The 121,896-nt window shown below is 39.3% G+C and overlaps 1 protein-coding gene and 1 pseudogene across 1 annotated transcript; one reads left to right on the top strand and one right to left on the bottom strand.

Annotated features, from left to right (window-relative positions):
• Positions 1-8,485: 8,485 nt before the first annotated feature.
• Positions 8,486-103,869, bottom strand: JMY (junction mediating and regulatory protein, p53 cofactor). The gene is made up of 11 exons (XM_028114578.2): positions 102,316-103,869; positions 68,871-69,044; positions 54,466-54,616; positions 46,792-46,961; positions 33,582-33,747; positions 32,823-33,010; positions 30,191-30,277; positions 21,756-21,851; positions 19,015-19,615; positions 17,257-17,567; positions 8,486-13,034 (listed from the first exon to the last, which is right to left on the bottom strand). Exons 1-10 carry the CDS (start codon positions 103,330-103,332, stop codon positions 17,260-17,262), a joined length of 2,958 nt encoding a protein of 985 aa, XP_027970379.1. The 5' UTR covers positions 103,333-103,869; the 3' UTR covers positions 8,486-13,034; positions 17,257-17,259.
• Positions 55,669-56,070, top strand: LOC114217651 (phosphatidylinositol N-acetylglucosaminyltransferase subunit P pseudogene; annotated as a pseudogene).
• Positions 103,870-121,896: the final 18,027 nt, after the last annotated feature.

Below are 121,896 nucleotides of genomic sequence, written 5' to 3'. Positions count from 1 at the left end.
ATTTTGACATGTGAATGAAATTATGTTCTATTAATGAAGGAAATAAATATGATCATTGCTGCTTTTTAGATTGTCCAGGAGCAATCTATTCTAATCTCAGATGTTCTTGCTTCTAAATGACCCAAATCTTTGTGGTTCTTTCTGAGAAATTTTGGCAACATATTTCGGGAGAATAATAATAGCTAACATGTACATATGTGCCAGGCACTCTTCTATTTAATCCATGTAACAACCATATGAAGTAGACATTGTCTCCATTTTACAGACTGAATAAACTGAAGCACAGAGAAGTAATCTGTCCAAATTCACACAGCTCTACCAGATGTCTAGACTCCTTGCAGTTAACCACTATGCCATGCTTTGTTGCAACATCTTTTTATTTAATGAACATTTTAAAGCTCTTCCCATCTACTTCCTCAAAGGAAACTCACAGTATTAAAACACCAAGGAGAGTTTCACACATACACAGACACACACAGCAAATTAAAAGGAGCAAAGTACAGTGTAGACCAGAAGTTTGAGATCAGTTTTTTCTTCCATTGGAGCACTAAATTTGCTCTGATTTCCTGGCAACTAATGAAAAAAATTGAAATGTTAGATTATATTGTTCTCATTGTTTTGTAGAGCAAGCATGCAAATTACTTTGCAGAGAAAAGATTTTGGCAACTGAATTCTAGAAGCAATTTCTAGAATTCTAATAAAAGAACTCTATATTAGCATTTTTAAAAAATCTTTTTTTATGGTGAAATGTAATACTTAGAAAAATACATAAATATAAATGTATAGCTCACTGAATTATTGTAAAGAGAGCCCCGCCTAACCACACCCTTGTCAAGAAACAGAAGCTTCACAGCCCCAAGGAACACAAACATTACCATTATCATCATTTTTATGGCAATCATCACTTTATTTTTTTTTTAGTTCTATTACCTAAATATCCTAAACACTATGGTTTAGTTTTGCCTGTTTTTTAACTTAATATGACTGGAATCACATATTCTTTTTGGCCTCTGTTGCTCAGCTTTGTCAGTGAGATTCATGCAGACTGGTCTGTAGAGCTGTATTCACTGTTACTGTTCTCCTGCACTTTACCACATTTTAGGAATATACCACAGTTTGTCCATTCATCCATAGATGGACATTTGGGTTATTCTGGTTGTTGGCTATGATGGAGAATGCTGCTCTAAGCATTCTTGTGTAGGTCTCTGGACTGAAGTGTGCATATTTTAGCCGAGTGTCACAGGGTGAGCACAGACCCAACTTTTGTAGATGATGCTTAGCAAGCTTCCAAAATAGTTGTACAACTGGTATACCACTACTAGCAGTTTCTGAAAGTTCTTTTCTGTATTTTTGTGAACACTGGAAACTGTCAGTCTTTCAAATTGTAACCATTCTTGAGGGTGCACTGGTATCTTATTTTGGTGTAGTGTTCTCCTTATTGCTATTGAGGTAGACCACATCAACCATTTGAATCTCTTCTGTGAATTAACTGCCTACTCAGGTCTCATGCCCAGTTTTCTACTGCATTGTCTTCTTTTCCTTGACTTCTCAAGTTTTTAAACGATAGTTTTTATAGGCTTAATTTTTAGCTGTTTCATACTAGTATATAGAAATTCTGTTGATACTAAAATACCGAATGTCATCAAGCACTTCTTACGAAAGCTGTTTTAATTCAATGGATATTTTTGGGTTTTCTACATACATAACTGTAATACCTGCCAAACAATGTCATTTTTTTCTCTTTCCATCCTTCATCTTTTCTTTTTCCTGCCTAACTGCAATGTTAGTACCTCTGATACAGTAGCAAAAGGAAGTTGTGACAGAGGGAATCCTTGTCTTCTTCAGTCTCAAAGGAGGTTCCGTTTTCTTGTAGTGTATGAGACTTCTCTGTTTGCCACTAGAAAAGAGAAATATTGGAGCAATTTTTATGGACTTTTCACTGCATCAGGCTGAAAGTGATGCTTATTACTGCTTCTTCCATTTCATTGGTCAGAACTAGTTATGTAACTCTTCTCACTGCTATGGGTGCTAGCAGATGTAGGGGGAATCAGTGAATTATCTGATTAGTGTGACTCTGATGGGGCATAAGGTGGGATCTACTCAAGGAAGGGTGGGAAGTCCTCCTGAGGAGATGATACCTCAAGTGGGAACCTGAAGGATGATGTATCGTTTCCTAGGACCGCTGTAACAAAGTACTACAGACAGGGGGCTTAACCAAAAGAAATTTATTGTCTCACAATCTTCGGATGCTAGAAGTCCAAAATCAAGGTGTCAGCAGGGTTCCTTCTGAGGACCTTGAGGGATCTGTCCAGGCGTCTCTCCTCGGCTTGTAGATGGGCACCTTTACTGTATGTCTCTGCACATTACCTTCCCTCTATGCATGTTCATATCATCCCATTTATAAAGATACTAGTCATAGTGGATTAGGCCCACTCTAATACTTTACTTTAACTTGACTACTGCTGTAAAGAACATCTCCACATTCTGAGGGTTAGGACTTCAATATAAGAACTTGGAGGAGACAGATAAGTTGATCATACTAAAAAAGAGAGGGAGAACAATTCTAGAAAGAGGACAGTTCGCATAGGTCCTAAGATAAGAGATTATACATATGGCTAGAGCTCAGTAAGCCATGGGCCTGGTAGGAAGGGTCAAACCACGTCCAGCCTTGGAGGCAGACCATAAGAAGATTTGAGATTTCATTCTAAGTGTAATGGAAAGCAACTGGAGGGTTTTGTGCAGGAGAGAGATATGACCTCACCACTTTGTGGGTGGAGAGTAAGTTGGAAAGAGACAAGAGTGGCAATGGAAGGATCATTTAGGAGGCCAGTGCAGTAGTCTAGTCGAGAGATGGTTGTCTGATAGATAAAGGTAGTAAGGGACAGAGAAAGCAATGGAAGGATGCCAGATATAAAGTGGACCTAGGCTTCATGGAACTTGGAGAATCGGATGTGGAGGGTGAGGGTGAGAAAGGCAGCAAGGAGAACTTGCAGGTTCCTAACTGCAGAACAGGATGAACTGTGGAAGATGGGCAAACCTGGGAAAGGCTAGGCTTAGGTTTAGATGGGTGGGTCCAGGGCACCATTTTGGACATGTTATGTTAGAGGTATGCGTGGGGCATCCAAATGAAGAGACCATCAGGCAGTTGAATACATAAAGATCTAGTGTCCTGAGAAGAGGTATATAGGCCAGAAAAAATCCTAATTGGGAATCATCATAACAGATGTCATTTAAAGCCATGGAAAAGAGTGAGACTAACTAAGAAAAGAGTCATGAAGACTAGAAATAGGTATTTATTTCTACACCTCACCCATCCATGAAAGCTGAAGTATAAAGTCATCATGCTTGTAGCTAATGCAGTGAATGTATTGCTGGAGTTGGTGAGGTAATATGTCGAGGTGTTGCCTTCTGATGATTCAACATAATGTAATACCAAAGCTTAGGTAACATCAGAGAAATTCATAGTTGACATTAGAAAACCTTTTAGAGCAAGTGCTGGGTCACAGTAAAGTTATGGTTGCACTTTATGATGGTCCTCGGAAGTGCTGACGGAAGAGGCAATAGAGTTAACATTGTTTCAAAAATTGTGGAATTGACTGTATACTTGCCCAGGAAGGCCACCCTATTTCTGAAAAGAGGTAGGTCACAAAGTGGCCTACCGGGAAGACCAAATAATTTTTTTTTTTAAGATTTTATTTGAGAGAGAGAACAAGCAGGGGGAGGAAGAGGGAGAAGCAGACTCCCCGCTGAGCAGGGATTCCCTATGTAGGGCTCGATCCCAGGACCCTGGGATCTTGACCTGAGCTGAAGGCAGACGCTTAACCGACTGAGCCACCTAGGCGCCCCAAGACCAAATAATTTTAAGTAGATCTGAATTCCTAGGAAACTTGTACGTTTACTCAAATATCCCACAGGTTTTGGTCTTTCTTTAAGCATGAAAAAGATTATTTTGGCCTACAACATGTCTGGGATATTGATGCCAACTGGACTACTTACACCATAGAACCATAGTATGGCTTTTTCATAATGTAATTTTGAGTAAGATTATGTCACGATATGCCCATGATGGCTACAGGCGTTAAGTTTCTGCCTGTCTTTTCTCCCAAGTCACTTAATGATGTTAATTTATTCCTCTAGCTTAAGTGTATATCCACACACTGTACCACACGCACAAAATTAAAAATTCAGAGTAGGGTTTATATTATTCTAAATCTTTCATAAGAAGTTTTAGGAGTAACTATATGAGTGATTCCTGCCAGACTTCACTCTTTACATTAAAAAAGGATTACGAACAACATAAGGTTTCTTGTAGTTTGCCAGTCTTTCATCATCATTGATGACATATACAAAGCGTCTGTTGATGGGAGGTATTGAGCACCCTTGGGGATAACTAATTGTTCGTGGTAGTAAACTATTCCAACAGAAATTGGCCAGTGGGTTTAATTGCTCTTAAGGCTTTTCTTCAAAATCCATATTCATAGACTTGCAATGACTTGATTAAAGCAATATTAATTAGATTAAAGCAATTTTTAATATTATTTCAATATAAAGGGCCTCCAGATAAGGTCGATATAGCAAGACATTTACTGAGGGTTGAAAGAACTTGAACTGGCCAGTCACTGGGAATGTTGTAGCTCCAGAAGCATCTGAATAGAAAGAAGTTGCTGAAGGGGTACCTGGGTGGCTCAGTCAGTCGAGCGTCCAACTCGATTTCAGCTCAGGTTGTGATCTAGGGGTCCTGGGACAGAGCCCTGTGCTCAGGGGGGACGTCAGCGTGCGGATTCTTTCTCCCTCTGCTCCTCCCCCAACTTGTGCGTGCTCTAATTAATCTTTAAAAAATAAAAAAGGTTGCTGAGGCTGAGTAAGAGTCCCAGCTTCTGCAGCTTGGAGACATCACTGTGAGACAGGTAACTGTGTAGGCATATATTGTGTGGGGATAAAGATGTTCCCGACTCCCCCTGCAGAAACTGTGGTGTGGGGACCAAGTTTCCTCCATCTACACCGCCTGTTAGCCCTGTGACTAACCATAATTACCGTCTGTAACTGACTTTATTTGAATTTACATCTTGATGTCTTTCATACTTTATTTTTATACTTCTTGAAAATTTTTATTGAGTTTCTCTAGCACATCTCAACACAGGAGACTCGGGTCTAGTTATAGCCTAGAATGAGCTCTTTTCAAGACAGTCTAAAATTAAAAGCTGAGCACTTGGACCTTACAGGGTTGAGAGTGAAGTTGAAGTTGCTGTGGGAAATGATGGAGGGGTTAAACCGAAGCTGCAAATGTAGTAGCAGTCACTGTGGACAATTTAATACCTAAACCCTTTTATTTCTCGCTCTGCCTCAAATGATGAGTAACATTTTTTAAATTTTTTATTATGTTCATCACTGTACATTACATCATTAGTTTTTGATGTGATGAGTAACATTTATAGAATCATGAAGAATAGATCAGATTTTGTAACTCCTCTTACATCTTAACTTTCTTATTCCTCTACTTCCAGTGTTCTAAGGATGTTGACACACCAGAGGGGTCATGCTTGCCCATGTGCTTTCCAAATTAACATTCAATGGATGGAATTTAGATGGTGTCAACAGAAAAGCATTTTAGGCAGACACGTGTGCAGGTGGAAAGGCACGAGATGAGCATGTGAAATGGAGATGCTACAGCTAAGGGCTCAGAAAGGAGACCGGAGTCTGCTCACGGAAACCCTTGTACATCGGTGCATGTTTACCCTAGCCAGTGTGGAGGCAGGGAATCTAGGACCATACTGACTGCACTGCAAGCCTGGCCATTGGAATTAATGACAGGGACGAATATGAGATCGGAAAGATGCTTGATGGCCTGACTCTATGGAGTCATTCCCAGCAACAGCCGAGAGTGGACAGAGGGAGGCACGAGGGAGGAAGGGAGGCACGAAGTAGGAGGCGGCTGTGAGTAGAGGACAGACCCAGGATGAACTCAGGGAGAGTGAATGGGTCATCAGCCTGTTAGACGTTAAGCAGTTGACTGCCAACTTCAGAGAACTAGGAGAGCGCACAACTGGTAAGCAAGAGGATCTTGTGAATGGGCAAGATTATTGGTGGAGAGATCTGGAGAAAATGCCAACAGCAAGGAACAAAGTTTTTGATGAGCAACAAAGTTGTAGGGTCTCTCTGAAAAGGGTATGAATGTAGTAACTTGGCAGAGAGGCAGAGTGCTTGGGAAATAAGATCAAACTTCACTGTCAGAATGTGATGGACTGTTGGTATTTTTGCACCGAAGAATTCTAAACCTCTCCCAAACAGCTTCCTGTAGCAAAGAACTCATGAGGTTTTCATCCAGCTTATGGAATTCAGCAAGGTCAGGATGAATGACAGTTGTAAAGGACTGAGGAATTCTATCAGGCCTAGATTTCCAAGAGATTTTTTTTTTTTTTACCTTAGTAAAGATGGCTAGTCCAACAGAGAGGTTACCCAGGGAGGCTATCCTAAGCCAGCCACACCCTGACTTCATAAGGGTGAACTAGGTACTAGGATTCTTCTGAAGTACTGTGTTGAGAGTTGTATTAATGTATCTAAGTTTAATTCAGAGATGATATTCTGCCAGTTTGGCTAGATCTCCTCTTATTAAATCCATTCTCTACATTATCGTAGAAAAACCATCCAGTAAATCAAAGCCTTCTAGCTAGTTTCAGATTTATTTGCAGAGGGAATACATAGAATTAATTTCTCCCTTGGGAGAAATTTCTCACTTCTTACTACAGAATCCTGAAATTGACAAAGTACCAAAGCCCACTGTGTTCAGCCCATCGTTTTATAAATGATGGCTTGGGGAAGGCAGAAATAAATTATTTAATACCAGGCTGTGAACTTTCTCACATAGGAACTAGATAGCCCCAGTAATAAAAAATCAGAAACAAGAATTCTGTTATCTAAGGGAGCAAAAGTGATTTGAACTGCCCAGGGAGAGATGGAACTGGAGCCCTTACCTGGGGACTGAGCAGCACCAGGGACCCGCCCTTAAACGTGTGCCTCTTGTATGATGGGGGCTGTATCAAGTCAGCATCAGATAAGGGGAGCTGCTGGGTTCCGGTTAAGCTGGTCCTATGTTTAAGTGTAAAGCCAATAATCTCAAATTTAAAGAGTCACAGATGATGGCTTGCTAAAATGAAAGGCATTTAAAGATCTTCCAAATTCTGGAAGTCAACATCGCCAAACTATGTGGATAGCTACACAAACAACATGAGTAAGGCTTTTATTAGCATAAATTCGGCAACTGTTAAAATACTTCATTATAAATAGTAGTCAGGAAGAGGCAGAAGTACAAGGGTAGAGAGTCTCCAAAGCCTGTTCATAATGTCACAGCAAATTCACAACTTGCTGTGCTCCTTCTATTTGAAATGAAGTGACAATATCTACCAGTGCTATTTTAAACAAACAAAATGAAGTTAACTCAATAAATATCTTTTATTAAAGAAAAAAAGGAATATTGTTAAGCACCAAAACTGTATGTTGTTACACTGCATGTACAAGAAGAGAAAGTGATTGCAATACTTGCTGTACAAGTACTTAACTCTGAAGTCATGAGTGTAAAAAACATGAAAATACAAAGCAATACAATAATTACAACGCAGAAAAGTTGCACTAAGGAGCAAAAGGCAACAGTCAAAACAATTATTGGAGATTTCAGAGTATTGCTATAAATGCCTGCTTAGTTTTTTCTTTGTACTTTTAATACTTTAGAATATTAATGGAGCATATTTAAGTATTGTAAATTTGCAAAGAGTTGGCATTTACAATACACTGTGCACACTTCCATTTAATGTACGGTGTTAAAGCCTCTTTAAAAGCCAAGCACAATGTGCTAGTGTTTTGCTTCTACCATTATAATATTGCACAAAGCTAGTAAATGGTGAATTGGTTTGCCATTGTAATTTTCACTTAACCAGAAAGGCTAAAAAACATGTCAGTTTCAGTAGCCCTAATGGGCTTTAATCATGCAAAATGATCTGTAGCCTTCCATTTTTCACAAACTATATATTATGGTTTCACACTTGGCAAGACATACAGTACGAGAAACTCAACGAGACAGTGGGGATTCTGTCCAAGTTAAAGAAGTCAGAAGTCACTGTCTGGGTGGTATTGTCTATCCCTCTTGGTTCACAATTGAAGGGAAAATGCCATCTTGTGACCATGAAGACTTCTTAAAACCAATATAATTAGTACTGGGAAAAGCTAGAATAACTTGTTACACTCTTGGATAGTTAACCATAGAACATGCAAGTTTAAGAAAAAAAACCCAAAACTTCCCTTGTTAAAATTCACCTCTATAACCAACACCCATACCTTTGTGTATACATCTAAAAATGACTTTCCACGGTCTTTCCTCTCCACCCTTAACTCCCCCAAATTGAGCCACCCTTAGTTATACCTGACTTTTAAAAAAACCAACAAAAAACTTTCCCTTAACTCTCAAAACAAATGACTGCTTTGAGATTCAATGTGAAATAGCATTGATGAAATATTTATTATATGTCAACCTCCGAGGTATCTTCTGTACATGCACCTTAACAGTGGCATAATAAAAGTGGGGAAGGGGAAAAACATTTATGAATTTGAATTCAATCAAACCCCTCAAATACCAAGCTGTACATTTATATTTGTGGGTAAAACAATGTTTTAGAGTGACCGTATCTTCCAAATAACCCAATGGGCAAACATGTCACACACGCGCGCACACACACAGGACCCCGATTCCCTCTCACCCTTAAAAAAAAAAACTCCTCTGTTTACATACATGATAGTTTAGGCAGCAATATGAACTCATTTTGTAGGAAAAACTTTTAAATTAGACTATAGGATGAAAAATACCATTGCTTCAACTTACAAAGCAATTAGGCAGAGATTCCCTCTTTATGTGCTTAAAATAAAGAGCACTTTGCAGCAAAGTTCAGAAGTAACTACTGAATTGTTCAGGAGCACTAAATAAATGCAATATGCTCCAACAGTAAGGTGCTTCTACTCTCTTACCACTTCCATCTGGAATATATCTTGCTGGTCAATCCTCTAACACTAAGCATAGCTCTTCTTGTATGCTAAGCTATAAATGTGAAATAAAATCTGTTTAAAATGCACGTTTAACTTTATATTATCATTTAAATTCAGTGCAAGAATTAGGTAAAACTTGTTAAGGTTTCTGCTCTCATTATCAAATAGTTAATGCATCTGCCACGGTTTTTAAATGTTTTACAGCTGTTCAAAACGATTTCTTACAAATAACCTGGTAATAATGTATATGAAATCTGAACTCCCTGATAAGGCCTTTAAAGGACCCCTTACTATAGTACTTTACAGGTTGGTATCTGATACGATGTGCATACTAAAATAAATTATAAAGGTTAAAAAAAAACAACCAAAACCCCAAAACTTTGTATTTAGTGGAAGAAAAAACTTTCCTTATGCTAAGACTAAACTGACTTAGGCATTGACTTAAATTTATACACAAACTCAATGAATGCAATTAAAAAATGGAATCTTAAGGAATGTGTAAAATTAAATTGTGTTAATTGTACACTGGTCCCATTCCAAACAGAGGATGCTGCCTGTTCATTTTTGTTCCACTGATAGGTTTAATTCTTAGTGCCTGCTATGGCCTAAGTACGCCTCAGAATTTAACACATTTTATGGCAAAGTGGCCATGCCATATGTTACCAAAAATTGCTACACAGTTCAGCTTTTAGAAACGAGGATTTTTGCCCCCTCATTTTACACAGTAAATCAAAGTGCAGAAAATTCCCTACGGTTTCATGTAATGAGGAAAACCCCACTTTCCCACTGTGGAAAATACGATATACCTGGTCAACATTTACGGCTGAATCTAAATTTGTTTAAAAATACACATTAAGAGATCTTTCAGTTCCTCAATGTACAACTAGGGAATGATTGTTTTTATGCTGCTCACAAACTCAAAACCTATAAAACATGTATCAAGTAAGCAAGACAATTGCTCATCTTTTAAAAATCCTCTTTAGCCGGGAATTTCACCACACTGCCCCACCATAGTACCACCCAGATTTGAGATTAGGAATACCTTTTCTATATGTACCACATTGGTTATATACACAGCATTTTGACTGTAAGTGGGAGAACTGTTTAAAAATGGCATTCAAGTGAGCAGTAATCTTAACCTTAAAATATCCTCAAGTTATCTCTTTCCCTATTTAAAATTTATTAGTCGAGACTAGATTGGTAAATGAACTTCTAAAGTGATTCAGCACAAACAAGGAGTTGTTTGTGTATTCTTATGACAGAAATGACACATTGAGATGTAACTCTCAAATATTTTAAGCCATATAAATAGTATGGGCAAGTGTGGAACTTGAAATATGTGATCATCTGTAACTACCATCCTAATTAAATATATTAGAATTTAATAAGAGCAAAGACACTTTTTTTTTTTTTAAGGGCGGTGGGGGGGGAGGAAGGGGGAATAACCATGCTTACAGAATTGTTGGGTTCCAAACTGCATTAAAATTAACATGAGGAGGGCACCTGGGTGGCTCAGTTGGTTAAGCGACTGCCTTCGCGGCTCAGGTCATGATCCTGGAGTCCCGGGATTGAGTCCCACATTGGGCTCCCTGCTCAGCGGGGAGCCTGCTTCTTCTGATCCCATGCTCTTTCTCTCTCAAATAAAATCTTAAACATAAGGAAAAAAATTAACTTGAGGATTCAACCAGTAATCTCATCCTGGACAAGTGGACTGTACTTATTTGAAATTTTAACACTGAGAACTCCAAAGGTGGATGATCTGCAGTAACTTGTAATTCTGTGCAAGTAGGAATCTGAATCTTAAGGATGGAAAATAGGTGTGGTGGAGAAAGTTTATTTAGCAGAGAATAAGTACAGCTGGTTGTAAACAAGGGTTTGCTTTAACCTACTCATCAAGTGAGATAATCTTCATGAAGTGCCACAGTGGGATGTACTCAGAGTTGTGGATGCACCCCCAAAAGGATTCACAGGGGTCTGTACCCCCTCCAGAGTACTACAGACTTACTAGAACATGGTTCTGGAAGACAAATCACAGTACCCATTTCTAAGTGAGCCTGTTTTTTAATGGAATCCCAGCTGTAACACTAAATAGGGAGCAAATTCCTGACATATAAAAGTTCTAGTGCTTTTGCTGTTAATTTAATGTTAAGTTCTCCTGTATTTTTCTAAATATCAATGAATGAAAAACCAAACTTATTCATAAGCATCCAAAGGCTTAAAACTGATACATGATTTTTTTTAAGGTTTGCAAATTTGCTTAAACTTTTTTGCCAAATTATATTAATCAAACCAATCATTATTTTGGTTGAAAAGCACACTTCAATGCTTTACTGAAGCAAACGGGGAAAATTCCACACCCACCTCCCCCACTGTGCGATAAAGATTAAGTCTCTATACTAGATATATATTTTAACCTTCCAAGGTAAGATATAGAAATAATACAAGAAAACTAACGTATTGTGTAAAAACTGTGCAAAAGCTCCTACTCTCATCAATAAACAGAAAATTTTCTCCATAATCATTTTAAAGGAAATACATCTTAAAGTGACCAAAGGTGTAAGCATGTTTTCTCTCTTCTGAAAAACCAATTCATATGCATTGGAGGACTTTTACTCTGGGACTGCTTTCTGGGTCTAGGCCAGAGAAATGCCTCGGAAGAAATAAAGTTCTTTTTGGTACATCAGTCCTTACTTAACTCCCTTCATATAAAGGCCAACATCTCTCTGATGCAGAATTACACTCTACAGAATAATACAGACCGAGTCTGCCATATATACCTTCATTCAAGCCCACAACACTCCTGCTGAGAATTCATAATGGCTCCATTCATATAAATGTGCCCTTCGGGGTGCCATTATGGCAAACTCAGCACCTGGAACTACATACGTATGTTTTAAAAGGTCTCCTAACAGTAATAAAGGCGCTCTCCCCAAATTCCACTCAAAACATGTGAAGATAGTGAAATGCTATCCAAGGAGGCTTTTCTGCCTGTCTACTTTCTGCATACTTGTAGAGCACACTTCACTGTGGAGCATAAAAAGAAAAACTTAAATGGTGCATGTTAAACAGACTTAAGATCTGCATCCCTATTATTGAATCCTCATTTTTGATTCTCAATAGGAAAGTCATGTTGAATTACACTAATCAAGCAATCGTTCAAACAAAAGGACTAAAAATAATCTGAAATATTATCAAGTTACAAAGTATTGCTTTTCATAAACAAAGCTGCACATGAAATTCAAACTATTATAAATTCACAATTATGAAGAGCTATTTAAAAGCATGGAAATTTTTACTTCAAAACCTTACAAAGTGTGAGAGTATGTGGTCTTTTAAAAATATGCCATGTTAAATGTATCATGTTGTGGTAAACACATTAAGTGTATCTCCATGGTTATATATCTTTTCAGATGTTGAACATCTTTATGAAAATTCCTTTGGAGATGAGTAATGTGGAAATTTTCAGTGCATTTCCATCTGATTCTTTCCAATTCCTGTCCTATAGCTATCATGATAAACTTCTTTTTCAGAGTGTCCCGACTATTTATACGAGCTGATACAGAAGAAGCTCTGTGTTTTCAAGCAGAGGACTATTCAGTGCACTTAAAGATGGATTTCAAAGCAGTCCCGATACAGCTCACAGTAGGTCTCTGTCAACCCAGTGTTCTTCAAACTCAGAGCAACCCCCTAGCTTGACTGGCCACTACGAAGATGTACGTGGGTGGACAGGAAGGGAAGGTGCTTAAAAAACCAGGCATCTCTGGAAGGCCTTTTCTTCATTGCATCAGGAACACTGCACATCTAAAACTCATGTTAACCACCAATATTGGAATGACTGGAAAAGCGTTAACTTGCCAATTGTGCTTCCATTTTTTCATAGCACTGAGCCAACACACTTTGCATCTAATGGAATCCAGTTGGGAAATCACACATTTAAAATTTTGTTTTCCAAAAAAAATCTTTGATCTTCAACTGTAGGTGTTTTTTTCTTTCTGTTGAGTCACCTGTTTACAAACAAAAATATACAGTGTATTAAAAAATATTTACTTACTAAAGACTGTGGTCTTTTAAAAATATGCCATGTTAAATGTATCATGTTGTTGTAAACACATATATGTTCCCACACAACTTTTGCAGTATCTGGCACTGATATTTCTTATAAATGGCCATTTGTAAAGACAGTATATAAGAGACATGTTTTAAAAAAATGCGTTGGGTGCCTGGGTGGCTCAGTTGGTTAAGCGACTGCCTTAGGCTCAGGTCATGATCCTGGAGTCCTGGGATCGAGTCCCGCATCGGGCTCCCGGCTCAGCAGGGAGTCTGCCTCTCCCTCTGACCCTCCCCCCTCTCATGTACTCTCTCTCTCTCTCTCCCTCTCTCTCTCATTCTCACTCTCAAAATAAATAAATAAATCTTAAAAAATTTTAAAAAAATAAAAAAAATGCGTTTGTGTTCTTAAAGCAATAAAAATGGAAACAAAATAATTAGAATACAACTTTGAACACTTAGAAGGTTGTATGTTAGATTCACTTTTATTCAATTTTGTCAGAACTACACAATAAAAAGGACCAAATACAACCTAAAATGCCAGCCTCATAAACTGCCAGTCTATTAAGAATTAAATGATATTTTAAAAATTCACGAGAAAGTGAGTTTTTTGTTATACTGACATGTAGAGGACAGGATTAGTACCGGTCTTCACAGAGATGTTTTAGCTAAGTTCCGGAATAGTTGTATTCGACATCTATTGCTTACACACTGCACAGGAGCACTTATATGAAAAACCCACTTGGCAGATAAAAAGGAACATGTACATAAATCAAGTCCTAACTTATTTTTATAGTTCTGCATTACCTAATACCGTAGCTACGTGTGGCTTTGGAGAACCTGCCATGTGGCCAATGTGATTGAGAAAGTGAATTTTTAATTTGATTTAAATTAAAATCTGAAGCAGTATAAAATCTTTCTCCATTAAATGCAATTTTATTGTTTTGCTAGGACATTTCAACTTTAACCACTGAATACTTAGCATCCAAATTGAGATGTGCTACTAAGTATAAAATACAAACTGGACTGACTCAGTAAAAAAAAAAAATAAACTACATTGTGAATTTTTTATATTGATAGGATGGTTAATATACTATTTTGGATACATCATATAAAATAAAGTTAAATCAATTTTGTATGTTCCTTTCTACCTTTTCAGTGTGACTGTGAGAACTGTTTTAATTACGTCTGTGGATCATACTGTATTTCTTTCAGACAGTGTCATCATAGTTACTTCTTAAAGGAGGAACCCACAGAAAAGAAATTAGAAACTAAATATAAAGTCTATATAATTATATGTATTTACTTATGTTTAGAAATTTCCTTCCAGGACACTATTACCTATGGCTGTTTCTGAAAAGAGTTTTATTATTATTTTGAAAGATTTTATTTGTTTATTTGAGACAGAGAGAGAACCCAAGTGGTGGGGGGGGCAGCAGAGGGAGAGGGAGAAGCAGACTCCCCACTGAGCAGGGAGCCAGATGTGGGGCTCGATCCCAGGACCCAAGATCATGACCTAAGCTGAAGGCAGAGGCTTCACTGGCTGAGCCACCTGGGTGCCCCACTGAGAAGAGTTTTAAAGGAAGACAAGGCAGAACAGGAGATACTCACTTTTTATTTCATGAAGTTTTGAGAAATTATTTTTTTCTGAAGAGCTAATTAATGATTTAAAACCCTCAAGAAACAGATTTGTAATAGGAAATAAAATTATAGACCTGTTAGCCATCTGTAGAGAAGCATCTAAAAGTTCAGTCTTAAAAACAATTTCCCAAGACCACATACAAGGCAGTAAGAATAGCTCCTTTATCAATGCCTGCTCAAATTGGTGGGGATTACAAGTAGTCTATGGTTTGCTTCTGGTACAGGATACATTGTTCTTTTATAAGTAACTTTGCAGATATCTGAGCTCATGTGTTTTCTGGGAGTATTTCACTTTTCTCTCAACATTAAAACATATGCCAGCCATAAGTAATAATCAGCCAAAAAAATTTTTTTAGGCAATTTTCAAAATGGTATTCACTGTGGACATATTCTTAACATAGCTCTAAGGGTAAATTAGCAGCCAAAAGCTAAAAATAACCACCCAAGCACTTGAACATACGAACTGCTGCTGCCATGTCTACATGTTGGGCAGGATCTGGTGGGATGGGTGAAAACAAACGGAGATGATGGGCTGGTCTGAGCAAGTGCTGGTGGGCCATGTACCTAACTGGGCTACTGCAGGCAGCTGTAACCAAAAGACGAAAACACTCATTTATTGAAGGCCCAACTGTGGGGTTAACTAATCAGTGCCTAAGATGGTAGTTTTAGGCATAGGCTTAGCAGCTCACTGAGAAGCTCCAAGCAAGAGACAAGGGGATAGGTAACAAGCACTGTGAAGTGGCAGACAAGTGTGGAAGATTCCCAGTCAGATATGCTGAATCCCTAGACATAGTCGCATACTGAGTAGACACAATAATATATTCGTATCTTCTACAAAGCATAGTGTACAAAGGTATAAGCACAAATGGTTTGAAATTAATTTGGGATCCAAAAACACTGGGGTCCTACAAAGTGGTAATTAGGGCCTCTATAAATAGAGGAAAAAGGGATACCAACAGCCCAGTGCCCAAGGCAGGACAGTGGTGCTACTGAACGCTAGCTGGAGCGCACTAAAAAAGGTAATATATAACCACTTATCGGGGGGAACGCGATTTTTCACCCCCCGCTTTTTGTTAAAGCTACTGATTAGTGCAGATGCTGATGCAGAGAGGTAGGGATGAGAGCACTGTAGAAGAACATCTACATTTTCCTGATGGATCCATGCCCAAAAGGAGCAGGTAAAACTGCTTTTAGTAGTATTTTATTTGATATATCCCAAACAGTATCTTTCAACATGTTAGTAATATAAAAAAATTAATGACACAGTTTACCTTTTTTTGTATTATGTCTTCAAAATCTAGATGTATGCCTGCATATACATCAGATCTACTCAGTCAGAATCCATGGAAGTGAAAGCCAAGAATCTGCATTTTTAATAAGCTCTCCAGGTAATTCTATGATCAGGCATGTTTAAGAATCACTTTGCTAACAAGTAAGTTTATTATTTTTACCTACTTCCTTCCCAGGGCTATCAGTCTCCCTCCCGCCCCCCCAACTTTTGGTGAATGTTGTAAAGCCCATAGAAACAGTCCATCAAGAGAGTATAAGATACTTACTAGAATATATGTGCATATTTGCATTACAGTTTGCACAAGTTGTAACATTTCAGTTAGGACTACTATCAATTCTATATATACTATTTATAGCATATGCTATCTTTAATGACTGTATTTAGCATAATTTGTGCCATAGAACTACATAATTAGCTTATTACTAAAATGTGGTAAAGTAAAAACCTCTATTACTTTAGGAGAACCCCAAATGTGTTACCAGTACTCACAGGTGTACTCAGAAAGATATGCATACACTTACTACGTATTTATATTAGCTGCAATTTTATCTGTATCATGCAGTGACTATGATAAGCCTTAAAATGATAAACCTTCATTTTATAAGCTTAGAAAGCTGAATAATCAGACAATGCAATCATTTTTCTAAACTGATCTCAGAAAATTCCTTTGTAGGCAGCTAAGAAGACACCAAAATTCAATACACATTAAGTTTGTACCTGAAATACTTTAGTCAGAAAAAGCCTTTTCTGTATTTATTTTTAAAGATGTTACATGTCAGAGAGAGAGCACAAAAGCAGGGGGAGCAGCAGCGGGAGAGGGAGAAGCAGGCTCCCTGCCGAGCAGGGAGCCCAAGCGGGACTTGATCCCAGGACCCCGGGATCATGACCAGAGCCGAAGGCAGACGCGTAACCCAGCCACCCAGACGTCCCGCCTTTTCTGTTTTTAAAAACAAGAAATACGACTGTCACTTTACTGAGATAAGACTACCTCTTTATTTGGGCTACAGCTATACTGTAGAAATTTTTCATGAGCAGGATATAAACACAGCATTTACAGTATTTTTGAAAAGTGCTTTACTGTTAAGTTTCTAGAAACTACACAAAACCTGAAGTTCATAAATCTGTGGTCCATGCTATAACTGAGCTGTATAATAAATAATAAATCTCATCAATAAAATCTAACAGACCTCCTCATCCAATAGAAAAGCTGTATTACTGATGCTACGAAAGAAAATAGGACCATTTACTTGTTAGTTTTCCCAGTCTGTGCAAGGCAAAGCTTCCTCTTCATCCTCTGACTCAGGGGACGCTTCTTTGATTCTTCTAAGAGCTTCATGGATGCTTCGTGTTAGAGGGTCTGTGTCAGGCAGAAGTGTGAAGGATTCTCTCAGAACTTCCTTCTGTACCTTCTTCAATTTTACCCCTTTCCTGATTTGTGCCAAGATATTATTACTATCATCTTCATCAGGAAAAGGAGGTAGAGTTCGCTGTTCAACCTTTTTCAGATGAAAACTACCACGCTTCAAGGAAGCTAGCACCTCATCCATGGGTGAGCTCACTTTACAAATGAAAGAGAACAATGACAGTTAGGATCATGATTAAGAGTCCAACTGGCAACCTCTAGACTTTAGGACTGTGTTAGCCAAGGACATGGAAAACAATATGGACCATGAAGTTTGGACTGAAGGTTTCCCAGGAACACATGGGATCCCAATTATGCTTGGACAAAGAAACAAACAAAGCCACAACACCCAGACTCCAAGTCCAAGTTATTATTTCTATCATTTCCCATGTGAGAGAAGCAAGCAGATTGGGAGCTAGAAGGTGCTCTTTGGGAATATAATGGGTGAGACTCCCAAAGGATTTCCATAATGCACCAGCTCAATCTAAATTCAGACAGCAATTGAGTTACAAATGTAATTTTAAAGAACTAAGTTTTGATTCACTATGGTGATTTTTTATTTTTCTTTTAAAGAGGTTTTTTTTTTTTATCATTAAGTAAACTCTATGCCCAATGGGGGCTCAAACTCCTGCCCCTGAGGATCAAGAGTTGCATGCTCTAATGACTGAGCCAGCCAGGTGCCCTGACTACAGTGACTGTTCTGTTTTTTTCCATTTAGTTGTTCTACATATAAAATTCTACTCCAGTTATGGTAAGAAATATTTTACAGTATGGTCTCTCAGATTAAAATTTAACATGCACATTGTTTTATATAATATTCTACCAATGAAATCTACGGACCAGGATTATTCTGTTCTTTCCAAGAACAGCTTTATTAAGGCTTATCTGACATGCAGTAAATTGTATATGTTACTCCCCATTCTTCATTTTTTATTTTAAGATTTTATTTATTTACCTGACAGAGAGAGAGAGAGAGAGAAAGGGAACACAAGCAGGGGGAGTGGCAGGCAGAGGGAGAGGGAGAAGCAGACTCCCCGCTGAGCAGGGAGCCCGATGCGGGGCTCGATCCCAGGACCCCGGGACCATGACCTGAGCCGAAGGCAGATGCTTAACGACTGAGCCACCCAGGCGTCCCCTTCCTTGCTTTTTCGTACAGAGAATACCAAGGCCCTCAATAAATATGTGACCAAATGTTACATGGTCCTGCCAACGTCATCCTAGTGTGACAGTCCTGCCCAGCTGGCTTACTTTCTCTGATGTGAATACCTTCCTTGTATTTCCTAGGTTAAATCAGATTTTATTTTAAACACAGAAGGAACCACTTCCTATGTATTACCAGAGAGACCAAGTATCACTTCAAAATATATAGTTTTTAAAACATCTCTAAGAGCTCAAGAAGGTACACATTCCTGTGTCTATACACATTTGCCGATGTGGGTTGGTAGGATTTCCGCCAAGCTGGGACCATGAAAACCTATCTGCTGTCGAATAATGTCCGAAAATGAAATGTTTTAAGCTCTGTAGGGTGCTATGAAATAGAAAGTCCTGTGCTTACGTCTCACTCTATTCAGCAGAGGAACGTGAATGTGTCTGTCGAACTTACCTCTCCTCCTCTGCAAAGCTTCAGCAGTCTTTCTGAGCCGCTTCCGGGCACTGACCAGCTGGCTGCTGTCAAATAGCTGTGCGGGTGGTGTGCTAGCAGGCTCCGCGGTCCTCATCTCGCTCCCCTCTCTACCAAGCTGACCTTTCTCCAGGGTCTCCAAGGAGTGGTCCTTGGCAAGAGGCAGAGGGGGCGGCGGTGGGGGAGGGGGAGGAGGGGGTGGGGGCGGAGGGGGTGTTGGAGGAAGAGGTGGGGGGAGTGGCGCTATGGTAACAGAACCCGGTTCGAGGTCAGTATTATTCAAAAGTGGAAGAGAAACCGCGGGCGGCAGTTCAGAGGTAACACCACTGAGAGGTAATGAAGGGGCTTCAAGTTGTGCTAATGAACTATCTTCAAGCTGTGCGAGGCTCTGGGCTTCTGTTTTCTGCAATGATGTGAGCTTCCCTCTTCCTTCCTCCACCATTTCATTTTTCTCTTCTACGTGGGGCGCTCCTGGCAGAGAGTCACACTGGTCCTCACAGGGCACGGGACTGGCTGTGCTTCTTCTTCTTGAATGAGCCAGGCGCAATCTGGTTGATTTAAGTATGACTTGGCCAGGGTACCTCTAAAAAATCAGAAGGTATCGTAACTGGTCAAATTACGTTAAAACAATTTATCAACAAATGGCTATTTTCTCCTTCAGATGCAAGATGTTATTTTGGACCTTTTTTGATTTTTCAGGGAAAGTTCTTTAATAAAGTTAAAACAGAAAACTACAATACCAAAGCATAATACCACAGCATAATACCTTTCGACAATTATCACTGAACTCTATTTGCTTATCAAATCCTTTATCAAGGCCCTGGTCCTCTCTTATCCACTTAAGAAGCCAACTGTTCAGAATTACCATAGGATTTAAAGATTTTTAATGGCTGAAATTACTAATTTTAATGACAAAATAGCGAGACAAAATACGAAACATAAATGATATTGGTACACAGAAAGCTATGAAACTATTAGCTTCACATGTATTTTCACATGCTTACAGATAAAAAATTAAAAATTAATGTTCTTTTTAAAAATGTTTCTTGGGGGGGTGCCTAGGTGGCTCAGTTGGTTAAGTGGCTGCCTTTTGGCTCAGGTTATGATCCCAGGTGTCCTGGGATCAAGCCCCACGTTGGGCTCCCCCCTCAGCAGGGGATCTGCTTCTCCATCACTCTGTCAAATAAATAAAATCTTCTTTAAAAATTAAAAAAAAATAAACAATATATACATTTTTATGAGGGAAAGAGAGGGAATAAAATTTTTAGTACTAGTATACACAACTCTTTTTCTATCTTTTACTACAGTAAAACCTAGCATTAATGGATCTGGTGAACAATATTTACTTAACACAAGGTTTATCCTTGTCAGCACAGACCATGAAGTAAGACTCCTGAGCACTTCTGCAACTAGAACCATTCAGCTTAAACACAGTTCCAAGGAAATGTCTGGCTGCTGTGATACTGGCATCCAGGTTCATGGGTTGTTAGCCTCGCAAGAGAACTGCCAAAATATTTCTCATGTAGCTTGATCCACTCGCTAATTCTGGCAGGATCACTTCCATAGATTGTTCCCACAGGTTATTATTGTATGTGCTATTAATAACAAGTTGATGCCTGAAATGGACTCTATAGTCAGTTGTGAACTAATTAACTTTATAAAACTAAAATACATACATACATACATAAAAATTTTTAAAAATCCAGGTTTGCCAGAGGCCCTGACCATTCCTCTTATCCTACTGAAGTGGTAGACCAATGGCACGAGGGTATTAATGTGGTACACAAATGGAAGAAAGGTATGGGGTGCCTGGGTGGTGCAGTCAGTTAAGTGACCGACTCTTGGTTTCAGCTCAGGTCATGATCTCATGATCTCAGGGTCGTGAAATCAAGCCCCGTGTCAGGCTCCACACTCAATGCACAGAGTCTGCTTGAGACTCTCTTCCTCAGGGCGCCTGGGTGGCTCAGTCGTTAAGTGTCTGCCTTCGGCTCAGGTCAAGATTCCAGCGTCCTGGGATCGAGCCCCGCATCGGGCTCCCTGCTCCACGGGGAGTATGCTTCTCCCTCTCTCACTCCCCTGCTTGTGTTCCCTCTCTCACTGTGTCTCTCTCTGTCAAATAAATAAAATTAAAAAAAAAAAATTTTTATTTAAAAAAAAAAAAGACTCTCCTCCTCCTCCTGCCCCTGCCCCCACTCTCTCTCTCTCTCTAATGATATCTTTAAAACAAACACATACACACACAGAAGAAAGGTAGCCCTGTAATCAAACATTAATTTAAAAAATTATTTTAGTATTTTATTTATTTATTTGAGAGAAGAGAGAGGAGCGAATCTAGAGTATACTCTGCCAAGCGCAGAGCCGGACACGGGGCTTGATCTCTCAATCCTGAGATCATGACCTGAGAGAAAATCAAGAGTCAGACGCTTAACCAACTTAGCTACCCAGGTACCTCTAAAATAATTTTTTTTTTTTGGCTTTATTTAAATTCAAGGTCGTTAACAAATAGTATATTATTTTTAGGGTAGAACTGTGATTCATCAGTTGCATAGAACACACATTGCTCATTACCTTATTGTCCATCAACCCATCAGCCCATCCCCCCAATAATTTTATTTTCTAAATTATAAAGGAAAACCTAAGTTTTTCTCATAATCTTCCAATAGGACTATATATGTAGCTGTTTAAAAAAGCAATGAAAAATAAATTGATCATACATTTATTACCTGTTTAAAAGTTCGAAGTCTATCCAGTGTTCTTTGTCTCTCCTGGCTAACCCAAGCACTTTTTCTTTCTTCTTCGTCATGCAATTTTTCTCTCTTCTGGTAAAAAATTAATAGTAATTCCATTATGATGTGTCCCATTCATTTTTATTATTAACTAGGGGGTAGGAGTGGGGGGGAGGAGTTCTCCCAATATGTAAAATGGGTAACTCCAAAGAATGATTCATTAAACAAAGTGTTTCATAGCATGAAACTACTAGTTTTTAATAGAAATCATAGTTTTAAAATTCACAATGATATGCTGACAAAAAAAATACTGTTTCTTTTTTTGCATTTACCCACAATTAAAGATGTTTACTCTGAAAAGTAAAATCATATCTTCTCTAGATTAAAAAATGTTCCATCTTTGAGGTTCTGGCTTAAAGAGTTTAAATATAAAATACCTGTAGCTGCTCTATTCTGCAAAATCAAACAGTTCACCTTAAAAATAAAATCAGCAGCCACCTGGCCAATAGTTTAGATACTGCACCATCATTCAAACAATATAATCAGCAGTTAGGAAAAAAAAGTATTTCTCTCAGTATTCATGAATCATCTGGATTAGTATCACACCTTGAAACTGAGTTATCTGCACAGAAATTTAAAAATTTCCCTATGTTAATGCTAACTGGTAGTAACTGTGGAAAACAGTTTATATGTCTGGAGTATGGAGGCTCCTCAAAAAATTAAAAATAGAATTACCTTATGATCCAGTAATTCCACTACTAGGTATTTACCTAAAGAATATGCAAACACTAATTGGAAAAGATATATGCACTCCTATGTCTACTGCAGCACTATTTACCATAGCCAAATTATGGCAGCAGCCCAAGTGTCCACCTATAGATAAATGAATAAAGAAGCTTTGGCATATATAAAACAATATTGCTCAGCCATAAAAATAATGAAAACTTGCCATCTGCAACAACATGGATGGACCTAGGAGTATAATGCTAAGTGAAATAAGAGAAAGACAAATACCATATGATTTCACTCACATGTGGAATTTAAGAAACAAATGAGTAAAGGAAAAAGACAAACCAAGAAACAGATTCTTAACTATAGAGAATAGATCACTGCCAGAGGAGAGGTGGGTGGGAGGAAAGGGTGAAAGATGTGATGGGGATTAAGAGTACACGTTTCATGATATGCACTGAGTAATGTAAAGAATTGTTAAACGATTATATTATACACATGAAACAAACACAACACTGTATGTTAACCATACTGGAATTAAAAAATAAAATTCCTTATGCTGCTGAATCACCTAAAAGGTATCGAATTAAATCTGATTTCACAGAACAAGAATTAAATGAAAAGGCTATGATTTTATTTCCTGCTTTGTTTTAAAAACTAGGAGATACCTCCTACAAGATCAATTAATTTCGTGTGAAGAGGACCGTGGTCTCCAGTGTGTCATTAACTTGTCTCTCTTCCATTTGTCCTTTTCAAATTCAATTTTCCATTATTATCTTACTCTATTACCTCTCTTGTTTCCCACCAGCTTTTCCCTGGACAATTTCTAGTGAGAGTTACTACTTCATTTGTCTTGGATGATTATACTGAAATCTAAAGGATGATTTGAATCTTTAGGCTGAAAGTGAGCATCCAGTTTCAGGAAACACTGATGCACAATGATCACGTGGTAAAGTTACTAGACTTCCACAACAAACAAAGACTCTTTATGAGTATCCACGCAGAAAACTCAAGTCTCATGGAGGATGGGTGGAGGGAGGGGAAACCTCAGGCCTCTCACTGCAACATTCAAAGCTACAAGAAAGTGTTTAACAATGTCTCCAAATTTGGTGGAGAGAAAATATGACAGTATGACCTAGACAAATTGTCTCTTAGGAAATGCCAGAACATAGAATATATGGTAACCATAAAACTTTCCTGAAATGGTACCTCAATGAAATCTAGCTCTAAGATGAATCAAAATAAACTCAGGAAGAGGAGTTGTGATAATCTATTTTGGTGGTTTTTTTCTTCATAGTTTTTTTTCTGTATTGCTTTATTCTTTTATAACAATCATTAATGTCTTTTTATAAACACAGTAAGGTTTTTAAAAATGAGTAAGAATGGTTGAGAAGCATTTTTGCAAGCCACTAATTAAAATTGCTTTTAATAGAAGAAATTTTAAAGTAGCAGTAAAGAAAAAGTTTAGAATATGCTTTTTTAAATCTGGTAAGTGATCAAAATTTATACACATCAGGATACTCAATTATTCAGGAAAAAAACCACCTTGCTTATAGATAGTAAAATAAAATTAGAAAATATTAAGAGCAAGGAAACTTTTTTAAGATCGTGTAATAAAAAAGGATGGCACGTTAAAATACCATCTAAGAGAGTAATATGTTAGGGGAAAAGCAGCTGAAGATAAAGAAATTCCATTCTTCCATCAAACACATCAATTACCTGTCAGCCAGGCCCTATCGTAAGCCCTAGGAAAGCAGAAGGGATGTGTACGTGGTGCTGAGGAAGAACAGGCATTAAATAGACCTGGAGGTTTAGCTGTCAAGCACCAAGTAAGAAACGGACCCTGCTGGAGGTGCAGGTGGTGAAAAAGAGGAAAAAGAAGAGAGCACAGGCAGTAATCTCTTGGACAACAGCCTTAGCAACATTTTTCTAGATAGGTCTCCTCAGGCAAAGGAAACAAAAGCAAAAATCAAGTACTGGGACTACACCAATATAAAAAATTTTGGCACAGTGAAGGAAACCATCAGCAGAATGAAAAGACAACCTGCTGAATGAAAGAAGATATTTGCAAATATGTCCAGAAAGGCATTAAATCTGAAATATATAAAGAACTTATACAACAATACCAGAGAAAAAAATAATAATCTACTTTAAAATGGGCAGAGGATTTTTCAAAAGATATTCAAATGGCCAACAGACACATGAAAAAATGCTCAACATCACTAATAATTGGGGAAATGAAAATCAAAACCACAGTGACATATCACCTTACACCTGTCAGAATGGCTAGAATGAAAAAGACAAGAAATAACAAGTGTTGGCAAGGACGTGGACAAAAGGAAGCCTCGTGCACTGTTGGTAGGAGGGTAAACTGGGGCAGCCACTGTGGACAACAGTATGGAGGCTCCTCAAAAAAACTAAAAATAGAAATATCCCATGATATAGTAATTCCACTTTTGGGTATTTACCCAAAGAATACGAAAACTTTAATTCAAAAGGCTATATGCACCCCTATGTTTGTTGCAGCATTATTCACAATAGCCAAAATATGTAAGCAACCAAAGTGTCCATCAAAAGATGAGTGGATGGAGATGGGTATGTACAATGGAATATTACTCAGCCATAAAAAGAATGAGATCTTGCCATCTGTAACAACATGGATGGACCTAGGGGGTATTATGCTAAGTGAAGTAAATCAGACAAATGTTTTATGATCTCACTTACATGTGGCATTTAAAAAACAAAATAAACAACAACAAAAAAGCAGAAACAGACCCATCAGTACAAAGAACAAACTTGTGGTTTCCAGAGGGAAGAGAGATGGGCAGGTGGGAAAAGGTGCTTGGAGGGCAATGGAAGGTACTAGCTTCCAGCTATGCAATGAGTAACTCACAGGGATAAAAGATGCAGCGCAGGGAATGCAGTCAGTGGTACTGTCACAGTGCTGTGCGGTGACAGGCGGGAGCTGCACTGGCAGTGAAGACAGCATGATGTAGAGAACTGTCACATCAGTATCTGTACACCCGAAACTGAAACTAACATACCGTTGTGTGTCAACTACATTTCAATTTTAAAATATCTTCTGTTAGAAAAGAAAGTATTATGAACAACAAACTAGATAAGAGACTACATCTTAACTGTTCAACACTACAAGAGATTGTACTTATGTGATACCATAGAGATGTTAGCAATGGCAATCATACTGCAAATGGAATGCATCAAATCAATATGCTACATCTTAAATTTGCACAATGTTGTATGGAAATACATGAATTAAAAAAACTGTCAAAAAATGGTTTTTAAAAAAACCACTGTAACCAAAATAATCTTAAAACTTCTGATCAGTTTTCATAAACTACACCTTAAAATTATTGTTTGTACTTTTTTTTTTTGACAGAGAGAGACACAGTGAGACAGGGAACACAAGCAGGGGGAGTGGGAGAGGGAGAAGGAGGCTTCCCGCTGAGCAGGGATCCTGATGTGGGACTCGATCCCAGGACCCTGGGATCATCACCTGAGCCGAAGGCAGACGCTTAACCGACTGAGCCACCCAAGCGCCCCTGTTTGTACTTTCTTGAAGTGAAACCCATCAGTTATGAATGTGGTTAATAAAACAAGAATTCACTTTTTAATGGGAAAACTGACTTGTGTCCCCACCACCATTTCCTTCTCTTACTCAATTTGTCTCTGAGCTTAAAAAAAAAAAGTAGCTTTACATTTTCTTTATTGTTTCAGAGGCTTACTATCAAATATTAAAATAAACTTCCTTAATCTTATTTAATTTGCAAGGATTTCCAGAATAAATTTTTGAGACAATAATGTTAGTATCTAGGAATGCGCATTTTAAACCACCCAAGAGATTTTAATAAAGGTGGTTTAAAACTAGCTTTGAAAAACAATGATTTGGGGCGCCTGGGTGGCTTAGTCAGTTAAGCACCTGCCTTCGGCTCAGGTCATGTTCCCAGGGTCCTGGGATCGAGCCCCGCATCGGGCTCGCTGCTCAGCAGGGATCTCCCTCTCCCTCTGCCTGCTGCTCCCCACTGCTTGTACTCTCTCTCTCTCTGCCAAATAAATAAATAAAATCTTTAAAAAGGAGAAAAGAAAAACAATGATTTATTTTAATGTAAGCCAACTTGCCTTTTCCTACAGTTATGCATGTTAAGGAAAAGGAGATGGTTAGTGGGCTCATCTCCCATACTTAGCATTCCACCCAAAGCTGGTATTCGGCAGAATTAAAAGGCAGATGACATTTATCTTTGAGATCTCAAGTATCAGTTTCCTCATTTTTACTCTTCTTTGCCCTAAGAAACTCTTGGAGAAAGGATTTGATAGTCATTCTAAAAAACTAATTAGGGGCGCCTCATAGCTCCTTCAGTTGTGTCTGCCTTTGGCTCAGGTCATGATCCCAGGAGCATTGGGCTCCCTGCTCTGTGGGGAACCTGCTTCTCCCACTCCCTCTACCTGCTACTCCCCGTTTGTGCTGTCAAATAAATAAAAATCTAAAAAAAAAAAAAAATTTAGTTACTACATCTACCAAAGTAGTGGCAAAATCATAGAGTAATGTTTAAGCATGGGATCTCAAGAGCACTCTGACGGCACAGATACGGAGGCTGATAGGAGGCGTTCTTATTTGCCTGTTTGGTCCATTATCTACCGTTTACAAGGCAGTTTCTGATCTATGAAAAGCACAATGAAAAATAAAAGTGCAAGAATTAATTTTGCTATTTCTAGTTTCTTGGAGAATGATGAATTTTACAGTTTATGGGTAGTTTGGCTACTTTTATGTGTTTAAAATCAAGAGTAACGGGCAACTTTAACTAATATGTGCCAAAATGAGCTTAAGGGATTAATACAGAAAAATTTAAGCCATTTGGCCTTTAGGGTGACAAACACTATATAAGCACATACAGTGATATGGTCATGTCAGCATTTCTACTATTCAATGAAATTTAAAATTATTGGTTGAGTAATCTAAGACACGGTGTCTGAAAAGACTACTATCAGGGTAATACACTACAGACATAATGAGGTGGAGCGATGCTGGGAGTAGAAGATTTCTAATGCAATTTTTTAAAAAAGTGAACTAATGATCTCAGTAAATCACAGAGAGTAAGTTCCTCACCTTGATAAGGAATATCTACAGAAAACCCTATAGCTAAGCATGGTAGTTAATGGTCAGAAACAAGACGTCTTCTTGTTAAGATCAGGAGAAGACAAAGCTGTCCCCTCTCACCATTCCTTCTTGGTGAGCATCATACTGAAAGCCCTAGCTACTGGAAAAAGTGGAGTTAAGTAAAAGGTGTACAGATTGGGATAGAAGAAATACACCTCTCTTCATTTGCAGATGACAAGACCGTTCATGTAGAAAACCTAAAAGAACCAACAGAAAAAGAAAGCTCCTGGACTAATGAGTGGATTATAGCTCGGCTACAGGATACAAGGTTGACATAGAAAAGCCAAATGCTTTCTAATGTACCAGCAACGAACATCTCAAAGTTTAATATTAAAAACTATTTACAGGGGCGCCTGGGTGGCTCAGTCGGTTAAGCGTCTGCCTTCGGCTCGGGCCATGATCCCGGGGTCCTGGGATCGAGCCCCGCCTCGGGCTCCCTGCTTGGCGGGAGGCCTGCTTCTCCCTCTCCCACTCCCCTGCTTGTGTTCCCTCTCTCACTGTGTCTCTCTCTGTCAAATAAATAAATAAAATCTTTAAAAAAAAACAAAACAAAACTACATTACCATCAAAAAAAGAGAAAGATTTAGGTACAAATCTAATAAAATATGAATAAGATCTATATGAGGCCAACTATAAAACTTATAAAAGAAATCAAAAAAGATCTTAATAAATAGCTAATTCCTTGTTTATAGACAGGAAGACACAATATTAAGGTGTCCATTATTCTGAAACTTAACCTATACATATGATGTAATCCTAGTCAAAATGTCAGTTGCTTATTTTGTGGTTACTGACTAGCTTTGGAGCAGCAGAAGACCTAGATCAATATAACAACACAGAGTACAAAGTAGACCCAAATATATTTAATCAACTGATCTTTAACAGAAGAGCAAAGGCAATCCAATGGAGAAATGACAGTTTTTGTGTTTTTTTTTAAAGAAATGGTGTTGGAACAACTACACACTCACATTTAAAAAGAAGTTTAGCTACAGACCCTACACCCTTCACATACATTAACTCAAAACAGATCACAGACTTAAATGTAAAATAAACTATAAAGCTCTCAAAATATAACACAGTTTTGAGAAAATACAGATGACCCCGGGTTTGGAGAGGACTTTTTAGATACAGCACCAAAAGTACAACTCATGGAAGAAAGAAGTGATAAGCTGGACTTCATTAACATTAAAATTAAAATAAAAAATATCCTGTTCTGCAAGAGATGCTGTCAAGAGAATGAAAAGACAAGCCACAAATTTGGAGAATATCTGCTTTTTAAAAAACCCTGTCTGATAAAGGACTTTATCCAGAATAAAGAATTCTTAAAACTCAATAAAAAGAAAACAACCCAATTAAAAAACCAGAAAAAGATCTGTATATAACCTCAGCAAAGAAGATATACAGATGACAAGAAAGCACTGTGAAAAGATGCTCATTATCATACACCACTAGGGAACTGCAAACTAAACATTCATCAGATACCACCACATTCCTAATTAGAATGGCTAAAATACAAAACACTGACAATACCAAATGCTGGTAAGGATATGGAGCGATAGGAACTCTCATTGTTGGTAGCAATGCAAAGTGCTATAGCCACTGTAGTAGACAGTTTCGCAGTTTGCTACAAAATTAAATCAACTCTTACCTTTATAATCCAGCAATCGTGCTCCTTGGTATTTACTCAAGAGATGAAAACTTACGTGCACACAAAAACCTGTATGAATGCTTATAGCAACTTTATTTATAAGTGCCAAAACATAGGAGCAACCAACATGTCTCAATAGGTGAATCGATAAACTGTGGTGTACCCAGACAATGGAATATTATCTGGCACTAAAAAGAAATAAACTATCAAGCCATGAAAATGCATGGAGAAAAAAAAAAAAGATAGAAAATGAATGGAGGAATATTAAATGCATATTACTGAGTTATGTCCATCAGAAAAGGCTACATACTGTATGATTCCAATTAAACATTCTAGAAAAGGCAAGACTGTAGAGACAGTAAAAAGATCAATGGTTGCCAGGGGTGTGAAGAGAGAGGGGGATGAATACATAGAACACAGAACATTCTCAGGGTGGTGAAAATGTTCTGTATGATATTATAATGGTGGATTCATATCCTATCACTATACATTTGTCAAAACCAATAGAACACACATCACCAAGAATGAACTCTAAACTCCATTATGGACTTCGGGTGATACCGATGTATCAATGTTGATTCACTGACTGTAACAAAGGTACAACACTCTGGTTGGAAGGAGAAGCTGTGCATGTGTGGAAGTATATAGGAACTTGTATATAGGAAGTATATAGGAACAAATTGTCTAGTCAATTTGTCTAAAACTGTTCTAAATAATAATGTATGCATATATATGCATACATATTGAACTACATACATTCCTACATACATATATATGGAATTAATGCTAACATCTAGTTATTCACATTTTCTTATTCTCTATTCACTTTGAGACATGTAAAAATCAAAGTTTTCTTCTAAGTCTCCACAAGTCCAAACTTACTAGTTGTACTGTGTGATGGGTTCTATATTCATCTTCACTCCGAAGGCGCTGTTGGAACTTTTCATTGTGTTTTGCAATACAAATTTCCTATAAATACATAAAATGTGTTTTAATGTAAGTGAAACCTGAAAGACTCGGACACCACACCAGAGTTTATTTAATTGGGTTTTAGTTTTAATCTTAACATGTACCTACATAGGGCACCTGGGTGGCTCAGTTGTTAAGCATTTGCCTTCAGCTCAGGTCATGATCCCAGGACCCTGGGATCAAGCCCTGCATCGGGCTCCCTGCTCAGTGGGAAGCCTGCTTCTCCCTCTCCCTCTCCCACTCCCCCTGCTTGTGTTCCCTCTTTCACTCTCTCTCTCTGTTAAATAAATAAAAATCTTTAAAAAAACTTAAAACAAAAAACATGTACCTACAATAGCAAAACACTACTCAAGTAGGCCACGTTTGGTTTCTCATCTCGAGTACTGAAGCAGCAGAAACCAAATCATTAGGATCTAAGAAAAATATTAACTTCTCTAGAACAACTCTTTTCTAAATTTTTTTTTTTTTTTTTTGGACGGGGAGGGATACAGCAAGATAGAGTGGACAAGGGTATCCTTAGATAATCTCAAAGCTCTCTTTAAGCTCTGAAGTCTGTGGCCAAAAGATTCTAAGTCTTATTGTATTCTTTAAACTAGTTTGAGTAAAAAAGGATATACAACCCTTGGCTGAAAGTCTGTATTCTAAACTCTGATGGGTTAAAGAACATGATTTGGCTTGGAGTGGCTTAAATGGTATTATGAAATCTGTACCTTATGGTCAGAGATTGAGTGAAAAGGAACCTTAAAGATAACAAAAAGTCAGAATGACAAAAAAAAATATATATATATATATGAATGCTTATTCTAATCACATGAAAATAAAAACATAGTAATAAACTAGGAAATACATGCCTCTTTACAAAATAACGCACTATCATCTGGCAACATTTAATGGCACCACGCTACGTCTTTTTCCCTCGGTCTTCCTAGAGAAGTCCTCCAGATAAAAAGATGACCATTAGTTTCCAACACTCTCAAAACTATACCAAAAGATCAATCTTCTAACCAGAGAAAGTGATATAATGAATGACCTTTTAAGCCCATGAACTACACTGTAAAGCAACTGTGTTGTCTTTTTCACCAACACTGGGTTGACTCTATTGCCTAACAAGTACAGATCCTGAAATTAAACTGTTCAGGGCAGTCTCCAGGGGGATAACAAAGGTAGTATTATATATAAGAAACATGATATGGTGGTACAATGACTCAGGCTTCTAAATCACACAGACCTAAGACAGAATCCTATCATTGCACAGTAACTAGCTGCTTTTCTCTGGGTGATTTATTTAACTATCAGGAGCCTTAGTTCCCTTGATTACAAAATGAGAATATAGGTCCCAAGTCCCTTATTTTCAGATTTTAGAAAGGTGGTATGTTGCATACACACTACCCAGTAACTCCAGCAGGATCTGAAAGAGCGCCCTAAAAGTAATACTAACATTTTTGCAGTGAAATATATGAATAGTCAAATTAAGTGGGACTATGAGATGGACAACTTCTCTCAGCTCAGGTCTGGTCTTGTCACCAAACCAAGTATGAGAATGCTTTTGGTTTTTGGAGCTTTCTCGGCTTTAGGCAAAAGATTATTATCTCATTTGACTAGTGGTATCATTAAAGAAGATAAAAAATGCATAAAGAATCATGTTGTTTTTATTATTTTTCTTAAAAAGTCCAATCACAAAGCGCAGATTTCAAGCCCTCATGGCATAGCCAGAGACCATCTTTGTTTTTTCAAGAGGAGAAGCAGGACATGATTTTCTTAGAACTACCCTTGGGTATGCAATTCTACTGTGGATATTGGATAAACCAAGCACCCTGGGACTGTGGGCATGATGACATGGAGACAAGGATTATAAGACGACGTTACATGGAGATGTGTGTTTTTATCTTTTGTATCATACAGTTGATCTTCTCGTTGTCTTTCTTTTTACGACTTAGTGTTTCTAGTTTTCTCTCTTTCCAGCCATCTTTTGTCACTACTTCCTCCCCCTGCAGACCTGCCACCCCAGATGGTAGGCTTGGAGGGACAGGGGTAAGGATGGGAGAGGACACGACCATCGAGGGCCCCTGACTCTGTGTGATGTGATGGGTTGCAGCAGATCTGAGGCTGCTGGTATAAACAGGCAGATTCTCTGGGGGTGCCTTTCCCTACCTCAGAATTAGATTAATATATATATAATTCCTTCAAGACTGAGGTCAGAAGCAAGACTTCATTTAGAACAGCACTGGCCTCCTTAAATAATGAGGAGCCAGGAACTGCATTACATGGGATCCTGCAGTCATGCCCTTTAGCAGAGTCACCTTCAGGGTGCCACAGGTAAACAGGACATCATCACTGGCTGTTCTAATGTTAACAGGGCAGCTCTCGGAGAACTATAAAATGTTAATATAATGGCTCAAGTATTGGAAAGAGGTAACTCTCACTTAGTTTTAAAACAAGTATTAGTGACAAACCAGGTTAGAATTAGATATGGGTCAAGGACTAAGTAATGACTAAAAGCAGGATTTAAAATTAAGGCTGTCTATTCAATAAATACCTATTATACCTTTTTATTTCTGAGGTAGGCTTTCTTGGCTGAAACCCGTCCACGTCTTGCTTCTAGCTGGCGTGCTTTCTGCTGAAGTTTCTGTAGCTCTTCTCTCTGTAAGTGCACAGATGCTGCCATTTCTTCCTTCTCCAGCATGGCCTCCATGCTTTCGTAAGTGTCATAGTATACCACTTCATCTCTCTTTTCTAGAACAAAACAGCAACAAGGGGTAGTGGTTAAGAGCATGGGCTATGGAGCCAGACAGAACATGGTTCTAATCCACTTATTGGTTCTGTAACCTCAGGCAACACCACCCCCCTTAGTTTTTCATTAAGACTCCGTTTAATCCTGTATGTCTTTAATTTTTTTTTTTTTTCTTTCAGTAAGCTCTACAGCCAAGCATGGGGCTTGTATTCATGACCTCTTGAGCTTCTTTGTAAAACAGTGATTATTGGGAAATACACCTTCTAGGGTGAGTGTGTGTAGGAAGTGCTTAGCAGTGTCTGGCATGCAGTTAAGTGCTCAACAAATGTTAAGTATCATCCCCGAAACTCAAAAATTTTCTGGCTGAAACAACCTAAGTAAGCATTTTACATAAGTAATACATAGTTGCATTGCTGACTCTACTTAATGACTTGAATTTAAGAGCTCCTCTAAAAGGTTTTATGTTAAGACTTTTTTAGTCTCAAAATTTCAAGAAACACAGCTGACAAATACATATATTTTCTCTATGTTTTCAATTTTTTCTGGATTTATGTGGTTGAATGCACACCATACCCGATATAAGTCTTTTGATGCTTTCCAGTTGGGCTGTCAATAATAACTCTTCACACTTCAGGATTTCAAACTGTACTTCATACAACTGAAGTTGCAGATCATAATAATCAGCTTCTAACTGATCCAATCGGGCTATGGCTTCTGTACCACCCTGCAAACTCTGCATCTATGTGAAAATAAAATAAAAATGTTTCTAGCTGGTGGGGACAGGAAAAAAAAAATCAAGTTAGGATTAGAAATGAATACTAATCATACAGCATAAATCCATGAATCAACTGTGCCAAGAAAAAAACTTAGAGGCAAGAAGTAAAGATGTTTTAAAAGAAAAATAGTAATAATCGAGACATAACACAATTTTGGAAATAACTAGACAAACATGAAAAATTAACTTATTATTACAGATCATGTTTAGAATCTATTATTCTAATTATTATGATACAAATATTAAAAGTGTCCTTTCCTCTCAAAAGTAGATATGCTAAGTTATTCAGTTTTCTTTTCCATATACGAAAGAGATTATATATGGATGAGTAAGATTAAGCTATACTGGGATAGTTACAACCAAGGGATAAAAGTCTGGTTTCCCTACACATCCAGAGATGTTTTGTGCTCCATGGTCACAGCCTGGCTAGGTTCTGGAATCTGGTGAGTGGGGAGCAAAGTGAGTGGGTGTGACGCGAACATGACAAAACTGATTTTCTAGAAATCCCTGCAGTCTACTGATAATGATAACTATTATTATCTTTAAGTAATGCACTCAGGATCCTATATCCACCCTAAGGTGGAACTCAAGATTTCTAAGCATGTCTCATGAAGTGGTAGTCATGCATGAGGTTTGCTTGGTTGCTCAATTGGGTTTTGGTCCTGAAAAGACAGGGAGAAGAGATTTTGCCAGGCATTAGAAGGAAATTACTATCAGCAAAGTATGCTTCAGGCATTAGTCCCCAACCCCATTATTTCCATGAATTCCTACTTGGCTCTATGGAGAAAGGTGGCAGTAAGAAGGAGCTGACAGAATGGCCAGCAGTCTGTGAAGTACAAGCATGTGAGAGAGTAAAGCATTCTCCCAGAACATTTCTTCTAAGAATATAGTGCTACCACTTTGGCAGTTTAAAGATTCATGCTTAGAAACTCCAGGAGCCCACTGGCACAGGTACCAGTGTGCCCTGGGGGAACTAGCAACATTGGTGAGGAGGCCGTGGCCTCAACTGGCACCCCAGTAAGTGACTACCAAAAGGGTGGAGGAGGAACAGAGGAAAAAGGGAAATGTTTTGGGAGCTCATATGAGGGGTCATCTGGGGCTCCCAGAATACTAAGGAGATAGTTGGCTGGTACTCTTGGGACAGCTGTGACAGCAAAGACAGTTCTTATTGCTGCAAAATAATCCTTTCTGTCTAGTGAGGCTGGCAAAACATGGTAGCACATAGAGAATGTTTTAAATAAGAGTCCAGCCTTTCCTTTACATTCTACTCAACACAGTCTTACCTAAAGACTAGAATATATATATATATATATATATATATATACACACACACACACACATACATATACATATATATATATATATATACACATACATATACATATACATATTAGCACATAATTTCAAGTTCCTTTTAAACTGCAAAGCAACATGGGGCGCCTGGGTGGCTCAGTAGGTTAAACATCTGCCTTCGGCTCGTCATGATCTTGGGGTCCTGAGACTGAGCCCTGAATCAGGCTCTCCACTCAGCAGGGAGGCTGCTTCTCCCTCTCCCTCTGCTCCTCCCCCCAGTCATGCGTGCACACGACGCTCTAATAAGTAAATAAAATCTTAAAAAAAAAAAAAAACCTGCAAAGCAATAGTTGGACTGTGATCTAAATGTCCAATGGTACACATTTAAAAATAACCAGGTAAATTAAATACAATGTTATTTAATAAATGTTATAAAAATAGTATAAATATTTAATGAATTAGAAGCCAGAGATTCTGTTGCATTAGGAAGTATTTTATGACTGACCAACAATAAATATAGAACCACAAAAGGGTTTCACATTATAGTGGCTTGTAGAGAATGTTGACAAAATGAAATCCTGCTGTTTTTGAAAATAGGAATCTAAGGTGTGATTTCTTTCCTCAGACCCCCAGTCTCACTTTAAATTATTAACAACCCTTTGCATACTGTCTTGGGTCTCTTATCCAGCTTTGGAGACTGTAGCTCCAGAATCCATAATCCTGTTATCCACACCACACTTTCTTTGCGCACAGCATACAAACACGTGAAATATGTAATTTTAGAAGCTTTATTTTCTAGGGAATTATAATCAGTTAAGATAAAACCTTAATATGCATTGGTCTAAAAACCTTCTCGTAAGATCAGTTCCAGTGACAATGTTCAGGTAGAAATCCAGGCTGTTAGTTCCACCTTCACTATCTTTAGTTCTCTCCAGCTGGAAAGAACCATTTATGTGCCATGTTCGTAACACTGTGCTAAAGCTTCCCCTAGCACTCTCTAAGTTTGACTCTCTTGTCTAATACTTAGGCTAAGGAAAAAAGTTGAGAGCCCCCTGTTGACATACCTTTACACAGTCAGTCAGTATCACATATCAAACTGAGAAAGGACGGGGTGTTTCCTTACAAGAAGTGACCTCACCCCCACCTTTCTGGTTTACTGAGTTCTATTCAAAGCAAGGGATTCCAGAAGTGGATCTGCCATGGCGAGGTTCAAAAAGGACAAAACCTCATCAGAGGCAGAAATGCAGACTAAGGATCTGTTGAATCCCAGCCTCGGAGAAAACAAACAATCGGGCAGCAGTGGGCATCAGGGCAAGTAAAAGGGTTGTAAGGACTCAGGAGAGAGGACTTTTATGGGATAAGCTAAAGAGAAAGGGATTAAGAGACAAATCAGGGAAATCTGGAAGGGCAAAACTGTCCTCTGAGGTTATTTAAACTTTAACAGTGAGGCAAAATCCTCAGTGAAAGACATGCAGAGATATGGGAAGGCTATGCTGCACCAAATCTCTTCCCCTATTAGCTGTAATTTCCAGACTGATTTTTTCCTGGCACCTACTTCAGCTGACAGCCACAGAACTAAGGGAATGGGGATCCAGAGTGAAAGGACTACTATTTCTGGACAATGGAGCAGTGCAGAGAAAGTAGGTGCCACAGTTGGGGCACCTTTTTTATGCCTGAGGTCACTGCTTCCCTGGGCAAGAAGGAAGCCTAGAAAGTAGGTTAAGCGCTCAAAGGAAGACAACAGAATGCCAATGAAAACTTTGCTACCCTGAAATTTTACTCAGCTCAACTTTTACCTTCTGAAAAAACTTAAAAAAAACAAGATCTATTTATTATTTGAGAGAGAGCGTGCATGGGCACAAGAGAGGGTGAGAGCACATGAGCCAGGGGAGGGGCAGAGGGGGAGAGCAAGAGAGAGAATCCCAGGCAGACTCCCCACTGAGTGCAAGCCTGACAAGAGGCTTGGTCCCACAAAACCAAGATCACAAACCAAGCCAAAACCAAAAGTTGGACACTCAACTGACTGAGTGACCCAGGCGCCCCCTGAATAAACAAACTTTTGCTATCAGGATATCAAGACCCCAAAACAAACTGCCTTCCCAATGTGACCCTGCGATAATACCAGCAACGTTGGAACCTGACCCAATTCTCCCAATTCCTACAATTATGGCCTTTCCACCAGACAGAAGTAGGGAGGAGCATTCTATTAAGTATAAAAAAGGAAATAAAGCAAAATGTTTTTTACAGTAAATCTAGCAAGAAAATTAAGTATAAATCAATATCCATACATCCACATAAGTACATCATACACTACTGACCCCACTGATCATTCCCACCAGGCACATTAACAGTAATGGTTTTCTTGTGTACCTATTGTGACTATAGAAAATCATGAAACCAGACATAAAGCAGTTAATGCCCCTGTCCTGCCTTTCACCCTACTGTGCTAGGTAAAAACCTCATGACATGTGAGGGGCTACGAAAAAATAAAGCTTTCAGCGTATCTGTGGGTGGAGTCATTCATCCAAGAAATACTCACTGGGCACCTGGTACTGTCTGAGTTACACAGAGTATGGCAGTGAGTAATAAATGAAGTGAGGGGTCAAAGAGTCGTCATGAAAACCACACACAGAACAAGAGAAATAACATTAAAGGAAAGCTCAGCAAGCTCTCAATCAAGACTAGCCCTTTTATTACGTGGCAAAGATAGTACATGAGAAATGGTACCAGATAAACCTGAGTATAGAGTTTCCACCAATAACAGCTACACAAATATGGAGAATACATATAAACAGAAGGAATTATCTGAAATTCCACATTTTAGAAATCCTAGAAAACTAAAAACAGCCTTAATTTCTTTGATGTCAAAACCTAATATTACAATCCATTTGTAGGAAGATACGATCTGAACTGATGTGAAGCCCTATTTATTCCATTTAATATAATGTTTCATTATTGGAAAAGTAACACTTGTCTAGAAATTATATACCCTAAATTATCTAAAATATGAAAAACTTAGAATTCTAAAAGAGATCTGGGGACGCCTGGATGGTTCAGTTGGTTAAGCATCTGCCTTTGGCTAGGGTCATGATCCCAGGGTCCTGCCGGCATGATCAGATCATGATCTCACGGTCCTGCTGAGCAGGGAGCCTACTTCTCCCTCCGCCCCCCGACTCATGCTCTCTCTCTCTCAAATAAATGAAATCTTAAAAATAAATAAAATAGATCTGGCCTCAGGGGTTTCAGATAATGGCTTATAAGCTTGGAATATAAAGGGTTATGTTCGAAAATTAAATGAGACAATATATAAAGCACTAAGTATAGGGCCTAAAACATTTAAAACTTTCCTATTTATTTTTCTGTAACCAATATCAAAGTATATTTAGATGGCTAAAACAGAATTTGATAAGTAATATAAATTAAAACTTTTGGGGCGCCTGGGTGGCTCAGTCGTTAAACGTCTGCCTTCGGCTCAGGTCATGATCCTAGGGTCCTGGGATCGAGCCCCACACATTGGGCTCCCTGCTCAGCGGGAAGCCTGCTTCTCCCTCTCCCTCTGCCCCTGCTTGTGTTCCCTCTTTCACTGTGTTTGTCTCTCTCTGTGTGTGTGTCAAATGAATAAATAAAATCTTAAAAAAAAAAAAAAACTTTTAGAGTGGAACCTAGCTTCTTGTACTTAGGAGACTTTGAAATTTCTGGCATGCAGATATGGAACAGACTCTATTTATTAATAAATTAAAAATAAAAAAGCAGCCTCTCTGCCTGGACAAGCACCCCAGCTGCCCTGCCTCTGTTCAGACCGTGTCCACCACATCAAAGCTCCTTACTGTTGAAACTTCTTGGCAAGGCCCATTTGAAATGCAACTAACTGTCTTATGCATGGGAATTACATTTTTCCTATCTTTGTAGTCCCTTCCTTGATAGTTGCATAATAATGTCTAGTATTTATTGCGTTCTTACTCGACATGCAAGGCATTATGTTAAATGCTTTACAGGCATTAACTAATGGAAACATAACTTTCCTAAAAGATCTATACTAATCATATTTTATAGAGAGGTTAACTAATTTACCCAAGGTTATGTAAGTTAGAGTTTGCAGAATCAGGATCTACATTATTCTGTCTAATATAGTAGCCACAAGCTGCATATGGCTATTTAAATATAGATTAAAATTCTGTTCCTCTGTCACATAAATCACATTTCAAAAGCTCAATAGATTATCTGGCTAGTAGGTATACTACAAGAAAGTGCAAATATAAAACATTTCCATTGTTGTAGGAAGTTCTGTTGAATAGCACCGTCTAGATACCATAAATGTTCAATATATACTTGATGACTTATGTAAAGCTGACATGGGGTAATATAACCTTAATCATACTTTAGCTATATGCTTTTAGGAGAAGACAAAAGTGACACCTGGGTGGCTCAGTTGGTTAAGCGTCTGCCTTTGGCTCAGATCATAATCCCAGGGTCCTGGGATCGAGGGCCACATCGGGCTCCTTGCTCAGCTGGAAGAATCCTTCTCCTTCTGCCTCTGCCTGCCACCCCCACTGCTTGTGCTCCCACTCCTCCTGCTTGTGTTCCCTTTCTTGCTGTCTCTCTCTCTGACAAATAAATAAAAAAAATCTTAAAAACAAAAAAAAAAAGGAAAAAGACAAAAGTATGGATTATAAGTAAGTAGCCTTAGGATTGTTACATATTCAGCTCATATATGTTCATAAAGATGACCTCAAGGAATCAAACAGTTTTTAAAGGGGGGGCGTGGAGTGCCTGAGTGGATCAATCAGTTAAATGTCTGACTCTTGATCTCAGTTCATGTCTTAATCTCAGGGTCGTGAGTTTAAGCCCCAAGTTGAGCTCCATACTAGGTGTGGAGACTACTTTTTAGAACCTTCAGAAGGACTGTCATCCAAGAGAGTTTCCTGGTTAATTCTCAGTTAGCCAGAGAACATGGTTAATCAGAAGATAACAGCAAACATTAAATGAGATGTGATTGTATTTTCTGATTTGTTTCATGCTAGCACCTAAACAAAATCCCCTTATTCAATTAATAATCCTTATTTTAACAACACTTCTAACATACATGCTACTTCTAACCATGTGATTTTATATATTCTCATCTTGTTCAATGTTTTAAAATATCTGATATAACCTGTAAATAATACAGATTTGAAAGTCAAACTGTACTCACATAGCCAGACTGCGCTATTACTTTTGTATATGGATTGGAGGGGAGGGAGTATACTATTCAAAGAGTGGGGTAGCTGCAACTGATCAAACTTACCCTGGGTTCTTTCAGAGGTATTGAGCCAAAAAGACACTGGTATTTTCAGGAGTTTTTGATGGGGAAATTTCAACACCAGTGGCAGTCTGGGATCAGAGGTTCAGGTAGAGATAATTTGGGAACCTACAAAATGTGTGTGCAGAGCTGTGTGTACATGCATATTTCTCTTAGTATAAAGATTTTATTTATTTATTTGACAGAGACACAGCGAGAGAGGGAACACAAGCAGGGAGAGTAGGAGAGGGAGAAGCAGGCTTCCCGCTGAGCAGGGAGCCCGATGTGGGGCTTGATCTCAGGACCCTGGGATCATGACCTGAGCCGAAGGCAGACGCTTAACGACTGAGCACCCCTACTTTTCAAATTCTTAATGGGGTACGAGCCTATGACCTAAAAAGGGTAAAAGAAGGACTACAATCAAGACCCAGGAACATTTAAAAAGAAGACAGATTAAAAGGAATGGTACATACTCTTAAAGAATATTTAAAGAAGAATTTATTTTTTAAGATTTATTTATTTGAGAAAGTGCACCCGTGTGTGTGTGTGTGTGTGTGTGTGTGTGTGTGTGTAGTGGGGAGGGGCAGAGGGAAAGGGAGAAAGAATCTTAAGCAGACCCTGCACTGAGTGTGGACCCCCATGTAGGGCTCAATCTCACGACCCTGAAATCACGATCTGAGTTGAAACCAAGAGTCAGACACTTAACCAACTGTGCCACCCAGGTGGCCCATAGAAATTAAAGAATTTAAAAGGCAAAGAGAATTTTGCTTATGTAGGTAAGATTTGTCAGTTAACTTGAAAGTTGTGTTTCAAGTTCAGCACTATACTGATGGCAAATATTACTCAATATTTTTAATTTTTAAAGTATTTTATATTGTCACACCACAAAAAAGTTTTGTTTTTAAAAAACCCAAGACATAACATACTGACATTTTTTAAAGAACAAGTTTCCCCATAATTTAAATCACAGAGTAGTACTGTACTATAAAGCCTTCACTGGGAAATCGTTTGTTTGGGATGGGCATAATAATGCATTTTTGCTGTGTTTCTCATGAGTAATGTGGTCACCTTATATTAATGCTAATAAAACTGGGGCAGTACATCACAGATATACATAAAACACAATACGTACATTATATACACTCAAGCATAAACCTGGTAAGAATGACTGACAGGTTTACCAAACCCTTTGAAGAATTCAAACACAATCCAGAACATTAAGAAGCAGACTATTAAGGTAATGGGGTGGCCCCAGGGAAAATGACCCCACAGATAATCATCCCAGACTCTTGGAGACCATTTTAGCCCAGCCCTTCTTCTACCACCCTAGACCAATTCCAGTAAGAACAATGTTCTTACAATAGCTAATAACCAGAAATCTTACCCTCAAGCAGTTCTTTTAGGTACCCGTAACTCAGTGTCAGCTGGCTAGAACAACAAAGCTAGTACATGTGAGGAAGACAAAGAACGGCTCTCTACTTCACAGGCAAAAAAATGCTAAGATTTAAAAACAAAAACCTAACAAAAATGCTATGATTTTAAGTTTTAAAAGTTCTGGAACTTAAATATCACACAGCTAGTCACATAAAGGAGAAAGCTAATCAGGAAAAGGAGACTGCAGTAGAAATGCTACAGGGAAACACAAGTGGGAATGAAATCCTTGCAAAGAGATGCTGAATATAGTGTGAAAAAGTTCTAGGACAAGACAAGTTACAATTTTACCAACACTAGTAGCAAATAAAACCTAAGGGTAAAAATCACAATTTAAAATTATTAACAGAAGACTTCTTTCTAGATCAAAGCCATAACTATGTTATCTCATACTATTTTTTAAGCAAGAGTTGATAAGCATATGCACTTTTAAAATGTCAGTAAGGACTATCCAAGTCTACCTTCTAAGGCAAGAAAAACTTCATACAGTAAAAAAGTGGAGGCAATTTGTTTTCCCCTAGAAACTAAAATACAGTACTCTCAGATATAGCCAGTGTTCTAAAAACCAATATGGTCAATCCATACAATGGAACCAAATATTTTCAAATCATGTATCCCATATAAGAGCTGTATCTAGTATAAGTGGCCAATAAGCATACAGAAAGATACTCAATACCGTGACGAAAATGCAAATCAGATAACCACTTTTTACTCCCCAGCATGCTGTAATGTAAAAGAGACAAATTTTAAGTATTAATGATGAGATGAAAGATGTGGAGAAATTCTAACTGTTGTACACGGCTGGTGGGAATGTAAATGTCAATGTACAGCTGCTCAGGAAAACAGTCTGGCAGTTCCTCAAAAAGTTAACAGCAGTTTGACTCCTATGTATATACCAAGATAAATGAAAATCCTGAGCATGAAAGTTTACAGCAGCATTGTGCTTAATACTCCCAAAGGAGAAAGAGCCCAAATGTTCATGATGAATGCACAAAATGTGGTATTAATCATAGAATACAGTATCATTCTATAAAAAAATTAACTTAAACACTCATGCATGTTACAACATGAACTGTGAAAACATTATGTTAAGTATGTTTTAAAAAAAAAAACCCACGTTTTATGATTCCATTTATATGAAATATCCAGGATAGCAAATTTATAGAAAGATTAATGGTCAGCTAGGAAAGTTTAGAGAGGAGATGGGGAATCACTGCTAATGGGGTCAGGTTTATTTCCAGGGTGATGAAAATGTTCTAAAGTTGATTGTGGTGATGTGCATAATTCTGTTAGTATACTAAACAGCACTGAATCTATATACTTTAAATGAGTGAACGGTATGGTATTTTAATTGAAGTATAGTTTAGTGAAATTTTCTAATTGTATAGTGAATTTTTTTTAGTGGAAATATAGTTGGCAATGTTACATTAGTTTCAGGTGTACACAAATTATGTCTTAATGTGGTTTTAACAAACCACTGTGGACTACAAAGTACAACATCGGATACATTCCAAGACCCCCAGTGGATGCCTGAAATCACAGATAGTACTGAAACCTATATATACATGCATACCTATGATGAAAGATATTTGACAAATTAGGCACAGTAAGAGATTAAGAACAACAATAAAACAATTATAATATATAACGATATATAATAAAAGTTATGTGGAATGTGGTCTCTCTCTCAAATTATCTTCTTGTACTGTGCTCACTCTTCACCCATTCACCTGTGAGGTGAATGACGTAGGCACTGTGATGCAGCATTAGCTAGTACTGAGCTTCTGGCAATGTATCAGGAGGAGGATCATTTGCTTCAGGACGATGGTTGACTGTAGAAAGCAAAAGTGTGCATAAAGGGGAACTGTACAACAAATCTAATCAAACAAATAATTTTATTCTAATCCTTCTGAGGTATAATTGCTTTTTTAAAAATAACTAACACAAATTCAGTTGTCTCACCCAGTTCATTCTCCTCTGCCCAATAAAACACCACACTTCTTGCCTCCTTTAACCAGCCGTTACAAGATGACTTCAGTACTATTTGAACAAAGGCACAGCCCAAGTATACTCAGGAGCCTGGGCGTGTGCAGTCTGGATCTGACCATCACCAACCTGCCTTTACTCAGTTCTTAACTACCCAAGAATGCTGTGCCAACCTGAGTAGCTTTTAAAGGAGCAATTTCAGATTTCCAAAACATAACATAGATTTAACTTTTCCCAATTCCCTATTGCCTTCAACTTAAACCTCTTCTGTTATTGAGTGAAGGATCTACATTCCTGGTATTTACACTCATTTTTGAGAAATGCCTTGCTTTCCACTATCAACAAACAGAAAAGCATATGAGGAAAATGGCTCAAGATTGAAGAATGACTTTCCAGTCAATTCTCTATGAACTGGTCAGAGTCATTATTTCATAAAAATAAATTTGATTGTGTTACACCTTGATGAAAACCTTAGAGTGGCTCCATACTGCTTTTAGGACAAAATTCAAACTCCTTGGTAGGATGTAGAAGGCCAGCCCCAAATTTTGCTTACTTTTTCAACCTCATCTCTCATGACTCTTGGTCCAGAAAACTAGGTCGACTCTTCCTCCTTGCCCCTGGGGCTCCTGGAACATATAATTCTCTTCACCTAGGACCCTCGGTTCAAAGCTGAGTACTGCAATGGTCCACCTTGTATATAATGATACCTGCTTATCTCACAGCTTATTTTTACACTGTACATGTCTTGCCCCACCACAAAGAACTCTAAACACTGTGGCTGCATCTTATTTAGGCTTTAAAAAGTGTTGGGGGGAGATAGGGAGACAAGGGGTATTAATCATCTCTTTATCTCAATCACCCATTAAAATTGTTGGCAAAAAAAAAAAAAACAAAAAAACAACCCACTTAATAAACGTTTGTTGAATCAGTAACTGAGGAAGGACATTTGAATTGTGGAGAATTCCAAAAGGCAGAAAAAGCCAACAAATGAAAGGGAAGAGTTAAAGTTTTGAGCCTGGAGTATCTTGAAGAACTGAGGCTTTAACAGAAAGAAGATTTAAGAAGATCTAGTAAAAGGAAATGAAGTAGTTTGGTTTTGGAAATATTTCATGCAGGGTGCCTGGGTGGCTCAGTTGGTTAAGCGACTGCCTTCGGCTCGGGTCATGATCCCAGGGTCCTGGGATCGAGCCCCACATGGGGCTCCCTGCTGGGCAGGGGGCCTGCTTCTCCCTCTCCTTCTGCCGCTCTCACTGCTTGTGCTCTCCTTTCTCTCTGTCAAATAAATAAAATCTTAAAGAAAAAAGAAATATTTTGTGCATACTGTATCAGCCCAAAAAAGTGACTTTATCTTTTCAAAAATGCCTTAATAATGATACAATAAATAGTTAATTATCTCAAATGAAAACAAGGGGAAACAATCCAAAATTTATATAATGATTCAAATATTTTTCATCTCTGAAATATTTTTAACTCTTTTTGTACAAAAGGCACAAACTGAATAATTGTGCCTAAACCATAAAGTCCTACTATATACAATCTAGAACACCCTCTTAGGTTCATCCCTAACACCAGCTTTAATCTTCATTCACTTTTAAAACTAGAGTTGAGACCCTTGAACAACATGGAGATTTGCTGCTTCTAATACTTAGGAAAACTATCAGCAAAGACCAATGTAGATATCTGAGTACCCTTTCATGAAAAGCAATCTGTTCTGGCCCAATCTAATAATAAAACATAAAATGTTTAATAGCATTTAAAAAATAATGGCCTGGGAGGTAATGAAAAATAGTATACATCTAATGGTTTCACTATTTTCACCAAGACATGGGCATCAATGGTATATTCCATGTTGCACTGGGCAGTATGAGTATGAATACTAAAACCACTGAAGAACAGGATGACCATGAAAAAAAAGTGGTTAGGTTTTTCTTTAAGATTTTTTTTTAAAAAAAGATTTTATTTATTTGATAGAGAGAGACACAGTGAGAGAGGAAACACAAGCAGGGGGAGTGGGAGGGGGAGAAGCAGGCCTCCCGCGGAGCAGGGAGCCCGATGTGGGGCTCAATCCCAGGACCTCAGAATCATGACCTGAGCCCTAGGCAGACACTTAACAACTGAGCCACCCAAGCACCACCCCCCTTTTTTAAGATTTTATTTATGAGAAAGAGAGCACTCACACACATGAGTGGGGGGAGGGAGAGGGAGAATCCCATGCAGACTCCATACTGAGCTCAACGTGGTGCTCAATTCCATGACCACAAGACCACCAGCCAAAACCAAGAGCTGGATGCTCAACTGACTGAGCTATCCAGACACTCGAAACATGGTTAATTTTTAAAAGATCATTTTAGATATATTTTACGTAAGTTTATCAGCAACCTCTTCAAGGATTTCTAAAACTATTCTTTTCTGGAGGGGTATTCATGAAGAGGTTTTAATGATGCACAGTCAAGAAAACGGGACCTCTGCTGAGGATCTCTCCTGTGGATCTCTCCTGTTTTGTGTTCCAGTAGGAATAAAAAGGGAAGCTCCAAAGGTAATGGTTTGAGTATAATATAATCAATTCTAACAAAATTCTACAGCTTTAAGATTTTTCTCTATTTCTCTGGGCACTGAAACTTTCTTAACAAAGCTATGAACCTTACAGTACAAAAAAGTTTAAAGACAACAAGGAAATTCTAATGTCAACCTCCTTTATAGGAGTGCACTACTGCCTACAGCCACCCTGTGATGCTGCGAGAGCACCTCGTATGTCTCCCTCCCCTCTCTCTCCCCCTCCTCTCTCTCTCCTTTCCCTCTCTCTCCCCCTCCCCTCTATCTCCCCCTCCTCTATCTCTCCCTCCTCTCTTACCGGCAACTCCAAGGACAGGCTCCATCATGACTGTTATTATCTCACGGAGACAATGCAAAATTAACAACAGCCTGCAGTGTCAGAAAAATGCCAGTCTTGTACAAAGATAAAAAACAAATCACAAATCATCTCTTTAAATTTTATATATATTTTTGATGGTTTTTGTTACCTCTTCTTTCAGTGCATGTTTCCTCTGTTCCAAACAGATCTCTTTTGCTCTCATCATCTGCAGAGTCTCCTTAGAAACTGCATACTGGAGTTTTTCCATACGTTCTGCAGCTGCTGCCCATGATGCTTTACCAAATTTCTTCTGATCTGCTCTCATTCGATCGTACACAGCTATTAATAATAATTTTGTAGAGACATTAAGACACAAGACAACTTGATACTAAAGAATTTCAAAGTTTTAGATCTCGCTGACCACACACATGATGATGAACAAATAAATCCTACTCCCTTAAGTTACCTCTTAGCAGCTCTAAAATATAACTCAACATATCTTAGATTCTATTATCTTCAATAAGAATCCTAAATAATCATCATCAGAAATAACTTTGTGAAATAAAAACTGAGTTGTCAGATTTTAAAACTTTTATTTTTTTTAAAAAGATTTTACTTATTTATTTGACAGACACAAGCAGGGGGAGCGGGCAGGCAGAGGGAGAGGGAGCAGACTCCCCGCTGAGCAATGAGCCCAATGTGGGGCTCAATCCCAGGACCCTGAGATCATGATCTGAGCCGAAGGCAGACGCTTAACCAACTGAGCCACCCAGGCATCCCTCAAAGGTTTTATACATACTTTATAAAGGGTTACACTTTTTCTTGGGTACATTAATTGAAATGAGTCCTAACTATTCAAGATTCTTTGAAATTATTTATTTAAATCCATGTGTTAATCTTATCATTTTGAGTTCCTCAAAAAATACTATAATCATCTGATGAAGGGAAAAAAATCCTAGATGTTAGCATGGAGCTTATTCTGAAGTTAGTTGGAGCAGTACAACCAAGTCCCGAGGAAAACACCCAACTTCCTCTCCCACACGCCCCAAAAAGGAAAAGAAAAAAGTAACTTTTCATTTGCCACAAGAGAGCCCTATTTCAAGAGATACTTCTTGACAATCAAACAGCTAGTACCTTTTCCAGTTAAAGAAGCTCATCACTGAGATCCTGGGTCCTATACAATTAAACCAACCATCATTATGCCCAAGCGCTTTAACAGGTCAGAGACACACATCACAAAAAAGATAGCTATCTGTTTAGCACTGAACTAGTCCGGCTCTTTAAGTCACTATACATTCACTAGCAGTATCTTTTATATGTAGGTGATAATTCTACTATACTATACTACTACTATGTCCTAACCATCTTTTGCAATGAAGTATATCTCAGTAAATCTTTGTCTCCGAGTTTTGTGAAATCTTAAATTTTTTTTTACAATAATACATGTACATAACTAAAAATTAAAACTGTACAGGCAGGCTACTGAAGAAAAAGAGCAGTTTCTCGGGCTCAGCTCTCCTCGACCCCTTAATCTCAATGCCCAGATGCAACCAACTTTTGTTTCTGGTGGTTACTTCCATATAAAAATTGACTGTTTCTCAATTTATATAGACTTTAAAAACTATCTGTTGAGTTCCTATTATAACAGATGAGGCACCGTGCTGACTTAGATTCTCCTCTCAATATAGTTAAATAGGTTCTTTGGGTTTCAGTTTTTCTGTGGCCTTCAAGTGCTAACATAAAAGGTAATTTTTCAATGCATAATCTTGCTCTGAATCTCGATTTTAGGCTTTCTAACAAAATCTACTCACTGGTTGAATATCAAATGACTTTGCCATTTTAAAGTTCTACCTATCTTTTAAACTGTATTATAGTATTTCTGCAACCATAAGATCAATATATTAGTACAATGTAGGAAAACAAAAAAATCAAAGGATTTGGAGTGAAATAATAGAGTTAAATTCCCAATTCTACCTGTAACTGACATGTAACTTTTGGCAAGAAACTTCATTGTTCTGGGGCTCCATTCCCTTGCTTATGAAAAAAGGACATAGATTATCTAGTTCAAAAGGTTTTGTGGAAATTAAATGAGATAATGAGAGTTATTTCGTCTGTCTCTTCCACTTCCCATGGCACCATCACTCTCTTGCTCTCCACCTTACTGTCAGAAGTAGCTTCCTGTCCTAATTCAGTCTCATGTTGTTACCTACCCAAGAGCTAATCCATACTTTGTCTTCTAATACCTTGGCTAGAACATATTCTTACATCTCACTGTTACTCTCTTCAAGTGGAATTATTTTCCCCAACAGCTCAGAAATATGACAGTGACACAGAAAATTGTTTGTGAATGTAAAATACTTGGAATACCCTTGGGGTATCTCTAAAACAGATTCTTCTCTCCCTCTGCTAGCAAGAATAAATATTCTTGCTAAGGGACCTTTCACATTTTCAGAGTAACAACTCTATAGTGATAGTGTATGATGATCCGTATATGTAAAAAAAAAAAAGCTGAGTGCAATATAGTTCTGGTGTTCAAAAAATATCATGTTCAATCTATTTTTAAAAAGTTTAATATGCGGGTGGGGGGATGGGTTAGCCCGGTGATGGGTATTAAAGAGGGCACATTCTGCGGGGAGCACTGGGTGTTATGCACAAACAATGAATCATGGAACACTACATCAAGAACTAATGATGTAATGTATGGTGATTAACATAACAATAAAAATTTTTTTAAAAAAAAGTTTAATATGCTAACATATATACCTCTCAGAAATGAGCCTATTTAAGATTTTTTAAAGTTAAGGAATAGGGGCGGCTGGGTGGTTCAGTCAGTTAAGTGTCTGCCTTCGGCTCAGGTCATGGTCCCGGGGTCCTGCAATCGAACCTCATGTCGGGCTCCCTGCTCAGCGGGGAGCCTGCTTCTCCCTCTCTCTCTGCCTGCTGCTCCCCTGTTTGTGCTCTCTCTGTCAAATAAATAAATAAAATCTTTAAAAAAAAAAAAAAGCTAAGCAATAATAGGGGCGCCTGGGTGGCACAGTCAGTTACGCATCTGACTCTTGGTTTCAGCCCAGGTAGTGATCTCAGGGTCCTGAGATCCAGCCCCACATCCAGCTCTGTGCTCAGCACAGAGTCTGCTTGAGATTCTCTCTCCTTCTCCCTCTGCCCTTCCTGCTCATGCGCTCACTCCCTTCCTTCCTCCCTCCCTCCCTCTCAATCTCTCTCTAAAATAATCAAATCTTTAAAATAAAAGCTAAGCAATAATATATCAAAATTAGGTTACATCTGGCTCAGTAAATGAAAAAAAAAAATAGAAGGGCGTCTTTTACTCTTCCTCTAAAAAAAAGAAATCAGAAAGTTACCTTCTAGCTGGAAACATAAAGGAGAGCTATTACTATCAGCAGCATAAAGCGACAGAGAGTTCATTCTGTTTCCCTGACATGGGAGGAAGGAAACATACTCAGAAAAGGAAAATTGAATGGCCAAGCAAATATCTCTGTTTGGGTTCAAAAGCTTCCTACTGGGATAAAGTCACCAGAAGTGAGATATAAAGAAGTCTACAGTGACTCTAATGAAGAATTTGGAACCCTATAATGATGCCTATCATATACAAAAATATTTTGCTTAAAATTGGAGAAGTATAAAGAGCAATCATCAAAATTATATAGAGCCAGAATTATGAACCATATATAAAAATATATACAGAATCACCGCAATTCTATAATAAGCCATAAATAGAAAAAAATTTATAGAAACACAAAGTGGTTGCATAGGCAGTAGGATTACAGATGTATGTAGGGTTCTCCCCTCTAATATTCTAAATTTTCTATAATGGTTATGTATTTCTAAATTTATTTATTTGAGAAAGAGAGAACAAGGGGAGGGGCAGAAAGAGAGGGAGAGAATCTTAAACAGACTTCCACTGAACAAAGAGCCCAACATGGGGCTCGATCCCAGGAACCTGAGATCATGACCTGGGCCCAAATTAAGAGTCAGATGCTTAACCGACTGAACCACCCAGGCACCCCATAATGGTTATGTATTTTTAACCATAATACAAACTTTAAAACATTAAAGAATGCACCTAGAGAGCACAGAAAGCAGACTCTAAACCAAATAATTTACAGAAACCTATTTCATAAAAATAATTTACAGTAGGAAAAGACTTTTTTTTTTACGATTTTATTTATTTATTTCAGAGAGAATGAGAGAGAGAAAGCACATGGCGGGGGAGGATCAGAGGGAGAAGCAGACTCCCTGCCAAGCAGGGAGCCTGATGCGGGACTCGATCCAGGGACTCCAGGATCATGACCTGAGCAGAAGGCAGTCGCTTAACCAACTGAGCCACCCAGGCGCCCAGGAAAAGACATCTTTAAATGTTAAAAGGAACTACTACTAACAATGTACTGTTTTTTAATTTATTTTTTAAAATTGTCATAATGCTCTAAGGCAAACACACTCAAGTAGGACTGCTAGGTCAGACGGTAAGCACATCTTTAACTTACATAAGAAATTGCATTCAGGGGCGGATGGGTGGCTCAGTTAAGTGTCTGCCTTTGGCTCAGGTCATGATCTCAAGAGTCCTGGGATCAAGGCCCATGTCAAGCTCCCTGCTCAGCTCAGAGATTTGGCTTCTCTCTCTCTCCCTCTGCCCTCTGCATGTGCTCTCTCTCTCACTCTCCCTCAAATAAATAAAATCTTAAAAGAAAAAAAAAGAAATTGCATTTTCACGAGACTGTACAATTTTGCATTACCACCAGCAATACAGGGAGGGTTCTAGTTACTCTACAACCTTGTCTGCCCTTAATATTGTTAGTATTTTTTCTTTTAGCCATTCTAATAGGCATATATTGCTAACTCATTGTAGTTTTAATGTGCATACTAATGACCGATGGTCTTGAACATCTTTTACAGTGCTAATTTCAGAGTAAATGGCCATGTATTGTGAGTTTCTTATTCTCCATTCTATCCCACTGGTTCACATGTCTATCCCTTCCATAAAACCATGCCACAATAGCTCTATAATTTGTAAAGTCAGGTAACGTGATTGTTTTTCTTTTTTTCTAAACTGTTTTTTAGGTATCTTAGTTCCTTTGCCCTTCCATGTAAAATTAGAATCAGCCTGTTTACGTTTATAGGAAAAAGTCCTGCTTTTTGGTAGGTACTGTGTTAAATCTATAGATCACTTTGGAGAGAACAGACATCATTACTATGTTGGACGTTCCAATACGTGAACACAACATGTCTATCCATTCACTTAGGTTTGTGGTTTCTTCATCTTGTTAATCGTAAGCATTACAAATCCTGTACATGTTTTGTCAGACTTATTATAAATGGAATTTTAAAAAATTTTTCTATTTCCAACTATTCATTGCTTATATAGATAAAGAGGATTCATTTTTGGGTGCTGACTATATTTCCTGTTATCCTGAGAAAGTCACTTGGTAGTTTAAGTTTTTAAAAAATAGATTACATACAATTTTCAACCTAAACAATATTATCTAAAATGGGAATCAATTTATTTCTTCCTTTCCAACTGTAAGTTTTCTTTCTTTTTCTTGCCTTATTACAACTAAGATTTATTTTATTATGTTGAATAAGAGGGCTTAAGAATAAACACCCTAGACTTTTTACCTTAATTCTCGGGGGGAAGCATTTAGTCTTCCACCTTTAAATGTGATATTGGCTATAGAGTTCTTGCAGATGTCCTTTATCAAATTTAAAGAAGTTCTTTTCTATTCCTAGTTTCCTGAGTGTTTTCATCACACACAGCATGTTGTATTTCATCAAATGCTTTTTCAGCATCTACTGATATGATTGACCATGCATTTTTTTTTAAAGACTAAAGCTGACTCAGCACTTTAGATATTATCAGCCAGAAAATTCTTCGTCGTAGGGTGGATTGTCCTATGTAACACAGGATGTTTAACATAATCCATGGCCTCTACTGATACTAGTAACACTCTCAGTAGTTGCAACAACCAAAATGTCTCCAGAGACTGTTAAATGTCCTTTTGTGTGGCACAATCACCTTTAGTAAAAAACCACTGCTGTGGGCGCCTGGGTGGCTCAGTCCTTAAGCGTCTGCCTTCGGCTCAGGTCATGATCCCAGGGTCCTGGGACCGAGCCCCGCACTGGGCTCCCTGCTCCATGAGAAGCCTGTTTCTCCCTCGCCCACTCCCCCTGCTTGTGTTCCCTCTCTCGCTGTCTCTCTCTGTCAATTAAATAAATAAAATCTTTTTTTGAAGATTTTATTTGAGAGAGAGCATGAGAGGGGGGAGGGTCAGAGGGAGAAGCAGACTCCCCGCTGAGCAGGAAGCCCGATGCGGGACTCGATCCCGGGACTCCAGGATCATGACCTGAGCCGAAGGCAGTCGCTTAACCAACTGGGCCACCCAGACGCCCCTAAATAAATAAAATCTTAAAAAAAAAAAAAAAAAAAACTACATTAGTTTGAGGAGAAGTAATTTCTTAAAAAGGATTATAGTTCTATCTTCGAGAAGAATAACTGACTAAACACCCAAAAAATTATTGAATAATAATGAGGAGGGGTTAACTGATAAGCTAAGTAATAAATTTCATTATGAAGCTATTATCATTAATCAAAGCATAAGAAAAGACTTATCATTGGAAAAGAGAGTCCGGAAAGAAACCCAAGTATATAAAAGAATTTTACTAGGTTTTAACTATTCGGAGGAATACAGAAACTAACTTTAGAAAATATAAGTAACAATTCAAAGATTTTTTTAAAAATCATTCTTAAAAGCTCATAGTTTTTACAAGTAAAATTTGTAAAAGTTAAAATTTAGGAATGGGTATTTGCAAAAGATGTCCAAGTGTTAATATAACTATAATATAAATATAATAAAAATATCAACATATATAAGGAGCTTTTATTCATCAACAGAAAAAAATCCACCATACAAAAATAGGCAAAAGGTATTGTAACTGGAAAGAAAGGATATGCAAATACCAATTACATAAAAAACAAAAAGTACAGTACTCCGTAATAACCAAGGAAATGCAAAATTTAAAAACACGATACTAGTTTTCACCTATCAAACTCCTGTTTTTATTTTTTTTAATGACGATGCCAAATGATGCTAAAGAATCAAAGGGAGCATTCTCCTTTAGCACACTGGCATTCTGAAGGAATAAACTTCTTCAAGTACAACTTTTAGGGAAATGAGGGTTTCCTAAAGGAATAACCTGAATGCTAAACTGTGTTAATGCCAGGTAGATAATGAAAATAATGAATAGCAGGGATTTTAAACTGCAACTGAAGGATTTCCATGGTCACCTATGGAAGGAAGTCGGAAGGAATGGACCTTCAGAAACCTTGCCCATGAATCTCTTCATTTGGCTTGTCTTGATTTTTAGCATTTATAAACCATAATCCTAAGTATGTACTTTCCTGAGTTCTGTGAATCATTGTAGCAAATGATCAAACCTAAAAAGGCTGTGTGAACCCCCAAATTTATCATCAGTTGGTGAGAAGTGCAGAAGGCCTGGGGACCCTCTAAATTTCCAAGTAGTGTCTTAAATGTGGGCAGTCTCAATGCGAACCGTGCCTTTAAGCTGTGGGGTCTGTAACAGGTTAGTGTCAGAACTGAATTATGCTACACTAACACCCAATTACTATTTTTTAAAGGTGGAGTATGTATAAACACATGCCCAGAAAAGACTGAAAGGATCTACTATTAATTTGCAAATAGTGATCTTTTTTAACTACTAAGACTATGAGTAGTCTTTATACATTATTCCCCAGAACTCCTGCAAACATGAAATATTTAAACCACTCATTTTCAAAAACATCTAACAAGGATAACTTTACTAGGAAACTTACCTTTCTGTGCTTTCGCTGTTATTTCAAAGTATTTGACAGTAAGATCCTGAATAGACAGCACAGCCATGTGAGCTTTTCGCTGCCAATCAGCATCTTCTTTTTGTAGACTTTCAATTCTTCGGGGACCCAGATAATCATTCTCCATGGAAATCTTCAGAAAAAAAGAAAAATTAAGAAGCCCATTTCTCTCCTTCTTTATTCATTCCTTAAACATTTACTGAATGTTTAGTTATTGTACTAAATAACTACAATAACTTGTACTAGAGTACAAGCTATTAATTTACAAAACAAATTAACAGTAACATTAAAGACATCTGACACAGAAATCTGTTCCCTATTCCTCTCTTCCTTTTCACCCTTCCCCTCCTTCACATATAAAAAAGGACATACAGCAAAATGTTAAGATGTTATTTTTGGGTGTTGAGATAACAAGAAATATATTTCCTCCTTTATGAAAATTATATTTTCAGGTTAAGAATTATTTGTGCCACTAAATACTTATTTTATAACTGGACATAAATAATTGAAAACTCAGATTTTTAGGACTGATAATTTATAAAAACCAGCCCGTCTATTTACTAAAGATCTCTGGACAAAAGTAAAAGACAAAAATTAAATATTATTTGCAAGAGTTACAAACAGAACAAAAGAGAGTTGAAAAATCAAATGATGGACAGGGATGTACCAGCTGAATGCTAAAGTAAAATTCACAGAAGTGACAGTATTAATATAAAAGTACATAAAATCACTACACGGGTATGTTTAACATGGAAGAAAGGTGAAATCCACCAAGACTAGCAATGGACCCTTTGTGCACTCTATCCTGCTTTATCATATAGTGAGAAAAGACTGCCTAAAAATTAAATGAGAAGTTAACATCTTATTCGAATGATGAAAAAAAAAACCAGAGAAAGGTATTAACTCATCCCTGGCATATTTCTGAAAAACTAATCGACCATCATGAGCCACCAAAAAAGTTGTAAAACAAATTTCAGAACTAGAAATACAGGCTGTATTTGCTAAATGGTGCAATGAACAAATTAAAAGAACAGCCTGAACCCAAAATAAAATTTTAATCACCAGGAGCCCTTTCTTGCCCCCGCGGAGGCTTTCCAGAAGGGGCCTGCACAGGGGACTTGGCGCTGAAGTGGCCAAGCTGTCGGGAAGGGCCTGAGTGGGCGCTTTGAGGACCCAAGATTGTCTAAAGCCACAGGGAAAATGGTGGAAAATTCACCGTCGCCATTGCCAGGAAGAGCGATTTATGGCTTTGTTCTTTTCTCAAGCTCCCAATTTGGCTTCATCCTGTATCTTGTGTGGGCATTTATTCCCGAATCTTGGCTAAACTCCTTAGGATTAACCTACTGGCCTCAAAAATACTGGGCAGTTGCATTGCCCATCTACTTCCTCATCACTAGAGTAACTGGTTACGTACTCTTACTTGGAATAAACATGATGAGTACCTCTCCACTCAACTCCATTCATACAATCACAGATAACTATGCTAAAAATCAACAGCAAAAGAAATACCAAGAAGAGGCCATTCCAGCATTAAGAGATATTCCTATTAGTGAAGTAAACCAAATGTTCTCCCTGGAAACTAAATAACTTTATGCCAAAAACTAAATTGTATGTAGACTAACACCAAGCATTTACTGTAATTTTTTATATAATAATTTTGGCCATAATTATTTTGACTCTCTCTCGTACCCAATATTGAAATGTAAACAAGTAAGTTGATTCTTTTAGATTAAGTTATATTAATATTATAAAAGTTCCTGAGTATTAGTTATTAAGAGAATAAATAAAATACTGCATTACCATATTTAAAAAAAATTTAATCACCAGGAAATGTAACCTAAAGGAAGATAATATTTGGTTTTAATCTTGAAAAAACAATATACTGCTCCTTAAGCAAATGAAGAGGCTTCCAGATAGAGGGGGAAATATATGCAAGAGCACTTAGTACAGAACCCAGCACACAATGAGCAATTTATAATAAGCAGTGTTATGAATGGACAATAGCAAGGCATAAGGAGGGATCAAGAATGACTAGAGGGGAACCTGGGTGGCTCAGCAGGTTAAGCATCTGACTTCAGCTCAGGTCATGACCTGAGGGTCCTGGGATAGAGTCTCACATGGGGCTCCGCGTTTAGTGGGGAATCTGCTTCTCCCTCTCCCCCTCCCCCTGCTTGTGTGTGTGTGCACTCTTTCTAATAAAAAAGAATGACTAGAAAAAATTGGGGGGTGCCTGGCTGGCTCAGTTGATGGAGCATGAGACTCTTCATCTCCGGGTTGGAAGTTCAAGCCCCACATCGGGTGTAGAGATTACTTAAAAAAATATACAAAATCTTCAAAAAAAAAAAAAATCTGTATATAGAACTGCCATTTCCTCAAAAAGTAAACAATGAAGGAGTTGCTGGTTTCAAAGGGGCGAGGATCAAGGATTTCATTTTATATACGTTAAGTTTGATTTTGCAAAGGTCATGGCTAGAGATATAAATTTAGGTAGCCTTGACATACAGATGACATTTACAGCCATCACAGTAAAAGAGGTTATCTAAGGAAGTCATGAGAAAAAGGCTCATGATTGAGCCCTAAGGAATTCTGACTGTGAAGCTGGGTCAACAGCCTACAGAAACAAAGCTAGAGGAAGTGGGGACACCAGGCAAGTGTGGAATCACATAAGGAGCAAGATTCAGAGGAGGAGAAATTGACCCTGTCCAACACTGCTTGTTGGATGTAGGATGACACCTAGTACCCACAGATCTAACAGTATTAACATCACTGAACTTAGCAACAATTTAGTTCTAGAGTATAAGCAAATTTCCTTTGCCTATTAACTCCCATGACAACTTCAGATCTCAGTTCAACTACTAGATCATGAAAGTCTTCCCAACTTCCCATTATAACCTCTTCAGTGCAACACATGTAACTTTCCTTCAAAGCACTTACCATAATCATACTTTATAAGATTTCGTGACCTTTAACTATTAACTGCTTCTCCCTTTGAAAGTTCTATGAGGGCAGAGAATGCATAGGCTTTTTTTGAGTGTGTGGTTTGCTTGTTTTCTTTTGGTTTTTATTTTTCTGCTTCTCACTAGCATACTGCCTGGCATGAAATAGGCAATCTAAAATATTTCCTAAATGAGTAAGTAAATTAAAAATTCACTCTGCACCTGTTTTTAATGAGGAGAGAGATGTAGACATGTGTATAAATAAATACTCTCTTGAGAGATCTGAGTGAATAGAGGAAAAAAGGGTGGTGCTAGGAGAGGACAAAGCTTAAGGGTAAGCCTTTTGCTTTTGGTTTTATTTTAATGGGAGATCATGCAACAGGCTGAGAAGTGATAAGCAGTATCTAGCAAAGGGAAAACATAAAGATGCCAGGGGAAAATGGGGCTAATTATAGTAGAAAAGTCCTTAAGAACAACATGGGAAGGAACAGGATTCAGAGTACTGGTATAGGGAATTTGCTCTTGGTAAATGTAGGGAAAGTTCTTCCGTGAGCATAAAGAAAGTGAAGTTTTGGATTTGTAGAAGGATGAGGGGAATTTCTCTTTGATGATCTCCATTTTCCCCTGTGAAAAAAAGAGTCCAGATAAGAAAAGGTTGGTACAGGAGAATGGAGAAGACACAAAATAGCTGTTTTTAGATAGTAGGATGACAAACCATTTAGAAAAACTCATGAAGCAAATTTTTTTAAAAAGAAACCAGGGTTATTGTGGTCATGGTAAAACAGGCACAAACTCATATACTGCTGTTAGAACTACAAATTGATGAAAACCTTTTCTGGCAATGATTTTATGATACCACATTCTTTTCTTAAATACCTATTTTCTTACTTATTTAAGAAAAATAACCAAAGATGTTCACTACAATGCTGTTCGAAATAAAAGAAAAACTGTCTCACAAATATCTAATAGAGAATATTATAGATGATACACCTATAAAATACAATTCTATACAAAAATGTTTATGAGGTTTCCAGTAAGAAAGGAAAATGATTGTTATAATAGTAAAGACAGATCAAATCATAGACATAATTTCAACTATGTAATGTCCAGAAAAAAGGAAAAAATATGTAGAATGTATTACTGAGGTCATTAGATTATGGGTGACTATTTTTCTTTTCTGTTTAAAATCTGTACTTTCCAAATCTTCTTTATTGTGTATGTATTGCTTTTATAATCATGAACAAAAAAAATGTTTTATCTCTTCTTTGGTTCACAAACCATACCAACCAGACAAGATGAAGACACATTATCCCAGAGGTTTCCTGTTTCTAGTTAAGCAAACAATGAGCTCCTGTTTCCATATAGGAGGACCAGCAAGAGGCAAAATTATGAGACTTACTTTTTTTTTTCCAGTGTGTGTGGGAGGGAGGGGAAGTGGAGATATGATCAGAACCTAAATGTCTTCCTTAATAGTTGGAAAACAGAATTATGTGAGCTCCATTTCTGGGACTACAAAAATAGTGCCAAGTAAGGACAATTAAGTCAGTAGAAGCTTAGATTCTTGGTATCACATTCCCTACTTACCAAGACTGGAATTTTTTAATTCTCAGAAGATAATTACTATATCTCCAGTCACATACTGCAGGAGTCAAACTTACATGATGCTACTGGATATGGTTGTTTTCTTTCTCCCTTTTAGACTTTACCATGGCTAATATTTGGAATCATTCAATTATATATTTTGAACAAAGAGCCCATTGTACTGGGTGCTTCAGGGGATGTAACATAAGATACACATTCTCCTTCTAAAAAACTTACAATCTAATTGGAGGGTGGGGTAAGCAAAGATATCTGTGCTGCAGAAATCTAGACCTGGCCGCGCTACGCAGTAACTATGAGAGCTTTGTTTGACACAATCACTTAACATTCGATTATTCACTCAAAATGATGATGTATTATCAGCATTTTCTCAGCATCAGTACAGTACTAGGCAGTAGGCATAGAAAGATACTCAGCCTAGTGGAAGACACAGACAACAAAATAAGAATTAAAATAAGAGTATGAAAATATATCAAAGAGAGAGTATGCCTAAGATACTACGGGAAACACCAGCTATGGAGGTTGCAGTACCAAGTCTGGAAAGAAAATTTCTAATGGGAATGATGAGTAAGTAAATTCTGAAAGAACAAGTAGAATTTTGGGGCGCCTGGGTGGCTCAATCGGTTTAGTGTCTGCCTTTGGCTCAGGCCATGATCTCAGGCCTTGGGGGAGTCTGCTTCTCCCTCTGCCACTTCCTCCCCCGCCACCCCCCCCATGATCGCCCACCCCGCCCATGCTCGCTCGCTCTCTCTCAAATAAATAAAACCTTTAGAAAAAAAAAAGAACAAGTAGAACTTTATCCAGGTATTAAAAATGGTGAAGGGTGTCTCTGTGTAAAAAAGAATAAATGTATTTTAAGGGGCGCCTGGGTGGCTGAGATAGTTAAGCGTCTGCCTTCGGCTCAGGTCATGATCCCAGGGTCCTGGGATCGGGCCCCGCGTCGGGCTCCTGGCTCAGCAGGGAGCCTGCTTCTCCCTCTCCCTCTGCCTCTCTCCCTGCTCATGCTCTCTCTCTCTATCTCAAATGAATAAATAAAATCTTTAAAAAAAAAATAAAGGTATTTTAAGACCCTTAAAGTAAATGAAATGTTTGGCAGGAAGAGAATTCATTTAGCTGTTTAGATCAGGATATACTTTACTGAGGTTTAATACTGCAGAGGGCTCTAAAGGAAGGGTATGATTTTGACAGATACATATGGTATATGGGGAAAGAGAACCACTCAAAAGACCTGCTGGAGGCAAGAAATGACCTGAGCAAAAGGCTAGCCTAGAGGCAGTTAGGTTCAGTGTGTTAACAGAGAACAGTCCAGCATGGCAGAGTTTAGGTAAAACAGATAAAGGCAATGGGAGATAAGACTAGAAAAGGAGGTTGTGGTCATTATTAGGAGAGCTTAAAATGTCAGACTGAAATCATACTTAGCTTGAGAGGCACCGGGAAACCACTGTGGGATTCTTAGCAAAAAGTGGCATACTTAGACTTCAGCTCAGATAGAAGGACTCAGAAGATGTGTTTGCTATCTAACAAAATCATCAAGGTTTGTGCTTTGTTGTGATTACCGTTGATTTTTAAACACTCAAGTTAAAAGGCATAAGATTAATATTCATAAGTGTGGACCAAAGATTTAGTAAATTTAACACTGCAGCCAAATATTAAACTCTTAGTACGTTATGATAGAACTTCTTTTCGATGACATGATTAAACTTTATACCCTTTCAAGGACTTGGTATGTTGTACCTAAAACCATAAGCTAGATAACTAGGTTTTTTTCCTAACTTTGAAAGAATAAAGCTATGTAAATTCTTGTCCATCGGTTCCCAGGTTCATCCTTATGCTTTGTGATGCTAGAGGTGGGGCTCTGTGAACCACGAAGAGATTTGCTTCTTCCTCTGTATATCACTTGACTTTCCTGTTTGCTGTTCCTATGAGCATCATCACAGATTCACCTCTTCCTCCCAGCATCCGCAGTTCCTACCTGAAGCAGTTCACAGAATCCAGTTTTCAATCTGTCAGCCTTAGAACTAGCCTTTCTGCCCACCCTCCCCCCATGGGGAACCAACACCAGCCTGCTCTATTCGCAGATATCTGGGTCTCTCCTTTGAGCTGAGACATACCAGCCCTTGACGAGCTATATTGCCTTCCCCAGACTTCAGCTCCACACACAGTTCATTCTCCATGTAAAGCATTAACAAGTACCATCTCTTTCCTGTGTGCCACCAATCCAGGAGTGGTGGCTGTTTTTACAATTGTTAGCTCTGATATCTTAGTTGCCTTCTTAACTATCTGGTTAACAACTTTAAGCCAAGTTAACAATTCTTTGTATTAAATTCTCCCCTACTGAAATAACCAGTTTATTTTTCCAATCAAATCCCTACAGGCAACTATGGAACAGAAATTTAATAAACAGAACAAGCAGTGTTCAAAATTCAAAAATCTTAACTCTGATCATTAAATAGAAATCTTTTTCACTTGCATGGCTAACCACTGTACAGAAGTGAGGAAACTTACATTCTGGCTTTTTATTTTTTTTTTAAAAGATTTTATTTATTTATTTGACAGAGAGAGACACAGTGAGAGAGGGAATACAAGCAGGGGGAGTGGAAGAGGGAGAAGCAGGCTCCCTGCTGAGCAGGGAGCCTGATGCGGGGCTCGATCCCAGGACCCTGGGATCATGACCTGAGCCAAAGGCAGACTCTTAACCGACTGAGCCACCCAGGCACCCCACATTCTGGCTTTTTAAAGAGAAAAAAATTTTTTAAAATCTGGTATCTGAAGATAATTTGTACTTTGTTGTTGGATTATCTTTACCTTCACTGTACAGGTATATTCAAATATAAACATCTCTCCATGCTTTTTAAATGTCATTTAAATGACTTCTGAAACAAAGGAGTTAATACTGCAGCCAACTTTTTAAAAAAATGTTAATATAGTTTACTGTACTTAAGACATTAAGCCAGGATACTAAGTTCTTTTCCTAACTTGGCAAGTCTGAAAATGTACAGCATTGGTCAGCTGGATCATGTGCTTAAAAACAATGACATCTCTGTTTTCAATTTCAGGGCTAGAAAGAACACAGTGCCTGTTTTTAGGATGGAAAAAACTATGTGTCAGTTTAGGTAGCTATAGTGAGACCAATTTATAAATACAAATTTCTTGGCATCAATTACTTATTATGAAGTACATCACTTCCTTGGATACTGGTTTTATATGAGAAACTTAAGTGTTATTCCTGTCTATTGTTGGGTTAGTGGGTGAAGAAGAGAAAAATACAACAAAACAAAACCTCCAATTCTCATGTGAAAGATGCCAAAATAAATCTGTATATATACTAATGTAGTAGTGCCTTTAATGTAAATTTTCCAGGCCCAGGAATCACCTGAAGGTGACCAAGATTAACAAAATGACATGATCAGATTTGGAAGTATCTACTCATGCATTTTTTGTATTCAGAGTAAATCAATATTCTTGAGAAAAAGTGTGAAATGATAAATTTTTTTTAAAGATGAGAGAAATCTGGGGCGCCTGGGTGGCTCAGTAGGTTGGGGGTCTGACTCTTGATTTCAGCTCCAGTCATGATTTCAGGGTCATGAAAAATCAAGCCCCGCGTCAGGCTCCACCAGGGAGTCTGCTTGAGATTCTCACCTTCTGCCCCTCCCCACTGCTCTTGTGCATGCTCTCTAAAAATAAATAAATCTTAAAAAAAAAAAAAAAAAAAGGTGAGAGAAATCTAAAGGCAAGGAAACCAAAGAAAAAACAGCTCAGGTAAGAAATAAGTTTTTTTTTTTAAAGATTTTATTTATTTATCTGACACAGAGAGACACAGAGAGAGAGGGAACACAAGCAGGGGTAGTGGGAGAGGGAGAGGGAGAAGCAGGCTTCCCGCCGAGCAGGAAGCCAGACGTGGGGCTCAATCCCAGGACCCTGGGATCATGACCTGAGCCGAAGGCAGACACTTAACGACTGAGTCACCCAGGCACCCCAAGAGGTAAGTACCTTAATGTATACTGATGGCACTATATATTTCACAGCTGGCATGCCATAGTATACAGTAATCCAACAGTGTAAAAACCACCCTGCACAAAAGTGCTCCATCAAGGGGGCAGAGTGTGGAGACTAAAAAGCAGCCCATCTTTTGCCAAGCCATGGATACTGCTGCACCTGCCCAGAAGAAGGCCCTTTTCTAATGTGTCCACTGGAATAGGGGCTAGGTAGTGTCTCTCTTTCTATCTCACACAATGATACCTACAGATTTGCTTGGTCTTGGGGGAGAGGAAGGGGGGAAGAGCACATTTAAGATACACTGAGGTGATAATTGGCAAAATGACGTGCCTGGCTACAAAGGGGAGAAAAGAGCTGAGGATGCCTTCTAGATTCTAGCTTATTTCTTTCAGCAAGTATTAAAAAAAGTCGGCCAATGTGTTTGAAGTGCTTTTAGCTAATACACAAAGACAAATCAGCAGACCAACTCAGTACTAACCCTGACTCATTAATATGCTGGGTTTAAAAATCTAGATAGAATCATCTAGTTCGAATCTCATCCTGTGGATGCAAAAACAGTCCCAGACAGATTGTAACTTTGAGTTCAGTGTGTTCCATCCCTTAGTAGTTTCAAGTTCTTTTTAAACTTGTGGTTCTCACACTTAAGTATGTATCATAATCACCTGGAAGGCTTTTTAAAACAAAGACTGCTGAGCCCCTCTCCCTAGTTTCAGTAGAGATCTGCGGTAAGGACCAGGAATCTGTATTTGTAACAAGGTTCCAGGTGATACTAATGCTACTAGTCCGGGGGTTACATTTTTGAGGGCCAATGTATTAGACATAGACTCTGGTAGCTCCGTCAAGGGGTGTGTGTCTCAGAACGACTTTTAGGCCAAAAATTCTGGGGAGGAGATGCTTAATGCTTATAGATGAGACAGAGGATTAGTGAAAAACCTTTATTAATTACCACTTACAGGGGTGCCTGGGTGGCTCAGTGGGTTAAGAGTCATCTGCCTGTGGTTAAGGTGATTCTGGGGTTGAGCCCCACATCGGGCTTCCTGCTCAGCAGGGAGTCTGCTTCTCCCTCTCCCTCTGCCCCTCTCTCGCAAATAAATAAAATTTAAAAAAAAAAAAAGAACCAGATACTTGTGTGAGGCATAGAACTAGCAGACAGAGCCAAATATTACTTTCTGCCTTGAGATAAAGCTCCTAGATCTGAACAATTAGTAAAGTGGTGTTTTATGATCAAAGGCCTTCTATGAGTAATAAAGAATGCTTTTAAGAATACAAAATAAAGAGCAGGAAGTGAAAAATGAAGGGGGGGAATCGGAGAGGAAGATGAACCATGAGAGACTATGGACTCCGAGAAACAAACTGAGGGGTTCTAGAGGGGAGGGTGGTGGGGGGATGGGTTAGCCTGGTGATGGGTATTAAGGAGGGCACGTATTGAATGGAGTACTGAGTGTTATATGCAAACAATGAATCATGGAACACTACATCAAAGACTAATGAGGTAACGTATGGTGACTAACAAAATAAAACTTAAAAAAAAAGAATACAAAATAAACAAAAACTTTAAATACCATTTATATAAATATAATTAAGACTATACTGGGGGCTCCTGGGTGGTTCATTTGTTAAGTGTCTGCCTTCGGCTCAGGTCATGATCCCAGGGTCCTGGGATCGAGCCCCGCATCAGGCTCCCTGCTCTTCAGGAAGCCTGTTCTCCCTCTCCCACTCCCCCTGCTTGTGTTCCCTCTCTTGCTGTGTCTGTCAAAAAAAATAAATCTTAAAAAAAAAAAAAGACTAAAGTATACTTAATATAAAATATAGAGTAACTATATTATAAAATGTTAATATATTTTATAAAATATCAAAATATATTAAGTACAAGCATATGAATATTTTATAAATATTATATAATATATAATACAAATATACATTCAGGGTACCAAGTTAACGTCTTTTCTATCATGCTTTAATATCTAGGTTAAAAGCACTGGAAATTAAGTTCTTTCTAAAGAATCTAGAGTACAGGTCAAACTCCACAGGATGCTACAGAGTTCTAGCCCTGGACCACCTTTCCTCTCATTTCCTACAAATCCTTAGACCCGAGACATACCAAACAATTTACACCCGGTAGGATAACTAATACAGCAAGCTTTGCAGTTCAACAGACATGTGTCTCAATCCTAGCCATGCTATTTACCAGCATTGACCAATGGTGCCAGGCAGGAGTGAAGATTTGGTAATTTATTCAATAATTCATTTTGACTAAAAGCACAAGGACATACATGCCTATTCACTGTACCATTCCTGTTTTTATCTGTATCTGGACAATTCTCTATTCCAATCTCCAGTGCAGACATAGGTACCCACTTCCTACTGAATTGCTGATTCTTTCAATGGTGAAGTGCTCAATAATCCCTCTTTTTCCATGTATCTTTAGGCAGTGTTGATCACTCCAATTTGTGTGCCTCTACATCAACTTTTACATGACACTTTTTCCCTTTTTAAAAAAAATCATCCTTATTAAATTATAATTTACATACAACAGAATGTTCCCGATGTAAGTGTAAATTTTGATGAATTTTGACAAGTTTATATATTCATGTAAAAACCACTATAATAAAAATTTAGAGCCTATCAATCACCCAAAGGATTCTGTTACACCTGTTCCCTCTTAGTCAATCTCCATTGCCTAACCGCAGGCAACAAGTGCTAAGCTTTCTGTCAATATAGATCAGAACCATCATCTCCAGAATTTCACATAAGTGGATTCATACAGTTTACACTGTGTCTGCTGCCTTTTGTTCAGCATATTTTTTGTAAACTGTTTTATTAAGCTTAATTTATATATAAATTAATCCATTTAAAGTGCTCAATTTGATGAGTTTTAACAGCTGTATACACCCAAGCAACAACCACTACAATCAAGACATAAAACATTTTTATCACCTCCAGAAGATTCCTCATGCCATCCATCCTTTCACACATGAATATACACTTTTGTATTTGGCTTCTGTGACTTAGCAAGATTTCAAATTTATCCATGTTGTTGTGCCTATCAAGAGTAAATTCCTTTGCACTGCTGAGTATTTATTCTGTAATATGGAACTACCACATTTTGCTTATCCATTCACCCATTGATGGTTATTGGGGCTGTTCCAGTTAGGGGCTACTGGGAAGAAAGGTGGCATGAGTATTAGGGTATCAGTCTTAGGGGTAGATGTTTTCATTTCTCTTTTATAAATAACTAGGATTTGAATAGCTGAGTAGTAAGGTATGTAAATATATAAAACTCCTTAAGAAACAGCCAAACAGTTTACCAAAGTGGTTACACCACTATAAAATATGCTAGGAATATCTGAGAATTCCAGTTACTCCATATCCTTACCAGCCCTTGGGAGCACCACAATATTTTTTTAAGATTTTATTTATTCATTTGATGGAGAGAGAGCACAGGTGAGGGGGGAGAAACGGGCTCCCCACTGAGCAGGGCTCAATCCCAGGACCCTGGGATCATGACCTGAGACAAAGGCAGCCACTTAATCGACTAATCTACCCAGGTGCCCAAGTGCCAGAAATTTAAATTATATTCACTCTAATGGGTGTGTATCTCATTATAGTTTTAATTTGAATTTCCATGATGACAATTTTAAGCTTCTCTGTGTGTGCTCATTAGCCATTTATTTGTCTTTTAAATATTTAGCTGATTTTTAGGGACTTCTGGGTGGCTCAGCATGTTAAGCATCTGCCTTCGGCTCAGGTCATGATCTCAGGGTCCTGGGATGGAGCCCCACATCATGCTCCTTGCTCAGCAGTGAACCTGCTTCTCTCTCAGCCTGCTGCTCCCCCTGCTTGTGCACTCTCTCGCTCTCTCTCTGACAAATAAATAAAATCCTTTAAGTAAATAAACAAATAAATATTTAGCTGATTTTTAAATTTTTTTGGTTGTCTTACTGAGCTGTATGTAGAGTTCCTTTTTCAGATGTATTAGAAGTATTTTTTTTCCCAGTCTGTGCGCTTGCCTTCTATTTCTTAACAATCTTTCAAAAATTAAGTGTTTAATTTTGGTCAAGTCCAACTTATCAAAAAAATTTTTTAAAGTTTATGGCTCAAGTTTTCTGCATCCTACCTAAAAAGCCTTTACCTTTTCTTTCCCAAAATTGTGAAAACTTCCTATGTTTTCTTATATAAGTTTTCCATTTTGTTTTAAGAGGGAACTGGGGGAGTGGTGGTGGGGAGAGGGAAAGATCTTAAGCAAGCTCCACACCCAGCACTGAGCCAATGCAGGGCTCGATCTCATGACCCGAGTCAAAATCAAGAGGTTGACGCTTAACCTACTGAGCCACCCAGGCGCCCCTCTTATGCACGTTTTAGAACATGAGATCCTGTTGAGGTCTAAGATGGATTTCAAGTTAATTTTTGTACATGGTTTGTTGTGTTTTTCCCCCTTAATTTTCCTTTTTTAAAATTTTTAAAAATTCTTTGTTTTTTAACAAACCCTTGTGTCGAAGGCTGAATTTCAATAGATTGCAGCAAGGGAGCTGCTCTGCTACATACAAACCCCAACCCAGAAGCAGGTCGTCTACGAATGGTTTGGCACCAGGTTCCCCATGAACGTGCGTTGCGTCACAGGCGACGAGGCAGCCCCCTTTCCTGGGACAGGGGCTCTCCACACCAGACCCCAGTCACGACACACGGAGGCCCGCCGGCAGGGAGGCAGGGGACCCACTATCCGAGGCCAACCAAGGCTCTGTGGCGCTGCCTTATCAGTCTGCCTAGGCAGGATTCTGACTTAGAGGCATTCAGTCATAATCCCACAGATGGTAGCTTCGCCCCATTGGCTCCTCAGCCAAGCACATATGAGATCAATTTTTTTAATGTGGGTCTGCAGTTGTTCTGGTACCATTTCTTGGAAATTCTTTCTCCCACTGAACTGTTCTGTCACCTTCGTGAAAAACTTATATAACCACTCATGTACTTCTGGATTCTATTCTATTCTGTTGATTTACAATTCTATCCTAGGCCAATAGTACAATGTCTGGATTTCTCTAGTTTTTTAGTAAGGAGGACTTATTACCTGACTTCAAATTTTATCTTTTTCAAAATTGTTAAAGCCCTCCTTTGCCTTTCCATAAAAATTTATAATTCGCTTGTCAGTTTCTGGGGGGAAAAACCTACTAGAATTTTAATTTGAATCTACAGATCAACTGAAAACTGACATCTAAACATTACTGAGTCTTCCAAGCTATTATCATGATCTCCCCATTTCTTAAGGTACACTTACTGTCTCTCAGCAACGTTTTATAATTTTCAGTACACAGAACTTTCATATACTTTGTAAAATTTATTTCTAAACAGTTCATGTTCAGAGATACTTATAATGGTATTTTAAAGTTTCTATAATTTTCATTTCTAAAAGACAGAAAATGCAACTGAATTTTTAACATTAACCTTGTACCTAATTCACATATTATTTTCAACAGGTTTTTTTAAGATCCCTTAGGATAGGGGCACTTGGGTGGCTCAGGTGGTTAAGGGTCTGCCTTTGGTTCAGGTCATGACCCTGGGGTCAAGCCCCGTATCAGGCTCCCTGCAGCCTGTAGATTTCTCAATGCATCTACAACTTACCTTTCTAGGCTCTTCCTATCCCTGCCTACTCAACAGAATCCCCTTTGAGATACTCTAAAATGAGGTGCTCAGGCTCTATGCAATCTTAATCGACCAAAATAGAATCTTTGGGGAGAAAGGACCAGGTATCTGCATTTTTAAAAAGCTCCTCTATGGGCATAAAGCTCCTCTACGGCCAGCCAGGCTGAGAACTATGAAACAGGCAGGGAACTATGAAGGTTTAAAAAAAAAAAAAAATACCTTGATCTGTTGTCTCCGTAGCATGGCAAGTTCTCTCATGTCTCGGAATGGCTGTAGTAAATACTGATACAGTTCAGTTGTGGCTTCTGCAAGGCTGCTATAGGCTTCATCCTCCATCTGATACAAGTCCAGAAGCTCAACCATGCTTTCTGTATTCTTGTGCTTATCCAAAAGCTATGGAACAAGAAAATTTTATTACAAAGAATCTGATTATAATAGCCTATAAATACTTCCTTTTAACTCCCTCCCTTATCCTCTTCAGATGTTAGAATACTGAAACACAGAAGGAATGAAAATCACTGAATGCTTTTCATCATTTACCTCCATGCTGAGATGTCTTACTATTCAAGACCTGCTTGAATCATCCCTTTCAAACTGCTCTCATCGTATTATTCTTTTTCTGTGTATTTTCTGGGACTCCATACTATCTATCTGCCTAGACTTAAGTCCTTAAATATATTTTCCCAAGTATCTTGTAGCTTTCTCCGTATTTATAAAAAATTTTTTTCATTGCTAATATACAAAGTAGTTAACAACTCTTACCAATATTATTTTACTAATTTTCCCAAATCTTCTTGCCACTCCTCTCCTCCTCCCAGTTTGGAACATTCCCACATTAACTTTCAACTCCCACTTATCACATCCCTCAAAATCTAGGTTAATAAAAACCTCAACTGTACTAAAGAGTTTAAGACTGACTATAATAGATTTTTATAACTATTACTTGCACTCCTTGGTACTCGTGTATGTTTTCATTCATTCCTCAACAAATATGGACATCTAACACATGTTGGACACTGGGCTAAAAGCTGGGCATACAAAAACATGGTTGCTCTCTTCAGAAGCTTACAGTGTAGTAAATAAACAAACTAAATAACTAAAACTAATTAAGTTTTTAAAAAATTACAAACTGGGGCACCTGGGTGGCTCAGTTGGTTCAGCGACTGCCTTCAGCTCAGGTCATGATCCTGGAGTCCCAGGATCGAGTCCCGCATCGGGCTCCCTGCTCACAGGGGGTCTGCTTCTCCCTCTGACCCTCCCTCCTCTCATGCTCTCTCTCTCTCTCATTCTCTCTCTCAAATAAATAAAATCTTTAAAAAATAAAAATAAAAAAATAAAAATTACAAACTGTGACAGTCTCATCTCAAAGGCACAAAATTCTGCTTTTCATTCCATACCTAAAGTTTTCACTACTATCTTCCTCCCCAACTTTTTGCTTTAGTTACCACGTTGCGCTATACATACTATACTCAATTTAGAGTCCAAATTCACTTCCGGACCAGATTCTTACCACTAAATGTAGCAACATCTACGCATTAGTCTTTTGCCTACTATATCATTAACAATCATGATGGATCAGATAACCTAAAGTGTTTTTATGACAAAGAAGTACTATATAAATACTTGTTATTCTAATATTGTAATTCCAACTTTCACTGCTAACATGGAGAATTTCCACTATCCAGTATCAGCTGAATGGTTCCTCTTAGACCAATTCTCCCATTGATGGTGACTATAAACCCTGGGCAAAATATTACAACACTACTACCTGAAGGCACGGTAAAGTGACCAGAAATAAAGAAAAACTGGAGAGAACATCAATACTTAGAAGATAGGAAAACCCTAAGTGAGTTTTTATTCACAGCATTTGGCCTGAGGGGAGGCCCCAGTGGCTGCCAGAGGAGAGAAGTTTGGCTGAAACAGAAAACTACAGTTTTGGTGCTTGAAGAATCAGAGGACAGAGTTCAAGACAACCATAGCACCTAGAAAAGGGGGATAAATGCTGAAATGGAGAAAGCCAAAGGAGGAAATCCCAAATTGGTATATAAACTCTACTCAAGGGGCACCTGGGTGGCTCAGTTGGTCTTAAGCAGCTGCCTTCGGCTCAGGTCATGATGTCAGGGTCCTGGGATGGAGCCCCCAGTTGGGCTCCATGCTCAGCAGGGAGTCTGACTCTCCCTCTGCTCCGCCCCCCCCAGACTTGTGTGCTCACTCTCTCTCTCAAATATTAAAAATAAATAAATAAATAAACTCTACTCAAATTTCAGGCTGATTACCAGAACTATGTATGTACAAGATAGGCTGTGGGCAAAGCAGCTAAAGAAAAAAATGCAATATTTTAGCTGCACTTCTTTGAAAGATGAGTAGAGTTTGCAGTTGAACCAATTAAATTAAGTATCTGCTAAAACAAATCTACTAACAAAAAAAAAATCAACATTCTCTGGAGGAATATAACACAACAGAGGCTCTGCAAGGTACCATTTAAAATGTCCAGAATACAATCCAAATTTAGCAGACCTATAAAGAAATAGGAAAACAAAACAATGCTCAAAAAGCAATTAAATGGAGAACTGTAAGATGTGATACTTTCGATTTAGCACAGATTTTATTTTAATTCTAAATTTTTTTAACGATTTTATTTATTTATTTGATAGAGAGAGAGAACGAGCACACAAGCAGGGGGAGCAGCAGAGGGAGCAAGAGAAGCAGGCTCTTCGCTGAGCAGGGAGCCCGCTGTGGGGCTTGATCCCAGGACCGTGGGATCATGACCTGAGCTGAAGGCAGACACTCAACTGACTGAGCCACCCAAGAGCCCCTCAATTTAGCGAAGATTTTAAAGCCATTATTATAAAATGCTAATGGATGCAATTTGCTCATGAAGAATAAAAATCTCAAAGGAGAAATAATTTTTAAAAATATTTTATTTATTTGAGAGAGAGCAAGTGAGCATGAGGGGGGGGCTTAGGGGCTTGATTCCATGGCCCCAAGATCTTGACCGGAGCCAAAGTCAGCTGCTTAACCGACTGAACCACCCAGGCACCCCTAAAGGACATTCTAGAACTAAAAAATATAGTGTCTAAAATAGTCCTAGGGCACAGACACACTAAGAGGTTAAAAAATTTAAAAAGTCATCTTAAGTCTATGATTAGCACTTCCGATTCCCCTACTTCCTTGCTGTTGCATCAGTAGAGCTCCTGTATAAAAGAAACTGAAAAAAACTTCATTTTTTTAAGATTTTAAGAAGTAACTAGGAAAACCCAAAACACCACAGGAGACAAAACCAAAGACACCAGAGGAAATCCCAGCCTCTGCCACCTATAGCAATTGCCTAGAGTAACACAGATGAGTTTCCTCTAGGTGGATAACAACCTCAGTCTAAAGGCATATTTCTCTCAGCTCCTTTTGCCTAGTACCATCATGTCCAGCTTTCAAAAAAAATTACAAGGCATATTAAAAGCACAGTTTGAAGAGACAGCAAGCATCAGAACCATACTCAGGTAAAGCAGGGATATGGGAATTATCAGACCAGGAATTTAATACAGTAAGTGATCTTTGGGTGCCTGGGTGCCTCAACAGGTTGAGTGACCAACTCTTGGTTTTGGCTCATACCATGATCTCATGGGTCATGGTATCTCATGGGTGGTGGTATCAAGCTCCATGCTCAGCAGGGAAGTCAGCATGAAGGCTCTCTCCCTCTGCCCCTCCCCCCACTCCTGCTCGCACCTCTCTCTCTCTCTCTCTCTCTCTCACACACACACACACACACACACTCACTCACTCTCTCTCTCTCTCAAATACACAAATAAATCTTTTTTAAATTATGCTAAGGACTCTAATGGAAAAAGCAGACAACATGCAAGAACGAATGTATATAACATAAGCAGAGTCAAAAGGAAATGCTATAAATCAAAACCACTAAAATGCAAAAATGCCTTCAATAGGCTTATTATTAGGCTGGACAAAACAAAACAAACCAGCAAATGAGCTTGAAGAAATGTCAGTAGAAACTTCCAAAACTGAAAGGCAAAAACAAAAAAAATACTTGAAAAAAACAAGATATCCAAGAAGCATGGGACAATGTGTAAGGAAAAATTTGTAATTTGTATTTTATAAATTTATAAATCATTATTTTATAATTTATATCAGACTTCTCTTCAGGAACCATGCAAACAAGAGAAGTAGAGTGAAATAATTAAGAGTTCAGGGGTCCCTGGTTGGCTAAGTCAGAAGTTGTGATCTTGAAGTTGTGAGTACAAGTCCCACACTGGGTGTAAAGATTACTACCAAAAAAAAAAAAAAAAAAAAAAAAAACCTTAAAAAAAAGTTAAAAATCCATATACCTAGAATTCTGTATTCAGTGAAACTACCTTGAAAACTGAATGAGAAATAAAAGAGATCCTCAGCAAACATAAATTGAGGGAACCTGTCTTGCAAGAAATATTAAAAGATTGTCAGAAAGAAGGAAAATTATATAGGTCAGAAACTTGGATCTAAATAAAGAAAGGAGGAATGTTAGACAAGAATAAAAGTAAAATAACATCTTTTCCTATTATTCTTAACAGATCTAACAGCTACTAGTTTACTCAAAATAGGAGTCACAATACATCCAGTGATTACACCTTACAGATTAGTAAAGTAAATGACAGCAAGGTTACAAGGGACAGGAGGGAAGAACTGGGAATACCTTGTTATAAGGTACTTGTACTACATGTAAAGTAGAACAGCATGATTTGAAAGAAAGGTTGGTTAGTATCGCAAACCTGTTAGCACAAACTTGAGTGCAACCACTAAAAAAAAGTTTTAAAAGTATCACAGACTTGCTAAATGAGGATGTTATACTGAGAAAAAACAGAATATAAGATGCTCAATTAATACCAGAAGGCCAAAGAGTGGAAAGCAAAGAGGACAATCAAAAGAAAATAGTAACAGATATAGTAGGTATTACTCCAACTGTACCAATTATCACTTTAGACATCAACGGCGGAAATACACCTATTAAAAGAGACTGTCAGGGTGAACATAAAAACAAGATCCCACTGTATGTTGTCTAAAAGAAACTCACTTTAAATACAGACACAGATGGGTTAAAGTGTGTTAAAGTGGTAAAGACATACCATGCTAACACTAGATCAAAAGAAAGCTGCAGTAGCTATATTACTTTCAAAAGCAGACTTCAGAACAACAAAAATTATCAGAGAAAATTATAAAATAGTTAATTCTCCAAGACATAATAATCCTTAATGTGTATATGCCCAAAAACATAACACCAAAATACCCAAGTTAAAAATGGATACAACTACAAGGAGAAAAGGAGTCCACTATGACAGTTGGGGACATCAAGATCCCTTATCAGTAACAGATCCAACAGGCAGAAAATCAACAAAGATATAGCTGAACTCAACAGCACCATCAATGGGACATAATTGACATCTATCTCAACTACTTCACCCAACTGCAGCGAAATACATTATTCTTTTTGAGCTCACATGGAACATTCACCAAGACAGATCACATTCTGGGCCTAAAACACATCATAATAAATTTAAAAGAAAAGAAATCATACAAAGTATGCTCTTAGACTACAATGGAATTAAACTAGAAATCAGTAACAGAAATATTTCTGGAAATCCCCAAAATCCTTGGAAGATTAAACAACACAATTTTAAATAGTGCATGGGTCAAAGAAAAAGTCAAGAGAAATTTTAAAATATTTTCAACTGAAGAAAAATAAAAACACTTAGCAAAATTTTGGGGTTGCAGTAAAAGTGCTTAGAGGAAAATCTGCAGCACTAAATGCACATTACAAAAGTCTGAAATCAATAATCTAAACCTTTACCTTAGAAAAGAGCAAATTAATTTCAAAGACTGCTGGAAAAAAAGAAAATTTAGAGTATAAATCAATGAAATTGAAAAAGAATCAACTGAGAAAAATCATTGGAACAAAAAACTGTGGTTCTTTGAAAACATCAATAAAATTGATAAACCTCTATCAAGGTTAACAAAGAAAAAGAGAAGACACAAATAACTAATATCAGAAATGACAAAAAGACATCATTACTGATCCCATGGACATTAAGAGGAATAAGAACATCTCTATGCCCACAAATTCAAAAAACTAGGTGAAATGAATTCCTTAAAAGACACACTCTAATGAAACACAAGAATAGATCATCTGAACAGGCCTTTATTCAAGAAATTGAATTCATAATTAATAACCTTGCAACACAGGGAACACCAAGCCCAGATGGGCTCACTGGTGAACTCTACCAACAATTTAAGGAAGAAATTTTGCCAATTCTCTACAATCTCTCAAGAATACAAACATAGGGTGCCTGGGTGGCTCAGTTGGTTAAGCGACTGCCTTCGGCTCAGGTCATGATCCTGGAGTCCCAGGATCGAGTCCCGCATCAGGCTCCTTGCTCAGCAGGGAGTCTGCTTCTCCCTCTGACCCTCCCCCCTCTCATGCTCTATCTCATTCTCTCTCTCAAATAAATAAATTAAAAAAAAAAAAGAATACAAACATAGAGGGAATACTTCCTTATTCTAAGAGGTCAGCATGTGCCTAATACCAAAAACAATGATATTACAAGAAAACTACAGATCAACATCTCTCATGAATGTAGACACAAAAATTCTCAAAAAAATATTAGGAAGTACATCCAACACTGTATAAAAAGAATCATATATTATGACCAAATATGATTTATTCCAGGTATGCAAGACTGGTTCAATATTAAAAAAAAAAAAATCAATGTAATCTATCACATTACAGTCTAAAGAAAAATCATGGTATTAATAGATGCAGGAAAAGCATCTGACAAAACCCAACGCCATTCATGAAAAAAAAACTATCAGCATACTAGGAATACAGGGAAATTTCCTCAACTTGATAAAGAACAAAAAACCTAGAGCTGACATCATATATAATTGTGATAAATTAGATGCTTTCCCATAAGACAAGGGGACAAGACAAGGAGGTCCCCTCTCATCATTCCTATTTAACATCATACTGGAAGTCTTAGCTAATGCAATTAAGAAATAAAAGGTGAGGCGCCTGGGTGGCTCAGTTGGTTAAGCATCTGCCTTTGGCTCAGGTCATGGTCCCGGGGTCCTGGGATCAAGCCCTGTGTTGGGCTCTCTGCCCTCTCCCACTCCCCCTGCTTGTGTTCCCTCTCTCACTGTATCTCTCTCTCTCAAATAAATAAAATCTTTTTAAAAAATAAAATAAAATAGAATAAAATAAATAAATAAAAGGTATACAGACTAGGAAGAAACAGAACTGTCTTTACACAGATGACATCACTCTGTACAAAATCCAAAGGAGGAGAACGGAGGGGAGGGGAGGGGAGGGGAGGGGAGAGAAGAAACCCCTCCAAATATAACTTATGTTAGCACACAAAAATTGAAATACTTTGGTATAAATCTATGCACAAGATCTAAATGAAATTACACAACTGTTGATGAAAGACATCAAAGATCTAATAAACAAATGGAGACATACTCCATATATATGGACTGGAAGACTTAACTACTGTCAAGATGTCAGTTCTCTCCATCTTGATACGTCTTGATACTCAACACAATGCCAATCAAAGTATCAGCAAGTTATTTTGTAGATATCAATAAACCACTTCTGAAGTTTATATGGGGGGACGCCTGGGTGGTTCAGTCGGTTAATCGTCTGCCTTTGGCTCAGGTCATGATCCCAGGGTTCTGGGATCGAGTCCCGCACTGGGCTCCCTGCTCAGTGGGGAGTCTGCTTCTCCCTCTACCACCCTCCCTGCTTATGCTCTCTCCCTCTCTCTCTCTCTCTAACAAATCAATGAATAAAATCTTTTAAAAAAAATAAATAAAGTTTATATGGGAATGCAAGTCTCAGATTAGCCAACACAATATTGAAAAACGAAGTCAGAGGATTGACACTATCCAACTTCATTAGTCACTAGAAAACTACAGTAGTCAAGACAGCGGGGTACTGATAAAAGAACAGATCAACAGAATAGAGTCCAAAACAAACCCACGCAAATACAATCCAGTAATCTTTTGACATAGGAGTAAAGGTGATTCAATGAATAGTCTTTTCAACAAATGGGCATCCATATGCAGGAAGGGAAGGAGGGAGGGGGGAGGGGGAGGGGAGGAGGGATCTATCTAGACAGACATTATTATATACCTTTCACAAAAATTAACTCAAAATTGATCATGGACCCACATATAAAATGCAAAACTATAAAACTCCTAGAAAATAACCTAGGAGAAAACCTTCATGACCATGGGTTTGACAGATGTTTTAGACACAACACCCAAAGCACAATCCGTGGGAAAAAAAACTTATAAGCTGGACTTTGTTATAATTAAGAACTTATACAAAAGACACTCAAAAGAATGAAAAGACGGCTACAGGGTGGTGGGTGGCTTAGTCAGTTAAGTGTCTGCCTTTGGCTCAGGTCGCGATCCATCCTGGGATCGAGCCCTGATTTGGGCTCCCTGCTCAGGGTGGAGTCTGGCTCTCCCTCTGCTCCTCTCCCCTCGCTCATGCTCTCTCTCTCAAATAAAACCTTCCAAAAAAAAAGAAGAGACAAGCTATAGAGAAAACACTTGGAAAATACATTTCCAAAAAAAAGACTGTTATGCAAAATATACAAAAACCTCCCAACACTCAACATTAAGAAAACAACACAATTTAAAAATGGGCAAAAGATCTGAAAAGACCCATCAGATAAGATATACAGATGCCAAGTAAGCATATGAGATATTCAACATCATACTGTCATCTGAGAACTGCAAATTAAAACAATGAGATGCCACTACACACTTGACAATACCAAATGCTGACAAAGATATGGAACAACCAGAATTCCCATTCATTGTCAGTGGTAATGTATTCTTATGATCTGTTGTTAGGCACATGCACATCATGGATTATTAGGTCTTCCTAGAGCATTAATCCTTTTATTATATTATTTTATTATATTAACCCTTTTATTATCCTTTGTCCTTGGTAATTTCCCTTGGTCCAAAGTCTGCTTTATCTCAAATTAATATAGCTACTCCAACTTTCTTTTGATTAGTGTTAGCATGGTATCTCTTTCTTAAAAAACTAAATATATTGTCACCATATAATCCAGCATTCATGTTCCTTGATATTTACCCAAATGAGGTGAAAACCTAAATCCAAACAAAACCTACACATAAAAGTTATAGGAGCTTTATTCATAAATGCCAAGACTTGGAAGCAACAGAGATGTCCTCCAATAATGGATTGGATAATATTCATTATCCCATAATGAATAAACAAACTGTGGTACATCCACACAACAGAATATTCATTCAGCACTAAAAAAAAAAAAAAAAAAAAAAAAAGAGCTGTCAATCAACAAAAAAAAACCCAAAAAACATAGGGAGGAACCTTAGATACATATTCAAAGGTGAAAAGAAGCCAATCTGAAAAGGCTACATATTTTATGATACCGATTCTGGAAAAAGCAAAATATGAAGACAGGTTAAAAAAAAAAAATCACTAGTTGGCAGCAGTTGGAGAAAGGTGGCACACTCCAATGAATAAAGGAAACGTGATTTTTAGAGCAGTGAAACTATTCTGTATGATACTGTAATGATGGATACAGACATTCCCCATTTGTCTGTCAGAGAACTGCACAACCCAAAGAATGACCACTAATGTAAACTATGCTCTTTAATATTAGGGGAGACTGTGGGAAAGAGGGGAATAAATGGGAACTCTATGTATTTTCTACTCAATTTTTCTGTAATCCTAAAATTCATATAAAACAAAGTCTACTGGGGTGCCTAGGTAGCTCAGTCAGTTAAGCATCAGATTTTTTTTTTAAGATTTTATTTATTTATTTGAGAGAGAGAGAGAGAGAGAATGAGAGATAGAGAGCACAAGAGGGAAGAGGGTCAGAGGGAGAAGCAGACTCCCTGCTGAGCAGGGAGCCCGATGCGGGACTCGATCCCAGGACTCCAGGATCATGACCTGAGCCGAAGGCAGTCGCTTAACCAACTGAGCCACCCAGGCGCCCAAGCATCTGATTCTTGATCTCAGCTCAGGTCTTGATCTCAGGGTCCTGAGTTCAAGTCCGGCCCCGGGCTCCCCACTGGCGTGGAGTCTACTGAATGAATGAATGAATGAATGAATGAACGCATAAATAAAACAAAGTCAATTAATTTTTATATGATAATACAAACCTACTTAAAGACAACATTGTATTTCACTGTACGTGTGCTTATTTTTAATTTATTTTTTTAAAGATCTGATTTATTTGTCAGAGAGCACGAACAGGGGTAGCGGCAGATGGAGGGAGAAGCAGGCTCCCCACTGAGCAAGCAGGCAGAGGGAGAAGCAGGTTTCCCGCGGAGCAGGAGCCCGATGAGGGGCTCGATCCCAGGACCCTGGGATCATAACCTGAGCCGAAGGCAGATGCTTAACCGACCGAGTCACCCAGGAGTCCCATGTATGCTTATTTTTAAAGTAAAACAAAAAAAGATAAAAATAAATTCATAATAACCAATTAACACTGATTTTTGTCTCTGCTAAGCCCGGTGATCAGATCAATGTCTTTCTGCTGTGTTAACAAGTGGTTTGTTTTTTTTTGTTTTTAATTTAATTTATTTATGTATTTGACAGAGAGAGCACACAAGCAGGGGGAGCAGCAGGCACAAAGACAATTCTGGAGATACTAAGAGACACTGCTGGCCCTGAGTTATATGCTACAGTGGTGAGAAAACCTTGGAAGGGGCATCAGAGTGCATGCAGAGAGATCAGTTCACAGGCTCCTGGGTGAGTCCATGAAAGTTGGAAGTTTTTACACTGGGGGAGAGAAGAACAAAGATTCAAGAAATGCTCTGGAGATAAAATCAGTGGTACTTGGTGAAAGACCAGATTTTAGCACAGAGAAATTAAGGATGACTACTAGGGGTCTGGCACTAATTGAGAGAAAGAACAAAGGAATAGAGACTGCTTTTTAGTGGCAAAGATTAACAGATTCAGAGACACTGTCTAAATTGCTTTTTAGATACCCAACAGGAGAGTCATGTAGGGGATACAAAATGTCCAAGAAAGACCTTATCCTTAAGAGATCTACAATCTAACTAGGGAAGCAAGCTAACAGACATAAAGTAAAATACTGATTATAAAAGACAGTAAAATGTTAGACAAAAGATGGATCGGAGTAGGCTAATGCAGTTGGAAAAGATATTCTACAACTAGGATTTGAACTGGGACTTGAAGGATGAGAAGTGCTGTGTAGGTAAAGGAGGGCAAGCCAGACTTGAGAAATCACATGAATAAAAGCATCTTGGATAAAGAATCTGGGTGGGATGAGGGGTAGCAAAGTATCATGTTCCCTGAAGTCGGGAGGGTTCACACTAGGAACAGGGCATCACACTGAGTCTGTAAATGCAGCACATTCTAATAAGCAGTAAAACCACCTATGGAGTAGGAAAAAATAACGATGTATGTGATCAACCTGCCCTCTTTAATGTAGTTGGCTGTGTTCAACTCAGCTAAATAACCAAATGAAACAGATGGTCATTTAGTACCTGGTTACTCAAAATATGGTCTGTGACTAGCAACACCAACATCATGTGGGAACCTGTTATTAATATAGAACCTGAGGGCCCACTCCAGACCCACAGAATCAAAATCTGAATTTTAGTTAAGACTGCCATGTGATAAGCATGCATGCCAAGGTTTGAGAAACTCTACTTCACTAATATACCCATATTAACTAACCATATTATAATGTAATATGCCCATATAATGTAATATACCCATATTAACTAACCATACTTCCTTAATATACCCATATTAACAGTGATGTGAGGCAAAAGTCTCTCTAAAGTTATATAAATTATGGCAGGTGACTTTTCTTCAATCAAAAACAATTTTTCCCTCTCACTCTCTCACTACATTTACTATCAATTAGCACTATAGGCATACCTCGTTTTATTTTTTTTTTAAGATTTTATTTATTTATTTATTTATTTATTTATTTATTTATTTGAGAGAGAGAGCGAGCATGAGAAGGGGGAGGGTCAGAGGGAGAAGCAGACTCCCCGCTGAGCAGGGAGCCTGATGTGGGACTCGATCCAGGGACTCCAGGATCATGACCTGAGCCGAAGGCAGTCGCTTAACCAACTGAGCCACCCAGGCTCCCGGCATACCTCGTTTTATTGTGCTTCACTTTACTGTACTTCAGATACTGTTTTTGTTTTTAACAAATTGAAGGTTTGTGGAAATCCTGTGTCAAGCAAGTCTATCAGTGCCATTTTTAAAACAGAATTTGCTCACACCATATCTGTGTCACGTTTTGGTAATTTTCACAGTATTTCTAGCTTTTTCATTATTATCTTTGTTAGGTGATCTGTGATCAGTACTCTGATGTTGCTATTCTAATAGTTTTGGGGCACATGGACCATGCCCATATAAGATGGTGAACTCAACAGATAAATGTTGTATGTTGTATGTTCTGAGTGCTCAACCAACTGGCCAACCCCCCATCTCTCTGCCTCTCCTGTGGCCTTCCCACTCCCTGAAACACATCAATATGAAGATCAGCCTAATTAATAACCCTACAGTGGCCTCAAAGTGTTTAAGTTAAAGTGAACTTTAAATCAAATACTAGAAATGATTAAGCTTGGTGAAGGCATATCAAAAGCTGAGGGAGGAATCCTGCACCAGTTAGGCAAATTGTAAATGTAAAGGAAGACTTCATAAAGGTAATTAAAAGTGCTACTCCAATGAACACACAAATGATAAAGTGACAGAGCCTTATTGCTGATACACAGAAAGTTTTTAGTGGCCTGAATAGTTCAAACCAGCTGCAATATTCCCTTAAGCCAAGGCCTAAATCCAGAGCAAGGCCCTAACTCTTTTCAATTCTATGAAGGCTGAAAGAGGTGAAGAAGCTACAGAACACAAGCCTGAAGCCAGGAGAGGTTGGTTCAAGAGGTTTAAGGAGAGAAGACGTCTCCAGAAGTGCAAGGTGAAGCAGAAAGTGCTGATGTAGAAACTACAGTAAGTTGCCCAGAAGATCCAGCTCAAGCAATTCATGAAGGTGGCTACACTAAACAACAGATTTCCAATGCAGACAAAACAGCCTTACATTGTTATAGCTGAAGAAGATGCCATCTAGGATTTTCCAAGCTAGAGAAGAGAACCTAGTGCCTAGCTTCAAAGAATAGAGACTAACACCCTTGGTAGGGGCTAATACAGTTGTTGTCACTAAACTGAAGCCAATGCTCATTTACCATTCCCAAAATCCTAGGGCCCTTAAGAATTATGCTAAATCTACTCTGCTTATGCTCTACAAATGCCAAAGCAAAGCCTGGATGACAGCACATCTCTTTACAATATGGTTTACTGAATATTTTAACCTCACTGCTTAAAATACCTACTGATCAGAAAAAACCAATTCATAATCAAAGTATTACTGTACACTGACAATGCACCTAGTCACCCAAGAGCTCTCATAGAGATGAACAGTGAGATGAATGTGGTTTTTTCATGCCTGCTAACACTATAACCATTCCACAGCCCATGGATCAAGGAGTAATTTTGACTCTCAAGTCTTATTCTTTAGGAAATATATTTCATAAGGCTATATCTGCCATAGGTAGTGATTCCTCTGATGGATCTGGGCAAAGTCAACTGAAAACCTCTGGAAAGGATTCACTATTAAGAACACTCAGTATTCATGGGAAAATATCAAAATATCAACATGCACAGGAATTTCGAAGAAGTTGATTCCGAACCTCATGAATGATTCTGAGGGATTCAAGACTTTAGTGGAGGAAGTAACTGCAGATGTGGTAGAAACAGCAAGAGAACTAGAATTAGAAGTGGAGCCTGAAGATGTGACTGAACTGCGGCAATCTCATGATAAAACTTGAACAGATGAGGAGTTGATTCTTATGGATGAGCAAATAAAGTGGTTTCTTGAGACAGAACTTAATCCTGAAGATGCTGTGATGACTACTGAAATGACAACAGAAGATTCAGAATATCACATAAACTTAGTTGATAAAGTAGGGGCAGGGTTTGAGAGGACAGACTCCCAATTAAGCTAGAAGTTCTACTGTGGGTAAAATGCTGTCAATCAGCATCACATGCTCCAGAGATACTGTTCATGAAAGGAAGAGTCAATCAATGCAGCAAACTTCACTGTTGTCTCATTTTTAAAAATTGCCACAGCCACCTCAACCTTAGGCAACCGTCACCCTGACCAATCTGCAGCCATCAGCACTGAGGTAAGACCCTTCTCTTCAAGAAGATTACAACTCACGGAAAGCTCAGAAGATTACCATTTTTCAGCAGTAAGGGTTTTTTTTAAAGATTTAGTTATTAAAAAAAAAAAGATTTAGTTATTTATTTGAGGGGGGGCAGAGAGAGAGGGAGAGAGAATCTTAAGTAGTGTCCGCAGAGTGCGGAGCCTGACATGGGGCTCGATCTCACAACCCTGAGATCATGACCTGAGCCGAAATCAAGAGTCAGACACTTAACTGACTGTGCCACCCCATACCCTTAAACTATTTTTAAATTAAGTACTGTACATTGTGTTTTTGTTTTTTAGATATAACACTACTGTACACCCAATAGACTACAGTATAGTGGAAACAACATTTATATGTGCTGGAAAACCAAAATATTCATTTAACTTGTTTTATTGTGACATTTGCTTTATTGTGGTGGTCTGAAATCAAACCCACAATATCTCTAAAGTATGCCCCTGTTTAAACTAAAATGAGCCAAACCTCCCATTTCTCATGGTTCAGTTCTCTATTAAAGTACTTTCAGTGGATGGAGGTGGGGTGGAAGGACATTTTTAGCTATTCTAAGGAAAAAAAATAGTTATTACTGAAGTCAATCACAGATTGATCTTTAGTAAGACAGGTACAGAGTGACAAAATCAACCTCGTCTTACCTCCAGCACCTGCCAGGATGGTATCTACAGTATGTAAGCCATTCCATGAAAGTGGATGTTTAAAGGCAATGGCCGCTGAGATGCCTGGGTGGCTCAGTCAAGTTGAGCATCTGACTCTTGGTTTTGGCTCCGGTCATGATCTCATGGGTCATGAGATTGAGCCATGTCCAGCTCCCACACTCAGCGGGGAGTGTGCTTGAAGATTTCTCCCTCTGTCCCTCCCCCGACTCACACAGTGGTGCTCACACATGCTCGTGCTCTCAAATAAATAAATCTTTAAAAAAATAAAAAAAAATAAAGGCAATGGCCACTGATTTGAAATCATCAAATTAATAACTCTTTTTGTTCTGATGAGATGCTTACTTTAAAAAAAAATTGTAATTTGGCCTTTTTATTCCTACAAAGACACAATAAAATGATCATAAAGATATTCTGGTTCTGGGGCACCTGGGTGGCTCAGTCGTTAAGCATCTGCCTTTGGCTCAGGTCATGATCCCAGAATCCTGGGATCAAGCCCCACATCGGGCTCCCTGCTCAACGGGAAGCCTGCTTCTCCCTCTCCCACTCCCCCTGCTTGTGTTCCCTCTCTCGCTGTCTCTCTCTCTCTGTCAAATAAAAAAATTAAATAAATAAAATTGCAATAGAAAAAGAATTCAATAAGCTTAGTTATAATTTATATGCAGAAACCAACAGCCCTGTTATAATAAAAACAACTGGCAAGGATTCCATTTACAACAGCAACAAAAAGAAAAATACTTAGTATTAAATTTACATCTATTAAGAGCCATGTTAACTAAAATGTTTAAAAGTACCAAAAGAGGGCGCCTAGGTGGCTCAGTTGGTTAAACCTCTGCCTTCAGCTCAGGTTATAATCCCAGAGGCCTGGGACTGAGCCCTGCCTCCGGCTCCCTGCTCAAAAGGAACCTGCTTCTCCCTCTCTCTCTGCCATTCCCCCTGCTTGTGCTCTCCGGCTCTATCTCTCTGTCAAATAAATAAATAAAATCTTAAAAAAAAAAAAAAGTACCAAAGGTGAAGTAAATAAACGGAAAACTAATAATAAAAATATCAATTCTTAATAAATTAATCTATAAATTTCACATGGTAATAGTTTCTTGACATCTTTATGGCATAAGAAAAGGCTAATTTTAAAGTTCACATGGAGGGTGCCTGGGTGGCTCAGTCGTTAAGCATCTGCCTTCGGCTCAGGTCATGATCCCAAGGTCCTGGGATTGAGTCCCACATCGGGCTCCCTGCTCAGCGGGAAGCCTGCTTCTCCCTCTCCCACTCCCCCTGCTTGTGTTCCTGCTCTCGCTGTCTCTCTCTCTCTGTCAAATAAATAAATAAAATCTTAAAAAATAAAAATAAAGTCCACATGGAAAAATAAGAGGACAAAAATAGAAAAAGAAAACCTTTTATAAAGAGTAATTGTGGAGAGGGGCAATGGTCTTACCAGGTATTACAAATATTTGATCAAAGCATCAACTACAACGTATTATTAAAGAGCTTAGATACATGGAAGTTTACTGCACAGTATGAATCAATCAAGAAATCATGTGATAACTGTCATTTCATCAGGAAATAAAACAAGTTGGAGTCCTACCTTACTCCCTATACCAAAATAAATTCCAGCTCCATCAAGAAATTTTTTTAAAGAAATTTAAAATGCAAATAACAAAATCATAAAAGTAGAAGATGTGAAGGTTTTGTTTTTGCTTTAAATAATCTCATCATGGGATACTTTTTTAAAGCATGAATCAAAATCCAAAACTATCAAAACAGACTAAGAGAAGTCCAATGCGCTATCCATTGCGCCACGGGAGCCACCTCAAAACAGACTAATAAATTTTGCTGCAAAGTTCTAAACTGGCTACAAAAGCATACAAAATAATATCAAGAAGCTAATTATAAAGTGAAAAGTACTTTCAACACAGACGATTTCCACAAATACAGTAAAAATATAGATGAAGAATATAAGGGGTTCAAAGAAATGATTGCTGAACAAATGAAGATTCACTCATAAAAGATTACCAAAATAAATTACAAACTAAAACTTTTCACAGGTAGGATTGTAAAAAATACAAAAAAGGTTTTGAAAATACAGTCTTGTGGGGGCGCCTAGGTGGCTCAATCGGTTAAGCCTCTGCCTTTGGCTCAGATCATGATCCCAGGGTCCTGGAATGGAGCCCCACATGGGCTAACTGCTCAGCAGGGAGCCTGCTTCTCCCTTTCCCCCTGCCACTCCCCCTACTTTGTGCTCTCTCTGTAAAATGAATAAATAAAATCTTAAAAAAGGGGGGGGATCATCTAGGGTTGAAAAGGATGTAGAAACAAAAGGCAACCTCCTTGGGTTTGAGAGCCAGTAAAAACAACTGTGTTAAAATGTACATTCTCTTTGACCCAAAAATTCCCTTATAGAAATTTATCCTATACATATACTTGCACATGTGGGAAAAGATATGCAATTTTAACAGGAACAGCATAAGATCGGGGGGAGGGGGGAGCTATGTACCATAACAAATCCGTTCAATGTAGTATTATTTAGCCATTAAAAGAAATGCAGCCTGTTATGAGAAAAAAAAACCAACTAGACCCGTCTCTGGAGACAAGGGAAACAAAAGCAAAACAACTATTTGGACTTCATCAAGATAAAAAGCTTCTGCACAGCAAATGAAACAATCAACAAAACTAAATGACAACCTACAGAAAGGGAAAAGATATTGGCAAATGACATGTCTGATAAAGGGTTAGTATCTAAAATCTATAAAGAACTTATCAAACTCAACACTCAAAAAAATAAATAATCCAGTTAAGAAATGGGCAGAAGACATGAACATTTTTCCAAAGACATACAGATGGCTAACAGACACATGAAAAGATGCTCAACAACACTCAGTATCAGGGAGATGCAAACCAAAACCACAATGAGCCACCACCTCACTCACATCTGTCAGAATGGCTAACATAATGCAGGAAACAAGAAGTTAGCGAGGATGTCAACATAGGGGAAACCTCTCTTACACTATTGGTGGGAATGCAAACTGGTGCAGCCACTCTGGAAAACAGTATGGAGATTCCTCAGAAAGTTAAAAATAGAACTGCCCTACCACCCAGCAAGTGCACTACTAGGTATTTACCCAAATGATACAAAAATACTAATTTGAAGGAGCACATGCACTCTGATGTTCAGAACAGCATCAACAATAGCCAAATTAAGGAAAGAGCCCAAATGTCCACTGACTGATGAGTGGATAAAGATGTGTGTGTGTGTGTGTGTACACACACACACACACACACAAATGGAGTATCACTCAGCCATAAAAAAGAATGAAATCTTTCCATTTGCATCAACGTGAATGGAGCTGGAATGCATTATGCTAAGCAAGGTAAGTTAGAGAAAGACAAAGAGCATATAACTTTACTCAAATGAGGAATTTAGGAAACAAAACAGATGAACATAGGGGAAGGGGAAAAAAAGATATAAGCAAGTCATAAGATACTCAACTATAGAGAACAAACAGGGTTGATGGAGGGAGGTGGTGGGGGGATGGGCTAAATGGGTGATGGGCATTAAGGAGGGCACTTGTTCTGATGAGCACTTCGTGTTAAGTGATGAATCACTAAATTCTACACCTGAAACCAATTCTACCATGTGTTAACTAAATATAAATAGAATTGAAATAAAAAAAGAAAATAAATATCTAAGACATAGAACAGAATATATAATATGCTACCATTTGAGTTGTTAAAAAAGTGGAGAATATCTATGTCCTATGTTTCTTTGTATATGTGACTGAATCTGAAAGACACACAAACTCAAGAGTGGTTGCCTCTGAGAATAAGAACCACAGACAGGGAAACAGCAGTGAGTGGGGAGTAGATTTACATTCCACTTACACTTTTTTTCAATTCTGATCTATCAAGTAAATACATATGCTTTTTTATTTAAATATTTTATTTATTTATTTGAGACACAGAGAGTGAGGGGAGGGGGGAGGGAGAAGCTGTCTACCCTGCTGAGCAGGGAGCCTAATGCGGGACTTGATCCCAGGACGCTGGGATCATGACCTGAGCTGAAGGCAGATGCTTAACCAACTGAGGCCACCCAGGCGCCCCCATATACTTTTTTTTTTAAAGATTTTTATTTATTTATTTATTTGACAGAGAGAGACACAGCAAGAAAGGGAACACAAGCAGGAGGAGTGGGAGAGGGAGAAGCAGGCTTCCCACTGAGCAGGAAGCCCGATGCGGGGCTCGATCCCAAGGTCCTGGGATCGTGACCTGAGCCGAAGGCAGTCGCTTAACCAACTGAGCCACCCAGGCGTGGCTCAGTTGGTTAAGCGACTGCCTTCGGCTCAGGTCATGATCCTGGAGTCCCGGGATGGAGTCCCGCATCGGGCTCCCTGCTCGGCGAGGAGCCTACTTCTCCCTCTGACCCTCTCCCCTCTCATGTACTCTCTCTCTCATTCTCGCTCTCTCAAATAAATAAATCTTTAAAAAAAAAAAACAAAAAACTGAGTCACCCAGGCACCCCTAAAGGAAGGTTTTATATTCTATTCCTTCTCCACTTCCCAACCTCTAAAGTATTCTGGCTTACACATAAAAAAAGGAAAAGTAAATTATCCCCTTTGGCACAATATCCAAAATATGTGCACACATAACTTTTCCAAAAGATGAGGTGTAAGAAATATGAAAATGATACATGTTTCTCTTCTTGTGCCTACCTATTATCCAGAAGTAGCTAAATCCTGTGTTGAACCATCTATTTCAAGTAGGATTATGAAAGTAACAGCAGCTAATCAATTTCTAATCACAGAAAAATCAGTTCTAATTGGTGGCAAAGGTGCTCACCTCCATCATGGCTTAACCACCTCAAGGCTGCAGGCATATTAGTAATAACGAGATTAAAGAAGGATAGGATAAGATAACTAGGGAAAAAAGAGTGAATATGTAATAGCAACAATGAATTAAAATGAATCTTTACAATGAATTATAAACTACCTTTATTTATTAAAGATTTTATTTAATTATTTTACAGAGAGAGAAAGCGAGAGAGGGAACACAAGCAGGGGGAGCGGCAGAGGGAGAAGCAGGCTTCCCACTGAGCAGGGAGCCTGATGCGGGGCTTGATCCCAGGACCCTGGGATCATGACCTGAGCCGAAGGCAGATGCCCAATGACTGAACCACGCAGGCGCCCCAATAAACTACCTTTATAGTTTTAAAGGCAGTAATTCTCTCCTCGCCAGAAAATGTATATTCACAGCCCTTTATCTTTTATTCCACTTGAAAATGGGAGATTTTCGGGGCGCCTTGGTGCCTCAGTCGGTTAAGCATCTGACTCTTGATTTTGGCTCAAGTCATGATCTCAGGGTCATGAGGTTGAGCCCTGAGTCACGCTCCACCCCAGCCATGGAGCCTGCTTAAGATTCTCTCCCTCTCTCTCTCTCTCCCCCCCCCCCCCCCCGCCCCTTCCCTCTGGCTTGCACATGCATGCGCATGCTCTTCCTGTCTCTTTAAAAAAAAAAGAAAATGGAAAATTTTCCTTGAGATAGATTTTCTACCGAGTTTTAGGAAAGTAAAACTATTAAAAGAATGAGAAAACAAAACTGTAGAACATCTCTCAATAATAAAGTCCTGGAGTCATTTACCAATGATCAAATGCCACCATTCAACAGTAAGACAATCCTCAGACACTAGGCTTCTTTGAGCTCTTCTTACAGAGACACTAAAGTAAATGTAATGCACCAAACAGATACTATTTTCTGCCAACACAAAAACATCAGGTCACGATATGCTTATTAATTAAATCATAATACCACTCTATGCAGATATGTGCAGCTGACAAGACAGAAGATGTTATTCTATTCACGTTTTAATATATTTATATATTATTTCCCACATGCTTTATCCTGAAACAGAACGGTACTTTACAAAGGTATCATGCAGCAACTAAACTTAATACTCTTGCAGAGAAGCCCAAGGCATCTCACCTAACACTGCTAATTTATTAATTTGTCCACTTTGCTATAAAGTTTCATGTTTTTCCAACATTAGATTACCTTAAAACCAATTATAACTTCAACTGGCCATCTATTTTAATCTAAATATCTGAAAATAATATTAAAGTAAATGCATTTTAAACCTTCACAAAAGATGCAATTTACTATAAGCATTAGACTTCTTAGTCTAAACCACTTCCTATAATCTATGATAAAAGAATTTAACTGAGGGGCGTCTGGGTGGCTCAGTTGTTAAGTGTCTGCCTTCGGCTCAGGTCATGATCCCAAGGTCCTGGGATCGAGCCCCCCATCGGGCTCCCGGCTCAGAAAGACGCCTGCTTCTCCCGCTCCCACTCCCCCTGCTTGTGTTCCTCTCTCACTGTGTCTCTGTCAAATAAATAAAATCTTTATTAAAAAAAAAGAATTTAGTGTGCCTGGGTGGCTCAGTTGGTTAAGCGACTGCCTTCGGCTCAGGTCATGATCCTGGAGTCCCGGGATCGAGTCCCGCATCGGGCTCCCTGCTCAGCAGGGAGTCTGCTTCTCCCTCTAACCCTCTTCCCTCTCATGCTCTCTGTCTCTCATTCTCTCTCTAATAAATAAATAAAATCTTTAAAAAAAAGAACTTAACTGATAAAAGAATATAATCACTAACCTATTGTAACAGGTTTCTATTTTGCTAACCAAAACTGACAAAACCCAGGGAATAAGCGGAGATGCAGACATTTGTAGGTTATCAACTGCAAAATGTGCAAGGTGCTCTAAATAACACACACACACACAAAAAAGAGTACAAAGAAATTGGAAAGAACTGGATTATTTAGGATTAAGGATGTTTGCCATGTATAGGGAAGGTCTGAATTTAAAATATGGAAAATGCAGGTTTGCTAAATGAAAAGATTCACTGATGGACACAAACTGAGTCAGAATGTAGATGGATCTGAATGAGAATTACAACACGCCTGACAGAAGAATGCAAGGGCTGAGGTGCAGCTAACACAATATGGAGACGCTCATAGCAGAATGCAGCAGGGGAAAAAAAGAACAGGCAGGGAAAGGGGCCTAGAAATAGCAAGTTGAATTGAATTATTTCTGCTTCAAGATCTGACACATTGGGGCGCCTGGGTGGCTCAGCGGTTGAGCATCTGCCTTCGGCTCAGGTCAGGATCCCAGGGTCCTGGGATCGGGCCCCACATCGGGCTTCCTGCTCAGCGGGAGGCCTGCTTCTCCCTCTCCCCCTCCCCCTGCTTGTGTTCCCTCTCTTGCTGTGTCTCTGTCAAATAAAAAAATAAAATCTTAAAAAAAAAAAAAAGACCTGACACATCTCTTGCAATTTTAGAAAGTTATTTTGCTCTATTGATTCACTTAAAAGAAATGAAGCACAATTGCATAAAGCATCAATTAAACATATTAGCCTAATAAGAACACTTCTCTTTCCCTTCTTTCTAAACTTCCCTAATGGATATTTTTTTTTTTGCCTCCCTTGATCTAATCGTGATAAGAAATAGGCTCTTAACCTCTGAGGTCTCACTTATCTGAAACAAAACTCTGCTTTTTGCAAAATTTTTCTAGGGCAAGGACTGAGAGACTTTCTATCGCATTCTTAAAGGAGTCAGTGACAAGTTAAAAAAAATTTTTTTAGGGGCGCCTGGGTGGCTCAGTCGTTGAGCGTCTGCCAAGTGTCTGCTCGGGTCATGGTCCCGGAGTCCTGGGATTGAGCCCCGCGTCGGGCTCCCTGCTCCACGGGGAGTCTGCTTCTCCCTCTCCCACTCCCCCTGCTTGTGTTCCCTCTCTCGCTGTGTCTCTCTCTGTCAAATAAATAAAAAATAAAAAAAATAAAAAAAAAATCTTTTTTAAAGACTCCCTATAATCACTGCAACAGAGAAAACTACAAAACAACAACCCTGCACCACTTCTTTCCCCAATCCTCTTCAACTTGGTTTCTATGCCAGTGATCATTCCGGTGGAGGAGACAAGAAGACACCTGTGCTTCATTCTGGAGTTCCCATCCTGTACCTTCCCAACCAGAATTAGTTCAAGTTAGTTCAAGCTCAATTCTCACTGCAGGCTTATAGGACTGCTACTATCCTTGAAGATCACAGAATAATTTTTAAGGCCGTAGATATAAAATTTAGAAGCTAAACTCTCCTATGTATAGTTTCTTAACTTTCTTCCCTACTCTAATCTGTCAAACCCAAGACAGAGTGCCTTATATTTTTTACGTATTTAGAAACATGTTTAAGAAGCAACGTAATAAAATCCACAAATAGCTTCACTATTAAGTTACTGTTAAGACATTCAAATAATTACCTGCTTGTGAAAAGGAGTGACTCAGGACTAGCACTAGGGTGCTCAGATGGGGGAGGCCTAACCCAGCAATGAAACAGGATCTATGGCTCTTGGAACTCCCTTTAGGTCTATCAGATCTGTTTCTTCAGCTGAAAGTAAGGACTAAAGCCAAACATGTTTTCCACACTCACAAAGCACACTGCTCAATTCTATTCTTGTTCTGTAAAACTGCTGTATCATTTCTATATTATTTTGTATGTTTATCACTGATTATCTGTTAATACTGGTTAATGCTGAAACACAATTTTACAAAGTATAAGGGCTACTGACAGTAATAACTCATTCTGAAATTTTAAACATTGATTTTTAGATTCTTTTCTCCATAGAGAAGTGGTACATTTTATTTCATTTTACTCCTGGGGAAACACATACCTCTAATCAAAATGTTAGCTACATGCATACATGTCATGTAAAGAAGTCAACTTTTTGAAGATCAAAGAACACCTATCTACTGAGCACCAACTGTATACAGAGGCACTAGGGAATCTGAGGCATTAGAAAACAGTAGCAAGAAAATCCATCTTTCAGGGCACCTGAGTGGCTCAGTTGGTTAAGCGACTGCCTTCAGCTCAGGTCATGATCCTGGAGTCCCAGGATCAAGTCCTGCATCGGGCTCCCTGTTCAGCGGGGAGTCGGCTTCTCCCTCTGACCCTCCCCCCTCTCATGTGCTCGCTCTCTCTCTTTCTCTCATTCTCTTTCAAATAAATAAACAAATAATCTTTAAAAAAAAAAAAAGGACATCTTTGTCTCCTAGGATCTATAATGCATTTTAAAGGGCAGGAGTTGTTCACAAAGAGTAAAACACAGGGCAGCAGTTATGGATGATGTCAGCCATATGTATCATAAGGCTTCTCTGATCTCTGGATTTCTGAGAGAAATTCCTCTGACAGAGGTCAGAAATAACTTTCTATGAGGAGGCATTTAATCTGGCCCTGGAAAGAAGGGTAGTTAGACAAAAAAGGGAAGACATTAGAGGGTGGTCTCCTGTATAGTGGAACATGGGTACTGTGAGTTCAGCAAATTATGGGTAAAAGAGCTTGGCTACAATAATGAAAGGTTCATGTAGAGAAGAAAGAGTTAAGACTGCAGGCTAACCAAAATATGGATGGCTTTGAATGCCAGGAATCTGGCCTCTGTCTACAGGACAACGGTAAGCAATGGAAGAGTACAGTTTGTTCTGCGTGTGTGTTTAGTTCTTTAGTTCTAAAATCAATATTTAATATTTCTGAATCGGTATGCATTTACAAATCAATGTGTACATATAACAGTGTTTCTTTTTCTACACTAAGGAACACCTGTCTTAAAATCAAACATGTCATAATCAATGGCTTCTTAAAACCAACAAACACCAGATTTGGAAGAAATGAATAACAGTTCTGGGAATTGAGGGGAGTGAGGCATTTTCAGGGATATAGCAAAGACTGGATTAAAGGCACTGCTGCACAGAGATCCACACACCAAGTCAGGGACGGCAGGTGGGAGGATGCACTCTGGATAAATGGAATGAACACAAGTTCGGCAGAGCATCCAGATGCAACTGAAAGTTGGAAATCCTGGACTTAGAACTCTAGGATGAGAGACGACCACAGGGCAGAAGGAGAGTAAAACTCTTAACGTCTTAAGACATCTTCAGACTCCAAGGGCACACACCCAAACATGCACAAAACACCAGTTTTAAAAACAACCTATTCACACACTACATGAAAAACTGACAAAAATCGATCATTTTTGAACACTCAAAAACTTTATCTCCAAAAACCCTGATCTGTATGACATAACAATGATGTTCTGTAATCCTCCCTTTACCAATTTATTCCATTGTGCTTTCCAAGATGGCTACTTGATTCTAAAGGTATTGCAGTATATCCACCCTGCTGTACTAGAAAAGAGATTTAGGAGTATCTCCAGAAAAAAAGCCATTTGCAGGGGTGCCTGGATGCCTCAGTCAGTTAAGCATCCGCCTTCAGCTCAGATCATGATCCCTGGATCCTAGGATCAAGCCTCACATCAGGCTCCCTGCTCAGCAGTTAGGCTCCCTGCTCAGTGGGGATTCTGCTGCTCCCTCTCCCTCTGCCCCTCCCCCGTTCCTTCTTTCTCTCTCTCTCTCAAATTCTGTCTCACTAGAGCCTCATGTATCATAGATGTACAAATTTAAATGAGCGTCCTTTAGGATTACCATGTTCTCTAATTACATACAACATTGTTAATTACAGTATATGTAAATACAGTATACGTACATAATCAAAGTTTTCCAAAAACAATCAGCAGCCAAACACTGTTAATAAAGTTTTTTGTCTGGTGATGAGACACTGACCAAGTATTTGTTTGCCAATGTTTTATCAGTTTGCTTCTCTCCCTGTCTACAGGAAAGAAGATGGCCCAATGGTTAAGAAAGCAGGATAGAGGGACGCCTGGGTGGCTCAGTGGGTTAGGCGGCTGCCTTCGGCTCGGGTCATGATCCCAGGGTCCTGGGATTGAGTCCCACATTGGGCTCCTTGCTCAGCGGGGAGCCTGCTTCTCCCTCTGCCTGCAGCTCCCCCTGCTTGTGCTCTTGCTCACTCTCTCTCCCCTATGCTCTCTCTCTCTAGCAAATAAATAAATAAAATCTTTAAAAAAAAAAAAAGCAGGATAGAATCAGGCTTGGATTTGAGTCCGGTTCACTTATATGCCAGATATGTTATCTTATGCAAATTTATCTGATCTCTTTGAACCTGTTTCCTCTACTGTAAAATCCCTACCTTTTAGTTTGATATGAAAATTAACATTAAGAGTTCATATTTACCAAGTGTTTGCTGGGTACACAGGACTGTTCTAAGTACTGACATAAAAAAAGGCAGCAATATTCTCTCACTTTACAGAAGTTGCAGCTAAAGAAATAAGACAATTAGGCAGGCCCATATTCACAAAGCTATCAGATAGAGGAGCCAAGACTCAAAACTCAAAAACTACCTCTTAACTCCTATCTACACGCTACTTGAGATTAAATTTAAAGACCTCAGCACAGTGGTAGAGCCACAGGAAGCATTCAATAAAGGTTACTCTAACGACTGAAAATTTAAAACCTTGAATATTTCACTACACACAGGTCCCTCTAGTCATGTCCCCATTGGTGTCAATAAAGAGGAGACCGACTCACCTAGATAGGAAGGTGAAGAGAAAGGCTTAAAAAAATAATTTTAGTAACTGAACATTTGCTTTGTAAATGTAACTTCAAGTTATCAAATGGAAAAGCAGTTTTAATACTAGAAACCATAGGGAAATGTACCAAAGCCTGGGGGGATTGGAGGGGGGAAACACCTTCAGAACAAGTAATGAACAAGGTGAGGACAAGAAAACAAATATAAGAACAGGAAGAAACACTTCTGCCCTCTTCTAATGCCCTTTGCAGCCAAAAATGATTTAGGGCTTTTTCAAAGCCTTAAAAAACTCTAACAAAATTAGAAGTGCTGCAACTTGAACAGTCTGAACAGCTTACAGTAGGGAGACCTAAACCTGGATACAAGCACATAAAACAAGTGGCTCAGGTTCCAACACTTGCCATACTGTGCCTGTAAACTACCCTGGGGATCCTTAACGTCCTACCTTGGTCTTACCTTGGACCAAGGACCTTAAGTGACAGCCTTGAGGTCAAGCTACTAGTATCAGAATTGGGACAAAAATAGATTTTACTGAGCCACATTCAATAAATTTTCTTCCCCTAAGCACTTACCATAGACAATGTAGAGCTTCTTGAAAAAGAAAAAAAAAATACCATGCCTCAAAAAACAAACAAAAACCCAGCCTCAATTAATTCCTAGCAGCAGGCCAATTTGATAACCAATTGTATTTAAAACTTCTTCTGGAGCAGGGGCGCCTGGGTGGCTCAGTGGTTAAGCGTCTGCTTTCAGCTCAGCTCATGATCCCAGGGTCCTGGGATTGAGCCCCACATCTGAGCTTTCTGCTCAGCAGGAAGCCTGCTTCTCCCTCTCCCACTCCCCCTGCTTGTGTTCCCTCTCTCACTGTCTCTCTGCCAAATAAATAAATAAAATCTTAAAACTTCTTCTGGAGCAAATGAGCGTTTTTGTTTATCACTGTAGTCTCCCTATGCTTATGTTACCTGGATGCACTAATAATTTGTGGAATAAACTAAGCCTCTAGCCATCGCCCTCAAACCCTAAAAAAAATAAAAACCCCACATCATTAAGTGAACTTCATACATTTATCCTTAAAACCATTCTCCTCTGGACCATCAGGCCTATTTTTATTTAACAGCCTATACTACAAAACCTTCACTACAGTACGAAAAAAGTCTAGCATATGCAATTATAAACATATAAAATTTAAAATTCAAGGACAAGCATAGGGGCACCTGGGTGTCTCAGTCGGTTGGCTCAGTTCCTCGTCATTAGTCATGGGATGGAGTCCCACAGCCAGCCTGGTTGCTCAGCAGAGTCCGCTTGGGATTCTCCTCCTCTCCCCCTGCTCCTCCCCCACACTCTCCCTCTCTTTAAATCTTAAAAAAAATAAAAAATAAAGATAAAAAAATAAAATTTCCAAGGACAAATATAAAAGGGCAATTTTCCACATTTAAGAAAACTCATTACATTTTCCAGCTTTTTGCTGAATGAATCCTTCTCTGCCTTTGTGGAGCTTTAATAACTTACTCTGTGTTAAGGCTACTTAGTATTAACAGTCCACTACAAGAGGTTTGAAAGGCCAAATAAACTTCATCACCCCTATCAGAAAACAAATAGCACAAAGAACTATTAGTCTTCATTACATTCTCTCAGTATTGCAACTTAAATTTTTTCCCATTAACAACTGAGGAAACTGGGCAGATTAAAGGGGAGCAGATCTGGCCTATTCAAGAGTGAAAAGAGCCACGGAAACTTTCCATTACAAAAAAGTAAGCACATAGGCATTTAACCATCATTGGAAAGGAAGGCTACCTTTTGCTTTCAATTCCCACTTCCAGCAATATTCCACAGTCAATGAAAGGTCAAATAAAGCAGCAATGGAGAACAGTGAGAGACTGATTAAAGTAACATGTGAAGATCTGGGGAGTGAAGATTGCTAATTCAAACATAACAATTGTTATGTTTAACAAACCAAACCACCCACTCACCTTCTCTATTCTACGCCCCCCAAATCACATTTGTCAAGTGTTTGTCCAAGTTGGCCTTGTTTTAGCAAGGAGGAAACATGCCTGATTTCAAGTCTGTGAACTATCTGGCGGACGGGGCATCATGTGATGTTAAACAGCAAGCAGAGAAAGCAGCACGTAGATCAGCTACGACGAAGGCTGCTGCTATCCTGCCACCAGGCTCCATGTTTCTGCACTATAGATGCCCTAACCGAAAAGGATATGTTCATCTTTTTTCTATACTTCTCTCTTTTCAGTGACGTGAAAATGGCCAAGTTTATTTGGGCACAGGAAAGAAGAAAATGATTAGTATATAAGTGATTGTTTCCATGGCCTCTACAAGTCTTTCATCCTAACTTCCAAGAATCCTACAAAATTCACTCAGCTTCATTATTCCTTAACTCTGCACTATTTTTATGGGCATACACAGCCCTAACAGCTCTCTCAGATGCAACTACATTACGTCCTTCCTGAGTCTGCTTCTACCTAATCACGGGTCAAGGCACACTATCCCAATGAAAGGCCAGCATCCTCGGGCTCCAAAAAGACTATGATTTCTCTAACATATATGGTTGGGATTGGTTGGGATATCAGTGTGGCTCCAGGGTTTTATAAATAATCTTAGTTTTTCAGAAAAATTACAAAAGTCATAATTGGTTGGAGAGATGATAAGCATTCTTTCTAGAGCTCTCTGCCCCTTATGTTAATTAAATAACCTCAGAAGTCAGGAGTTATTTACAGCTGAGTCATTTTAAGATACAAAGGATATTAAATCTTAAGATATCCTTTAAGTAATCTTCCCTATTTCCCTGTTTTAAAAAGGTTAACTAAGCAGGTCACAGAAGTTCTATTGAGTTCTATTTGGAAGCCAGGTCTTTCTGACTCCAAGCACTAGGCAGGCTCTGTCTATAGCATGCCTTACATGGCCACTTACAAAAACACATGCTGCTCTTTTGTTTGTTTTACTGGCAGTAAGTTAAAATCAACTGGAAAGAAGTTAGCTGAACAATTGTATACACATAATCTCTTCTCCAAAGAGAACACTATTTTAGATCCTAATCAAGCCTACCATCATAGTTAAGGTTCACTATCTAAAGGACCACAACTATTTCAACAATAGTTGTCCTTATACAGAAACCACTATTTACAAAATCCAGGTCATCAAAGTTAAGTAAGCCATGGTATGGGTCACCCATGCACATACACTATAATATGATCCTCAGCTCTGACCAACAACTAAGACTATTGCTGAAACCATCCCAAGGAGCCTTGCTGGCACTTGATTCATTCACAGACTGGGTGCCTTCTATATAAATAGCACTCCTTACACAGCAAACCCTTGTAAAAGTCAAAAACAAGCCTACCATGTAATAAATTTCAAATTTCATTTAAGATTAAGGCCTTAAGTAGCACACAACCTTACAATTCCTATGTTATCCGAAAATGTTTCATTAGTGGGGCACCTGGGTGGCTCAGTCAGTTATGCATCTCACTCTTGGTTTTAGCTCAGGTCATTATCTCATGGGTTGTGGGATCCAGCCCGTGTCAGGCTCCTGGCTCAGCAGGAAATCCGCTTACAAGATTCTCTCCTGCCCCTCCCTCCTCTCTCTCTCAAAATAAATAAATAAATCTTTAAAACTAAATAAAAATTTCTCATTAGTATTATATAAATTATAGCTTCTCACAAACTATCATTTCCAGTCAATTGACCAAATTTGTGAATCATTAACAAAAACGTTTAGCAGACAACTTAGTATTTTATTCTTCAATATTTCACAAAACAAAGATATAGAAGTACTTCTTATAACCCCATATTAAATCCTAAGTGTATTCTAAAACTTTAACTCCAATAGAAGTATGCCCAAAGCTTAAAAAGCAAATGATTTACAATTATGGTTTTAAAGCTCTTTCTGAAGAACACCTTAAAGAATTTGATAAAAGCCTCTCTCCAAAAATGCAGATCATATAAAACTTAGCATGCTACTTTATAGCTCCCCTCAATTTAGAGGGAATTCACGAACCCCAGATAAAGACCTCTTATTTAGAAAGTTATTTACAGTTTTAAAAGATTTTACTCTGTTTCTAAATAGCATGGTCCCTTATGTAGAATTTACATTTATCAATATAAAAATTTTAATTTACCCAGAGCTTTAACTCAAAAAGACCCTTCTTCCAAATCCTTTGAATTCTTGTAATACTAAAAAGCAACAACAACAACAAAAACAAGAACACCTCTTGTGTCCTTGGTCCACAAATATTAAGAGTGCTCACAAGATGTGTGGCCCTGAACTAGGGATGGCAAAGAGAATTCCAAGATACTGTCAAGGCCAGTGACCTTGAGAAGTTTACAGTCTAGTTGCACAGTCTGTTCTAGTAAAAAAAAAAAACAACCCAAAAAAAACAAAACAAAACACCTCCTTTTCACAATTGACTGACCATTTTGAACAAAAACAGGTGTGGCCTTTAAGCTGAAGGCTTTAAATAGATAGAAAATGGAATACTGGGGGGGGGGGGAGGAGCAGAAAACAGATCCAGAGAAATTAAAGAAGAAAAAAACCCAAACAAACCCAAAAGTGTAAATTTTCTAAATAACATATACCTAAGAATGTGTTTGATTTACCAGATATACCTGGCTTGAACACCTTTATAACCACTCCCACACAACTGGGAACAAAATCATTAAATTAGATGTAATTACTAAATTTAACAAAATCAATAATACAAAAATGACACAATCTCTATAATTATTTTCCCTGAAGAAAGTTACTGCAAACTATTTTAAGCAGCTAAGAAAAAACAAAAAAAACATGTCTGCCATGCTCTTACACTCCCGTTATCAAGCGCACAGAAGTCACTAATTAATCACACCACCCTATCTCCCTACTAAACTTCATTTCTTTCAATATAAACTTCCAGTAGATATCAGGGTGAGCATTGTAACTGAGTCTATTTGTTGTCATGGTAATTATTTTTCAAATACTGTTCAAATCAACTAAATGAAGCACCAAAAATTTATATATTTAATGTGCAATGAATTTATAATAAACTTCATTTGAGTTGCCTTCCAGAACACAAAATACTCTTTAAAACTTTAAATTTCTCGGTTAAAGAAAACACAACATCACGGTCAACATAACCTTAATTAGGAAAAAAATATTCTTTTAAAAACTGTAACCCTCCACTCCCATGAAAAGAGTTCCAGAAAACTTTAATTATATTTTTTGGCAACTCTCATTTTTGACCCTATTTGAATGAAACCAGACAAAATTACTTTCTCGAGTACCAATAAAATTAAAACTAAACAAGTCTACATCATTTAGAGATATAAGAAATACAAAGTTTATGGGCGCCTGGGTGGCTCAGTCGGTTAAGCATCTGACTTTGGCTCGGGGTCCTGGGATTGAGCCCGGTCAGGCTCCCTGCTCAGCACAGAGTCTGCTTCTGCCTCTGCCCACAGCCCGCCAGCTCATGTGCACTCTCTTGCTAATAAATAAAAACCTTAAAAGTATATAAAGTTTAACAAAAAAGTATAAGAAAGAAATATTAATTTTGTCCACAGTTTAAAAGAAATACAGGTCAATGTTAACAAAACTCTAAAAAGAATGTATGTGACCATTTAAAATTTACCACTTCCTTCCAAGAAGAATTAAGGTAGAACACATCCCAGAAGTAGATGATAAAGAGGGAATTAGGGGCACCTGGGTGGCTCAGTTGGTTAAGCGTATGCCTTCCGCTCAGGTCATGATCCCAGAGTTCTGGGAGCCCGTGTGGGACTGCCGGCTCAGTAGGGAGTCTGCTTCTCTCTCTCCCCCCGTCCCTCACCCCCCACTCATGCACGAACACGTGAGCTCTCTAATAAATAAAATCTTAAAAAAAAATAAAAAAAGAGGGAAATAAAAACATCCTTAGGATTCTAGGATAGCATTACCAGGTGGGTAATGCTTAGCACAAAGTAAACTAACAGGAAAGAATGAAAACCTGGATTCAGGAAGTTGTAGGAGAGCACTGTGGGTTAAATAAGAAAAAAAAAATTCCTTATGCCCCAAATCTAGCAATGAAAAATACAGACAATTCCATGCAGAAACAAGGAGGTACGAGCTTCCTAGCCTTAATAGCAGGATTCGAGTCTTTTATAAACACAGGCAAAGTTAACAGATGACAACACAATGTCAGGATTATAAACACCATAAAAGGGGGCATTTCCCGACGCCACCTCTAACCTCAACTGGTACTAATACTAAAAATAATTGCTTTGAGAAAGTATCTGTTTGTGCCCATTGGGAAAACTAAAGTATGTATATATTTTTAAAGACTTTTTTAAGTAATCTCTACACCCAACATGGGGCTCAAATCCACAACCCCAAGATCAAGAGTTGCAGGGGTTATTGACTGAACCAGCCAGGTGACCCAAAAACTAAAGTATATTTTAAAATACTTTTTTTTTTTGTACAGTTCTTTCAGCAGAAGCTGTTGGGTAGGCGTGACCTCAAATTATGTATATCCTACAAACCATGGACCTCCTCATATATACCCATGCAGACCTCTTCCATTATTTCCTGTAATTTTGTGTAAGGTAGTTTGAAAATGCTTTGTACTACTTTTACAAGTACAAAAGTATAATAAACATTCCTGCCCAAGACCTTTTTTTCTCCCTAAAACAGGAGTTGAACATCAGTCAGCTATAAAGACTCGAGACTATGCATAAGCCTTTAAAAAATACATTCATTTGGTGCTTTTTGATTTGGACAATCCACTCATTTGAAGTAAAATGAATTTAAAATTTGCCTAAGTTGCCAAACTGCAAACGGAGATTAAAAAGACCAACTGTATTCCCTGCGACAAATATATTTTAAATAAATGAACAGGACATCAGAAAAGTAGGGTTAATATCTGGGCAGTTATTGGTGGAAAGAAAGGCAAAAGAGAAACGAAATGCTGGGTCGCCTTTTTTCCGAGTGGCTTTAATCTTACTTGCAGCACTGAGTAGTAAACACACCACTGATTATACAGAACCTATTTGATGAATGGGAAGAGGAAATCTAAAAACTTAAAGTTCCTTCAGAGGGCCAATTAAGAAAATCCACGGTTCTCCCACTACTGAAAGGAATTAAGGGGCTGACTGGTAAGGAACCCATCTTCTTCCGCTTTTCCGGTCCAGAAGAAAAAGTCTCCCAAATGATCACAGCCCGGACTGAGGCTCCAGCCTCCGGCAGTGAGTACCCAAAAGCAACGACTGGAGCCCAGACTAGGTTCTTACCTCCTGGATGCGCTTCCTGGCCCGCTGAAGCACTTCTTCGTAGCCCTTCTGCCGCAGCTCGCTAAGACTTTCGTAATACTCCTCGGGATCGTCGGTCTCAGTGAAAAGTACCTGGGAGAGGATCTTCCAGCCGCAGGTGTCCAGGCCATGGCCCAGGTAGACTTGGAGCTGATAACACAGAGTGTCGATCTCCTGCTCGGTCATCTCTGGAGCGCCCCCGAACAGCACGGTCCACATGCCAGAGGGCTCCTCGGGGAATACGGGCAGGCACTGTTCCAGCTGCGAGTTCACAGAACACAGCTGCTGGTGCACAGCACGCAGATCCTGGAAGGAGAAGAGCCCGGCCCAGCTACACTCCTCGGCCGGGGACTCCAGCTCGATAGTGGAAGGCGGCTGCTCTGCGTCTGAGAGCGCCAGGGCCGCCGGGGCCACCTCGTCTTCCCTCAACATTTCCAGCACCTCTATCTCCTCGGAAACCACCCCACAAGTGCTCACTACTCGCACGGAGGACACCGGGGCCTCCCTGGACGCCGGCGGGGGTGCTGCTGTAGCGGCCCCCGCCACATCTTTGCCTTCAGATCTCCTTCGGACCGGGCTGGTCTTGGCCCGCACTGGGCTCCTGAGGGGGCTCTCCGCCCCTTTGCCGGCGGGACACCGCAGCAGCGGGTCCCCCCGAAGGCTGCGCGCGCTCCGCGGAGAGCCGCCCTCCCCCCAGGCCGGGCTCCTCCGGGGCCCCGGGCTCCTACCCAGAGTCGCAGAGACAGTGGCCTCGGGCCGGCCCTTGCCCGCTGGGCTGCCTGGCCCGCGGGTCCCGTCGGACGCGGGTGCCCCCGCCTGCTCCCGGGAGCCGCTCCTCTGCCTCTGGGCGGTCCGGTTGTGGCAGGTTATGGCAAACTTGCCCTCAATCTCGTTCCAGGCCACAATGAAGACGAACTTGTGCTTCTCGCGCTCGTCGAACACATGGGGCCGCACGGCCACCCAGTCCGACTCGAGCGTCTCCTCCAGCGCGAACGACATGGTGGCTCCGGTGCCAGGCCGCGGGGGAGGCGCCGCTGGCCCTGCCCGCTCGAAGACTCACCGGCTGGCTGCACCGCGCCCCCCGCTCACCCTCGCTGAGCGCCTTCGGCCATCTTAGCGCGCCAGCCGGCTCTCCCCGCTTACTCGCCCGGCCCTCCTCACTTGAACCCGCCGCGTTCCTTTGTGGCGGCTCGCGGGAAAGACAATACGCGTCCCCGGAGCAGGTAGTTCACATGGTCACGTGCGGCTGGATCTGTTTACAAGCCCAGTGCTGCGGCAGCGCCTCGCGCCCGTCCCGGCCGCCCCCAGCGCGAGGCCGCGGTGCTGCGTCTGCGGCTCTCGGAAGGTGAGGAGCGGGTCCTGCGGGGCCGGGCAGGCCGGTAGGCGGTAGGGGCCGGCGATGTGTGCGTCTCCGCCGCTCGTCCAGGCCAATCTCCCCGCCCCTCCTCCTTCTCCTCCTCTTCCCGACCGCCCGGAGCCGGCCTGACGGATAGACGCGTCTCCTAAACTGTAACCCTCAGTATCGCCACAATGTTGCCATTTGGCTGCTGACGTAGGTTGCTCCACGAGGGACGTAAACACGGGCACGTGCCGCACGCTGGTGACGCGGCGGCGGCGGCGGCGCGCACACCCCGCCCGCGCGCGCGCCGGCACCGCCCCTCCCCGTCCCCCGTCCCCCGTTCCCCGTCCCCCGCCCGCGAGCGGCCGCGAATCGGACTCTTTCCTTCCGCGCAGTCTCCTTTCGCAGCAGCTGGGGCAGGCTCTCCGGAGACTGCTGGTTCCGAAGACGGTGAGCATGGTACGTGTGTCTTGCAGGACTAGTGGCCTCTGAGCCTCCTGGGGGAAAAAAGTGTAGGAATTGAGATTTTACCAACTCCAGCCAATCAAAGGGACCCTGAAATGTAAATGTGCCTCCTTTCGCCCCGGGGGAGTCAGTATAGGTAACGCCTATATTCAGAAAGTGCTCTGTAACATAACACGAACTATGTGCTAAACGTTATTGGGGTGCCCCAGACTGTTGAATTCTCTAACACCCTTGAGACACAATTTAAGATATGAAAGGGAGGTGTCCGAAGACAACCCAATAGGACTCCAAAACAAAATTAAATCAAGTGAAAATTCAGTCATGTCCTAATAATATGAATGTTTACATTTCAGTTCAGCGGCGCTTTATTGCTTCAGGTTTCATCATTGTGTACTGTTCTGGGAACTTCGTTTTGAGGTCACTGGCTTAAGCCCTTTTGAAGTTGTATTCGATTATCAGAGATCCCAGAATGCACATAGAAAAAAAATCATGTAAATTTGAAGAATTCTGTTATTTATACTGAACTATAATGAAACACATTTTTTAAATTACTCTATAATCTAGTTTATATTATTGGCATTCTCTTTCCTATTAGCTCCCAATTCACAGTGCAGGTATTCTGCATCCACAGTAGAGTACGATGGGAATTATTCTTTTAGTTTTAGGGATTTTTTTTTTTAAAGATTTTACCTATTTCTTTATTTGAGAGGGAGAAAGAGGTAGTATGAGAGAGGAGAGGGTCAGAGGGAGAAGCAGACTCCCTGCTGAGTTGGGAGCCTGATGTGGGACTCCGGGATCATGACCTGAGCCAAAGGCAGTCGCTTAACCAGCTGAGACACCCAGGTGCCCCTATTCTTTTACTTTTGTCCATATTTCTCAAATTATGCAAAACCATTTGGATTAAAGGTGCATTGTCAGCTACACTTACTTGAGTACACTGACATCGGAATGAACAGCCAAAAATTTTTGCCCTGTCGCTCAGATGGACATTGTAGACTGTAGATCTGCTTGGACCAGAAAAAAAATAAATTACTTTGGGCAGGATGAGCAAAAAGGTAAAAGGACAGGTTTTTTATTTTTTTTTTTTACAATTCTTTATGTGGAATCACAAATTTTCAAAGCATATAACTGAACTTGTGCCAACTCTCAAATGCAAATCAGAGATATAACTTTCAAAATCTGGACCACCAGCTAAGCAAACAATATCTTTTTTTAAATTTTTTTTAGTTATGTTAATCACCATATATTACATCATTAGTTTTTGATGTAGTGTTCCATGATTCATTGTTTGTTCATAACACCCAGTGCTCCATGCAGAACATGCCCTCTTTAATACCCATCACCAGGCTAACCCATCCCCCTACTCTCCTCCCCTCTAGAACCCTGAGTTTGTTTTTCAGAGTCCATCCTCTCTCATGGTTTATCTCCCCCTCTGACTTATTCCCCTTCATTCTTCCCCTCCTGCTATCTTCTTTTTTCTTTTTTCTTAACATATGTTGCATTGTTTGTTTCAGAAGTACAGATCTGTGATTCAACAGTCTTGCACAATTCACAGCGCTCACACCCTCCCCAATGTCTATCACCCAGCCACCCCATCCCTCCCACCCCCCACCACTCCAGCAAACCTCAGTTTGTTTCCTGAGATTAAGAATTCCTCATATCAGTGAGGTCATATGATACATGTCTTTCTCTGATTGACTTATTTCACTCAGCATAACACCCTCCACTTCCAGCCACGTCATTGCAAGTGGCAAGATCTCACTCCTTTTGATGGCTGCATAATATTCCATTGTCTATATATACCACATCTTCTTTATCCATTCATCTGTTGATGGACATCTTGGCTCTTTCCACAGTTTGGCTATTGTGCACATTGCTGCTATAAACATTGGGGAGCACCTACCCTTTCGGATCCCTACATTTGTATCTTTGTGGTAAATACCCAGTAGTGCAATTGCTGGATCGTATGGTAGCTCTATTTTCAACTGTTTGAGGAACCTCCATACTGTTTTCCAGCACCAGCTTGCATTCCCACCAACAGTGGAGGAGAGTTCCGCTTTCTCCACATCCCCGCCAACATCTGTCGTTTCCTGACTTGTTAATTTTAGCCATTCTGACGGGTGTGAGGTGGTATCTCATGGAGGTGTTGATTTGGATTTCCCTGATGCCGAGCGATGTTGAGCACTTTTTCATGTGTCTGTTGGCCATTGGGATGTCTTCTTTGGAAAAATGTCTGTTCATGTCTTCTGCCCATTTCTTGATTGGATTATTTGTTCTTTGGGTGTTGAGTTCGATAAGTTCTTTATAGATTTTGGATACTAGCCCTTTATCTGATATGTCATTTGCAAATATCTTCTCCCATTCTGTTGGTTGTCTTTTTGTTTTGTGGACTGTTTCTTTTGCTGTGCAAAAGCTTTTTATCTTGATGAAATCCCAGTAGTTCATGTTTGCCCTTGCTTCCCTGCCTTTGGCGGTGTTTCTAGGAAGAAGTGGCTGCGGCTGAGGTCGAAGAGGTTGCTACCTGTGTTCTCCTTTAGGGTTTTGATGAACTCCTGTCTTGCGTTTAGGTCTTTCAACCATTTGGAGTCTATTTTTGTGTGTGCTATAAGGAAATGGTCCAGTTTCATTCTTCTGCATGTGGCTGTCCAATTATCCCAACACCATTTGTTGAAGAGACTGTCTTTTTGCCATTTCTGGTCCATTTCTGGGCTCTCTATTCTGTTCCATTGATCTATGTGTCTGTTTTTGTGCCAGTACCATACTGTCTTGATGATGACAGCTTTGTAATAGAGCTGGAAGTCCGGAATTGTAATGCCGCCAGCTTTGCTTTTCTTTTTCAATATTTCTCTGGCTATTCGGGGTCTCTTCTGGTTCCATACAAATTTTAGAATTATTTGTTCCATTTCTTTGAAAAAAGTGGATAGTATTTTGATGGGGATTGCATTGAATGTGTAGATTGCTCTAGGTAGCATTGACATCTTCACAATGTTGGTTCTCCCAATCCGTGAGCATGGAACGTTTTTCCATTTCTTTGTGTCTTCTTCAATTTCTTTCATGAGTATTTTATAGTTTTCTGAGTATAGATCTTTTGCCTCTTTGGATAAATTTATTCCTAGGTATCTTATGGTTTGGGGGGCAATTGTAAATGGGATTGACTCCTTGATTTGTCTCTCTCTGTCTTGTTGTTGGTGTATAGGAATGCCACTGATTTCTGTGCATTGATTTTATAGCCTGCTACTTTACTGAATTCCTGTATAAGTTCTAGCAGTTTTGGGGTGGAGTCTTTTGGATTTGCCACATACAGTATCATATCATCTGCAAAGAGTGAGAGTTTGACTTCCTCTTTGCCGATTTGGATGCCTTTGATTTCTTTTGTTGTCTGATTGCTGTGGCTAGTACTTCTAATACTATGTTGAATAGCAGTGGTGAGAGTGGACATCCCTGCCGTGTTCCTGACCTTAGGGGAAAAGCTCTCAGCTTTTCCCCATTGAGAATGATATTCGCTGTAGGTTTTTCATAGATGGCTTTTATGATATTGAGGTATGTACCCTCTATCCCTATACTCTGAAGAGTTTTGATCAGGAAAGGATGCTGTACTTTGTCAAATGCTTTTTCTGCATCTATTGAGAGGATCATATGATTCTTGTTCTTTGTTTTGTTAATGTATTGTATCACGTTGATTGATTTGCGGATGTTGAACCAGCCTTGCAGCCCAGGGATAAATCCCACTTGGTCGTGGTGAATAATCCTTTTAATGTACTGTTGGATCCTGTTGGCTAGTATTTTGGTGAGAATTTTTGCATCCATGTTCATTCAAGGATATTGGTCTGTAATTCTTCTTTTTGATGGGGTCTGTGTCTGGTTTTGGCATCAAGGTAATGCTGGCCTCATAAAATGAGTTTGGAAGTTTTCCTTCCATTTCTATTTTTTGGAACAGTTTCAGGAGAATAGGTATTAATTCTTCTTTAAATGTCTGATGGAGGGCGCCTGGGTGGCTCAGTTGGTTAAGCGACTGCCTTCGGCTCAGGTCATGATCCTGGAGTCCCGGGATCGAGTCCCGCATCGGGCTCCCTGCTAGGCAGGGGGTCTGCTTCTCCCTCTGACCCTCTTCCCTCTCGTGCTCTCTCTCTCTCTCATTCTCTCTCTCTCAAATAAATAAATAAAATCTTTAAAAAAAAATAAATAAATGTCCAATAGAATTCCCCTGGGAAGCCATCTGGCCCTGGGCTTGTTTCTTGGGAGATTTTTGATGACTGCTTCAATTTCCTTAGTGGCTATAGGTCTGTTCAGGTTTTCTATTTCTTCCTGGTTCAATTTTGGTAGTTGATACATCTGTAAGAATGCACCCATTTCTTCCAGGTTATCTAATTTGCTGGCATAGAGTTGCTCATACTTTGTTCTTATAATTGTTTGTATTTCTTTGGTGTTGGTTGTGATCTCTCCTCTTTCATTCATGATTTTGTTGATTTGGGTCATTTTTCTTTTCTTTTTGAGAAGTCTGGCCAGGGGTTTATCAATCTTGTTAATTCTTTCAAAGAACCAGCTCCTAGTTTCGTTGATCTGTTTTACTGTTATTTTGGTTTCTATTTCATTGATTTCTGCTCTGATCTTTATGATTTCTCTTCTCCTGCTGGGTTTAGGCTTTATTTGCTGTTCTTTCTCCAGCTCCTTTAGGTGTAGAGTTAGGTTGTGTATTTGAGACCTTTCTTGTTTCTTGAGAAAGGCTTGTATTGCTATATACTTTCCTCTCAGGACTGCCTTTGCTGTATCCCAAAGATTTTGAACAGTTGTGTTTTCATTTTCATTGGTTTCCATGAATTTTTTAAATTATTCTTTAATTTCCTGGTTGATCCATTCATTCTTTAGTAGGATGCTCTTTAGCCTCCATGTATTTGAGTTCTTTCCGACTTTCCTCTTGTGATTGAGTTCTAGTTTCAAAGCACTGTGGTCTGAAAATATGCAGGGAATAATCCCAGTCTTTTGGTACCGGTTGAGACCTGATTTGTGACCTAGGATGTGATCAATTCTGGAGAATGTTCCATGGGCACTAGAGAAGTATATGTATTCCGTTGCTTTGGGATGGAATGTTCTGAATATGTCTGTGAAGTCCATTTGGTCCAGTGTGTCATTTAAAGTCTTTATTTCCTTGTTGATCTTTTGCTTAGATGATCTGTCCATTTCTGTCAGGGGGGTGTTAAAGTCCCCCACTATTATTGTATTGTTGTCGATGTGTTTCTTCGCTTTTGTTATTAATTGCCGTATATAATTGGCTGCTCCCATGTTAGGGGCATAGATATTTACAATTGTTAGATCTTCTTGTTGGATAGACCCTTTAAGTAGGATATAGTGTCCTTCCTCATCTCTTATTACAGTCTTTGTTTTAAAATTTAATTTCTCTGATATAAGGATTGCCACCCCGGCTTTCTTTTGGTGTCCATTAGCATGGTAAATTGTTTTCCACCCCCTCATTTTCAATCTGGGGGTGTCTTTGGGTCTAAAATGAGTCTCTTGCAGACAGCATATTAATGGGTCTTGTTTTTTAATCCAATCTGATAGCCTGTGTCTTTTGATTGGGGCATTTAGCCCATTTACATTCAGGGTAACTATTGAAAGGTATGAATTTAGTGCCATTGTATTGCCTTTAAGGTGACTGTTACTGTATATTGTCTGTGTTCCTTTCTGATCTATGCTGCTTTTAGGCTCTCTCTTTGCTTAGAGGACCCCTTTCAATATTTCTTGGAGGTCTGCTTTCGTGTTTGCAAATTCCTTTAGTTTTTGTTTGTCCTGGAAGCTTTTTCTCTCTCCTTCAATTTTCCATGACAGCCTAGCTGGATATAGTATTCTTGGCTGCATATTTTTCTCGTTTAGTGCTCTGAAGATATCATGCCAGTCCTTTCTGGCCTGCCAGGTCTCTGTGGATAGGTCTGTTGCCAATCTAATGTTTCTACCCTTGTAGGTTACATATCTCTTCTCCCGAGCTGCTTTCAGGATTTTCTCTTTGTCTCTGAGACTCGTAAGTTTTACTATTAGATGTCGGGGTGTTGACCTGTTTTTATTGATTTTGAGAGGGGTTCTCTGTGCCTCCTGGGTTTTGATGCCTGTTTCCTTCCCCACATTAGGGAAGTTCTCTGCTATTATTTGCTCCAATATAGCTTCTGCCCCTCTCTCTCTTTCTTCTTCTTCTGGGATCCCAATTATTCTAATGTTGTTTCATCTTATGGTATCACTTATCTCTCGAACTCTGCCCTCGTGATCCTGTAGTTGTTTATCTCCCTTTTTCTCAGCCTCTTTATTTTCCATCATTTGGTCTTCTATATCACTGATTCTCTCTTCTGCCTCATTTATCCTAGCAGTTAGTGCCCCCATTTTTGATTGCACCTCATCAATAGCCTTTTTGATTTCGACTTGGTTAGATTTTAGTTATTTTATTTCTCCAGAAAGGGTTTCTCTAATAACTTCCACGCTTTTTTCAAGCCCAGCTAGTATCTTTAAAGTCATGATTCTGAACTCGAGGTCCGACATCGTACTAATGTCCGTATTGAGTAGGTCCCTGGCTGACGGTACTACCTCTTGTTCTTTTTGCTGAGGTGTTTTTTTTCGTCTTTTCATTTTGTCCAGAGGAGAATAGATGAATGAGAGAACAAAATGCTAACAGGTTAACAATGTCCCCAGCAAATATACTCTATATAAATCAGAAAAGACCTGAAACCAGGGGAAAAGAAAGTGAAAGAAAGAGGAAAAAAAAAAGATAAAAACAAAAACAGAACAATACAAAAAAAGCAGAATATGATCAAATATGATCAGGCTAGTGCATGGATCAGTGCCACACACTAGATTTTGGGCGTATTTTGGTCTGTTAGAAAAAAGTGCCTCCTAAAATTTTAAAGGAAGAAAGACATATATGTCCAAAATATGGGTTGATACAATGAAGGGATGGAAGGTGACTGTAAAGATGAAAATTATAAAAGATTTTATAAAAGGAATTGATAAGTTTGTAAAAAGAAAGAAGAAGATTTAAAAAAAAAATAAAAAAGGGAGAGAATGTGATCAGGCAGGAGACTAGAACAAAGCCATACACTAGTGATTTAGGGTATATTTTGATCTGTTAGAAGAAACTGTATCTCAAAATTTTAAAGAGAGAACAACTTATATATATATGCCAAAAATAAGGGTAACTACTATGAAGGGATAAAATATGACTCTAAAAATGAAAAATAACAAATTTTTTTAAAAAGGGATTGATAAGATGTTGGTTGAAAAGGGAAAAAGAAAAATTAAAAAAAAACAGTTAAAAAAATTAACTTTGATGAACTAATGAATCATGGTAAAAAAAAGCCATGAATTCTATGTGCAGTATTCCCCTAGCACTGGAGTTCTCCCATTCTTCTTGATTGGTAAACTTGGTCTTGGCTTGCTGGCTGTTCGTGCTGATCTTCTGAGGGAGGGGCCTGTTGCCGTGGTTTCCAAATGTCTTTGCTGGAGGCTGAATTGCCCCGCCCTTGTGGGTCCGGGCTAAGCAAGCTGCTCGGGTTTGCTCTCAGGAGCTTTTGTTCCCTGCAAGCTCTCGGTACAGCTTTGGAGGACCAGGGTGAAAATGGTGGCCTCCCAATCTCCACCCGGAGGAGCTGAGAACTCGGGGTCCCACTCCTCAGTGTGCCACCAGAGAAAAGCAGTCACTCCCGTCTCCCTGGTCTCCGGCCACACTCCGTGCTCACCCGGCCTGTGACAGAGCGTTTCTATCTCTGGCACCCGACCCCGTGTGGAGTCTCCAAACCCAGCAGATCCCTGTGGTGCGCTACCGCGCCGCTCCTCCCAGGGGAGAAAGGGGAGTCTCCCCGGCTCTGCCGCTTGTTGGGTCCCTGCTGGAGGAGCAGTGGCCCGACTGGGCCGCGGATCACAGTTTATGGCAACCCTGAGCTGAGAGCCCGCGCCTCGGCTCCGTCTCTGCAGCTGGCTTCCCCGCTCCGGTACCCCCGAGCTCTGCCGCACTCAGGCACCCCCGGTCTTTCTGTGACCCCGAGGGTCCTGAGACCACACTGTCCCGGGAGGATTCCACCCCCCGCTTAGCCACTGCAGCGACATCCCTCAGCGGAGCCAACTTGTAAAAGTTCCGATTTTGTGCTCCACGGCTCTATCACTTGCCAGAAGTGGCTGACGGAGGCCCCCTCCCCCGCCGTCTATCCTCCCGAATATCGCCTCGGATTCACTTCTCCGCACGTCCTACCTTCCAGTCAGTGGTCGCTTCTCTGTTCAGAGAGTTGTTGCTACCCTCCTCTTCCATCTCCTGTTGAGTTCATAGGTGTTCAGAATGGTTTGATCCCTATTCAGCTGAATTCCTGAGACCAGACGAAATCTAGGTCTCCTACTCCTCCGCCATCTTGCTCCGCCTCCTAAGCAAACGATATCTTATGGAAAACTTGCCTGTATTTTCTGCTAAAAAGCTACCACTAAAAGTTTTTCTGATAAAAAGTGATGACATGATTACTAGCTGTCTTCTTCTAATACGTTATAGATAACTTTGAATACCAAGAATGAGCACTAAAAGAATATATAGGAAATATTTTTATTTACATATATATTAAAACTGCAACATCTATCCACAGATACTAAATTATGTCTTATCCCAGTAGTGCTGGAAAAAATTGTTTCATGGTCACACAGGTTTTAAGTATTTTTCCCCAAAGACTCTTACCGCTGTGTTTTTTGTCAAAAGGGTTGTTCAATGTTTCTTATTTCCTCTCTTAGTAATTGTTATCCTAGAAATGAAAAGAAACAAACCAAAATTCCCATGGCAGGTTACTGTAGTACTCTACAATTCTTTATCTAGGTCTGTATCTGATTGTCAAGCAAGATCTCTTGAGTGTAAAAATTAGTCCTTAGGAATAAGTAACACCACAGAAAACCACATACACCTTACCAGCTTGAAAAGACTTGAAAATAATTTTCTTTGTGAATGTTTTTTTAACTATTGAGGATTGTTAGGTAATCTGTGAAATGCTTTAACTCTTTAGGCCTTTTAATAAAAACTGTAACCATTTACATAGGAGTTTTCAAATTACATAGGATTTTCTGGCACATATTTATTTTATCCTCCCAACAATCATATAATGTACTTGTGAAAGGAGTAAATCTTTAATTTCACACGTGAGAAAACAGCAGTTCTGATTACTCAGTCACACATCCCAGGACTGGGAACAGGGAATGAATGAATGGAGTTCAGGGGCCTAATGCATGCATCTGTCCCAATTAGATTCTCTCAGAAGCAGACACTAAAAAGAAGTCAAAATGCAAAAGTGTATGAGCGGTTAACACCTGTAAAAGAAAAAAGGCAGAAGCAGGATTGGGCAGACTACCCTAATAGGAAGCTCCAGAGCAAAGATTTTTCCTTAAAGAAGTTCCCCCATTGAGTAGAAATGATTAGGCCTTGCCCAGTCATTGACTGGGGACCACCCTGAGAAAAGCATAGGATGATAACCTGAAGTTGACTCTGAAGACACAAACAGCTGGAGACTCAGCTAACCACATTCCTTGCAGGAGTGGCCTCGCCATCATTTTGAATGACCAACTGAATTCTGTAAGGTGAGAGGTCCTGATCTTCAAAATGAAGTATGTTCTTGTCAGGCTACATTAATGACAGATGGTGGGAAAGTTAACACAGCCCTGGAGCAAACTCTTTCTGATCTTCTTTCCTGACTAGGATAGAAGAGTATACATTCACCAACCCAATGGCTGCATACTACATACCAGAGACTATATTATCTACCCTCACAAAGAAAGTACATCTGGCTGGGCAGCTGTGATAAGGGCTATTTCTTGGTTGAGCTAGCAATAGCCTCCAGGATCCATCTGGTTTCTGCAAGGACCAGACTAGCAAATTATAAACAGAGATATGCTAGGGACCACCAGACCTGCATCTAATCTCTGCCATCCCTCTCCAGGGCTACACCGTTTTTGATTCAATATCTCGGTGGGAGGGGGACAGTTTCAGAGGATTCCTGCTTGGCCTTCCACGCTATGATAGCTCTCACCAACAGATCCAAAGTGTGGGTTACTCCAATCACCACATATGCCAATCCCAATTATATGTTGGAGGACTAGGAAAATGAGTACAGGTCAGTTCACAGAACAAGTGGACCCAGACTTTGACTAAGACTCTATCACCTGGCCCTTGTATGTATGTCCTCACTGTAATAGAGAGCCTGTGATAAGTTTTGGGTCATATCAGTGCCAACTTGGACCCTGTTTCCAACGGTGCTGGAAATGTCTGAATGTATTCCTTTCCCCAGTGAACAGTCACCCAAGTACATGGCCTAGATCCCTTTGGGGAAGCACTGGGGAAATCATTATGTATTATAGGGCCCTTCTCCCTCAGATCCAATTATCTCATCAGTCAATGAGTGCCAGGTCTGAAAACTGAAAAGTATTTCAGGTCCAGAAACCGGGCAGGAGACTTTGGGGGTAACTTCCTTCAACCTCCCACTCATCCACTCTTGCTCTATTTTGACTGTGTATGTTAAGCAGTGTGTTTTGGCTGTCCCTCGAGACACTGTGTTCTGTTAGCCTCCCATAACTATGGACACTGTGACCCTCTGGCTTCTGATGCTGAAATGCTACCACCAGGGCCCTCTCATCCTCACTGCTATCAGTGAGCCAAATTCTATAAGCGCTTCTCCTGTCACTAACTCTGGCCTACAGAAGAAAGCCACACTATACTTCATAGTGATGCTGGGGCCCCCTGACCAGATCATTTCTAGCACCCTTGGTGAATGGTGAATCCTTTAGGCCTTCCTAGGAACATATTCCTTCTCCTGGCCTCATGTACCATTTAAGTTGTCATCAGCTTATATCCTTGAGCCAAATCCTTATCCTAAATATATCCTAAATCTTTGAGCACATAATTATTTCTCTTTTCATTCTTTTTTTTTTTAAGATTTTATTTATCTGACAGAGAGAGACACAGCGAGAGAGGGAACACAAGCAGGGGGAGTGGGAGAGGGAGAAGCAGGTTTCCCACCAAGCAGGAAGCCCGATGTGGGGCTCCATCCCAGGACCCTGGGGTCATGACCTGAGCCGAAGGCAGACACTTAACGACTGAGCCACCCAGGCGCCTCTCTCTTTTCATTCTTAATGACCTATCTAGAGAATCCTTTAAAACCCATACATTTAACTACTGTGTTACTTAGGATCCTCCAAGCAGATTCCAAGATCAGATTAGATGGGCAAAAGATTTTTTTGGGGGGGAGGGGAACAACTGTGAGGGAAAATGGAGACAAAGCCAGAGCTAGGGGGAGAGCTGGTAGATAGTGATGGAGAGAGGGGGGGGGGGAAAGGAAGTTTCAGTAGAAAGCATCTTAGAGTGCAAGGTAGTCTAAGAAAGTTTTCACTAGGCCAATGGGGAGTCCTCAAGCCCACATCATCTATCAGAGGAGTTTCCTGTCTCCCTGCCTTACTCAGTCACTGGCTGGAAGAAGCCTGTGGGAAGTGTGGTGGATTCATAACATAGCAGCCTGTCCTGTTAGTATTATGCTTGGAGATCTGAGAGGCACGTTCTCATGGCTGCCACAAACACCATCTGTGCTTTAAAAAAAACTGGGTACTATTTATTCATTGATTCATGACACATCGAGGGCACAAATATGAATACGATGTAGTGCTCACACTCTAGCAATTGGCATCGGTTTGAGTGGGTTATGAATAATTTTCAGAAATTAGGAATAAGAAATAGATTTCCAGAATCTCCTGAGGCAGGTCTTCAGGCTATGGCTTCATTATTTTGTTTGAAACGATTTGAAATTCTAGAGTAGGTTCTAAGCTTAAATAGTAAATGGGGTTTGGATTCTTCCCCACTGCACCCAGGAAGCTACAACTGTACCTGAAAACTTTGTTCCTTTAGAAAAGATCTGAATTAGGGGCACCTGGGTGGGTCAGTCGGTTAAATGTCTGCCTTCGGCTCAGGTCATGATCCTGGGGTCCTGGGATCGAGCCCCACATCAGGCTCCTTGCTCAGTGGGGAGCCTGCTTCTCCCTCTCCCAATCCCTGTTCCTCTGCTGCTCCCCCTGCTTGTACTCTCCTACTCTCTCTCTCTGTCAAATAAATAAATAAATAAAATCTTAAAAAAAAAAAAAAGATCTGAATTAGTATGGCATAATGGCTCAATGTCAATATATGGTGAAATTTGGTCTTGAATACATGAGTGCTTATTACATTATTTTTTCTGTACTTTATTTTATTATTTTTTTAAAGATTTTATTTATTTATTTGAGAGAGAGAGTGCGAGCCTGAGCAGGGGGGAGGGCCAGAGGGAGAGGGAGAAGCAAACTCCCTGCTGAGCCGGGAGCCGATGCAGGACTCCATCCCAGGACCCCCGGGATCATGACCTGAGCTGAAAAAAGATACTTAACCGACTGAGCCACTCAGGCACCCATTTTTTCTGTATTTAAAAAATAATTCCTAATAAAATTAATAATTTAAAAAATACCATTCAGTCATTAAAATTAATCACAGCTACATATATTAACATGGATATATTTCAAAAGCAATGTTGAAGGAAAAAACAAGAACTTGCAGTCGGGTATGTATGTTATGAGGCCATTTCAATTATTTAAATAAGCAAAGTGACATTCTATATTATTTATAGATCTATAATTATGTGGTAAAAATCTTTTAAAATGCAAGGGCAAGACACACACCTTGATCCAAATAGTTTTTCCTTGGAGGACAGACGGAGATGAATAGGATTGGGGAGGGATACAAAGAGGATTTCCAAATATTCACATTGGCTAAATCTGGGTATGGAGTGCCTGGGTGTTTGTTATATTACACTTGGTACTTCTTGGTATATTTGAGATAGTGCATATTTTGAAAGGAATTAAACTTTGCATTCCACTTGGTCTTTTCTTTGGTTATAACAAAAGTAGCCATGTAAGTATATGCCACCACTTGGTTGGCATGAAAAGGAAAGGAAAATAATGTGTTCTGTAAGTCTGCACTTGCTAATTTTTCCCAATATATCCTTTGCTGCACCCATTTTTCAAAACACTGGCTTGATGTCACTGATTAAAACTACTCCCCCGATGCTTATGTGCCCAGTTATTTTTGTGGGTGCTAAACTGCATTGCTGCCGTGGGAGAAACATTCTGGAGTAGTCAGTCACAGAAGGTTGTAGAATAAGCATGGTGGTAGTTAATTCTGCTACAGGCACATCCTAGGTTCTGCTCCCCAACTAAAAATCTAGGTTTTAAACAAATTTATAGAGAAAGAATATTAAGTTATAACTATTTACATCCCTTTATATTACCTACTCTCTGATCTTTATTAATTTACCGATCTCTGATTTGAATAGTTGCCATGCCTGCATAGGGATTTTGTTGTTGTCTTTTTATTTAACTTCACTTAATATTTCTGTGTTTCCACCTAGTCAGTGTTCCATAGTTTTCCAGCTTGATAATATACTTCAGTTTATTTAGCCTTAATGCTATTGTTGAATTTTTGAGATTTTTCCAACTTCCCAGTTTTATAAATATTGTTTTTATGACCATCTTTGTACAAACTATTTTTTTTTCTTTCTGGTCATTCTCTTGGTGTATAATATTAAAGTGGAATTAGGCCAAAGGGTATGAATAGAACATGAATACAACCCTAAGTTCATATTCCATTATTATATCAATTTACTGTAGGCCCAACAATACTGTATTTACACATTTTAATATGTTTTAAAACTTCAAGTAGGTATATAATGATTGTTAAAAGTTATGTAATTAAAAATTTTTTCCGATGCTTTTTAATTTTTTTTTTGGTCTAATCATTGTGGAAAAATAAAATCAAGCGAGTGAACGTGCCCTCTAAACCTCCACCCCGCATGGACCCCAAGTGCCAATTTGGTTTCTATTCTTTCATGTTATTTTAAATGCATGGCAATAGTTTTATTCTTGAGACTTCAGGCAACATTTATAAATTCTTTAGAAACCCGCCCACCCAGTACATCCTATGTGTTTGGTACTTTTCCCCCTTGACTTTGCTGTTCTTTTGATGATTTCCTTTCTCTTCAAATTACAGCACTATTCTTTTCACCAGCTCTTTCCTCTCAAACTACAATATAAGCCAATCTCCCAAAACCTTCATTTCCTGCCCTTGGACATTTCAGCTACAGGCTTATTTTTAAGCTTCACAATCTGTGGTTCTAATCCTTAGCAGTTTCTCAAAAACACTATTCTTGACCCCACCCCAGATTATTTATATTAAGATCTTAGAGGGGGGACCCAAGAATCTGCATTTTCAAAATGCCCCACGTGATTCTGAAATAGATGCAGTGTTTTGTTTGTTTGTTTTTAAAGATTTTATTTATTTATTTGACAGAGAGAGTGAGAGCACAAGCAGGGGGAACAGTAGAGGGAGAGGGAGAAGCAGGCTCCCCGCTGAGCAGGGAGCCCCATGTGGGGCTCCATCCCAGGACCTGGAGATCATGACCTGAGTGGAAGGCAGACACTTAACCATCTGCGCCACCCAGGTGCCCCAAATAAATGCAGTGTTGAAAATTACTGTGTTCCTCTAATTTCTGGAATGATTGCTCTATACTTGCTGTTTTTACTTTTTTCACTGATTACTTTCTCCTGAATTCTCTATAAACTCGTCTCTGAGTCTTCTGCTTTACTGAAACTACTAACTTCCTTTTGATCAAATTCAACACCATTCAGTCATGAAAATAGTGTTAGGTCTAAAAATTGGCTCTTCTGCCCCTGCTATACTTTTCCCATTACTTTAGGAGTTTCATATTTGTTTATTTCGAAGCTTCATATTTGTTAATGTATGTTACCTATTGCTGCACTGAAAATTGCCCTAAAATTTACTGGCTTAGAACCAAAAAAACATGTCTTTGTTCTGGTTCTGAAATGTGGGCAAGGCTGGGTAGGGACTGCTGATCTCTGCTCCATGTGGTGTTGGCTGGGAGAGCTTAACTGGAGCTTGAGAATCCAAGAAGCTTGATGCACATGTCTGGTGCCTCAGCTGCCTTTTTCTCCAACAGAGAGTTGTACTTTTTTTATACAGTGGCTCAGGGCCCTCGAGAGAAAAGCTGAACTTGCCAGATTTCTTAAGGCCCAGGCCTCTGAGCAGGTCACATTCTATTGGTCAGAGCAAGCCACTGGCCAGCCAGATTTGAAGGCAGAGGAATAGATTCTACTCTGGTTGGAGAGGAGCAGCATATGTGAAACCATGGGAGGTTTCAAGGGGGGGAAATATGCCAGGCATATGGTACACAAATAATATCAGTTGGAGAGTGAACAAAGGAATAAATGAAAGAATAAAATAATAAACATAGGACAAAATATTTTAAAATATACAGACAGCACATAAATAATTAAACCTTTTATATAAAGGGAGTATATTCAATATTAGAGACTGATTACATTCAATTATGCATCAGAGAGGCTGAGGGAAGTGATAGATATTCTACATCAAGACAGATAGTGTCAGGGGCGCCTGGGTGGCTCAGTTGGTTGGGCGACTGCCTTCGGCTCAGGTCATGATCCTGGAGTCCCAGGATCGAGTCCCGCATCGGGCTCCCTGCTCAGCAGGGGGTCTGCTTCTCCCTCTGACCCTCCCCACTCTCATGCTCTCTCTCTCTATCTCATTCTCTCTCTCAAATAAATAAATAAAATCTCTAAAAAAAAAATAAAAGACATTGTGTCAGGCCAGGCCAGAGTACATTAAGGTGAGAATGAGAGACACAAAAGGGGCCCAGGCCAACAGCAGACAAGATTCTGGGCATTAAGCATTAAGCATGGTGCTCAACCTAGCCAGTCTGGACCAGGGGTTGGCCTGGTGCTGGGTTGGTCACGTTCTCTTTTCTGTTTCCTTACTGGATCATATGTTCTCCCTACGCTAATTTGCAGAAGCAGCAGCTCTTAGTATTGATGAAGGATAGTTGGAAGGCAGGCAGGCAGGGACAAGCCCCACCCCCCACCCCGCTCCCTACCCTAAGAGGAAACCATCCTTTTTTTTTTTTAACTTTTTTTTTTAAAGATTTTATTTATTTGAGAGAGAGAGAATGAGAGACAGAGAGCACGAGAGGGAAGAGGGTCAGAGGGAGAAGCAGACTCCCCGCTGAGCAGGGAGCCCGATGTGGGACTTGATCCTGGGACTCCAGGATCATGACCTGAGCCGAAGACAGTCGCTTAACCAACTGAGCCACCCAGGCGCCCAAGAGGAAACCATCCTTAAAAGGATTTTACACCACCCTGGAAGGAGCCCTCCACCCTTTCCCATGTGATAGTTAACAAAAACCCAATTGGATGACAGGCACAGGCAGGGTTCATCAGATTAAAACAGCTCTCCAACAACCTCATAAAAACCCCTAGACTTAGAACCTCTGGGTCCCTTCCCTCCTCAGGAGCTTTCTACTATCACTTTGCCATCACTCCATAAACCTTGCTTTGCAGCGCACCACTCTGTCTGGTCTACCTCTTTATTCTTTATTTTTTAATTTCTTATTGTTATGTTAATCACCATACATTAATCATCAGTTTTTGATGTAGTGTTCCATGATTCATTGTTTGTGCACAACACCCAGTGCTCCACGCAGAACGTGCACTCCCCAATACCCATCACCAGGCCAACCCATCCCCTACCCCCTCCCCTCTAGAACCCCCAGTTTGTTTTTCAGAGTCCATCGTCTCTCATGGTTCGTCTCCCCCTCCGATTTACTCCCCTTCATTCTTCCCCTCCTGCTATCTTCTTTTTTTTTCTTAACATATATTGCATTATTCGTTTCAGAGGTACAGATCTGTGATTCAACAGTCTTGCACAATTCACAGTGCTCACCATAGCACATACCCTACCCAATGTCTATCACCCAGCCACCCCATCCCTCCCACCCCCCACCACTCCAGCAAACCTCAGTTTGTTTCCTGAGATTAAGAATTCCTCATATCAGTGAGGTCATATGATGCATGTCTTTCTCTGATTGACTTATTTCACTCAGCATAACACCCTCCAGTTCCATCCACGTCGTTGCAAATGGCAAGACCTCATTCCTTTTGATGGCTGCATAATATTCCATTGTCTATATATACCACATCTTCTTTATCCATTCATCTGTCGATGGACATCTTGGCTCTTTCCACAGTTTGGCTATTGTGCACATTGCTGCTATAAACATCGGGGTGCACATACCCCTTCGGATCCCTACATTTGTATCTTTGTGGTAAATACCCAGTAGTGCAATTGCTGGATCGTATGGTAGCGCTAGTTTCAACTGTTTGAGGAACCTCCATACTGTTTTCCAGAGGGGTTGCACCAACTTGCATTCCCACCAACAGTGTAGGAGGGTTCCCCATTCTCCGCATCCCCGCCAACATCTGTCATTTCCTGACTTGTTAATTTTAGCCATTCTGACAGGTGTGAGGTGGTATCTCATGGAGGTGTTGATTTGGATTTCCCTGATGCCGAGCAATGTTAAGCACTTTTTCATGTGTCTGTTGGCCATTTGGATGTCTTCTTTGGAAAAATGTCTGTTCCTGTGTTCTGCCCATTTCTTGATTGGATCATTTGTTCTTTGGGTGTTGAGTTTGATAAGTTCTTTATAGATTTTGGATACTAGCCCTTTATCTGATATGTCATTTGCAAATATCTTCTCCCATTCTGTTGGTTGTCTTTTTGTTTTGTGGACTGTTTCTTTTGCTGTGCAAAAGCTTTTTATGTTGATGAAATCCCAATAGTTCATTTTTGCCCCTGCTTCCCTTGCCTTTGGCGGTGTTTCTAG

Source organism: Eumetopias jubatus, unplaced genomic scaffold, assembly GCF_037043125.1.
Source record: "Eumetopias jubatus isolate StellerSeaLion01/CBP00866 unplaced genomic scaffold, mEumJub1_p1.0 scaffold_5, whole genome shotgun sequence".
NCBI classification, from domain to species: domain Eukaryota; kingdom Metazoa; phylum Chordata; class Mammalia; order Carnivora; family Otariidae; genus Eumetopias; species Eumetopias jubatus.
Note: the sequence above shows the minus strand (reverse complement) of the source record. Positions and strands in the feature narration are given on the sequence as shown.

What these genes read in the sequence shown, in the direction of transcription:
- JMY (XM_028114578.2), bottom strand. Translation starts at nt 103,332, where the DNA reads ATGTCGTTCGCGCTGGAGGAGACGCTCGAGTCGGACTGGGTGGCCGTG. An exon ending in CCAGGAAGCGCATCCAGGAG is followed by an intron (nt 69,045 to 102,315) that starts GTAAGAACCTAG and finishes CTTGTTCCATAG; the next exon opens with CTTTTGGATAAGCACAAGAA. An exon ending in AACATGCACTGAAAGAAGAG is followed by an intron (nt 33,748 to 46,791) that starts GTAACAAAAACC and finishes ATTTTCACATAG; the next exon opens with ATGCAGAGTTTGCAGGGTGG.